The sequence below is a fragment of the Nyctibius grandis genome, chromosome 22 (assembly GCF_013368605.1).
Source record: "Nyctibius grandis isolate bNycGra1 chromosome 22, bNycGra1.pri, whole genome shotgun sequence".
NCBI lineage: Eukaryota > Metazoa > Chordata > Aves > Nyctibiiformes > Nyctibiidae > Nyctibius > Nyctibius grandis.
Window position 1 is genome coordinate 7859997 of NC_090679.1, and position 139422 is coordinate 7999418.

Below are 139422 nucleotides of genomic sequence, written 5' to 3' on the forward strand. Positions count from 1 at the left end.
GTCCTCCAGATTTGGCTGTCCGGGTCAGTCTAGCCAGGCATGGCTCTCCAGGTCCAAGTCTCTGACCACGGCTCCCCAGACCTGGCTCTCCAGTCAGAGAGCTCTCTCACAGCTCCCTGTGCTCTCCTCTGTGAGCTCTCCAGGCTCAGTTCCTTGGGCATGGCTTGCTGGACATGGATCTCCAAGCTTGGCTCCCAGGGTATGGCTCTCCAGGCTTGGCTCTCCAATCATGTCTTGCTGGAGGTGGCTCTCCAGGCTCCCAGGGTTCAATTCTCCAGGCTTGGCCCTGCAGGCTCAGCTCTTCCGGCACGGCTTGCTGTTTGTGGCTCTCCAGGCTTGGTTCTCCTGGCATGGCTTGCTGGAGGTGGCTCTCCAGGCTTGGTTCTCCTGGCATGGCTTGCTGGAGGTGGCTCTCCAGGCTTGGTTCTCCTGGCATGACTTGCTGGAGGTGGCTCTCCAGGCTTTGTCCTCCAGGCATGGCTTGCTGGAGTGTCTCTTCAGGCTTGGTGTCTCCTTGGTGGTTCCTCAGCCGGCTCCTGGGGCCGGGCTCCCTGGCCAGCCCGGTGCCAGCAGAGGGCCTCCCTTACCAAACAGAGCACCGCGCCGCCACGAAATTATAAAACACATTATCTATTTGGCAAAACTTTGTGCACCGACCAGGAAATGGGCTGGAGTCCGTTCTCCTCCAGAAGACCGGAGACAATGTGTCCCCCCTGCTCCTTTTTTTAATGCCAGCACTCGAGACGCATTAAAGCCGCGGGAGTGTTCATCATTAAAATGGCAATTGCGGAGCGAGGCAATAAATTTAACATCATAAAAGGCACGGGGAGGGTCTCGCTCATCTGTTGCTCGTCAAAGAAAAGTGTTAGTTGCTTCCGAAAAAAAAAAAAAAATTGGGAAGAAACAGGTGAGAGGGAAAGGGGTGGCAGCCCTGGGGGGGCTGCGGGGAGCCGGCGGGGGGGCGAGACGTGGCCTTTGGGGCTGCCCGTGTGGGGCTGGGGCTGCTGGAGGAGGGGGTGGTGGGGCTGGGGCGCTGCGGGGGCACTGGGGAGCGCGGCAGCGAACCCGACGGGGTCTGGGGGCGAGGGGCTGTGCTGAGACGTCTCCCCTTCTGCTGGGGGGAGGCTCCTCCGCCCCGGCCGGCAGCGACGGGGGATGTGAAACCCCAGCAACCAGCGGGAAAATCAAGCGGGGACCCCGCTCTTCCTCTGGGTGCCCCCGGCCGGTGGGAGCTGCCCTGGGCGGGGACCCCCGGCTCCAGCCTTGCCGATAGCCATCTTCCATGGCCGGGCTCCGGCAGCCGCCGTCTGCTGCCAGAATTAGCCGGCGTGTTGGAACCGTTTGCTAAATAATTCAGGAGGTTTCTTTCTTTTTTTTTTTTTTTTCCGAGAAAGCCGTTTTCTTTTCTTTTTTTTTTTCTTTTTTTTTATTTTTCCTTAAGGTCACAGTATTTTCCAAGCTGGGTTTCGAGCGAGGAGGGGGCACGGCCGCGCTCGGGCAATACCGCCATGTGTTTACAGCTCGGCTCCCGGCGTTATTTAGGGATTGTAAAACCACAGCAGCTCCCTCGCTCCCCCCTCGCTCGCCGCAGCCAATTTTTCTCCTCCATGCGGCTCTCGTTGCAGCGGCAAAGGTCAGCCCTGCTCCTCTGAACGCAGCAAACCCCCCCTCCGTTATCAGATTTAGGAATCCTGGGGGGGAGGCTGAAGTCCAAGCGCTGCTGGCAAGCAGGGTGCCGGGTGGTGGCCAGGGGGGGTCCATCAGGATGGAGGAGGCTGCTGTGGGGGGTGGAGGGGGGTGGGATGAGCCCCCAAGCCCCGGCGGTGCGGGGGGCAGCAGGGCTGGGAGGGCCGACAGCAGCGAGCGCGTGAATAATGGGGGCGAAGATAATACAGCTGATTAGAGGCGGCTCTTGGAGGAGCCGCTGAGCCGGGCTCTGTGGGGGGGGGATGCTGGGAGGATGAAAATCTCTGCCAGGGTGAAGTGAGAGTGGCTCTGGGGGGGTGTGGGGTGGATGGATGAGCCCCACGGCAGAGGGATGGGGATTGGGGCAGAGAGATGAGCCCTAGAGAAGAGGGTTGGGGGTCACAGTGATGGGATGAGCATCATGAAGAGGTTTTGGGGGTGTCACATCAATGGGAGCCCTAGAGAAGAGGGTTGGGGGTCACAGTGATGGGATGAACATCACGGGAAAGATTGGGGGGGGGGGGGTCACATCAATGGGAGCCCCACAGAAGAGGGTTGGGGGTCACGGTGATGGGATGAGCATCATGGAAGAGGTTTGGGGGGGGTATCACATTAATGGGAGCCCCACAGAAGAGGGTTGGGGGTCACGGTGATGGGATGAGCATCATGAAGAGATTTTGGGGGTGTCACATCAATGGGAGCCCTAGAGAAGAAGGTTGGGGGTCATGGTGATGGGATGAGCATCATGGAAGAGGGTTGGGGGGGGTGTCACATCAATGGGAGCCCTAGAGAAGAGGGTTGGGGGTCACGGTGATGGGATGAGCATCATGGAAGAGGGTTCGGGGGGGTGTCACATCAATGGGAGCCCTAGAGAAGAGGGTTGGGGGTCACGGTGATGGGATGAGCATCACGGGAAAGATTGGGGGGGGAGTCATATCAATGGGAGCCCCACAGAAGAGGGTTGGGGGGTCACGGTGATGGGATGAGCATCATGGAAGAGGTTTGGGGGGAGTATCACATTAATGGGAGCCCCACAGAAGAGGGTTGGGGGTCACAGTGATGGGATGAGCATCATGAAGAGATTTTGGGGGTGTCACATCAATGGGAGCCCTAGAGAAGAGGGTTGGGGGTCACAGTGATGGGATGAGCATCATGGAAGAGGGTTGGGGGGGGTGTCACATCAATGGGAGCCCTAGAGAAGAGAGTTGGGGGTCATGGTGATGGGATGAGCATCATGGGAAAGATTGGGGGGGAGTCATATCAATGGGAGCCCTAGAGAAGAAGGTTGGGGGTCACGGTGATGGGATGAGCATCATGGAAGAGGTTTGGGGGGAAGTCACCTCAATGGGAGCCCGACAGAAGAGGACTGGGGGTCACAGTGATGGGATGAGCCCCATGGCAGAGGGATGGGCTCACAGTGGGGGGATAGAGCCTATGGCAAAGGGCTGGGGACCATGGCAGGGGGCTGGGAGCGGTGGTCCCCTGGGGTGCCCTGCTCTGCCCTGCTCTGCCCTCTGCCCCCCGAGCTGGGCAGCCCAGGGGCACCTCAGCAAGGCTGGGCACGGGGCACGCTCCCCACGGGGGCACGGCCATCGATGGCGTGACCAGGGGATGGCAGAGCAGTGGCTCTGGAGTGTCCCTGGAGAGAGGGAATGAGGCAGGAGGGCGCGAGGGCAGAGCCCAGGCGTGGGGCAGGACCCCGGTATGGGGCAGGACCCCGGCGTGGGGCAGGAGGTCCCGGCAGCGCTGCGGGCAGCCGGCAGCCCCGGTGCCAGTCACTTCCCCGGAGCCCTTCCCTGCTGTCCCTGTCCCAGCCCAGGCACCGCTCACGCCTTCGAACTTCGCCAGCGGACGGGTTTTAATTAAAACCAGAAGCCGCCGCTCCGCGTCCCGGCCCTTCAGGGATGACCACTGCTCACATCCTCCGCCTTTGGTCTTCCTGGCTGCACAGCGTGACGCGGGGAGATGAAAGTCCCCCCTGCCAAAAAAATACCAGAAAAAAGGCAGTCATAAAAAATCACACCACCGAGACGTCCCCAGCAGAGGGTCCGGCTGCCCTGAGCCGTGGCCGGAGCCGAGCGGCAGCCCGGGGAGCGGGGCCGTTGCCTTCAGTCCTTCTAAAAATAACAGCTCCGAGCGTGGCGAGTGCCGGCGCCTAACTGGAACCAGCTTTCCAAACCCCCAGCTGGAAGCGGCTATTGAAGCCTCCACCAGCCTTTCTGGGAAAGAGCAATTAAAAATAGCGGAGGCCTGAAAGCGCCGTCCCTGCCGCCCGTCCTGCCCCTGCCCCAGGAGGACATGCAGAGCCGCGTTTGGAGGGCAGGTGTTTGCCCTTGGTCGGCTTGGAGAGACCAGCAGGGCCTGGAGCAACGGAGACGGGGCTGGAGGAGGATCATGGGGGGGTTCAGCCTCGCTGATGCCGGGAGAAGGCGGGCAGTGGGGCCGGAGTCCCCCGCAGGAGCCGCTGGGGCTATTCCAGCGTTTTCCCCAGCCGGTTGCCAGCACGCTTGAGCTGGAGCTGGTGTGGAGCTGGGGACACATCCAGGCTGTATCCAGAAGGACAAAGTTCAGGCTGTCCCTGTGAGGAGTTTGGATAGAGCAACATCCTCCAGCCCCACTCCAGCCGGCTGGGGTGGGAGGACAGCTCTAGGGTCAGGCGGGGGGCTCTGAGCATCCCACGGGAGCTCCAGCCCATCCACCCACGCAGGCTCCAGCCCATCCTTCAATGAGGCCAATGGCATCCTGGCCTCTCTTAGGAACAGTGTAGCCAGCCGGTCTAGGGAAGTGATCGTCCCTCTGTACTCGGCACTGGTGAGGCCGCACCTTGAATCCTGTGTCCAGTTCTGGGCCCCGCACTTCAAGAGAGATGTTGAGGTGTTGGAGTGAGTCCAGAGGAGGGCAACCAAGCTGGTGAAGGGTCTGGAGGGTCTGACCTACGAGGAGCGGCTGAGGGAGCTGGGGGTGTTTAGCCTGGAGAAGAGGAGGCTCAGAGGTGACCTTAGTGCAGTCTACAACTGCCTGAAGGGAGGTTGTAGCGCAGTGGGAGTCGGCCTCTTCTCCCGGGCAACCAGCGATAGGACAAGAGGACACAGCCTCAAGCTTTGCCAGGGGAGGTTCAGGTTGGACATTAGGAAGCATTTCTTCTCAGCAAGGGTCATTAGCCATTGGAAGGGGCTGCCCAGGGAGGTGGTGAAGTCACCATCTCTGGAGGGGTTTAAGAAAAGCCTGGACATGGCACTTAGTGCCCTGGTCTAGTTGCCATGGTGGTGTCAGGGCAATGGTTGGACTCAATGATCCCTGAGGTCTCCTCCAACCTCATTGATTCTGTGATTCTCTCCGGGGCTCAGCCCTACCACTCCTGCAGGTGCCCACGGCTGGGATGGGTGCTGGACCCCTGCCCGCACTGAGGCTGGAGATGGCCCCATGCAGGTCTAGCCAGCGGCTCCTGCCGCATGACCCGTGCTAAACCCATCACCTCTTTGGTCAATCCTCCATTGCGCCAGCGCGGAGCTAGCAAGCCCAAGCGCTGCTGCCCACCATCCCCGCTGCACCCCCAGCTCCACGCTCGCTCGCCTCCCCCCCACCAGCCTCGCAGCTCAACCCCCCCTTGGCTGGGCACCCTCCCGGGGCGCAGGGCTGCTCCGGGCACCCGTGCTGTCACGCTTTCCCCAAGCCGTGGGCCTCCTGCCAGAGGCTGCCTGCGTTTCCTTCCACCACCCCAACGAGAGCAAACGGGGCCAGGGCAGAGCCCCCGAAACGCCCCCAGCGGCGGCTCCCCCGGCACTCGTTTCCTCTCCGCTGCGTTCATCTCGTTACATCCTAATTCCCTAACGAAGGGCCATGAGAGAGGAAGTCTTGCGGAAGCCCGTCCTGGCAGCAGTCTTCCTGCTACCCACCCGCGCATCGGCTCCCACAGAACACGATTTCCTCGGGATCGGACGAGACCTAGTTCGTGTCTTCGGGCTGGCGTGAGCCCCCCAGCTCTCCTTCCCCTCCTGATCGAGCAGGACCCGCTCATTCCTCTTCCCATTTTGTGTTTACCAAGGTCGCACACAAGGATGTCCCACGCCCTCCTTTAAAATACTGGCAAAATGCTCATTTTTTTCCCCACACCATCATCACGCAGAGGATTTTGAGGTGCCTCTGAGCATCCCAAGCGCTCCCTGTGTGCCGGCAGCCGCCAGCTGAGTGGCTGCCACAGGTCCTCCTGGTGCCTGTGGGGATGGTGGTGTTTTGGCATCATCCTGGGATAGCAACTGTCCTGTCCCAGCGAGGTTTCCGAGCACAAATGTGAATATCCGCCACCACAGGTTCTCCTTAGAAATGTGCTAATGCCCCGGATCGCCTCTTCTTTCCTGCTGCTAGGGAGAAACCCTTCCCCTTTTCCTTTTCAACATGGCCCAGGGACCTCCTGCACCCGTTGGCTTCCCTCACCAACTTCCAGCTCTTGCAGACTGCTTTTCCTCCCTCATCACCTGACAACGGCCTTGAGATCCGTGAGAAATGGGGCGACAGTCCATGCGTGGAGCCATGTGAGCCCCTTGGGGCTGGGGAACAGGACCAGGGAGGGTGGAGGGTCTCCTTCTCTGGAGATATTCAAACCCCGCCTGGATGCAACCCTGTGCAACGTGCTCTAGGTGACTCTGCTTGGGCAGGGGTTGGGATGGATGATCTCCAGAGGCCCCTTCCCACCCCAATCAGTCTGGGATTCTGTGACCAGCGGAGGAACGGATGCCACCGAGGTTGTGCAGTTGGTGAGGAGCAGCTCTGCCTCCGCTTGGCGCGGTGCTCAGCCTGGCTGCCTGCTCGCCATCCCTGCCAGCTCCAACAATGGACTTGCTGCCGCTTTTGGTGATAAAATCCTGCCTCCACATACACATATGCACAATCAGGGGCTTTATGTTTTTTTTTTTTCATTTTCTTTTAGAGCCAGCCACATCCACACAGTGACACCAGAGACACCGGGCAGACAGAGCAGCACCAGCAGGTCTCCTCTGTCGCAGGACCGCGGTGCCCCGGCAGGGAAGGATGCACACATGAGTGGGAGCAATTGGGTTGCCTGTGGGTAACAAGTTTAATGGTCTAGAAACCTCCTTTGGGGACGTGGAGGAAAAAGCAAAGCCTTACACAGTGGCAAATACTGGGGTAGAGGAGGCTCAGAGGTGACCTTATTGCAGTCTACAACTACCTGAAGGGAGGTTGTAGCGCAGTGGGAGTCGGCCTCTTCTCCCGGGCAACCAGTGATAGGACAAGAGGACACAGCCTCAAGCTGTGCTAGGGGAGGTTCAGGTTGGACATCAGGAAGCATTTCTTCTCAGCAAGGGTCATTAGCCATTGGAAGGGGCTGCCCAGGGAGGTGGTGGAGTCACCATCTCTGGAGGGGTTTAAGAAAAGCCTGGACATGGCACTTAGTGCCATGGTCTAGTTGCCATGGTGGTGTCAGGGCAATGGTTGGACTCGATGATCCCAGAGGGCTCTTCCAACCTCATTGATTGACTGATTCTGTGGGTGTCTGCTGGCTGGGAGGTCACCCCGTGATGCTCCTGACTGGGGCAGCCCAGCAAAGCTCAGGAGAACATGGAGGTCTGCCCCTGCAGCCCTTCCTGAGGAAGCTTTGCTCCTGCAAAGAGCCCAGGGGAAGCCCAGGGCAGGGGGCTCAGCCGAGCAGGGGTTGCCCCAGCAGGGCTGCCCACAGCAGCGATGGTCCTGCAGGGTTCACAGGTGGTTCACTGGGAAGAGGGGCACGGGGGGCTCCACCAGGCAGATGGAGACCAGCTCTGGAGCCCGGCAGAGATCAAAAAGGGAGACGAGGCTTCTCCTGCGCTCGCTGCCTCCCCGAGCACGGCTCGGCCCCGCAGGTGAAGGCGGGGAGGCGGCAGGCAGCCGCGCAGGCTGCGCAGGCAGGAGCGCAGCAGGGGCGGTGGGAGTAGCATGGTGGGGGGCCCAGCTGGTGCGTGGGCCCACGGAGAGGCTGCACGGAGGAACGAGAAACGGGAAAACGGCTTCTCTAAATCGCTGGGCTCTGGGTGCGGTGGGGAGGCAGGAGGGGGGCGAGGCAGGGAGGGCCCAGCCCGAGGGGAGCCCCCGCCTCTGGCCCGGGAGGAGATGGGGAGCCAGTGTCCAGGCAGGGAGGGGAGCAGAGCCCTTGGGGCTGGACCCAGCTCCACCAGTGACCACAGGCATTGACAACACAGCCACTGGACTAGGAGCAGGGCTCTCCTGGTAGCCCACAAACCCCATGGAAGCTCGGTCTCTGGGAGCCGCCAACACAGACTCAGCCCCAGCACCCCCCCCCAGACTAGGGTGGGGTCCTGGGGGGTGAGGCGCAGGCAGGAGTCCTTTCTCCTGGAGCCACCATCCTGCCCTGCCCAGGGAGGTGCTGGGACCTGCCCAAGGGAACGGGCTCCCAGTCTGGCATTTTCAGACGTTCTGGGCTTGGGTCTTGAGAAGAGGACACAGCCTCTTGATGGACCTTCTGGCTCAGGGGTGGAGGGTCAGAGCTCCAGCTCTGCAGGGCTGCAGCGGGAGATCTCTTCCAGACCCTCATGTATATGCTGGGATGATACATGTATGGTCCATCCGTACATGTATGGACCATCCCTACCCCCCAGGGAGGGGGGCATGTTGCTAATCTGGATCTGTTCTTCTATACATCAGCATCTTCTATACATCCACCCATCCATCCTTCCCCTCCTGTTCAGCATCAGCACCACTCATTTCTCTGCTGAAGGTGATGGCCAATGATAGACTCCTCCATTGCTCCATGAGTGCTGGTGCCCATTCCCAAGGGGACAGGAGCTCTGGTGTGGGAGCACATCCAGCTTGCTGTTGACCACAAGAGCTCGACTCTGCCCAAGGAGCACCTCTCTGGTCACCTTGGAAGCAAAGCCCAGGGAAGTCCTGGTGCTCCTCACCATGGGATGGTGGTCAAAAGCTGGAGCTTGCCCTGCAGTGGCTGAGGGCTTCCATTTTGTGATGAGAAGACATCCAGCACTGAGAAGACATCCAGCACACTTGGGACATGGAGAGAGTCCCACTTGCTAATACCTTCATGTCTTTAGAGTTGCCAGCTCAGCTCCTTGAGCATGTCACCACATCTGCCTTGCTTCAAGCCACCTGTGTGGCTTTCTGACCATGGAGGAGCTGGTCCCCCTGGGCAGCTATCCCCAAGAGCTGCTGAAATGCCGTGAGCAGGGTCATGACACGGGCAACCACTTCTCAGGATGGCGTTTCCTGGGGACAGCAGCCAATGGAGGGTGGACTGAGACTGAACTGTGAGCTGGGCCTGACCTGAAGGGATCTTTTCAATGAGGTGCAGGGAAAGATGAGGCAGGGTGGGAGCGCCCCAACCATGGGAGACAGCGGGAGAGGGCTGGGGAAGAACGGCAAGGGAGGGGGTGGCACCCTGAGAGGAGGAGCCCGCGCTGGTGGGAGGTTGGAGGGGTGAAGGTGCCGCAAGGTGCGTTTAATTCCCTAGATGGCTTCAGGAAAGGACGCCCCAGCAGCACGGCGCGGCTTCTCCCAGCTGTGCTTGTCTGCAATACATCCATCCCCGCTTCCCCAAAATACTTGGGAGGGCTGGAGTAGGCCAACTTCACCACCCTCATCGATGCTGCAGGGAGCCTATTTTAAGCCTTGCTAACGTAGGAGGATTAAATTTGGCTGGCTGAGACACGTCCTGCTCCCAGCTGTCCCCCAGCCTCCCCTGAGGTTGGCAGCTCTGCTGCAGGCACGGCTCATGATGCAGGAGGCTGCCCTGGCCCTGCAGGGTTGGCTGCCCTGCACAAGGGGAACCCAAAACTGGGGCATCTTCTCGGCCGCAGAGGCACCCGGCTCGGATTGACGGCAACAGCTCTTCTAGGCGTTGGCGTCGACAGGTTGACCCGTGGGAACCTGGTGGGAAGCACCGTGGGATGAACCGTGGTGAAATGGGTGGGTTTGGAGTGAGCCGAGATCTCCAGCCCCACAGTCCCCTCTGCAGGGACCAGTGCCCTTACTGGGGGAGCTGAGTGATGGGAGGGGGTCCATGCATTTTCCCCCATCCCGAACAGCCCACTGGCAGGGCGAGGGCAGAGAGCCAGCCCTGGGGCTGCCCGCCGAGGACACAGGCGCCCAGGGAGCCCTACCAAGGCCAACTTGGTGATCCACCTCCACAGCCATGGGGCTCCCCGCGGGTCCCGGACCCCTCCAGACCCCCCATACGCTATACATTCCTGATCAAGCGCATGGTTTGATTAATGTATAGAGGCTTCCAGAAGAGCCTCATGGAAAATCACCTTCTACCTGCGCAGGTTTATCTGCCCAGAGCCTGCGGCGTGTGTGTTTAAGTGAGTGTCACACCCAGCCAAATGCGTCTGGAGGCTGGGCAGCCAGGGACAAACTGGGCCGGAGGAAACGAGGTGGCTCCTTTGGAAGACGAGGGGTAATAATCCCCATCACCTATTTGCGAGGCTGTCGTGAATTTTCATGAGCCACCAATTCGAGCAGGAAAACTGCTGTCTCAGCTCTAGGCGATGATAAACAACGCTCAGCATTTACATATTCAAAGCACTTTGATTAACTCGTGGGGCTTTAAGGACTTGAGTCGATTCCCACCCGACCGTAATGGCAGCTGGACCGGGTGTGAGCTGGGGGGGGCTTCACCCCACCAGGCAGAGGCAGGGAAACCCCTTGCCAAAGTCACCTCCGGCCTTAATCCCTGCCTAAGGAAGGAGAAATAAATCAGACTCGTCCCTGCCTGCAGGACAGGACGAGATCCCACGATGCGAAGCCAGCCTGGAGCGTGGACTATCATTGGTTCTGCCCAAAAAGCTGGAACCAGGTGTTAAATAGCTGTGACATTCGAACGTGGTTACTGCAGGAGTTGCCAAATAAAGGGATTTTTTTTCCTTTTTTTTTTTTTGGAAAACAAAAGAAGGAAAGATGGGCCTATGCCTTCCCTGACGCCCGTAGATACGGCGTGACCTCCTCCCCAGCCCGCCTGCTGATGCCACGGGGGCAAAAAGCGAAGGACCCCAACCCCAGCAGCACCATTTCTCATTTTATTCAACAGATTTTTTTCTTTCTTACCAAATCTTTTCACTCCCCTGATTTTAAATGCCCCCCTCCACCATCCAGCAGATGATCAGTCCCCCTCTGGGGTGCCTACTGCAAGAGGAGCCTTCAGCATTATTATTAAAATCGCTGTCAAACAAGAGCAAAATCTGGTGAAACTTTGGTCCCACCATCACCCGGTGACTTCAGATCTCAGGGGCTGCCAGCACAGGAGGGGGGGGCCATGAGGAACCACCAGCTTCTTGGGAAGCCTTCCCAAGTGCTGCGAGCTGCCCCGTCACCTCCTTCTGCCATTAATTAAATTCCATTAATTTGGAAAAATTAAATGTTTCCAAAAGCCCACTTTTGGAAAAAGTAGCTCTCTCTGCTCCAGCCTTGGGGCACAGCCACCATCCCGCACCCCTCACCCCAGGGCAGGCAGGGAGGTGGTGCCGTGATGTCCCACGCTGCTGTTTTACATCTCCACCGTGTCCCTGGCCCCAGAAATCTGGCACTGGCTGGGGATGACAAAGGGCAGGGACACAACCGTCCCTCCCGGGCGGTTGCAAGCGGTGAGCTGGGCTGAGGGTCGGATCCTGTCGCCGGGTCTGAAATGGCTCCATCAACTGGGGGAGGGAGAGACCCCAAAATGTCCCAGCTGGTGCCTTCTGCAGGAGGCAGGACCTGGGAGAGCAGGGGGACAGCCCAGGCTGGGTCTGGGGTACGGGGCTGATGGCATCCGTCTGTGTCCCGCTGGGCACTGAGGACGCGGTGACAGAGTTACCCCAGCAAAACTTGCCGATGGCTCCCAGTGGCCCGTGTGCCCCCCACCCAGCCCCCCAAGCAGGGGACCCCCCCGGGCCTGGCAGGTCACCCCTGGGTCTGGGCTCTTGGCCGGCACCCCCTGGCCTGGTCCTGGGGGCTTCCCACTGCCCCCCGTGCCCTGACTGCGGCCACTTCCACGGGGGTGACCCAGGGAGCCCCCAGCGGGGTCCGGGCTGATGCCGAGCGGGGACACCGGGGAGGGGACCGGGAGGGGACAGCGAGGGGGGACCGGGAGGGGACAGTGAGAAGGGACCAGGAGGGGGGAGTGAGGGGGGACCAGGAGGGGACACAGAGAGGGGATTGGGAGGGGACAGCGAGGGGACACCGGGAGGGGACACCGAGAGGGGATCAGGAGGGGACAGTGAGGGGGGACTGGGAGAGGACACTGAGGGGGAGAGCGGGAGGGGACACCGGGAAGGGACACCGGGGGGAGAGGGAGGGGACACGGAGGGGGGCCGGGAGGGGACACTGAGGGTACACCGGGACGGCACACCGAGAGGGGATCGGGAGGGGACACCGAGGGGGGCCGGGAGGGGACACCGAGGGGACAGGGACGCCGAGGGCACACCGAGAGGGCACACCGAGAGGGGACCGGGAGGGGACACCGGGGGGTGCCGGGTGCCGTGCCGTGCCGTGCCGCGGTGCCGCCCGCGCCGCGATCGATCCGCATCGACCGTCCCCGCCGCGCTGCTCCACTTTCCAGCCAATGTCAGGCGGCGGCGGCGGCGGCGGCCCGGGGAGCCCCGGCGGTGGCACCGCACCCCGCCCGGCGCGCCGCCCGCCCGCGCTGCCCCGAAGAGCCGGCCTGGACCGCGCCGCGGAGCCGCCGGCGGGGCCGCGCCGGGGAGGGCACGGCGAACCGCGGGGCAGCGGGCACGGCGAACGAGCGGGCACCGAACCGGGGATCCGGACCGGCCACCGGATCGGGCATCGGAACGGGTACAGAACCGGGAACAGAACCGGGCAGCAGACCAAGCACTGAAACGGGCACTGGAATGGGCACAGAACCGGGCACTGGACCGGGGATCCGGACCGGGCACCGGACCGGGCATCGGAACGGGTACAGAACCGGGAACAGAACCGGGCACCAGACCAAGCACTGAAACGGGCATTGGACTGGGCACAGAACCGGGCACCGAACCAGGAACAGAACCGGGCACTGACATGGGCACCGAAACAGGCATCAGACCAGGAACAGAACCAGGCATCGGATCAGGAACAGAACCGGGCACTGAACCGGGCACTGAACCGGGCACTGAACCGGGCACCGAACTGGGAACAGAACCGGTCACGAGACTGAGCCCTGAAATGGGCACCAGACCGGGAACAGAACGGGCACTGAACCGGGCACTGAACCAGGCACAGAACCGGGCACTGGACCGGGCACTGAAACGGGCACAGAACCAGACACCAGACTGGGAACAGAACCGGGCACCAGACCGGGAACAGAACTGGGCACCAGACTGGGCACCCGACTGTGCACTGGACCGGGCACTGCACTGAGCACTAAACAAGGCACCGAACTGGGCACTGAACAAATAAACACGCCGGGCACTGAACCGGGTACCACACCAGGCAAAGAACTGGGCACTGCTGCACCGGGCACCAAACCGGGCATCAAACCGGGCAAAGAACTGGGCACCGCAGTGGGCACTGCTGGGCCAGGCACTGAAGCAGGCACCGAACTTGGCACTGCTGAAGCAGGCACTGAACCGGGCATCAGGCCAGGCAGCATCACGCTGGGAACCAAACCAGGCACTGAACAAGGCACCACATCAGGCAGCACCCTGGCAGCACCAAACTGGGTACTGCTGCACCAGGCACCGAACCGGGCACCAAACCGGGCACAGTGCCAGGCAGCACCACCACAGCACCACACCGGGCAGTGCTGTACTGGGCACCGTGCTGGGCAGTGCCGTGCCAGGCACCACCCAGGGCACTGCCACACTGGGCACCACGCTGGACACCGTGGCACCTGGCGCTGTGCCAGGCTGCACTGCACCAGCCGTGACCACACCGGCCATCCCCACCGCACCACGCTGGGCTCTGCACTGCAGTGGGCACCGCAGTGGGCACCGCTGCACCAGGCACCGCACTGCTGCCCTACACCACCCCACCGTCCCACAGCATCACCCTACACCGCCACCCTACACCGTTACCCCCACTCCCACCCCAGTCCCACCCCAGCACCCCATCGTGCCACCCAGGGTGACACTGTGCCAGGCCCGCACCCTGCACCCCGCTGCCCTTCACTCTTGCTGCCTGTGCCAGCAGACCCCCAGAAAGGTGCACATGTGCCCCCCAGGACACCGACACTGTAGCTCTGTCCTCTTCGCACCCGTGAGGGACTGGCCTGCACCCGCCCAGCCCTGCCACCCGGACAACCTGTCCCAAGGGTGCAAGTGCCACCCACCGCCACAGTTAACTGGGTGCAGCAGCAACAGGTCCGCCATCCCCAGGCTGCCAGCCTGGGCACAGCAGTACCCCACAGCCCTTAATGCCTTTGGGATTTTGGGAAGGGACCTTGCAGAGCCAGGGGGCTTCACCCAGCGTTATCCCACAGCACAGCCAGGCCCGTGGTCCCCCCCGAGTGCCCGCGGTGCCCCCCGAGCGCCCGCCGCCGCCATGCAGCTGCAGGAGGATCGCCGGCTCGCGTTATTTCCGCGATAGCGCTGAAGTACGCCCAAACACTGCCTCCATTATCTCCTCCTCGCTCCCCGGCGCGAGCGGGAGAGCGGCCGGGGCGTGTTTTGAAACGCAGCCTCTGCGCTGGGTACACAGCCCGGCCACTGGGGCTCACCACGGAAACGCTCGCCCCGGCTTAATAGAGCAGCTTTTGATTGTGTGGGTAACGCTTTCGAAACCCGGCCGCTGCTGCCTCAACTGCTCTACAACCGGCAACACAAAGAGTTGGAAACCGAGGGTGGCCCGAGCCTGGGTTGAAATAAACTCCTACTAAAGGTTCACAGGATGTTAAACACTGCTGGTTGTTCATGCAGGTTCACAGAGTCAACCAGGTTGGAAGAGCCCTCTGGGCTCATTGAGTCCAACCATTGCCCTGACACCACCATGGCAATTAGACCAGGGCACTAAGTGCCATGTCCAGGCTTTTCTTAAACACATCCAGAGATGGGGACTCCACCACCTCCCTGGGCAGCCCCTTCCAATGGCTAATGACCCTTGCTGAGAAGAAATGCTTCCTGATGTCCAACTTGAACCTTCCCTAGCACAGCTTGAGGCTGTGTCCTCTTGTCCTATCGCTGGTTGCCTGGGAGAAGAGGCCGACTCCCACCTCACTACAACCTCCCTTCAGGTAGTTGTAGACTGCACTAAGGTCACCTCCGAGCCTCCTCTTCTCCAGGCTAAACAGGTCCCACCAGAGGAGCTACTCCTCAGCTGTATGTTACGATGAGAACATGATTACGATGATTTTGAAGTATCTAATGTCGTGGCACTGAGAACTTCAGAAGATGGTTTTAAGGAGCAGCGAGTAGGTGGAGGGACCGGGAGAGGGAGGAGTGTTGGGAGCAGCAGGAAAGGTGGGAAGCTGGGGTGCTCTCAGGATGGGCTCAGAGCCGTGGAGAGCCTGTCCCCACTGATGGACCTCAACCCTGGGCTGGCGTCACCCGTCTGCTGCTGGGATGCCCCATGCCGCTACCTGATGCCAGCAGTGCCACTGTGCTCCTGGGGCAGGCTGGAGAGGCTGGGTGCCCTGCGGGACCATGCCAGCGCCCTGGCAGCGTGCAGGGCCCCTATAGATCTTATCGGGTAAGTGCTGCGTGCAACCAGTCTGCCCAGCAAGAATGCAATGGGTGCCAACTGAAGCAGACAGCGAGGGGGGCTGGCGGGTGCCACGGGTGGGTCAGATGTGGTCCCAAAGGTGGGCACCCCCGATGTGCCATCACCGCATGTGGCTGGGGCCAGGGGAGGTGAAGCTGGGCCCTCAGGGTAGCTTGGGGAGGTGACTCAGTTTCCCCGCACTGACGCTGCCGGGGGGCCTGGCTGCCCCCGCCTGCTTGCCGGGAGGCTGGTGGCGGTGGTGGCTGCGGTGGTGGCCGTTGGGCTGGCAGGCGGGCGGTTGCAGAGGCTTCCTGTTTCTGCAGGATCCGGCTGGCATCGTGCCGCACAGCGAGGGGGGCAGAGCCTCTTCTTGCACCTGCCCAGAGCATCTGCTCGGGAGAAAATCTCCATGGCAACTCCGCGGGTTCCTCCAGCCCGGTTCCACGGGGGACAGGGGGTCTGCCGCTGGCTCCCCCCACTCAGCCACAATGTCCCCCTGGTGGGGACAAGCCACCAGTGCCCTGCGAGCTTGGCCATGGGGCAGCCCCTCGCCATCGAAGCCTGCTGGTCCTTCCCTGTGGGGGCTCCAGGTCCCAGCCCAGCAGTGATGGGAGGTGAGATCTGGGCTTCACCACACTGAGGGAGCGGTTCCCCCCTCTGTTCCCAGCTCCAGGAAGGGCAGATGGTTTCCCATCTTCGCAGACACATCCCACCAGGACACACCAAACCTCCCTGTGCCTCAGCCGAATTGAGACCTTTGCCCTTTCCAGAGATGGGGGCAATTTTGGGGAGGTGACCTGAGGTCAAACACAAACAGGGCCAGGGCTCCTGAGCCTGGAGAGAGCTGTGAGCCCAGCTACTGTGTGCAAAGTCCACGCTGCTCATTTGGGAATCCTCCCCTGGGACTCAATGGGGGTTGCTGGCAGTAATGAGGTGCCCCAGCATCTCCCCCTTGCCTCGTACAGGTGCAGGGGAAGAGGTGGGAGGTGCTCCTTGGTCCTTGGGTGTCCCTTGGGAAGCGGAGCAGTGGGAGCATCCGCAGCCAGCTCCCACGACCCCCCATGGCCTTGCCCTGCCCTTGCTGCAGGGGGTCCCCGAGGGACCGTGGGTCTGGGCTCTGTGGGCTGCGGGTGCTGGAAGGGACCATGGATGAGGTGGGAGGAGATGTTTTTCAGCCGAGGCTGGAGAGGAAAGGGAGGGAAATGAAACTGGAAGCAGCGTTCGTGAGGGCTCCAGGGCCTCTCCTCGCATCATCTGGCCCTGCTGTTTATGAGGGCACAGATGCACCAAGGGAAATACTGGATTTTGAAGGGCTGGAGTGACTCAGTGCCTTTTCTCCTCCTTCCTGGGACAGCAGAGCTCCAGGGGACACCCTCTCCATCCCTTGCCTCCTCGCTGAGCCCCTCTCCCAAACCAGGGCATTTCGGCAACCCCTCAGCTGCTGGAAACCCCCAGTCAGTGCGTTTTTAAACAGGGAAAGCAAACTGCAGTGGCAGGTAATTGAGTGAGGGAAGCCCAGCCCTCACCCTGGGTGAGGGTAGGACCGTGACACATTGCTCCACTACCATGGGCTGCCTGAAGGTTTCATTTCTGCAGCCAGGCTGCTGTCGGTCCCCATGACGAGAGGCTGCCTCTGCCCCAGGAGGTTTGCGAAGGGAGGATAAAGAGGAGAACAACTAAAGGAATGGCCTCTCTGTTTTATAAAGGTGGGAAACTGCGGCACAGGATGATTTAGGGACTCAGAGAAGCCATGTGTGACATGGGTGGCAACTGATGTAGATGGCCTGAATCCCAGGCTCTTTTCTGAATTGCTGCTGAATCTTCCCAGAGGCAAAAAATAGCGATTTGATTGTCTCTGAAGCACCCGTTGAGGATGCTGAGCCCTCAGGAAGGAGAGAGCGGTTAGAGGAAAGTCTCCCAGGGCACCAGCCTGAGGACAGGGAGCGGGTCCAGCCAGCGGTAAGCAGGGGACAGAGATGATGTCCTCCTCAGGACCATGTTGGAGATGGGTATTTGGGATCATCCGTGAACCGGAGCCAGTGTCAGCAGCCAGGTCTCTGTGGAGCATCTGCTAGGACACATGGCAGTCCCCTTCCAGGAGGTCACGTGTACCTGGAGGTCTCAGGGTGGCTTGTGTGACCTGCTAGTGCCACGTATAGATGGGGTCCTTGCTGGGACAGTCCCTGTGCCCATCCCCAGACCAGCCCAGGAGCGTGCAGTGCCCAAAGCAGCACCAAAGCACCACTCCTGGGATGAGGACCCAACTGCTCTGGGACCCGTAAATCTGACCCCATAGCCAGGGCATTGCTTGGTTTCTACCTCCAGGCAGCGTTTGTCCCTTCCTGGGGACCTTGCTGGTGGGCTCGAGCCGGTGCTGGGGACCAGGTGTCCCTTTTCCTAACTGCACGCTCCGCCCAGCTTTGCCCCGGTTCTGGCTTGTGCGGCAGGTGGTGGAAGAGTTTGGCCTTTGCTGTGGGCAGAGCGAAGTGCTTGTTGGGAACTGCCCATGTGTGAAGATAAAACGAAGGGAATGTCACGTCTGGGCGCTGCTGTCTCCAGGAGCGGCCGAGGGGGCTGGGACGGCGCCGGAGGTCAGTGCCGCTGGCGCCTGAGGAGCTGCGATGGGCCGAGCTTATGGGCTTCACCCCTCTCAGACATCGTCTGTGTGGTTCATGCAGAGCAAAAGGACCCCCAGGGGGTGTCTGAGCCCCAAACCCCACCATGGAGGGTTGTGTCCCTCCCATCCCGCTGTGCCTGGACGCCGGTGGAGGTCCCCAGCTGGCTGGTCCCCAGCTGGCTGTGGAGGGTTGTATCCTGACCAGGCGCTGGGTGGATCTGAAGACCACTCAAGTGGGTCTGAAGCGGGGAGGAAGTGCTCTTGAAACCAAGAGCATTCCTGAGCTGCCCCATGGCCGGGTGGCACTGGCGCTCGCAGGGCGGCTGGTGTCCCTGCTCCGAGCTGTGACAGTGCTCCTGGCCAGGAGGCTGGGGATGAGGAGCTCGGGCTCTTGGGACCTGGGCTGGACAAAATGTGCTCATCACCTCGATTTGGACCGGAATCTGCTATTTTAGTCGCTGTGACCTAACGCTCTGTAGGTGCCTTTGAAAACAGCCGGCAGGCGGTTGCAGGGGCTGGGTTTCAGCAGGGCTCCCGAACCTGTGCCACGATGGAGCGGCACCACGGTCCAGCCAGTTTGGTGGAGAAGTCCTGAGGAACTGGGATGGCTGAATGTGGAGTGAAGGGAAACGTTGATCCAGATGATGCCGGAGCGCTGTGCTGCTGCGCTACGTGAGAACAGGAAAGGATGGCAGAGTCCAAGGGAGCGATGGTGAAGTCGTCTGCATTAAAAATGGCACCAAAATCAGCCTTTTCCTGTGAGATAATTTGGCTGGAATGAAACGGTTTTCCCTGATGGCAGCCAGGGGTTAACGGCAGCCCCGTCTCGAGAACTGTAAAAGGTGTTTCCGAAATGTTTCCACTGCCCCGTTGTTTTTATGGCCAGGAAAGGCAGGGCAGGCCTGCCTGGGCAGGAGGGGCTGGCCGTGCAGATGGAAACCAGCTTTGGGAGAGCAAATGGGAATTTCAGGCTGGGCATCGGCAGAGTCACACGGCGGTGGGGGTGGATGCAGGAAGGGACCCCCGCATCGATGCACACCAGATGCCATGGGGGTGATGAATGGTCCTCCCTGGCTTGGGAAACAGTGTGGGACTGCTCAGGCAGTGGTATTGGAGTCAGCTCTGGCCACTCACAGAATCCCAGCCTGGCTGGGGTTGGAAGGCACCTCTGGAGATCATCCAGCCCAACCCCTGCCCAAGCAGAGTCACACAGAGCATGTTGCACAGGATCGTGTCCAGGCGGGTCTGAATATCTCCAGAGAAGGAGACTCCCCCCCTCCCTGGGCAGCCTGTGCCAGGGCTCTGGCACCCTCACAGCAAAGAAGTTTTCCCTCATTTTCAGATGGAACTTCCCGTGTCTCAGTTTGTGCCCCTTGCCCCTTGTCCTGTCACTGGGCACCACTGAGAAGAGTCTGGCCCCATCCCCTTGACACCCGCCCCTAAGGTATCTGTAAGTATTGATAAGATCCCCCCTCAGTCTGCTCTTCTCCAGCTGAACAGCCCCAGCTCCCTCAGCCTCTCCTCGCAGCAGAGATGCTCCAGCCCTCTGACCCTCTCCGTACCCTCCGCTGGACCCTCTCCAGTAGCTCCTGGTCTGTCTTGAACTGGGGGGCCCAGAACTGCACACAGTTACTCCAGGTGTGGCCTCACCAGGACAGTGCAGAGGGGGAGGAGAACCTCCCTCAACCTGCTGCCCACATTCTTCCTAATGCACCCCAGGTACCATTGGCCTTCCTGGCCCCAATGGCACATGGTTGGCTCATGGTGAACTTGTCCCCCAGAACTCCCAGGTCCTTCTCCACAGAGCTGCTCTCCAGTAGATCAGCCCCCAACCTGTACCAGTGAATGGGGTTATTCCTCCCGAGGTGCAGAACTCTACACTTGCCTTTGTTGAACTTCATGAGGTTCCTTTACTCGCTTTCAAGTAGGGTTATGGAGGGTCTGGAGAGCCTGTGGATGGGGTTGGTCTTTTGGGGATTGTGGAGTCACATTCAGCCAGCCTAATTTCCCCACCCTTGCCAGGTGTTGATGGCTGAGACCTTTGTGAGTGTCAAACAAAGGAGAGGGTGGAGAGGTACCACACCCTGCTGATGGTGGATCTCCAAGTCTAAGGGGGTAGAGACATGGAGGTTTGCAGATCTGAAGGCCACAGGAGATGCTGTGATGCTGCCCAGGTGCTCTCCTCCGTGTGCCCTGGGCTGACTTCATTGGTGTGCCCTTGGGTTGGGCTTGGACACATGCGGGAGGCAACATTTTGGGGGACACAGAGTGTGCTGGCCTTTGACGTGCTGGACACCCCAAAACTCACCCCAAAAAGCACATTGCAGAGAGCGTGGCCAGCAGGCGAGTTTTGCTCTGGCCCATGCCCAGCACCCAGGAGGTTCCCTCCTGCCTGATCCCTCCTTTCAGCCACCTCCAGCACTTGAACTTGGTCCTCCTGCCCTCCTGCACAAGCCTTATCTGCCCCCCTTCCCCGTGCCTCCAGGCCAGAGAGGTTTCCAAGTGCTTTACATAGAATCACAGACTGGTTTGGGTTGGAAGGGACCTTAAAGACCATCTAGTTCCAACGCAGGGACACCTTCCATCAGACCAGGTTGCTCAAAGCCTCCTTACACTTAAGCTCAGGCCCAGAAGTTCGTGTCCAGGCTGCGGCAAAGAAGCAGCAGCCAAGTTTGAGTTGGGCAAGAAGTAGGTTGAATTCCCTGACCTGCGCAGGACGTGAAGCGGGCAGGCGGCCGAGGAGGTGCCTCTCCGAAGCATCCCTGGATTGCAGGGGGGGCCCAGGGCAGGGTGGGGGGCGCGTGGGCTCCGGGCTCCACCACACCTGGGAAGGGGCATATCAGCATTAAGGATAAACGCAGGGAAGAGGTAACGTTTAGTGATGGGGCTTCAGCAGACGTGTGGCTCGTGGCCGGGGCCGGCTTGCAAGTGGGTATGTGGGTGGCCAGGAGGAGTAGGCGCTCGGTGGCCAGGCTCACCCGGACGAGTTGAGGAGGAGTTTTATTTTCACTCTGTGCCTTTTCTTGCTCTCAGAAGTAATGAAATGCAGGAACCAGCATTAATGCACCACTAAGACTGCGAAGTTTGTCTTCCCCCACCTACGTCTGGGCTCCCCCCGCCGCCGGCCCTTGGGGGCACAGGGGGAAGGGGGTGGCACAAGGTGGTGTTTGGGCTCATGGAGGGTCTCCCTTGCTTTGGGACCCCACGCTCACACCTGTGGCTTGGGGTGCTCCGGGAGGGCTGGGGTTCCCAGGAGGGTGCGATGGGGGGAGGCAAGCTGTGCTGTGGGTGCTCTGGCTGTGCAGGGCTGTGTCCGTCCCCAGGCCACTGAGGGTGACAGCCTGAGGAAGAGGAGGAGAAGCGCTGTCAGTGGAGGAGGCTGCAGGGGCCCTTTGTGCCTGTTCCACCTCGCGATTGAGCTGGCAGGGACCCGCTTTGCCATAAATTTGGGTGGAAGGGAGAGTTTGGCAGAGCCCTGGGCTGCAGGGGAGGATTTACGGCTGCTTTGGCTGCTCTGCTCTCCTTGCAGGGCTGGGACTCCAGCAGAAATGCCCCATGGGAGGAGGAGGAGGAGGAGGAGGCAGAGGAGGAGGAGATGGAGCAGGGAGCCCATACTGGCACCCATCCGGGGAACGGGGTCCCAGCCAGTGTCAGATCAGGGGAACATGAGGGCTGGAGGAGGCAGGATGAGGAGGGACATCCTTGGTCCACCCACAGATGGACGACCCACCCCACGGGCCTGCAGTGACCATAGGGCTGGAAGCGCCAGGGCAGGGGTGGAGGTGGGTGATGCTGCCCAGCATGGGCACAGCTAGACACCAAGTCTCCAGTAATGGGGAAGTGATGGGGGGGACACTTTGCCCACCTCCGGGAAGCCATTGAAATCTCCCAGCACCTCAGGGCACCTGGAGCACCTCATGCTCTGGAGCACCTTGGGCAAGGCCACCGGCTGCTGTGGGTCCCAGTGGCGAGGACTGTCTCCTTGAGCAGGCAACATCACGCTTCTAGGCCTATGTTTGCTGGCAAACGATGGGTTTCCACCACCAGCCTGTTGCCCCCTGCCTGGCTGGCAGCCTGGTGAGTGGTCCCAGGTGCTTCCCCCAGCTCGGACGGTGCATGTCCGTGCATCCCTCCTGGAAGACATCCAGCCCAGGAAGCATCTGGGGCTGGGTCATGAGGATGAAACTCTCTGATAGCTCCAGCTCGCTCTGGGCTATCAGAGGTGATGAGTTGTGCTGCCCCAAACTGCTGGGAAAGGACGTTTTCCCTCTTTCCACCGAGGTGTGAGTTTTCCAGGCAGCCCGAAGCAGTGCTGGAGCTTTCCCGGTGGAGCCTCGTGGCTCTTCATTCTTCCCATCTCTCCCGTCCGCTCTCTGTAACTCGAAACAAGAGTCGCTTGAGGAGGGGAGCACATCTCAAAAGTCCCTCCTCTTTCCTTTGCGGCAAGCGCAAAATAGGTATTGGCCACGTTTCCAGATGGAAACGTGAGGCCTGAGGATGGATAAAGAGTTTTCCAAGGCTTTGGAGCAAGGTGTGGACAGCGCTGAGAATAGCATCGCGAAATCTCAACTGCCAAGCCCTTAGCCTAACCAGAAGGTTATTCTTCTTCCCTTATGCTCATACATATCCATTAGGATGAGACCATATGTGTGAGATGTAGATGAATTTCTTTCCTCTTGACAAGTCCAGTTGGTCTTCCTAGGTAAGGAGATGGTGGTCTGTTCCCATCCAACTCTAGGCTGGCTCTTTGCCGCGATTTCTTGGGTTGTGTTTGCCCTGGAAGAAATGGAGCTACAAGTCGGCCTAGCTCTTCTCCACCCGCCCGGGGCTTTTGATGCCGGACATCCCTGGGGAGCTGCAGAGGTCTCCTCTGAGTGTGGGGAGTGGGTGAGGCAGAGAAGCCTTCAGCAGAGGAGAGCAGCAAGGTGGGCTGGGGCGGTGGGAAGGAGCTGCTGGCCGGTCCCCTGTAAGGACCCATGTTCCCAGCCAGGTCACAGAGGGCTTCCTGGTGAAGAGGCGGATTCTCCGACAGCAAGAGCAGCGGGTGAGTGCACCCCAACTGGTGCTGCCCAACGTGTCTCCTAGAACACCTTGATGGGAGCCTTGCACATCTCAGCTTGCCCAAGAACTTGGTGCTGCCCTTGTAGTTGAACTCTGATGTTGAAAGGGTCCCTTGAAGATGAAGTGAGGAGAGATATCTTGGAGGTTTCTTAGGTGGTTAAGGATGTGATGTGAGAGATATGCAGTCCTTGCTCAGCCCCTAAGCTTCCTTTCTGGAGGAAGAGTCATCTGGACGTAATGGGTCCTTTTGACATCTTCCAATCCATTACAGGCTGCAGATCAGTGCAGAGGTGGCATCAGCCTGGATGATGGATGGTGTTTAGGTGATCAAAGGGGGACAGCTTCCTATATCCATAGAGTCAGATCTGTCAGCTTCTTTCAATAGCATCGATCACATGTTGCCACTGATGTCTGTTACGGGCGGTAAATAGGAGCAGAGAGGAGTGCGGTGGGTTTGGGGCACTGCTCCAGCACGTAAGGGTCAGCGGGTGATTGCTCCTCAGGTCTAGGAAGGTGGAGCTGGGCAAAGGAGACCAACCCAAGTGGAGAAGGTAGCATCTGAGAGTCCTTTTGGCAAGGGTGCAAAGGGTTCCCTGTAAAATGGGGATGGTCCCCTGCTTAGGCAACCCAGAGATCACCTCCTTCTCCTGTGCCCAAGGACATTGCTAGCTTCTGGCCCATGTACACCACCGTGTCCGGAGGGATGCTGCTGCTACAGGCTCCAGGCCATTGCATCTCCATGGCCTTCAATAAGACACAAACGTGCTCAGATGAGACTCACCACCATCCTCAGGAACCCAGATCTCCGCTGCCTGCTGGGAAGGTGCATGGGCAAGCCCTGGGGTGCAGGCAGCATGGGGGTTGGTGTGCTGGGCAGAAGGTGATGTCCTGGCTACCGTACTGGTGAGGAGGAGGCCAGAACAGTCTTCAAGGTTGTTTCTCCGCGCCTCCGGACTCAAGCATGCCCTAATTAGCTCTTGCCATAAGTAACTTTTGATATTTCCCAGGGCAATCATTGAACTCGCACGTCTTTTTCTGAAATGGCAGTTGCCCTGACCCATCGATGTTTGCTCGTTTGGATGGACGGCTGCTGCAGGCAGAAGCGGTTTGGAAAGCCCTGTCCGGCCCTGCAGTCCCTGTGGCGGGGGCTTGAGAGGAGGGACCGCATCGAGCAGGTGTCAGAATCACAGAATCATTCAGGTTGGAAGAGCCCTCTGGGATCATCGAGTCCAACCATTGCCCTGACACCACCATGGCAACTAGACCAGGGCACTAAGTGCCATGTCCAGCCTTTTCTTAAACACCTCCAGAGATGGTGACTCCACCACCTCCCTGGGCAGCCCCTTCCAATGGCTAATGACCCTTGCTGAGAAGAAATGCTTCCTAATGTCCAACCTGAACCTCCCCTGGTGAAGCTTGAGGCTGTGTCCTCTTGTCCTATCGCTGGTTGCCTGGGAGAAGAGGCCGACTCCCACTTCACTACAACCTCCCTTCAGGTAGTTGTAGACTGCACTAAGGTCACCTCTGAGCCTCCTCTTCTCCAGGCTAAACACCCCCAGCTCGCTCAGCCATTCCTCATAGGTCAGACACTCCAGACCCTTCACCAGCTTGTCCTCTCATCTCAGGTTCTGGGGCTGAAGGATCCTGTCCCACCACAGGGCTGACGCTGGATTTGGGATGGATACACAGTGCTGCCCAGGAGACAAAACGTGGTAGGACGCAAGCAGAGCAGGAATAATTTCCCCCCTGAGTCTGTCTTGCTCTGCATTTCAGCTCCCACCTGAAGGTCAACCACCCTGGGCTGAGAACGGGCGTTTTCATGCCACTAGTGTCTTCCCAGACCTGGCTGCTGAGCAGCAGCTTGCGGTGAGCCAAAAATCTGCAGGCACCAGGAAAGCTCCCGTGTTAACGTGACCCAGGACCCGTGTCCGTGCCTGGAAGGGAACCGCAGCGCTTGCCTGTCCCTCTCTCGTTGGCAGGGCTTGGGCCAGGCTCCCGCAAACCCCCAGGAGCAGCAGGAGCCCCCAGGAAGGGCTGGGAGCCGCGCCGACGTGCCCCAGTGCCGCGGCTGCCCGCCCTGCCTGCGCAGGCAGATGGCTTTTGCAGGGCGCTCCGGATGTTGGAGCGAGGCTATTTTGGACCACGTGGGCGTCTGGATTCCAGGCGAATCCCCGGCGCAAAAAAAAAAAGAAAAAGAAAAAAAAAAACCCCCCCACGCCTGGCAGGGTCCCCGGAGGTGGGAACGCTGCAGCCCCAGTATCCCCGCGGGTCTCCGTGCCTGGAGCCCACCAGTCCCCAGCAGGGACCCATCGCACCCACCGTCCTGAGTGGCCGGGGCACCAGCACGGCCGTGGTGGCCCTTGGCACCACGCGAGCAGCTCCTCAGCCCCCTGAACGGGCTGATCTGGGGGGGGGTCCTGCCTTGCCCCCTCGCAGGGGGCCGCGGGCCGCTCCCCAGCCCCTGCGGCTCTCCGTGCCGGGCTCCCCCCTCGCTCCGTCGCGCCGGGGTGGGAGAGGGCAGAGGGAAAGCGGCTTCCTGCTCCTCTCCCAACCGCCGGCGCGGCGTCTGTTTGCTTTGAGGCCCGGGTCCCTCCTGCCAGGACATTCCCGGGCAGCGGCTGTTGCCGTTACAGAGGAGCCGGGGGGACAGCCCGGACCGCGGCCCCCCCCAGCTGCGAAGGCCAGCGCCGCACGCCTGCCCCCCACATCCCCCTCCCCAAGCCCCCTGCGGACCCAGGCTGGGCTCCCACGAGGAACAAGAACCATCTGGCAACGCCGTGGGGCAGCGGGGGCTCGTGTCCCCCCCCAGCCCTTTTCCAGGAAGGGGTGGCCGGTCGCTGAGCGGCTGTGGCACGTCCCCGGGAAGCGGGGCCAGCGGGAGCCGCTGCGGCCAGCGCCCGCCATGTGGGAGACAGCTGGGGTTAAAAATTAACACAGACGGAGCCTCAATTAACGGGCGGCGGGGGCTGGCGGGGGGCTACGTGCTGCTTGGGGCACCGCGGAGGCTTTGGCAGCCGGGAAGGTGGTGGGTGACTCCCGTGTCCCCCCAGCCGGGGGACGAGGGGTGCTGTGTCCCCTGGGCTCGACTGGGCGCGGGCAGAGCCCCGTGCCCGCGGTGCAGCCGGCGGCAGCCGGCCGAGCGTGCTGGTGGGTCACCCCGACCCCAGGCACGGTGACCACGCTCTCAGGGGTCAGCGCCCCAGAAACACCGGCTGCTCCACCTCTGCTTTCCAGCTCCATCAGGGCCAAGGGGAGCGAATTGGTTTCCAAAAATAATAAGGGGTTTGTGCCAGCCTGGGGCGGGGGTCTCCTGGTGCAGCATCTGGAGCATCTCGTCGGGCTTCTCAGCACTGTGTCCCCCCAGGTTCCCCCATCCTGGCTCTGCCTGGTTTCGTGGGGAAATTCATCTCAAGAGGCTTTTGATGGCTGGAGAAATCCTGCCCCCCCCCAAACCCTGGACGTCACCAAGGTCTGGGGCTCCTGGCGCAGTGTTTGGCCAGGTTTGGGTCCCCTCTGCCAGACGATGCCCCGCACTTGGCGTGGAGGAGGTGACAAGCGGGTGCCAGCTCTGTAACCCACTTGGATGGCAGCGGCCGTGCTGGGAGGGTTTGGGGGGGGGTATTTTGGAGCGTGTTTGCTCTCCGGAGGCTGTTGGGACGCGTCTCCTGCTCACGCAGCCTTGGCAGCCCTCCAGCTGCTATCCCATAGTGCCCCGCTGCCACCCGAGGGGGCCATGGACCTGCGTGACCCCCCCTCAGCGCCGCAGGGTCAGGCTGCCCAGCATCCCCCCCACACCCCGTGTCCCCCCCAAGTTATTCCCGGCCCCACGGCTATGCCTGGAGCCGGGCAGGGGTCCTGGATCCGCTCCCCGGGCTGGGAGGGGGCAGCGCAGACCCCGCCGCGGGAGCCTGGTGCCCGGCATGGCGGGGAGCGTTTTGGCACCGGTTCTGGCAGACGGAGAGCGGAGGCAGCGCTGCTGTTGGCGGGCAGGCTGCCCACCCCTTCCCCTCGCCAGCCGGCTCTGTCCCCTGCGCCTTCCACCCCGGGCCCCTGGGGCCTCCATCCCCCACCTACCTTGCCCTCTATCCTGCCCCACTTGCCTTCCATCCTTGCCCCCCTCGCCCTCCATCCCTGTGCCCTCACCCTCCATCCTCATCCCCATCATCCTCCATGCCCAGCCCCCTCACTCTCCATCCCTGTCCCTGTCATCTTCCATCCCTGTCCCCCTCATCCTCCATCCTTGCCCCCCTCACCCTCTATCCCCGTCCCCCACAGCCCCCAGCATACCACCGCAAAAGGGTCCGGTAGCAGGGTGGAGGCTCACGGGCTGTGTCCCCTTGTCCCTTTGCCATGGGGAAGTCCCAGTTTGGGGGCATGGAGGGACCCCGCCCTCCCCGGGGCTGGAGCACTGGGTGCCAGGCAGCGGGTACCAACTCAGGGATGCTGGGGAGCCTCGGGGTTTGCTGGGGAGCTCTGGGATGGAGCCCCAGCTTTGCTGTGGCCACTGTGAGCAAGGCCCTGCTTGGCTCCGTGCCTCAGTTTCCCCTCTCTCAGAGGACTTCAGCCCTCAATAAAGGTGATTTTTGTTCATGTCAGTTTTTCAGATGCGGTGAGCGGTGAAATCACGCTGCGGCCAGGAGATCCTCGGTGGGCAGCGAGCTCCAGGTGCCACTGCTGCAGGACCTGCCTTTGCACGGGGGACAGAAGCGCCCTGCACCTCACGGTGGCATCAGGGGGTGGGGGCACCCTCAGGTCCTTAAAAATAGCAAAAAAAAAAAAGGGCAAATGCAACGGCCTGGGTGAAGCTCACCCGGGTGAGAAGGTGTCGTGCACTGGGCAGCACCGTGGCAGCGGGGGTGCGGTGCCGGTGGGGTGCTGCCCCTTCTCCAGTGTCACCGGTGCCACCGGTGCCTGGCACGAGGATCTTCCACCGCCCCTTTTTAGGGGGCGAGAGGCTGAATGGTGGAGATGGGCAGGCGCTGGGAGGGCGAGCGGGGCGGCGGGGGGCCGGGGTGATGCCCCGGGAGGACGGGGCCGTGCCCCCCCATCGCTGCCGCCCCAGAGGGAGGTTTTTGGGAAGCCAGAGCACCCGTGTTTGATAATCCCACTCGCTAAATATGCGAAAGGCGCATAATTAACGAGCTGTGGATCAAACACAACCGGCGCATCCGCGCGGCTCGCCCCCCCGCTCTGCCCCATCGTATATTTTTTGTTTCCTCTCGAGGCGGGAGCGGGGTGGGAAGAGATTTCGCATTCCTGGGAGAAAAAATATATATTGACGGCAACACAAACCCAGTTTCATTTTTGTCAGGGTTTCTGCTTTCGGGAGGTTTTGGGTATTTTGTTGGCAACTGAAAAGGCTGCAGGAATTGGGGGTGGTGTTTTTTTCTTTATTTTTTGGGGCTGTTTGTCCCTGGAAAGCTGCTCTCGGCTGAGGAGTGGTGCTTTAATGGATTTTTTTAAACTTGCCATTTTTCAGTGCCCACCTCTCAAAGGGAAAAAAAAAAATCCCCCCCCACCCCGGCAGCAAAAAAATCCTGCCAAAAAGTGGAGCAGGAAACTTCTGGGCCAAGCGTGTCCCCCTGCTGTGAGGGCCAAACCTCGGGGGGGGGGATTTGTCCCCTCCCTCCAGGTGGCTTATCGGGACCATCGATTATTTGCTGTTTATTCAGGGGGATTTCAGCCCCGCTCGGCCTTGGGGAGCGGTGAGGTCCCTCCCGGTGGCGGTGGCAGGCTCAGGGCGCAGGGGCTCCGTGGTTGGGGGTCCTCATCCCTGGACCAACACGATGCTCCCCGTGGACTCAGGTGTGGCGGTGGTATGGGGGGGGTCTGCACCCCGGGGGTCCCCAGCTCTGCACTCCGGGCACCTGAGGGTGACCCTCACTTCTATGCCCCGCTGCCAGCTGCACCCCATGGAGGGAGCACAGAGGGATGGGGTACATGTGGGGGGACACCCCATGGTGGGGACAGAGGGATGGGGCACCCCACAGGAGACACAGAAGGGATGGGGTACACATGGGAGGACACCCCATGGTGGGGACAGAGGGATGGGGCACATGCTGGGGTCACTGCATGGGGTAAAGGGGCCACGTGCCAAGGTGAAGTTTCATGGGGTGGATGGGGGCTGGAGGAGCACCCTGGGGTGACACCCCACAGAGCACATGGATGGTGGGATGCAGGGTGACACCCCAGGGCTGGACAGGGGACAGACCACGTGGCAGGTGGGGTGGGAGGGGCACGAGGATGCACACGGGGATGGCACCCCTTGGGGCAGAGGGGGTGAGGGGAGGCACAGTGGGGTGACACCTCACAGGGGGGATAGGGAGGGACACTGGGGTGACACCCCATTGGGTATGGGTGTGGATTGGAGGGGCATGGTGGGGTGACACCCATAGGGGCAAGTGGGACATGGGGGTACACAGTGGGGTGACATCCATGGAGGTTGATGGGATATGGTGGGGGGCACAGCAGGCTGAAACCTGTGGGGATGGGTGGGGCACGGAGTGCAAGGGGGGGTGACAACCATGTGGGTGGATGGGACATGAGGGGGACATTGTGGTGACACCCATGGGTGCAACTGAGACATGGGGTGCACAGTGGGGTGAAACCCGTGGGGGACAGGTGGGGCATGGGGTCTACATAGGGGGTGACACTCATGGGGGCAGATGGGACACGGGGGGCACACCACAGTGGCATCCTATGGGCGTGGGTGGGATGTAGGGTGCACAGCAGGGTGACACCCTTGGGGGCAGATGGGATATGGGAGAGGGCACACCGTGGTGATGTCCTATGGGTGCTGACAGGACATGGGGAGGGGGCACACTGCGGTGACACTGGTGGGGGTGGCTAGGACCCGAGAGGGGGTGGCAAACCACAGTGTCACCCGTGGGGGGTGGACGGCCCATGGGGGGGGGGCACACCACGGTGGCATCCTACGGGTGCTGATGGGACACGGGGGGGTGGCACAGCGGGGTGACACCGGTGGGGTCGGGTGGGACCCGGAGGGTGTGTGAGCCCGGCGGCGGGGGTCGGGCGGTCCGGGGTGGGGGGGGGGTGGGGGTGTGCGCGCGCGGGGCGGCGGGGGGCGCGCGCGGCGCGGCGCGGCTCGGCTCGGCGCGGTCCGGTCCGGTCCGGGTTTTGCCGGCAGCCGCGGGCAGCGGCGGCAGCGCCGTGCAGCAGCGGGCTCGGGGCTGTGCACTCCCAGAGCGAGCGGCGATGTGGAGGTGGGTGTGCGGCGGCGGCCAGGCACCGTGCCCGCCTCGGCGCCCCTCTCCCCGGGCCCCCACACCCCTCTCCCCGGCGCCGGGCAGGTGCTGAGCACCCCCCCCCTCCGCTCTCCCCCTTTCCCTTCCCTCCTCCCCCCCCTCCCCGCAGCTCCCGGGCAGCCCCCGCTGCTCCCGGTAGCGCTGCCCGCAGCGGCGGCGGCTCCCGGACCGGACCGTCGGTAGGTGCCCGGCCCCCGGGGCCGCTCCGGAGTTGGGGTGAGGGGGGTGGTGGAGAAGGGGGAAGGAGGGGGGAAGAAGAAAAAGTTTGGCGGGGGGCGGCTGCGGCTCGCTCCGTTCCGCCCGGCGCCGTTACCGGGCTGCCCGCGGCGGCGGCGGGGCGCGGAGCTGGCCGCCTGCCCGCCGTGCCCGCGGCCGGTGCTGCCTGCGCGGCGCCGCTTCCCGGGGGGAGGGGGGGGGCTTGGGGGGGGCGGCGGGGTAACGAGCAAAGTTTGTCTCGGTGCGGTCGAACCCCCGCCGCCGCTCCCGTCGCCTTTGCCGGTACCCCGCACCCCGGCGGGGATGCGCTGGGAGCCGAGGGGGAGCGATGGGGGCGAGCCCCCCCCCTCTCACCGCCCCCCCCCTCTCCTCGCCGCCCCGGGCCGCCGCGGCATCGCCCGGTGGTTTCCCGGGTGACAATGGTGGCGGCGGGGCCGGGGGGCGGCGGGGGCGGGGGAGGCGGCGCGCCCCGGCCACCCGCGGCGGGTCTCGCGTGGGAAGGGGGGGCGGGTGGCAGCGGGGCCCCCCCCCCTCCCCCGGCTCCTGTGGCTCGCAGCGGCCCCTCCGCCGCCGGGTTCCCTGCGTTGGGGGCTCTCGCCTCCCCCGGGGGTGCCCCGGGTGGCGGGTTGGTTCCGCCACCGGTGACCGGCAGCGGGGCGACCGTGGGAGCGGCGCCGCTCGCCATCGCCCAGCCATGTGCAACAACTAACCCAACTTTATTATCCTCCCCCAACGCCTTCCCGAGTCATTCCCCCCCCTCCCCGCTTCACCCTCTCATGGGGTTCCCAACCCTCCGGCTCCCCCAGCCCCGGCGGGGTGGGCACCCAGCGCACCCCGACACCCACGGATCCACCGGGCTCCCCGCGCCCGCTGTGCGATACCCCCGCTACGCGCCCGGCGCCGCCAGCCCCAAACCATCGCGGTGGTGTTAATTGGGCCGAACCCCGGGGTTATGGCACCAAACTCCGCTGCGTCGCGGCCCCGCAGGCCCCGCGCTGTTGTTTTTTCCCCCCGCTTTTATTTTATTTTTATTATTACTATTTTTTTTCCGCTGCATCCCGCAACCGCCGCCGTCCTTCTCGCGGGCCCGTGTTTGCTTTGGGTCGGTTTATTCTTTACTGGGATGATTGATTGGGGAGAGGAGGAGAGGGAGGGGGTGGGATGGGGCTGGAGCGTGGGGGGGGGACACACAAAGCCCCACCACCCGCCCCGCTCCGCGTCCCACGCATAAACAAAGCTGCGCACACATCCTGCGATAACGGATCACATGTGTGCGCCGCGCCGTGCCCCTGACCCCGGCCGGGCAACCTTTACCCCCCGCCGCCCGCTCCCTGCGAACGGCCCTGGGAAGGAGAGGGGGGAAAAATGGGGGACACTGATGTGCTGTGAGGCTGGAGGGGATTGCAGCAGGATTTGGGGAAGGGGGGGATGCACAAGCCTGGCTACCTGGGGCGCGGGGCCGGAGCCGGCGGAAGTTTTGTTTCTCTGGAAACGGGCCCTTGCTGTGTCAGCAGCCCCTTTGTGCCGCTTTGTCCGTTCCCCCCCTCGGCCCCCTCGCCCGCAGCACCTGGGGCTGCGGAGGGATGGATCCCCCCACCCCGCTCCCTGTCCCCTCGCTGCACCCCGGGGAGCTGAGTGGCATCCCAGAGGCGTTGAGATGAGAAGGGGTCGGTTGGGAAGGTGGGAGGGGGGGCGAGGTGGTGACCCCCCCCCCAAAGGTACCGCTCAGCGGGAGCGCTCGTAGGCGTGGAAACCCCTCTCTGTCCATCGGTCTGTCCGTCTGTCCTTACAATTTCTACCCGGAAAAGCTTTGCAGACCCATCTTCGTTGGCAGCACCCCCCACACCCGGAGCTGGCGGTGCCAGCTCTCGCCTCCCCGGCGGTGCCGGCGGCTCTTGCCACCGCATCGAATTCAAATCGGTCGTGGAGTCACGTGGGCCAAGCCTCCTCGAACCCGAAAAGTGTCACCGCGCGTGGTGGCCGCGGCTGCCGGCGCATCCCCAGCGAAGGCCCGGTGAACCCCGGATGCCGGTACCGGCGTCGCCCCGACGATGCCGCCCGGTGAGCTGGCAGATGTCGTGCCCTGACCTCGGGGCTGGCGTTACGGGGGGGGGACACACGATGACGGGACGATGGGGACAGGGACGCGCTGGCGGCGTGTGACAACAAAAGCAAAGTAACAAAGGACCCGCCGGTGGCTCTCAGAAGTTCGTCACGGCCCCCCGCCGCGGCTGTCCGGCGCCAGCCGGGGATTTGGTGGCCTCGTGGGCAGCGAGGGGGGTTTGCCTGTTTGCCAGCCAGGGGGGTGCAGGCAGCGGTTTGGGGGGGTGTTTGTGCCGGGTCCCGCGTGTGTTTCCCCCCCTGCCTGGGTGGGGAGAAGGCAGGAGGCGGCCACGTCGTCCTTGACATGGATTTTGTGGCGGGGGTGCGGGCGGCTGTGCTGCCAGGCGCCTGCCTGCACCTCCTGCCCGCCGCGCGGGAGAGGGGCTCTGGGCACCGCGCCCCGCAATGCGCCCTGTCCCTCCTCCTCCTTGGCGAAGGCGGGCGGTGGGGGAGATGCTGTGAGGGCAGGGGGTGGGGGTGTTTTGGGGGAACCCCCACCCTGGGGGTCCCTCACCCATCGTCAGCCCCCCGGTGTCACCAAGGCCGTTCCAGGCTGGGCACGGGCAGGTGTCGGCGGCACAGGTGCTACTTGCCCAGGGCCTGGGGGTGCTGCAGGACTTGGGGGGTGGCATCCCCTCCCCAAAATTGTCCCCTCTGCCAGATCTCCTGCTTGAGGGGCTGGGAGGAGGGCCAGATGCTGGGCTCTTGGCCCTCGCAGTCCCCCGACACCTCCTGCCATGGCCGTTCAAGGCTCAGCCGAGGCTGGATCCGGCCCTGGCAGGTCCTGGACCCTCCACCTCCGCACCCCCCAGCAGGGACATTCCCTGTGGTGGGGGGAGCGGGTGCTGCTGTTCCCCTGCCTCTCCTCGCCCCGCCGTCGCGTTTGTTTTCCCAAAGCCCGGCCGTAGGAACAACCTCTTGATTAAGTGTATTAATAGTTAAACTTTCAGCTCATAGCTTAAACTCACCAGACCACGAAAAGCTCCCTCCTTTACTCATGCTCTGGTGCTCAACTAAAATATTGCACTCAAAAGGGTTGGTTTTGTTTTTTTCTTTTCCCCTCCTTTTCCCCTAACTCGACTTTGCCTCCTGCGAGCGTGGCGGGTCTTGCCGGGCTCCCCTTCCCCGGGAGGACCCCCAGTTGTCCCCGCTGCCCCTCGCAGCCACCTCTCTGCGAAGAGACCGTGCAGTGGGGTTGGGGGGGGCTCACCTGGCCGGGTGTTCCCACAGTGAACGGGGCTCTTGAAGCTCAGCCAAGCTGGGGAGGAGGATGGGAGCAACCACCCCTGGGAAATGGTGGCCCTCCCGCCCTGGAGGGGACATGGGGACAGGCTGTGGTGGTTGGGGATGGGATGGAGCTGCTGGTGGGAGCTGGTGTGTGGGATCAGCTGTTTTCCTGCCAGGCAGGCAATGGGGCAGGAGGAACCATGAGAGGTTCAGCCAAGTGCCAAGGTCCTGCAGCTGGGTGGGGGCAGCCCCAGTCCCAGCACAGCCTGGGGACGGGTGGGTTGGGAGCAGCTCTGCGGAGAAGGACTGGGGGTACTGGTGGGTGACAGATGGGACACGAGCGGCACTGCACGCTCACAGCCCAGAAAGCCAAGCGTCTCCTGGGCTGCATCACGGGCAGCGTGGCCAGCAGGGCGAGGAGGGGATGCTCCTCTGCTCTGCTCTGGTGACACCCCCGGGGGCACTGCGTCCGGCTCTGGGGTCCCCAGCACAGGACAGACGTGGACCTGCGAGAGCGGGGCCAGAGGAGGCCACGAAGATGCTCAGAGGGCTGGAGCACCTCTGCTCTGGAGACAGGCTGAGAGAGCTGGGGGTGATCAGCCTGGAGAGGAGAAGGCTCCGGGGAGACCACACTGTGGCCTTTCAGTGTGTAAAGGGGGCTTATAAGAGAGATGGGGACAGACTTTCCTCCAGGGCCTGTAGTGACAAGACAAGGGGCAACGGTTTTAAACTGAATGAGGGCAGGGTTAGGTTGAATGTAGGGAAGAAATATTTTCCTGTGAGGGTGGTGAGACCCTGTCCCAGGTTGCCCAGAGAAGCTGTGGCTGTCCCCTCCCTGGCAGTGTCCAAGGCCAGGTTGGATGGGGCTTGGAGCAACCTGGTCTGGTGGAAGGTGTCCCTGCCTGTGGCAGGGGGGGTGGAACTAGATGGTCTTTGGAGGTCCCTTCCAACCCAAACTCTCCTGTGCCTTGATGAAGGGGGGCAGTGGCATAGGATGGGCAGGAGGGAAGAGCAAAGGAGTGACTGGAGGAGGACCCATCTCTGGGAGGAGCCAGCCAGGAAAGCCTGGGCACAGACTGGTGGGGAGGGGGCACATGGGTTTGCTCCCCCTCAGCAGTGGCTCTGCCATGGGGAGTGGGGCAGGATCAGGCCTGCGGCAGACTTTGCCTTCACCAGTGACCTGCCCCGGTGGGGAGGTGGGCTGTGACTCCTCGTGCCTGGGAAGCTGCTGGGTGAGCATCAGGGCATGGGGGCAAGGAGCAGCCTGTGTCCCCATCCCTGCGCCATGACCCTCGGGATGCCTGCAGTTTTGGAGCCCTAGGAGAGCTCCAGGGCGAGCCAGGCAGTGTGACCCCAATGAGTGACTGAGGGTGACCTGTGGGTCCCATCGCCTTTGGGAGAGTCTAAAGGGCACATTTTACCCTGGCCAATGGCCCTTGGGTGCCTGAAGACCAGGGTCGAAGGAAGCTTTTGGGTCCGTCAGCATCTCAGCGCTGATGGTGTGAACGTCCCATGGAGCAGGTCCCCACCCTGCTCAATGTTCTCTCCTTTCGGGGCACTGCAGGGCTGGGGGTGTGCATCGGTAACGTCTTTGGCGTGGTTTCAGCCTGGCTTTCAAGCAGGTGGAGGGCATTGATGGTCTGAGATGACAGCCCTCGCCGCACATGGGTGGCAGCCTGTTATTATGTGAATAAAAGGATTTTTAAGGTCACGAGGTTTTCAAGAGGCTGCCTTGGTGTCTCTCATTTCCACCCATCCGTCGTTACGGCTTGGAAAAGGGACTTGAATAATGGCTCTGCTGTGTCCACCTTGTGATGGCTTGGCTCCCATGCCGTGGTTTTCCCTTGGGATTTGTGGATCCAGCTCTGTGTCCTTGTACGTGAGCAGTGTCACTCGTACCAAAGCATCTTCCATCACCTGAACTTGGACATCCTTTGTGCTGGGAGGATGAGGACCCATCACCTCCATAGAGTGATGCCCATGGTGTGGTGGCCCAGGTGTGGGAAGGTACGTGTTGGCCTCGACCCTGGAACTGGTGGCCAAGAAAGAACGTCCTTCTCTGACTTTCCAAGTGGGATGTGCTTTTCCATCTCTGCTCTCCTGGCTCAGAGAGGTGGGAGCTGGAAAAGGACTTAGGTCGCTGGCTCTGCCCCATGTCAGCGCTGCGATAGACTTCCTCAGTGGGGACATGATGTGGGTGATGGATGGGACCCGGGCCATGGTGTGAGATGTAGCCTGTCATTTCTGTGTTGCTTCTGAGATGGGCTTCATCCTGCGGGTCTGATTGTCACCTTTGTGGCACCGGACAGTGGGTGGTGGCAGGGCTGGGGAAAGGTGCTGTCCTGGCCACGCGGGCTGCAAGGTGCTGCTGGGTGACTCCAGTGGATTCTGGGTGACTGCTGCCACCCATGAGACCGCAATGACCCTGGTATATGTTTGCTCAGCACTTATTGGGCTTCCTGGGGTTGTCTCAGGCTTGAGTGAGGGTTGGGTTTGTGCTCTGGTATGATGAGATGGAGCCTGGTCACCTCTGGTGTCCTCTGGTGCTGCTGTCTCTGGTCATCTCTCGGTTTGCTGGTGGTTGCCTGCTGTTGGAAGGCAGCCCTGGTCTCACCCGCGGCTGTGGCTTGGTGGGTGTTTCATTCTGGGCTTTGCAAACCCGCCTTCAGTTCATGCCTCTGCTCCAGCCCTTCAAAGGGATATCTGGGCCATATCCATCTCCCTCGGTCTTCCTCATGAGAGTCTTCGTCTGTGCCCAAAGGAGTGACACAGCCCCATCTGCTTAGACCCCAGGTGGTCTCTTGGTGTCCCCAAGGGTCCCGGGGTCATCAGTTCTCAATTATTTTTGCTAGGACTCACCCATGTGGCTTTGGTGCCTCTTTCTCTCCCTCAGAGATGAGCTGAGAAAAGCTGTTTGGGGTCCAGGTCCGAGTCCCAGGACTCTCTTGAACATCCCAAAGGCGGAGGGGTTCTCATTGAACATCCCAACCCTGAAGGGTCCCAGGTGTTTGCAGATCCAGGTGCTCTCAGCTCTGCTGCCTCTGTGCCCCAAGGGCTCTTCCCCGCTGTGCCCGCTTGCTGCTGGAGCGTGGCCGGGGAGGACCATTCGTCCCTAAGGAGCGTTGATGTCTTGGGGATGGCTTGAAACCCTTTGACGCTGGTGCAGACTGATGGAGGGAGGTCTATACCCATGGGAGGTGCAGACCAGTGCTCTGCCCTCTGCTTTGCAGGAGCCTGTCTTTGGGTTTGGGACCAGGGCAAGGGAGGGCAAACAAACTATGCCTGCAGATGTTGCTTGGAGGCTGTGTGGGGTCTTTCATTGACTCCTAGAATGGTTTGGGTTGGAAGGGACCGTCAAAGATCATCTAGTCCAATTGCCCCTCAGAAGATCTAGGGACTTCTTTCACAAGACCAGGTTGCTCCAAGCCCCATCCAACCTGAATTTGAACACTGCCAGTGATGGGGGCATCCACAACTTCTCTGGGCAACCTGTTCCAGGGTCTCACCACCCTCACTGTAAAACATTTCTTCCTGATGTCCAGCCTAACTCTGCCCTCTTTCAGTTTGAAACCGTTACCCCTTGTCCTGTCACTGCAGCCCTTGGTAGGAAGTCTTCCTCTGTCTTTCCTATAAGGCCCCTTTATATGTTGCAAGATCCTTCAGCAGGTCCAGGTCTGGGCCACGGGGAGGTGAGGGGTGGGAGTGGCTGGTGGCCCGGACGTGGCAGCAGGCTTGTAGACAGCCAGCATGGCCAAGCCCGGTGCTGCATGTGCCGGGCCGGGTTGTTCTCCCCCACCTTCCCACCTGCGCCCGTGCTGGGATCACCACGGGGGTCCCGGGCACCCCTCGCTGCCCCGCGGCCGCTCTCCGTCCCTGCACCCAGGGCCTTTTCCCCCCCGTGGGAGCGAGCGGCCGGGGCTGGCTGGCTCCGGGAGCGCTCCCCTTGCCCTCTGCTTTACCTTCTGCATCTCGCTAATCTGATGGCCGGAGGTATGCGAAGCATTTCAAATATGGCCTCGTTAGCTGGCTCCGGACAGAGCAGCGAGAGGCGTTTCTTCACACTCCCATTCCAGCCGGCTGCTGCCCTTCCCTCCTCCCACGGGCATCCCGCTGCCGTTGCCCCACGCCGGCTGGGCCCGTCCTGCCCGGCGGCATGGCTGTGTCCCTTTGCGGGTCAGCTCTTGGCCGCACTGGTGGCCGTGGGCGGGCGTCGGGTCCCGTGGCGATCTGAGAGCGTCACCGGGCGCGTGGGCGAGGGGCGAGCGCGTGCCGATGCCGGGGTGCGGGGCGTCTCCTCTGCCCACGGCCTTGGCGGGTGCCCCAGCCTCCCCCAGCCCCCCCAGCCTGCTGGAAAGACCTGGAGGGGCAGCCCAGGGCACGGGTGACGGGTGGCCTCGTGGGAGGGGTCCCAGGGAGTCCCCTGGGAGCAGGGGGCTCTGAAAGGCGCCAGGGTGGGGGATGTGGGATGGTGGGTGCTGGCCCCGGTGGGAAGTGGACCTGGGGAGGGGTCCGGTGTGGCTCTCGGCACAGGGGAGGGGGGACCCTGGGGTCCCCAGGGGATGGGTGCTCCCCAAGGAGACTGCAGCCCTGGCCAGCTCTCCGGGGTGGTCCTTGTGCTGTAGCACCCACACCAGGGTGCTGTGCCCCCACCCAGCCCTCCCTGGGAGGGCGAGCGGAGCATCCTGTCCATCTGTCCATCCCCATCCGTCTGTCCATCCCTGTCTGGCTGTCCTTCCCCATCCCCTCCATGCCCTGGCCCCACGCTGATGGTGCTGCCGTGCTTCCTCCTGGCCAGGGTCACCTGCCCGCAGTGCCAGCGCTGCCGGGGACCCTCCGCTTGTGATGTCCCCAGCATCCCCTGCCTTGCCGTGGCGGCAGCGGGAGCCCAGCACCGTCTCCCCGCTCCACCGAAGGAGCTATTTAAAGCTGGGGCGGGGGGAGAGAAATAACCGTAGAAGATGAAGATGATGAGGGTGGCTCCGGCTGCCCTTGGGGACAGCTGGCAGCCCTGGGGAGGGGATGCCGTGGCCCGGCACGGCCCGGCACGGCCCCGGCGGCGCTGGGAGCTGGACGCCAGGCGTTTGCGCTTTAATGCATCAGGACAGCTTGCAAATTCCAGGCTGGCGCGGCGAGGTGCCGGCCGCGGCCGAGCGTGCGCCGTGTCGATGCCGAGGGGGCCGCGCTGCCATCGCCGGTTAGCTGGCGGGGCGCGGGGGCCCGCGGGGACCGGGGCAGGGCTGCGGGCACCCCCTGGCTTCCGCAGTGCTGGTGGGGGACTCTGGGCAGCCCCCCGGGGCAGCCCTGGGGTGCCGAGGTTGGCCTGGGAAGGGCAGATCTGTAAGGACCCTTGTGCCCCCCATCTGCAGGGACCCCTGTCCCACCGTTCTGCAGGGACCTCTGTGTCACCGTCTTCAAGGGCCCCGTCCCCTCCTTCTGCCGGGAGCCCTGTCCCCCTTGTCCCCCCCTCATCTGCAAAGGCCCTGTCCCACTTCTACAGAGCCCCCTGCTCCCTCATCTGTAGGGACCCCTGTCCCCTTGGTCTGTAGAGACCCCTGTCCCCCCATCTACAGGGGCCCTGTCCCCCCAGCTTCAGAACCCCATGCTCCCCGCTGTGTTCAGGCATCCCTGTCCCCCACTTCTGCAGAGAACCCTGTCCCCCTGTCTTCAGAGCCCTGTGTCCCCACGATTCACAGGGACCCCTGTCCCCCCATCTCCAGCTCCCCTGTCCCCACATCTGCAGCTCCCTCTGTCCCTGCTCTCTGCGGAGCCTCCCATATGCAAAGCCCTCTGCTCCCCCCGCCCTGCTTCTGCAGAGCCTTGTGTCGCCCCCGTCTTACAGGGATCCCCGTCCCCCCCATCCACAGGAACCATTGTCCCCCTCCATCTGCAGACCCTCCTGTCTGTGGAGCCCCGGGATGATTCCCACGCATGCCCCCAGGACCTGGAGGCCGTTCAAGAGCAGTCTGAGGGGGCGACCCGCCATCTCTACACATGGGGAAACTGAGGCAGGGAACAGCAGCCTCCCATCTCCCCATCGTCACAGTCGGGTTCCTTAAATATAAAAAAAAAGCCTTTAAAAACACATATCAGTCACCTTGCTGGGAGAGACTGGAGTCCCCTTGAGGGCCAAACCCACGACGCCCAGGGGCCCTGGCACACGGTGCTGGGTGCTGGGTGCTCCCAGCCCTGCTCCGGCTGGGAGCAGCGTCTCGGGCGGGTGGAAGATGGACCTTTTTTTTTTCCTTTGCGAAGGCGTTGGGGGATTAGTGAGAGGATTAGTAAATATGACCCCAGGTAAAGATTAAGACCCAAAAAGAAAAAAAAAAAGGAAAAAAGGTGTTTTTTTTTTTCTCGCCATGCTGATGCACCGTGAAGATTAAAATGGGATGAATTCACGCCGTGGCCGGCAGTTTGTTTAGGGTGGGGGGTGACAGGGCGGTGATGGGGGCTGTGTCTGTGGGTCTGGAGATGCCAGAGCCAGCGGGGAGCAGGTCCCCGGGGTCCCCAGCCTGCCTGTGGCTGGTGCTGGCTGCAGGCAGAACTGGCAATGGGTGATGGGGATGGTTTTTTTGGGGGGGGGGAACATCTGGGGAAACCACAGCCAGCCTGATCCTGGAAATAAGTGGCGCTGGGCTGTGGGGTGGTGGCTTTAGCAGCATGTCCCAAAGGCTGATAGCCTGGCAGATAAGGCTGGGAAACACCCCAGCAGCAGGGAAGGCAGCGGGGAATAGGTCCCCCCTGCCCACAGCTCTCTCCATCAGCTACTGGACGTGGTCTTGTCCCGTCTGAGCATCCTGGGCTGCATCCCGCAGAGCGGGGCTGCCCCCGAGGGTTGGCTGGGGACCTGCTGCCAGATATTATGACCTGGTGCTGTGTCCTATAAGAAGGACACGGAGCTGTTGGAGCGAGTCCAGAGGAGGCCACAGAGATGCTCAGAAGGCTGGAGCCCCTCTGCTATGGAGACAGGCTGAGAGAGCTGGGGCTGTTCAGCCTGGAGAAGAGAAGGCTCCAGGGAGACCTTCTAGCACCTTCCAGTACCTGAAGGGGCTACAGGAAAGCTGGAGAGGGACTTTTTACGAGGGCATGGAGTGATGGGATGAGGGGGAACGGTTTTAAACTGAAAGAGGGGAGATTGAGATGAGATATTGGGAAGAAATTCTTTGCTGTGAGGGTGGTGAGACCCTGGCCCAGGTTGCCCAGAGAAGCTGTGGCTGCCCCCTCCCTGGCAGTGTTCAAGGCCAGGTTGGATGGGGCTTGGAGCAACCTGGTCTGGTGGAAGGTGTCCCTGCCTGTGGCAGGGGGGCTGGGACTAGATGACCTTTAAGGTCCCTTCCAACCCAAACCAGTCTGTGATTCTGTGATTCAGGCGATAAAGCTCCTGCCCTTTGGCCGGGCCCCTCTGTAGGTGGCTCTGGGGCTGTGGGGTCGGGAGGGCTCCCAGCAGAGCCCCGGCAATCTTGGCTTCCCCTGGGAAGCACTGGGAAGGCGGCGCAAGGGGGTCTTCTCCACGACATGGAGGGTCCCCACTGCACTGGGGACATGTCCCCTCCCACAGCTGAGAGAGGCGGCTGGGAGGGGACCGACTTCCCTGCCGTGGTGCTCCCGTGGTCCTTTGGTGATGGAGGGGGGAGATGCTGAGACTCGGGCAAAGGAAACTGGGGAGACTCGAATTGAGGAGACCCCCCCCAAGGCTGTCCTGCCTTTCTGAAGGACCACAAGACCAGTATGAGTACTGGGAGGAAACTGGAGTGGCCAAGGACAGGCAACAGTGACCCCAGCGCAGCCATGTCCCCATCCCTTCTCCTCCCTGTCTGCCCAGGGCAGGGGTAGCCCTGGGGGATTCCTCTCCTGGGAGCCCCAACCTCTCCTCTGGGTCCGTGGGTGCTCCAGGGGGTGAAGTGGAGCCAGCCCTGCTCTGAGCACCTCCCGGCGGGGTTGACCCCTCCGTTGGGACTGAGCCTTTTTGGGGGGCTGAGCACCGGCTTGGGGGTCAAACACTGTTTTGGGGGGGCTGAGCACCAGCTTGGGGGTCAACCATCATTTTATGGGGCTAAGGACCAGCTGGGGCGGGTTGAACACCATTTTGGGAGGCTGAACATTGGCTTGGGGGGTCAAGCACTGGTTTGGGGTGTTGAGCACTGGGTCGGGAGGGTGAGCACTGTTTCGATGGGCTGAGCACTGACTTGAGGGTCAAGCATCATTCTAGAGGGCTGAGCACTGGGATGGGGGGTCAAGCACTGTTTTTGGGGGGCTGAGCACCAGTTTGGGGTCTGAATGCTGGCTTGGGGGTCAAGCACCATTTCGGGGGGCTGAGCACAAGCTCAAGGGTCAAGTGCTGGTTCAGGGGGCTGAGCATCTGCTCGGGGGTTCAGCGCTGGCGTGGTGGGGCTGAGCACTGGCTTGGGGGTTGAGCAATGGTTCAGGGGGGCTGAACGCTGGTTCTGGGGTCGAGTCCCAGTTTGAGGGGCTGAGCAACGTCTCAGGGGTCAAGCGCTGGCTTGGGGGGGCTGAGCACTGGCCCCGCAGCTGGGTGTGTGGGTGCTGCACTGGGGTGATGTTGTCAGCTCGGGCGTTTCACAGCCTGTGGGGCTGGGTCCATGGGGCAAAGACCAACAGGCAGCTGGGGGCCAGATTCTGCCTGAGAGTGCTGGGCCGGGGGGGGCGTCCTGCTGAGGCTGAGCTCCTGCCCCGCAGCCCGTGCTGTGATGCTGGGGGCTGGCGGTGCCGGGGGGTTTGTTCCTGCTTCCTCTTCGCTCCCTGTCCCTCTCTGTGTGCTCTCGGGGTGGGGAGCAGCACAGAAAACCGATTCAGGGTCCCTTGGCTGGCACTAAGTGCTGGCGCAGCCCAGCCCTTCCCTGCCTCAGTTTCCCTCCAACATCAAAGGTCTTCCAGAAGTTTCCCCCCTGCCTCCTGCCCGCGGAGGTTTGGTTGCCAGCTCCTCTCCCACCGGGCTGCCATGGGGCATCCCAGCCCAGCCAGGCAGCGCAGGCAGGGATGGGGAGACACGCCTCATCCCCACACCCCACGGCAGGTTGGCTGGTACCCTGGGTGATGATACCAAGAGCATCCCTCTGGGTGTTCCCCTAGGAGCTCGGGTACTGGCAAGCCCTCGCCTGGCCAACTCCATGCTGGAGCCCGAGCCTCTGGTGATCCCAGAGGCCATCACCAGCCAGGAACTGAGTCCACCAGGACCTTCTCCTGGAGCAGAGGTGGCCCACGAGCTGGTACCAGCCATCCTTCTCCTCCTTGGCAATGCCCCCTCTCCTCCCAAAGGGTGGGGGACAGATCCAGACCAGGAGGAGAATGCCTGCAGCTCCGTGCCCAGTGTCTCCATCACCAGCACTCCCCGCCGTGGGGCTGGGCTCTCTCTGCGTCCTGCAGTGGGGATCATGTAAGTGCTGTGTCCCCGTGGGCTCTCTGGGACGTGGTGGCACTGGGAGCCGGGTGGGTGTCATGATGGTAGAGGTCCCCTCTTAGGAGAGGGAGCAGTGACACTGCTGGGGACACCAGTCTTGCTGAGTCCCATCCTGGAGGACAAAATCCTGCTCTTCCCCACCCCTGGTTGGCTTTGCCCTGGGGTGCTGCTGCTGGCTGCGTCCCCAAAAGCTCTCATGGGAGGTGACTATGGGGCAAGGGGCCAGGGATCTCCCTGCGCCCATCCCAGCCTCGCCCAGGGACCCCATCCTGGAGCTGGAGTCAGTGCCCCGGAGCGGAGAGCAGCTCCTGGGTCCCTCAGGAGTGGGTGCACCCCACCTGGCCCCGCTGCCCCTGAGCACACGGCATCATTTATTTATCGGGTGGAAATAAAAGCAATCAAGGAGAAACTTGGAAGTACGGGGTTGGAGAAGGGCCCAGGGCTGCCCACGGAGCTTGAAGGCGTGGGTGGGTGCGGGGGGAGCAGAGGCTGTCGCTTTTTTGCTGGATGCAGCAAAACCTTTTTCCTCCCCATCCCCCGCCGTGCACAGTCGTACTGGGGTGGCCATGCGATGGGGAGTAGCACGAAAAACTGAATCTGAGACCTTTAACATGGACACATCCTAGTCCTTCCCTGCCTCAGTTTCCCTCCAGCAGTGGAGATCTTCCAGGAATCTCCCCGCTGCCTCCTGCCCGCGGGGGTTCGGTATCCCTGAGGCATCCCTGCCCAGGCAGGCAGGGCCGTAGGGATGGGGAGGAGCGCGGTGACCCACAGCAGGGCAGCTGGTACCCTGGGCGGTGCCGGGATGCTGAGGGCATCCCTCTGAGTGTTCCCCTGGGAGCTTGGGGGGGCTCCAAGTGTGTGGGGGGCTGGGTGCTCCAAAAGACACAAGCCCCCTGTGCCCTCTGGGCTGAGACCGCCTCAAACTCATCACACGGGTGAAAACAGCTGCGGGGTGAGGAGGATGCTTGGCCACATCCCTGCCCAGCTCTCCTTCAGCCGCATCCTGGCTACGGGGGTTGCCTTGCTCTAGAGGGACCCTCTGGCAGCGGCCACCGGCCAGCCTTTGTGCCGGGGGGGCTGCGACGGGTGGGAAATCACGTGGCTCCGGGACCTGGAGCTTTACGGGAAGCGAGGGTCGAGGCGAGGGGCGGGGGTACCCGCGCTGGGCAGCTCCCATCCCGCCTGGGGGGGCAGCTTGGCCGGCTTTAAGCTCAGGATCGGGCCCCCAACCCAGCTGCCCCGCGGCGGCTTCCCGGCAGGCTCGGGGCAAGGGGGGACGCTGAGCCGCCATCGCTCCCCGGAGCAGATGGTCCCTCGGCCCCTTCCGCATCGATTCCCCGGGCTGGCCGTTTAACGATTGCTCTCCGGGGTTAATTAAACTCGCCTCGCTGAGGGCTGCTGTGCGGCAGGGCCCTACCTGCCTGCAGCCCTGGGGGACCCCCCTAGAAAAGAGGAGGGGGGACACGAGCCTGTGACTAGAGCTGAGCTTTGCTTCCAAGCCAAACCTCGCCATTAATACCTGTCCCCGAGGGGTGCAGTGACGCTGGGAGGGTGGCCGGGGGTGGCTGCTCCTCTCTCTAGGGCATCCAGAGCAAGGTCAGCGCGGCCGGACCCCGCTCCCTGGGCAGGCTGGGGGGCTGGAGGAGGGGCTGGCTGGCGTCCTCCCCCCCAACACTGTTTTTTCGGAAGCGATCCCCACTGCCTTGCTCCCATAGAGTCTGGACTGTCACCACCGCGTCTGTTTGCGATGATTTTGGAGAAGGACATGGGGTATTTGGTGCCCGTGGAGCAGCGGGGTTTGCGGAGCGGGTTGCCAGCCCCACGACTGTCGGGAGCTGCTGCGTCGTACGGATCTAACGGTGCCCTTCCAGCGGGCGCTGGCGGTCGGAACTGCCATCTTCTGCCTCATTGTCACCCTCGGCGAGGTTACGCGTCGTCGTTTGCTGACTCACAGCCTCCTGCTCTAATTACTCGGCTCGACTCGCTCCCGGCACATCGCTCCCCACGGCCGGGCTGCGCTGCGTGCCGGGGGTGGGGGGGCTGGTGCCGGGGCACCCCGTGCAAACCCCCTGCCTGCACCCACCGCTGCTCCGAAGCTCTGAGCACAGCCAAAAGCTGCTCTCATGGTCGCCTGCTCTGGCATCCCACCGCTCGCACCCCCCAGGGTGGTTTTGGGGTGCAGCTTTGGGGCTGGTGGGTGCTGGCAGGGTGAGCACATGGCGGTGCCTGACCCATCACTCAGGTTGGACATTAGGAAGCATTTCTTCTCAGCAAGGGTCATTAGCCATTGGAAGGGGCTGCCCAGGGAGGTGGTGGAGTCACCATCTCTGGAGGGGTTTAAGAAAAGCCTGGACATGGCACTTAGTGCCCTGGTCTAGTTGCCATGGTGGTGTCAGGGCAATGGTTGGACTTGATGATCCCAGAGGGCTCTTCCAACCTGATTGATTCTGTGATCCTGTGATCATCCAGACGTGATGCCCGGGGGCTTCAGGGCTGGCTGCATCACCCAGCACCCCCCCGGGCATCGCCCCGCCGAGGGATGCTCTCTGCGAGCCCCCCCCGGGTGCGCGGGAGCCCGGCCTCCCCCCTCGGCGGCAGTGCCGGCTGGGACGAGCCGCGCACTAAACCCGTTAGCTGAGCCCCTTTGATCCCCGCCTGATATGATCAGCCGGCCCGTAAGCTCTCTGCCGGGCCCAGCGTGATTTCCAGCGTCGCAGCGATCCCAACAGACGCCGCAATTACCGCCGGGGTCGGGCTGGTCCTGCTCCTCCGCGCTGCCTCGGGCTCCCGCCTGCCCAGGAACAAAGCTGCAAAGGAAAGCGCTGTCTCTGCCCTTAATTATTATCATTATTATTATTATTATTATTTTTTAAATATCTCCCCATCCTGGGCTTGCCAGCACGGTGTCATGCCGGTGGGAAGACCCTGCTCTCTGCTCCAGCATCTCGCTTCTTGGAGGCTGACCCCTTCCAAGGAGAGGGGACCCCAACCCACCATCCCAGCCAGGCAAATGGGTGCAGGGGCTCAAGCCGACTTTAATTAATTTATTTTTTTTTAATCTCCTCATGCGTTCAGGCGGTAATATTGGGGTGGAAGCAAAGTCCCTGGCAAATCCATCTTGGTAACGGAGGTGAAACCAAGCCGGGTAATCCGGTGGTAAGGACAGCGCTCGCCCTGGAAGAGGAGAGATTTTTTTTATTTATATATCAAGGGAAAAAAAAGCCATATATGTGTTTGCACAGGCTTCTGTCTGTCACAGACTGGTACAACCACGCATCTTATCTCATAAAGCCATATTTTGGCCCTTTTTTTCCCCCCCAAGAAAGTGAATTTTAAGCACCGGGAGACAGTGATGGTTTCTTTGGAGCTGTTACGATCTGCCATGTACAATAAATCCGTCTTAGTTTGTGGATTATTGGCCCAATAGACCGTAACAGCTCTGTCAGCCCCTCCTGGCGTGCTGTGTCCGGCGAGCTCAGCCCTCGGTGGGTTTTGCCTTTATTTCTTTTATTTTTTAGCAGAAATTTCCTCAGGATTTTTCCATGCCGTGTGCGTGTACGGCAGCTGATACGGAAATCACAGGAGCTCAGTTGCGTGATCAGGTTTTTAGGGTTTTTTTGTCTTTTTTTTTTAATATATTTCCCCTCTGAAAACACCCAAAGGCACAAACCTACACGCTGGAGTCCAAGCCCCCCAAATATATTGAAGCTGTTGCTCCTGGAGCGTGGCAGGCTGGTGAGGGGCTGGTGAGGGGCTGCCTTGGCTAGTTGGGGATGGGGTTTTGCTGCTTTCCAGCAGGATTTTCCCCGGATGGCCCCGCTCCTGCCAGCTCTCGTTCCTGGTCTCCCTGTGCTTGATCCAAGCCTGGAAAAACAGGGTTTCTCGGGGATGGGGTGGGATGGTGTGCTGGCCCCTCCATCCTCACTGGGCAGGGTGCAGGGTGGCACACCCCCAGCCTGGGTTTGAGGAGGGTCTGAGCCCCCTGGAGAGGGGGGGATCCTGTAGCTGGTCCTGCCCTGATCCTGCCCTGATCCTGCCCCGGTGCCAGGCACCTCCTGGTCCTGCTGCGTGTGCTCAGCGTGGCCCTGGGTAGTGCAGTGGGGTGAGGTATGGGGTGAGATGCAGGTATGGGGCATAGGTGTGGGGGGCAGGTGCGGGGTGCCAGTGTGGGGTCCAGGTGTGGGGCACAGGCATGGGGTGCTGGTGCAGGTACAGGCATGGGGGTGTGGGTGCCGGCGCAGGCAGGAGCGGGCGTGCTGGCCTGCCCTCTGCCACCAGCTTGCCTGTGCCCCACTCTTTACCTGGGACATTCCTTTCTTCCACTGTACCTGCCATCTCTGCTCTCCTCTGGGGATGCCAGGGGGGCATGGGGTGGGGGGACGTTAGAGCTGCTGTAGGGACGGGGCAGCTGTGGGGGGACATACATCCGCCTTTGTCCTCGAGACTGAGCAGGGGACGCCTGCCTGGAGGAGGGCACGTGGGATTTGGGACGGGGCTGAGCGCTCGGTGCCGTCAGCGATGGCCCGTCCGGAACGGGGCTGGCGGGTGGCCCCTGCCGTGCCAGGGACGGCCGGTGTCGGCGGTGCCACGGGGGGCTGCGGCCGGCGGTGCCTTTAAGTCCCCCCAGCCCCTGCGCTGGGGGAGCCGCTCTGGTCCCGGCAGCTCCGTAAGCCCATTAAGAGCTCAGGGAGCCTTACGCCTCGGGGGTCTGCAGGAGGGACTTGCACTAGTTCAGCTTAAACCCCTTGAGCTGAAGCGGGGCCGCCCGCTGCGGGGACATGAGGACATCCATGGCCGTCCTCCGGTGATGCCCGTCCCCAATCCCCCGCGGGTGCGAGGGACGGTGAGGGCTGCAGCCCTGGGAGCGCGCTGGTGTGAGGTGTTGGCTTTGATGCAGTGTTGAAATGCACTGTCAGGGTAACAAAGTCCCCTTTCTCTGCAGAATCCTTAAAGGAGGACCTTCCCCCTCCAGATGCTGTGGTTGTGTAGGAGGAAGGTGCAGGGAGGGCACGTGGGTCCGTCCGGGGTGCACAGGGATGCGTAAGCCATGCTGGTCAAGGAGAACCTGGTCAGGAATTGCTGGGGAATGTTTTCTGCCCATAACCTGGACGTGCCATGTGTCAGATGTGTCAAAAACTACCAAAAGAGGAAAAAAAAAACCCCAGGATGGGTCTTTGTGAAGGCCTTGGGATGGAAATGCGCCTTGCTCCGCTTTGTGAGCACAGCGTTCCCCACACCCTGCCCTCAGTCACGCCTTGGGTTTGCTGACCACCCGCCAGAAGACCAAGGAAGGCTTCGTGGACAGTCCCTAAAATACCTCCAGCTCATCCTAGCTGTGGGGACGGGTTTCTTCCTGCCCGATCCACCACCTGCATGTCCAAGTCCCCCCACGCTCCTGCTCTCTGGAGGATGGAGGCTGCTGGGGCTCCCTGCCCAGCTTGCCCCCCCCAGCCCCTGCTCATCCCCCAGCCTTGGGTGGGCTCATCTGCCATGGAGCATGTCACCGAGGGTGTCGTGGTTTAACGCCAGCTGGCAGCTAAGACCCACCCAGCCGCTTGCTTACTCCACCCCGGTGGGATGGGGGAGAGAATCGGAAGGGTAAAAGTGAGAAAACTCGTGGGTTGGGATAAAGGCAGTTTAATAGGTAAAGTCACGTGCACAAGCAAAGCGAAACAAGGAATTCATTCACCACTTCCCATGGGCAGGCAGGTGGTCAGCTGTCCCCAGGACAGCAGGGCTCCATCATGTGTAATGGTGACTTGGGAAGACAAACACCATCACTCCAAACGTCCCCCCTTCCTTCTTCTTCCCCCAGCTTTATATGCTGAGCATGATGTCATATGGTGTGGGATATCCCTTGGGTCAGCTGGGGTCAGCTGTCCCATCTGTGTCCCCTCCCAATTCCTTGTGCCTCCTCGCTGGTGGGGTGGTGTGAGGAGCAGAAAAGGCCTTGACGCTGTGTGAGCACTGCTCAGCAGTAGTGAAAACATCCCTGTGTTATCAACACTGTTTCCAGCACAAATCCAAAATACAGCCCTGTACTAGCTACTACAAAGACAATTAACTCGATCCCAGCCACCACCAGCACAGAGGGCAAGGTGCAGGACTCCCTGGCATGGCGGTGCCAGCGTAGGGAGGAGGAGGAGATGGAGCAGGCTGGAGAAATAGGCAGATGGAGGAGGATGTCCATTGTGGAAGCTGAGAGCAGGCAGTGGGGATGTCAACTCTTTGGGTTGATGCCCCGTGATTTGGAGGCCCCGTTTTTCCCATCTCAGGGGCTTGCCAGCGCTGTGGCAGGAGGACCTGTCCGGAGATGGGGATGTGCGTGTTGCGTTTCAGGAGGGCATGGGATCAAACCCTTCCACACAGGTGAAGGAAGATGGTTCTCTTGCAGGGGGGTCACCAATGGAGCAGGCAGGTCCCTAGGAGGAGGCTGGGGGCTCTGAACCCACCTGGGCTGGCTGGAGAACGGGTGGACCACCACGTGGCAGGCACCAACTGTGACAACCACATCCAGCTTGTTCCTTGCCATTTCAGCTTGCCACCTTGTTCCTCAGCTTTTGGGGAAGTGAGGAAAGGCAGAAGCATTGATGAGGGTGTTTAGCCTGGAGCAAAGGAGGCTGAGGGGAGACGTTATCACTCTTTACAACTACCTGAAAGGAGGGTGTAGTGAGGTGGGTGTTGGTCTCTTCTCCCAGGTAACAAGCGATAGGATGAGAGGAAATGGCCTCAAGTTGCACCAGGGGAGGTTTAGATTGGTATTAGGAAAAATTTCTGCACTGAAAGTGTTGTGAAACATTGGAACAGGCTGCCCAGGGCTGTGGTTGAGTCACTGTCCCTGGAGGGATTTAAAAGCCATGTAGTTGTGGTGCTGAGGGACATGGATTAGTGGTGGCCTTGGCAGTCCTAGGTTAATGGTTGGACACAATGGTCTTAATGGTCTTTTCCAACCAGAACGATTCAATGATTCTATGATTCTATCTAACTCTAGGTTTAGTTGTAGACTCTCAGAGCTTGGGGCCAAGAAGGGCCAGTGAGCCAGAAGGATGCTTACACCCTGTAATCCAGACCCCTCAAAGCACATCTTCAGTGTGATAAGCTCACCACATCAAGCCCTTTCCAGCTCCTACCATGTGGCGTTTCCTTCATGCTCAAGACTTGGTCTTGCAGCTCTTCGCTGTCTTCTTCTGTGTTGTGACATCTTGTAGATGGGTTTTTCCATGGCCGCTCTCCTTGAGATCACACATAGAGTGAACCCCTTTGTTTCTTACTGTGTGTCCTGCAGCTCTTTTATCTGAGGGTCCCCCCGTCCTGACTCTTGTCGTGGCTGGTGGTGGTGGTGGCCCCTTCCTCTTTCCCAGGGCCCCAGCTCTGCTTTCCCACTGTCTTGTGGCTGGTTCTTTGAGATCTGCCAGCTTCACCCATCTCACTTGTGCTTTTTTGGTAAGGCATGGTGCTGGTAGTTAAATTACCGTAGAATCAGAGAATGGTTTGAGTTGGAAGAGACCTTCAAAGATCATCCGGTCCAACCCCCTGCCATGGGGGGCATGGCCCCATCCAACCTGGCCTTGAGCACTTCCAGGGCTGGGGCTTCCACAGCTTCTTGGGGCAACTTGTTCCAGTGTCTCACCACCCTCATTGTAAAACATTTCTTCCTGATGTCCAACCTAACCCTGCCCTCTTTCAGTTCAAAACCGTTGCCCCCTGTCCTGTCACTGCAGGCCTTGGTGAAAAGTCTCTCTCCCTCTTTCTTATATGCCCCCTTCATATACGGAAAGGCCACAATAAGGTCCTGTGGCTGTGTGAGAGACACCCGGTGAAAATCGAAGTGTTCTGTAGCAGTCCAAATGCTTTCTGCAGCCAAACTGGTATCCAGTCAAAGACAGAAGCTGGGCCTTGTTGATACAACCCCTCCCCGCTGTGCCACCGCATCCCTGAGGCAGGACTTCTTGTCCCAACAGTTTTCTGGGAACTGTTTTCCTTATGACTCTTCTCATCAGGTTGCCCAGGACTCCTGTTCTTCCATCCTCTTCTGGCATGCTACAGGGAAGACACCCTTCCTCTTGAGCTGATTCTTGAAGAAGCAGCAAGAACCAAGAGAGCTGTTAGACATCTCCTCCGAAGGAGAACTTGGCTTGGGTAGGTGCATCGCTTGTGCTCCTTTGGCCTCAGGCACATTTGCCCATCTGAGAGCATGGTGTGTGTTTGGTGCAGGTCTCCTTCCCAGCCATGGTCCTGGTTGAAGGTAGAACTTCTAGCTTACAACGTCACAGTTGGTTGCCATCAAAGCTGGTGTCACAGCACCTCACCACGGCACCCAGGCTGGGGCACTGCTGGGGTGCCCCAGCGCCAGGGCTCACTGATCCCCAGGACGTGGTGCAAGCCCTCCCTGCGGCTCCGCTCTGCTGGAGGATGAGGAGCTGGTTGCTCCCTGTGCTCCAGCAGATACGAAAGGGAGGAGCATCATCTCCTTCCTCTTTATCCTGGGGTGCTCCAGCTTGCCCGTTGCGTTGGGCACTGCACCAACATGGTTTCCTTGACTGCCCTCGCCCTTGAGCATGCGGATGGCTTGGGAGATCTGGGTCCAATGCTATGACTACCTGTCACGGAGAAGCCAAAGTGGAGAAGGGCAGTGAGGGTTGCAGGAGACCTGAGGACTGGTAAAACCAGTGTCTGAGGTGTTCCCCAGGGTGAACCAAAATGATGGAGCACCTGCAGAGCATCACGGGTCCTGGAGGTGTTGGCAGCCAGTGTCCTTGTCCTCTGGTACCCGCTGGCCTTGTGGCAGCAGCCTTCCCTCCACCCAGCTCTCCAGCACTGTCCTCTTGCTCGGCATCTTCCAGCCCAGCAGGTCACACTCAGCTTGCCTGTGCTGCCTTGGGTTGTCCTGGGCTCTCCAGTTCCATCCCCACCGCCTCTGGCAGGATCCCACTGGGTGCTGGGCTCACCCATGACCTCCCGATCGGGGACGTGCCGGGGTGCACAGCAGCGAGCTGGGGCGAGCGCTTGTGTCCGAGCTGGAGCGCGCCGGGGCTCGCTCTGTGTTAGTCTGGATTTAAAAGGGAAAGAAAGCGATTGCTCTTTCCCAGTTGCTGCGTTTCCTGAGAGCAGCCTAGTCCTGGCTTATCTTCAGACAGCCTCAGGGGTATTCCCTCGGAGTTTGGGAGTTTAATCAGGCATTGCTGGGGCATGTGAACTCCGCGCCGCGCCGCCGTTCCCAGGGAGGGGAGCGCCTCGCGCAGATATTTGGGTTGGCGTGCCTGGGCTGGGGGCTGGGCTGGCTGGGAACGCGCCGCTCCTTCTCCCGGGGATGCCACTGGGAATGGTCAGGGGGTGACAACCAGGGGTGGCTTTCGGACAGGACGCTGGCAGCGGCCGGGGCAGGGGGGCTTCCCGAGGGCACCCCCCGCAGCGGGGCTGGCTGTGGTTGGATGCCCTCGTCCCCTCCAGCCCTGCCTCTGCCACCTGCCTCCTTTTTTCCCCAACCCCTGGGTTTTCCTTGTGGCATCCCAGGTGGGGTCTACTGGTCCTCACCCACCATCCTGCCCCAGCACTGTCCTTCCAGCCCCTCCGGCCCTGACCCGACACCGCTGCTCCTTTTATTTCGAGTGGTTTTGAATTCGACAGAGAATCAGGACCCGGGTGGAAATGCCTGATGCCGGGCTCTGCTTCGCCAGTGAAATCGAGGGCTTTTGTTGCTGGCTTTTTAGCAGGCAGCATTTCTTTTTTTGGGGGCTGGATATATTCCTGGCAAGTAAAATGACGGATGCTCTGTTTCGTTTCCAGTGGCAGCGTTTCAGATTCCTTGCTCCAGGGCAGGAGCCGAGCGCACTCCCGATTCCGGAGAAGCTCTGGTACCTTGGCAGCTTAAAGGCCACAGGGTTTTGCTTGAATGACAAGCGGCGCCGAGTGCGGGCAAAGCTCAGGAGAGGCCGTTGTGTGCGCCGTGCCCTCCATCTCTTGCCGGAGTGAGGCAGCTTTTTATTGTCTTCGCGCTTCGCAGGCAGACGGGGCGGCAGTGGGGAGGCGACGTGCAGGAGGATGGAATCATAGAACAGAGTCACAGACTGGTTTGGGTTGGGAGGGACCTTAAAGACCATCTAGTCCCAACTCTCCTGCCACGGGCAGGGACACCTTCCACCAGACCAGGTTGCTCCAAGCCCCATCCAACCTGGCCTTGAACACTGCCAGGGAGGGGGCAGCCACAGCTTCTCTGGGCAACCTGGGCCAGGGTCTCACCACCCTCACCAGAGTGTCGAGCCCTGCCTTCCTGCGAGCGGGGTTGCTCCCCGAGTCGCTGATGGGTAGATGGGGAGAAGGGCAGAGTCTTGGGGCACGGTGGTGCGTCTTCTCCCAGGGAGCTGTTGGGTGCCTCTCACCCCGGCTCTGCCCATGCCTCCTGTGGTACCCGGCTCGGAGGGACGGGCGGGGATCGGCCAACCCAAGCCCTCAGGGAGGATGGGACCTGCTGGCGGGGCTTGTCTGCTGCCTGGGATGCCGCAGTGCTGGGGATGGGGGTCTACAGCCCGCGGGGGTGGGTAAGGGCAGGTTGGACACCTGCATTCCTGAGGCTCCCCAGCCTTTTTTGGCCCGCCTGGATGGACCCGAGACATGTGAGGGTCTGCAGGCGGGGCTCGGGGCGGTGCGGGCAGCGGGCAGGGTTTGCCTGGCCCTGCCCGAACTCCCCCGCGCTTTCTTTTGCTGATGGAGATGACCCCAACTGCTGGGCAGCAAGGCCTGCTCCCCAAAAACCTCTCAAGACTCTCTACTGGGCTTACTGGGAGCAATTCCCCCAGGCACCGGGCAGGCTGTGATGCCCGGGCCGGCCAGCCCCATCGCTGCAGCGAGTTTTGGCTGTGCTCAGCAAGGCTGTGGGGCTGGGAGGTGACTGATGTGGACTTCCCGAGGGCTTCAGGGTGCCCCCATAGCGGAGCTGGTCTTCTTCCCCCCACCAAGCCCTAGCCAGGCAGCCTTCCTCCCCTTTCTCTTCTTCCTCCCATTTCCCTCCTGCCGGCGAGGCCAAGCAAAACGTGGTGCTGACCAAAAATAACAACCGCCGGCAGATCCAGACAATGGATAAACCCCCGGCGAGGGCGCGGGCGACCCGAATCCTCCCAGAGGAAGACGGGATTATTCGCCGTCCTCTCAGACATCTGTCAATAGCTGCCGTTTGCGGACCCCGGCGGCTTTCTGACCCGGCAGAAAAAGCGACTCCTCCGAAGCGGGTGCCCTCGGGAACGGGGGCTCGGGGGGTATCGCACGCCTTAATCGCACGGGTGCAGAAGCAGCGGGGACCCAGCCCTCCCGAGTGTTTCTGGTGTGAGCAGTGGAGATGCCTCTCAGAGGTTGTAGCGCAGTGGGAGTCGGCCCTTCTCCCCGGGCAACCAGCGATAGGACAAGAGGACACAGCCTCAAGCTTGGCCAGGGGAGGTTCAGGTTGGACATTAGGAAGCATTTCTTCTCAGCAAGGGTCATTAGCCATTGGAAGGGGCTGCCCAGGGAGGTGGTGGAGTCACCATCCCTGGAGGGGTTTAAGAAAAGACTGGACATGGCACTTAGTGCCCTGGTCTAGTTGCCATGGTGGTGTCAGGGCAATGGTTGGACTCGATGATCCCAGAGGGCTCTTCCAACCTCATTGATTCTGGGATTCTATGCCAATGTCTTCTTCAGCCCGCAGAGTGGTGGCCGGCCGGGCTGGGTGCCCACTGCACCCTTCGTTGCACAGCTCCGGCCTTGCTTCCCTGCGCTCGCTTGGTCTGTGGGGCGCAGGCACCTAGGTATTAGCCTTGCCCTGCCACCTTTGAGGTGGGGGTCTCATCACAAAGGACCACGAGATCCCCTCTGCCCATGAGTGACCAAACTCACATGCACTGAGCTGGCCCCAGCACTCTTGAGAGCACCCTCCCTCTGCTGGCACGCTTCTTGCTCACCAGTGGTGATGGTGACACAGGTGCTGGCACAGGTGCACCAGCCCTTCCCACCGCCAGCTCTCCTGGGGTCTGAAGCAACTGCTTGGTTTGTGCTCCGACACCATGGAGCTGCCTGGTGGGATGTGGAGGGATGAGGTTTTGAGAGAGCTGGGAGCACAAGGGGACCTCTCCAGGCTGGGGCTGCTCTTGGGGGTGGCACTGGTGGGTTTGGGCACCATTGGAGGTAGCACTTGGAGGTGGCGTTGGTGGATTTGGGCACCATTGGAGGTGGCACTCATGGACTTGGAGCTCTTCACCATCAAATGTTCCTGTGTAGCTGTGCCTACAACTTTTTTTCTTATTTTTAATTAACAACTTGCAGCTCTGCGCCTGCTGATGAGTCTCTCCGTGACCTGGTTATCGGTTAGACCCCAAGTAATTGATGCTGTAATCGCCCCATCTGTTAACGGGAGCAATTCACACGTCTTAGCTTGGCCTTGGGGAGGCTGCGTGCGGGTCTCCCTGGGGTGAAGCCTTGCCTGGGCCCCCTGCAGCCCTTTGTGGTGCCTGTTGTGGGGATGCCCGTTGATGCTGGCATCTGCTGCTGGGCATTGCCTGCCCCCTGTCCACCTGGCCTCAATGCCCTTGGGTCATTCAACCTGGTCTCTTGAACATGGCAGCCCTGAAATCACCTTGGGGACCTCCCTGGGTTGGGGGGGGACACTGAGGAGTAGCTGACCCAAAGAGCTGGGGTCCCTCCAGGAGGGTCTGGGGGGCTTTGGAGAGGGCAGAGGGTGTTCTGCTGGGCTGGGAGCGATACCTCGTCTCCAGCGTTAGGCAGGGCGATGCCAAGGCGGGGGGAGTGGGCGAGCGGCAGAGAGCCGTGCCACGGCGCGTGAATGTCAGCTGCTGCTTGGCTGCGGGCTGGGCTCGTGCGAGCGCAGATCTGTTCAATCCCATTTGGAGGGGGGGGAGAAGCGGGCGGGGGGGCCCTTCCCGAGGCTCAATCTGGTAGGTTTTAGTTACAGTCGTTTTAGGATTTGGGCAGCGAATTGGCGCAGCTTTGGCACAGGGGGAGGATGGATGAGTGCCGGGGAGGTGAGGCTGCCAAGCCTCCCTCGTCCCCCCTCCCGAATCGGGGAAGGGGGGATCGCGCAGGTGGGCGCAGCCCCCCCGGGGCCGTCACCCGGCTCTCTGGGCAGCAGCTGGGCGAGCGGAGGAGGGGAGGAGGCGCCTGGCGTTGGCCGCAGGGCACCCGCAGCCCTTGCAGTGCTCGGGTGGACGCTTCAAATCGCGTTATCTCCATAACCGCCCGGCTCTGGCCGCGCCGAGTGGCAGCGGAGATAAGTGGATTTCCAGGGAGCGCCTGGTCGTCTGACATTTAAGACTCCTTAATCCGTAACCACCACCCCGCGGGGGCAGGACGCAGCCACGTTTCCCAGCCGGGCGGTGCGGGGTGGCCCTGGGCGCAGGTCGGTCCCCGTGGTGGTGGCTGGTGAGTTTCAAGGATGTGTGGAGGCAGTGGTGTCCCTGGGGACATCCTTGTCCTCTCCACAGTGGTCACTTCCTTGGAAGACCAGGGCACGTTGGTGATAGGCTCTGCCTTGCTTGGGTGCGTTTGCCCAAGTTGGGTGTCCCAGCACGGTGCTCCGGTGTGTGCCCACAGCAGCCATGGGGTTACGTGGGGAAACCCACCACCAACGGGGAAAAAAACACGTGTTTGCTGGAGCACTGGCGCGGGGAGCTCACGTGGGGAGGTGGCATCTCCTCCCGCCTGCTCAGCTGGGCATCTGTGGCACCGCGCCGTCCCCGGAGGAGATGCCTGGCAGGGCACGTCCCTGGCCCTCGCTGGCCAGGCTGTGTGTACGTCCAGAGCTGCTCTTGGGAGGCCCCACCAGAGCAGAGTGGCTGCCTGCAAGGAGGAGACGGGTGAAAGCCACTCTGTGCGCCATGATGATTCGCCATCTGCTGCCAGGGCTGACTCCAGATGCTGGATTTAATCTTCCATAGCCTTTTTAATTCAGGAGTTGGCTTCTTAACGGCCCTCAGTGCCACCTCAGCAGCAGAGATGAGCAGAGCGGTTGCCACAACTGGCCCTTCAAAGGATGTTCTGGAGCACAGGAGATGAACTGTCTCCATGTGGGTTGCCCATCTGGCGACTCGTCATACCTCTGGCTCGTTAACCTGCGAACGCCCAGGGTGAGGCTTAGCATTTACGACACTGCCCAAACCTCCCCCAGGCCTGGGTGTCCTCTCTTGATGTCTGGAGAAAATGTAGTGGGTGATGGTAACTTCCATGGCACATCCAGGAGTTGATCTTCTGGCTGGACCAGTTTTTGGGAGGATGAACACAAAGAGCAGAGCTTGGGGGCTGGTGGGGTGACAGAGGTGATGGCTTGCCTCAGGGTGCCTGCGCCCTGGTTATCAGGCACCATGTTTTCCCTGAATGGGTGTCCTGCAGGGACATTCAGCCTTGGGAGATCGCAGCTTGATTTCACTCTTGCTTCACCTTGTTTCCCCACGTGGCTTTGGCAGAAGCAGCAGCCCAGAGGTGACGGTGCCATGGGTCTCTGCCAGCAGTCCCTGTGGCTGGCTCTCGCCTGGCTGAGTCCTCAGCATCTCAAGACTTGAGCTTCCTTGTGTGGTCAGAGAGGTCCAGTAGCCCTTTGGTCTGGCTTGTGCTGCCTGACTTCTGGTTGATGAGGCTGTGATGAGCCATCACCGCTGGCTTTCAGTTGACCTGTGTCACCCAGTGGAGGGAGCAGCAGGTTTAACTGTGCTGTGGAAATTGAGTACCTGGGAGCTGAGTTGGGTGTTGTGGTGCTGGGATTGAAGCTGCTTTGAACCTTGTTCTGGTGGTGCTTGTTCTCCTGAGCCTTTGCCCTGGGTTGCAGCTGGACCCTCTGACCCATGATGGTGCTATGGGGCAGCGGTCCTGTTCTGCCTGCTGGCTTTTCTCATCCCAAGGTGTGTTTCAGACATGACGATGCCTCAAAAGTGTCTTGGGACTCCCCATGCATCGCTCCCACCACCCTGGCCATCCTGAGGTCCTGTCCATGGCTGTTGGCCAGGGTGGTCGAGGAGCATGGGGCCCACCTCTGGCCCCTCTCTGGATCTGCGTGTGGTACCTCTAGCTGGGAAGGTACCTCCAGCTGCAGCCTCCCTCGACCTACACCCTTCCTGGGAAGCCTTGGAGAGGGGCAGGTGCTGGTGGTGAGTGCCCTCCTTAGGTCTGCCTGTGGCGCGGCTCAGTCCGTCCATCCCTCACCAGGGCTTTGCTGGCGAGGTGGGGGCCTCCCTGGGCGGGTGGGGGAGGAAGCAGGGACAAAAACCCAGCAGAGGGGACAATTACCGCCTTTCTCGAGGCTGAAAAGATGCCGGGGTCCCTTCCGTCCTTGTCCTCCGTCTGCTGCGGGCAGACAAAGCCGCCGCCCGCGGTGCCCACCCAGCGCCCAGGGATTAGAAAAAAGCCGAACTTTTGATTTTCTCCCTTTGTCTGCGGAGCCCGGGAGCAGCTCGGCTTCGGCTGTGCTGCTTTCTTCTCCCTTTACGGCCGCGGCTGTGCACGGCTGACCGGCCGGCGGCTTTTCCGGGGGAGGGAGGTTGATTTATTTAAAATTAAAGGCAAGCAGAAGTTCTTTCTCGAAGGCGAGACTTTCTGCGCTGGCAGGAGCTGGTGGCTTTCCAGCGACGCGGTGGAATATGTCACCTCTTTTACGGGAAGCGAAGCTCCTCTCCTGCTCCCCTCTGACAGTAAATGGTGCCCGCGGCCAGGGACACTCGTGTCCACCAGCCGTGGTTCCTCCGGGTGCTGGACCACCAGAGATCCTTTTGCAACCTTTATTTTATTTGCAGGGGGTTGTCAGGACTGTTGCAGGTGCCCTGTGTGCCAGGAGCCCCAGGGCAGGGCGAGGGGGGGACGTGGGCTGGTGCTGGGCTGAGGTCCCTTCCCCCCCCGGACCATGGCAGAGCGCTGCTGCCGCGCCCCAGCCGAGCATCCTGGTATGCCGGGGGGCAGGTTTTAGGGGTGACCCATGGAAATGGGTGTTGGTGGGAGCGGTGAGGGTGAAGCGAGTGACACCCAAGTGATAGACTCGCCTGTGTGCTGTAGCTCACTGGTCACTTGAGGTGGGCTCACCCTGTACCTGGCAGGGGGGTTGCAGGGGCAGGAGCGGGGTCCTGCAAAGGGCTGGGAACCCCCTGGGTGTGGGTTGGGGCCTCCCGACCTTGGTGGTGTCCCCTTGAACCCTGGCGTCCCTCCAAGGCCGCTAAGCTGCCCGGTGCAAAGACCCGGGTGAGGGAGCCCATCACGTGCCCCTTAATGCCGCAGCTGGGACTAAGCACCTTCTGACAGGGACCCAGATGACGCTGCCCAGCGCCTTCCCCAGGGGATGGGGGCCGGAAAAGGGGCAGAAACGGGATGGGGGGAACCCTCGCGGTCTTTACTTGGGTCAATCATAAAGAAGGGATTAAGATCATTAATTCCTCCCCCCGCTGCAATTAGCAACCCGGCCGGGCAGAGGCTGGCGAGGAGCAGCTGAGGTGTCTGCGGCGCTGGGTGGTCCCGCAGTGTCGGGGTGGGGGGGGACCCCTTTGTGCAAATTAGCCAGGCACCCCGCAGCAAGCAGGTCCTGGGGTGCCTGGAGGGGAGACGGCATGGGGACAGCCCTGTGCCACCCACCATGGCCGCGGTGCCCCGTGCCTGCCGCCGTGGGGGAGTGTGGCCTCGGGGGGCTGGAGGGCAGCACCGGGCGGTTGCAGATGGTGGGAGCTGGTGGAGGCAGGGCGGCGACCGGGACAATGGTGGGATTGTGCGGTGACACCGCTCGGCACGGCTCGGCACCGCCAGGGCTGAGAGGGGACACAGCGGTGCGCCCCTTGTCCCCGTGGGTGATGGGGGAGCTGCATCGGGTGGCCCGGGCAGGCCTGGTCCTGCAGTGCCACCCACTGCAGCAGTGGGTGCTCGGGGGGTGGCCGTGCTCCAGGCTCTGCAGCCGTCAGCAGTTGGAGGAGGCTGCGACTGAGGGGGCTCGGAGCTGCTGGCCCCCAGTATACTCGGCAGGGTGGGACCAGCGGGCAGCCGCCTGCTAGGAGCCAGCTGGGGAGGGCTGGCCAGTATGGAGGGAGGTGTGAACGATGGGGATGGCAACCACGGCGTGCCTCCAGCTGGTGCCCTCCCCGCTTCGGCACCCAGACCCCACCGTCCTGAGCCGTGGGGCTGGGGGGGACCCCTCGGTGTGGCGGCGAGCCCCACGCGGGCACCACTTGGGCTCTTGGCCACGCTCCCGGTCGTGGCTGGAGACCCCCGGTTAACGGTTACACTGGCACGGGGCGAGCGGGCAGGCTGGTAGATCCGGGGCTGATCCGTCCCGGCGCTGGGCTCCCTGAGCGGGGCGGAAGAGGTGCAGGGCTGCAGGAAAGGCAGCCACGGGCGGGCGCGAGATAACGCCGCCGGGCAGCTTTATCTCACATCCTCCTCTCCAGTGCTTTTCCTGCCGCGCTCCCTGCTCCGGCCTCAGCGCCCGTTGCTGTCGGTGTTAAGGTGTGACCCGTCCTGACGCCTCCAGGGACGTGTCCCCCACCTCCCCGGCAGCCGGGACGGGAGCCCCACGCCAGCGGCTCGCCCACCCTCCCAGCACCCATTCGGGGTGCGCCCCAGCACCCCCCTGCCCTGTGCTCGGGGCAGGGCGGCCCGTCCTGCCGCCGCAGCCCTCCCTCCCTGCGCGGCCTGGCGAGCTCCAGGCTGGAACCCGAGCCCTGCATCGATCCGCGCTGCGTCTTAAATCCCGCAGCAGCTGAAGCAAGCGGTTTTTAGCGTGAGGGCGGGGGGGGTTCTCCGCAGGCGAGCGGGCTCTGGCACCGGGGGCAGACGGGCTGTCTTCCCGTGCCAGTGGCTGGCATGGGGACCTTGCCCCTGTCAGCATTTTAACGGCGATGCCCGGGGCTCGGCTGCCGAGCCGCATCCGTGGGGAAGGTTCCTGGGCTGTAGTGGGCTGGCTGGGGTTGCATGGTGGCTTGGCTGTGATGAAGGGGACACCAAGGGTGACAGATGAGCAGGAGCAAGGTGCAGGGGGTGCAGGGATGCCCCTCGCTCTGCAGCATCACCCCTGGGCAGGAGCGAGGGTCCGGGCACGGTTTTCCACACGTGGCCACATCCCTGCCCAGACTCCGGATAGGAGAGTGCCAGGATGGAGGGATGGAGGGATGGGGTAGGCGAGGGGCCTCCTCCTGGCGCTGCCCTCCCCCAGCTGCTGCGGGGTGGGGACATGGGTTCCTGCTCCGCTAAGCCCTGCAGCTTTTCTCCTCTAAAGCCTGATTACTCCGGCGGTGCCTGTGCGTGCGTGCGTGCGTGCTCGGGAGGGGAGGAGGAGGAGGAATTTCACAACAACAAGTGTTTGCAGCCACGCTGGGCCCAGCTGCCCCAGAGCCACCCCAGGGACGGCGGCATCCCCCCCGGTCCGGGGAATGGCACCAAGGAGGGGGCTCTCACCATTGCCACCGAGCCCCTGCCTTCGCTGGAGGTGGGCGTGCAGGCAGGGCACGCTGGGGCATGGCAGGAGGCCAGCACTGGGGCTTGGAGGTGGATGCTGTGGCTCCCTATGGGGTTTGAAGGTGGATGCTGTGACTCCTCATGGGGCTTCAAAGTGGATGCTGCAGCTCCCTATGGGGTTTGGAGGTGGACACCATGGCTGCCCATGGGGGTTGGAGGTGGACGCTGCAGGGGCTCGGAGGTGGCTGCTGCAGCTCCCCATGGGACGTGGAGGTCATCACTGCAGCTCTTGGTGGGGTTTGGAGGTGGACACTGTGGCTCCCTGTGGGGTTTGGAGGTGGACGCTTCAGCTCCCCATGTGGCTTCCTTCCCCTGCCCAGCGCAGGCATGCAGTGCTGGCCCCAGGGACAAGGGTCCAGGAGGAGGAGGAGGGTGAGGGGTGCAGCCGAGCCTGAGCTCGGTGAGCAGCATCATCTGGGGGGCTGTGGGAGCCGGGGCACAGCCCTGCAACCTGCTGCCTCCGTGGCACCCGAGTGACCGCGGGGTGGGGACCGGGCGCCCCTCGCACGAGCTCTGGCTGCCAGCGCAGGGGCATCCTGCGGGTGTCCCGTGGTCCCATCCAGCGTGGGGGCCGTGGAGTGGAGCAGATGAGCCCCGTGACTTCCCTGGGGCTGCAGTCCCTGGGGGAGGAGAGCTGGGCACAGGGAGCCTTTAAGCATGGGAGAACCGTCGCTACCAGGCCAGGACTTCCCCTGTGAGCCCCCATCCCCGTCTGGATGGCGACCCTTTGAAAGAGCAGCGGAACGGATCTCCACCGAGGTCCGTTCCCTGGAGTTCCTTTGTTCGTGGCTCTGAGACTTTCATGGCAGGGGGAGGAAGAGCCGCTTTGAAAAGCCCGTTGGCTCTCGCCAGCGCTAACTCTCTTTTCTTTTCTCCTTCCAGAGCCGCGTGCTGTGTCCCAGAGCCGCAGAGCATGTCTTTGCACTGAGATCGGACTGAGGTCCTCTGCAGCCGGCGCGGGAGGAGACGCCCCGTTGATGAGCGTTCCCGTCTGAGCGTTCCCCGGTGGCTGGCGGGGCTGGTGCTACCAGAAAGGGCTTTGGGGGTCTTTCGCTTTGGCGTTGGGGGTGGGTTTTTTGGGGGCTTTTTGGTTTTTTTTTTTTTTTTTTTTTACTTTTGGGCTTGGTTTTGTTGCCGTGCTCCGGGCACCATGTCCAATTCGGGCTCCCATCAAGACACTGGGAACAAGCCAGAGACGGAAAAAAATAACCAAGATGACTCTCAACCCCCTGTCAACTCCGAGAGGAGGAACAAAAGTGGAATAATAAGTGAACCTTTGAACAAAAGTCTTAAGAAGTCCCGTCCACTCTCCCACTATTCCACCTTTGGTAGCAGCAGCTCGGTAAGCGAACATTCCGAGAAGGGCAACCCCTTAGCTAATGGCAACGAAGCGACTGTGGATAAAAGTCATTCTACCTCAAAGCACAAAAGCATCTCTAGTATGCTGAGCAAATTAGACCGGGTGTCGGAGCTCTCCGCGGAAGGACAGACCGCCCTACAACAGTTTGCTCAGTCGACAGAAATGCTCAAGCGAGTGGTCCAGGAGCATCTTCCTCTAGCGAGCGACCACGGGACTGGTATCTCCGACATGGAGGCGGTCTCAGCTGCAGAGACAATGAACGGCCCCTCTGATTTTCCTTACCTGGGGGCTTTTCCCATCAACCCAGGCCTTTTCATTATGACCCCTGCCGGCGTGTTTCTGGCAGAGAGCGCGCTCCATATGGCTGGCTTGGCAGAGTACCCCATGCAGAATGAGTTGGCATCTGCCATCAATTCGGGGAAAAAGAAACGGAAAAGATGCGGCATGTGCCCGCCCTGCCGAAGACGGATAAACTGCGAGCAGTGCAGCAGTTGTAGGAATCGCAAAACTGGCCACCAGATTTGCAAATTCCGAAAATGTGAAGAACTCAAAAAGAAGCCTTCTGCAGCACTGGAGGTAACCGGCCCCTCTCAGGCACCCTAACCCCTCCTCGGGCTGCGCTCCTGGGGTCGGACCTTGCCCTAGATAATAAAACACCTGGTACTTCTTACTTTTTTATTTTCCCCTTTTCCATTAACAGTTCTCACCATGGGGTGTGTGCTTTGCCCAGTGGCCCCCAGTTCCCCTCCTCCCTTACATCCTGGGGTTGGCTGGTTTGGGGAGGAGGGCTGGGATCTCTCCCTGGGGTCCCTGGGTTTCGCTCTCCGTGGGCAGCAGCAGGTCTGTGCTGGCGTTTCAGTGCCAACATCCCTTGTCTGGGGCAGGCTGCAGCTCCCTGAGCCAGCGATGGGGTCAGAGGATGGGGAGGCAGGAGGTGGCTTTTTGGGGCAGAGCCTGGGGGCAATCGGTGCTGGTGAAACCCGTGGCCGTGGTACAGCCGGAGCCCAGCCCCTCAGCTCGCTCTGAGCAGGAACACGGCGGGCCCGGGGTTCGGGTGGTAAATAGCTGCAGCCTGCGCTGGGCAGCATCTCCTGTGCTGTGACCGAGCTGGGTCTCCCTGGGCCAGGATCCATCTGGGCCTGTCAGGATGAGTCCGTCAGGCACCAGCCGGATTTCCCAGTGGCAGATGAGCTGCTCCTGCACCCAGCCGAGCCGGCAGCACCCCGCTCCTGCCACGCCTGCTGAGCGTGGGGACACCCGGATCCCCCCCAGCGCAAGGCTTTGGGGTGGTACTCGGGCTGTCACAGCCCACCACAGTCCACCCATGGGTGTTGCCCTTGGCCTCGGAGGAGAGCTGCTGCTTGGGGTGCCACCTTGCCAAATCCGCCGGGGAGGTGCGGTATTCGCGTGGGGAGCGTGGGAAAGGTCCGGTGACTCGAGTCGTTGCGTGGGTCTGAGATGCAGCCAGGGCCGTGGGCAGGTGCTGGTGGCATGGGTGAGGGCTGGTGTCGGTGGGATGCCATGCAGGGGTGGCACGTGGGCACGCCGCTCTGGCAGAGCCTGCCTCTTGCTGCACACCCGTGGGTGCTCTGGTCCAAGACCCGTCTGCTGGGTGCCCCACGTGTTGTGCTTAAGCCAGGTTTGATATTGCCGGGAGCTGATCCCACTGGCAGCTGTGCCAGTGTGGTTCTTCCTGCCGGTGAGGGCATCCCCACAGCCAGCAAAGGCTAAAAAGGCATCTGGACATCGTCTGGATTGCGCATGCTGGCACGAGGGCATTGCCCATCCTCTGGTTGTCCCAAAGACACAACCCACCGTTTCCTTAGCCACGTTCTACGTTTTTCAATTAGCATCAGCTCTGAATGAATAGTGAAGGGGGGAAAAAAAATCTATTTGGGCGGTGGGGATGCGGCGAGGGGGACTGTGTCTTTCAAAAACCGCTGTATTGCTAAATTATATTCTTGTTCTAATTTGCTGAGTCAGTGATCTGGAAAAAGGGAGAAAGGGAAAAAAAAAAAGTTCATCTCCTCCAAAGAATCCTAAAGCGGGTCAATAGACTCGGAGCTCGCAGCAGCTGGAGGAGTTGCTCCCTTCTCCCGGCACTGCACCGCGTCCGGCGATGATAAATAGCACTGGGAGCCCATGAAACGGTCACCCCCTTGATGGGTTTCCCCATCCTGCGGCTGGCTGAGAAATTGGAGCCACTGAAATAGGGCTCTTCATGTGACAGATTGGGCCCCACCAAAGATGGATCCCCATCCCTCCTAGGCTGAAAAGAGATGTAATGCTGGTGGGGATGGATGCCTGGGCAGATGTGGGTCGCTCCGGGGCATCACCATCCCCTTTTCAGAGCAGATCCTCCCCTCTCTCAGGATATAGACTTGTGTCGTGTGTTGACCTTGGTAGGGTTGAACAAGATTGTGGCCGTATGTGACTGGGACAGGGATGGTGGGACCCCAAATGATGTCCCAAGGTCACCTGGGTCAATGACTGGGTTGTTAAACCTCGCCCTACGTCAACCAGCCTTGGTAATGCATTGTGTTGGGCCAACCCTAGGGCAACCACCAGCATCTCCCTTGTGGTGGAGACCCGTCTGGATGGCACCCCACCGCTGGTCCTGGTGGGTTGCCATCACACCATAGTGCTTGATACCAGGACAGGAGGGGCCATTCAGTGGCCCTTTATATGGGGCTGAAAAATTCACAGAGCTTTGTGAAGCATCGTCCCCCCTCTACAGGGAGCTGTGCCATTGACTGGGAGAAGAGCAGCGGCAGCCCGGTGCATCCAGAGGAGCGTCCTTGGGGAGTCTGGACAGGGCCCACAGCTACCATTAAGTGTTGATCTAAAATCAAGCAGTAAAAAAAAAAATAGAATTAAACTTTTATGGCGGCGTAAAAAAATGGGCTAAATCCCTCTGCCGCCATTAAGCTTTATCTGCACATCTACAGAGCCCGAATAACCAGTTGCTGCTGGTGACCTGGTGTGGTGGTGGCTGGCTGAGGCTCTAAGAGTGGAGACATAGGTTGGATGCTTGGAGCAGTCAGCGGCACGTCTGCACTGACCAGGCTCTACCGGGCTCTGCCAGCCCCAGCAACCCTGGGTAATGCCGTGGGGGATAGTGCCCAGCCCTAGACAGGTCACTCTGGGCTGGTCTCCAGAGCTGTAGGTCACACGAAGGCCATGAATAGTCGAGATTTGCCTCAACAGAGCTGTCCTCCATCTGGAGAAGCCTTGGTGAAGTGCCTTGATGTCCCAGCTAGCGCTGGTGAGAGGGTCACTGCCACCCTCACGAGTGTCACGGAGAGAGACTTTTCACCAAGGCCTGTCAGGATGAGGGGCAACAGTTTCAAAGTGAATGAGGGCAGGGTTAGGTTGGACATAAGGACGAAATGTTTTATGATGAGGGTGGTGAGACCCTGGCCCAGGTTGCCCAGAGAAGCTGTGGCTGCCCCCTCCCTGGCAGTGTTCAAGTCAGGTTGGATGGGGCTTTGAGGAACCTAGTCTAGTGAAAGATGTCCCTGCGCACGGCAGGGGGGTTGGACTGGATGGTCTGTGAAGGTCCCTTCCAACCAAAACGATTCTGTGATTCTATGGTCGTGGGGACGAGGGGGGATCTATCCTGGGCATCCACATTAGAGCTGGTTGTCCATCTTCCTTTAATAAAGAAGGGGCAGAGGTGTTTAAAGTGACCTGTGTCAGACATCTCCTTCCAGACCCATTGGGACCCCCCTTTCCCCTCGTTCCTCTCTCCTGGGATGATGTATCTGAGTAGGTGGCCCTTGCTGGCGAGTCCGCCACACTCTGCCCCACCAGTTCTGCATCCAGTGCCTTGGGCAGGATCCAGCATGGGTGGTGTGCTGTACCACAGCCCCGTGCGTCACTGGCCAGAGGTGCTTGTGTCTCCCCCAGATGCCTGATTACATATTGCAGAGACCTTTGGGGAGGTGGTGATGCCTGCAGCTCTCTGCTCATTGACTGCCCCAGCTCAGTTTGCCCCAAGGACCAGACACAGGCCAGGAGCAGGAGAAGGTGCAATCTGTCAGCAGCCTGTCTGGGCACCACCATCTCTTGCCCATTCTCACCCTTCCCCCCCCCCACCTTGTCCAAGCCCCATGTTTGGGTCATGGTGCCTGTGGAATTGAGCACGTTGGGGTCCCTCCCTCAGGGGTGGTGGAAGACAATGCCCTGATTATTCATTGAGGCTTGGTGGGTGTCTTGATCCAAGAGAAGGACTCGATGAGAGTCGGCTGGCTCCTGTGTGGGGTTAGGGACCTGAATGTGGCATGGTTTTGACTCTTGGGACAACTCATGAGGTATCCTAGCCCTGCGCACAGGCTTAATGCCAGGAGCTGGTGCTGAGGCTGACTGTCTCCCCCACTGCCCCACAGCAGCCTGTGGCTTGTTTCTTGTTGGTGTCCCTTGCTTGTTTGGAGATGCAGGAACTGAAGGGTTGTCTGAGGCACATCCTCTTGGTGATTGTGTGGCCCTGTCTGCTGGCTAGCATGGCTTGGCCTTGCTTGGGGGCTGTTGGCATTGAGAGATGTTGTGGTCCTTGCATACTCCATCCATGGTCTCATGAACATTGCAGTGGCTTCCCACCCCATCCAGCTGGGAGACATGACAGGTTCTCCTTCCAGAGGACCACAGAGCCGCTGGGGCCATTGCCCCACACCGCCTTTCCTGGAGGTGGCTTCAAAGAGGTCTTGTCCGTTGTTGGGCCCGTTGTTGTGTGTGGGATTGAGCCTGGTGGGACTCATCCTTCTTCCCCTGTGAGATGCCGAGAGGTCCCCAGTGGTGCCTGGGGACAAGGTTGTTCATCGTGGCCGGGCGGCAGCAGGGTGATGTCCCCTGTGTCCCAAGCAGCTCCTGGGTCTGGTGGCCCTAAGCCTGGCCACCTCACTCCCTGCCTCAGTTTCCCCCCAAGGCCCTGTTGGCTGGGCTCCTGCATGCCGGGTGCCCGCCCGCCATGGCAGGGGAGGTGGGGGCTGGCGGCGAGGGGGCCACGCCGGCTCACCGCGGCCCGGCCATTGTGCTCGCTATCGGCCGGAGGGGAAGTCGGGGGCCGCGCCATTGTGGCGGCCGCAGCGTGGGGACGCGGGAACAATGGCTGAGCTGCTGCGCCGGGTGCCCTGCTGGGGAGGGGGGGCCGGCGGCGGGGGACCCTCGTCTCCCTCCAGCTGGTTTGGAATGATGGAAACCTTGGGAAGCGGCTCCGCGCCCAGGGGATGCTGAGTCCTGGTGACCGGGATGGGGACGGGGACGGGGGCGTGGGTGCACAACCCTGGTGCCGCGCGGCTGTGCCGGACCCGACCTAACGCCTTGTCCCTTCTTCTCCTGTCCCCCCTCCCTGTCTCTCTTCCTTTCCAGAAGGTGATGCTTCCTACAGGAGCCGCGTTCAGATGGTTCCAGTAGGAACGGGGATCCCAAAGCTCTGTCATCCAAGTGCAATGTCACTGCTTGCTTGTGTTGTCTCAGGCAAGGGATTTTTGGCTGAAATGAATGGATGCACCTGTGTCTCTTTAGAACCAAAAATATTTTCTCGCAAATCTCATTCCTGTTTTTATAATTTTTTTTTTTTTTTTGCGTTCGTTTTAACATCTTCGAGTCCTAGTCAGACATTTAACTGCTTTTCAAATAAAAATAATTAAAAGAGAAAAAAAAACAAACAACGGATCTGTAAAGTACCAAGACTTAATAGACAGAGTATGGACAATCAGTTTCTTTCTGTGTTTTGGTGTTGATGTTGTTTATGTGTGAAAGATGCAGTACTTGTGTAGGGAATGTAAATTTACAGTAACCTTTTAAAATCTAGTTACTAATAAGCACTACTGTAATTTAGCACAGTTGTTTAATTGCACCCTCATTTATACTTTTTATTTGATTCTTTCCCATCATACAATAGAGTGGATAGTTTCTAGAATGCCTCAACTTCATGTTTATAAATGAGAATATGTTTAAAGCGATGTAGTATCCCCTTTTCCTAAGCCATTCACCTGATGTAAGTTTAACCCGCAAGAGGTTCGGTATAAAAGGTGGAAGAAAACAATTGCTACACAACTGGTGGTCTGTGAAAAAAGGAAAAAAAAGAATAAAAAAAGGAAAAAAAAGAAAAAAGTCATTGTTAGTTTATTAATATAGAACAAGAAACACTGCGTACAGAAAAAAACCCTCCTAATTGCAACGGTTTACTCCTAGAAGTAATTTTTGTAAACTTACTGAACTTAAAAATCAAAATAAAAATCCTATTGCAGGACCTGTGCTGAAGCAGTTACGAAAAGTGACATTTCTCTTCTGTTCGAATCCCCGTCTCTCCAGCTCTCTCCATCATTAAATTGAAATGCTGTTTGTAATGTTTTAGCGATCCAGGCTGTTTTTGTGAATAAAATGAATGCATGTTTTGTGTCCTGATTTACAGCTCTGTTATTTCTCTCCCGCCCCCCTTTCCAGCCGTCCAGGGCCCCCCAGTGCCGATGGCAGCCGGTGCCCCCCACCCATGTGCCCCGTCCCCGCCACTGCTGCTGGCTGCAGGGGAGACCTTGCTGGTGACGATGCCGGATGGTGCGATGAGCCGAGCTGGAGTCGCCCTGGCTGCTAAATCACACAGAATCCCAGAATCAATGAGGTTGGAAGAGCCCTCTGGGACCATCGAGTCCAACCGTTGCCCTGACACCACCATGGCTACTAGACCAGGGCACTAAGTGCCATCTCCAGGCTTTTCTTAAACACCTCCAGAGATGGTGACTCCACCACCTCCCTGGGCAGCCCCTTCCAATGGCTAATGGCCCTTGCTGAGAAGAAATGCTTCCTAATGTCCAACCTGACCCTCCCCTGGCGAAGCTTGAGGCTGTGTCCTCTTGTCCTATGGCTAGTTGCCTGGGAGAAGAGGCCGACTCCCACTGCGCTACAACCTCCCTTCAGGTAGTTGTAGACTGCACTAAGGTCACCTCTGAGCCTCCTCTTCTCCAGGCTAAACACCCCCAGCTCCCTCAGCTGTTCCTCGTAGCTCAGACCCTCCAGACCCTTCACCACCTTGGTCGCCCTCCTCTGGACTTGCTCCAACACCTCAACATCTTTCTTGAAGTGCGGGGCCCAGAACTGGACACAGGATTCAAGGTGTGGCCTCACCAGTGCCAAGTACAGAGGGTTATCTCTATAAATCTGCGCGGTTAATCCTGGCAGTGGCTGGGCTAAACCAGCACTGGCTCCTCCCAGGGGTATTGCCCAGCTTGACCTGCCTGGGGTGTTACTGGGTAGCACAATGTCGTGTTTTGGTAAAACACCACCACTAACGTGCCACAGACAACTGCGGTGGGGCTTGTTTTGTGGGGACAAGTCCCAGACGAGCTCCCAAAGGTGAGTGAGCTCAGGAGGCTGCACATCTGGTGGAGGGTTTTCCAGGCTGGCCTGTGCACTGGGGCAGCGGGAGCCGGCTGGGATGGATGGGACACTGGGTGGGCTCGGCTGTGGACAAGCCGGCGGGGTGGCTGCCGGCACTTGGGATGCGTGCTTGGCATCACAGGTGGGCTGCATGCCCCCTTCCAGCGCCCGGGAGGGTCTCCTGGCCGCACGGGCAGCGTCATCCCAGCCTGGGGGAAGAGGCAGAGCCGCCTGGACCCGGCAGTGCCGGCTCTACCTTGCCGGAAGGAGGTAGGCAGAGCCTTTGTCCCTGGCTACAGCCAGCGTTTGGGCCAGCATCTGTTGGCCAGATGTGCGTCCGGAGGTGGAGGGGGGTGACGGTGGTGCGTGGGCTCCATCCCTGCTGGGCAGCGCCCTGCCAGGACCGAGCAGAAAGTCCTTGGGGGAAACTGCCCCAAATGGCCTCTCCAGCAGCCTTCCACCCCAGCAGCTCCCGAGGGGGTTTGGAGCCCGGCCCCGGGCACCGGGATCACACCAGTGGCTGAGCCCGGGGGTGCCTGCGGGGACAAGTGGAGCTCACGGTGACGGCAATGGAGCCGGGCCAGCGTGGCGAGGGACGAAGCTCAAGGCCCGTGGGGACAGACAGACCCCGCTTGCGCCCGGTGCGTGGCATGCCCAGCTCGTGCACCGACCGGGCTGGCACTGGCAGGGGGCTGCGGGGAGCTGGTTCCCAGTTCGTGCTGCAGCCGAAATCACTTAGCAGGAATGTGGCGGGGGGGTGTTATGGGAAAAAGGGGTCTGGCTGGCTTTTTACGACTGTGGCTAACGGCTGGGGCTGTGTGAACGCACAGTCCTGGCACCTGGGGGGAACCAGACCCTACCCCACGCTGGGAGAGCGTCCCGGGGAGTGGCACGCAGAGCTCCGACCCCCTGGGGGGGCTGCATGGGGGGGTGCTGCTTCATCCCACCAGCAGCTGGGGCTGCTGGGGCTGCCCCACAGGGCTGTTACCCCCTGTCTGGGCACATCACCCACCACAGGGCTGTGCTTGGTGCTGTGCGTGCAGCACGAGGGGCTGCCGTTGGCACAGACTGGTGCTTGGGGAAGTGCCGCCAGGGCAGCTGCAGGCACAGCAAACCCCCCTGTGCCACGCTGCTTATCTGCTGCCTGCTCCCCCCATGGACAGCAGTGTCCCCAACTCTGCTTTTCCCCCCCAGGAAGCCACAAGGCACAGGGCATGTGTCCCCCATCACCCCCATGGGCATCACACTGGCATGGCGCATCGTGGCAGCCCAAATGCTCCAAGGAGCTCCAGTGCTGTTGGAGCGAGTCCAGAGGAGGCCACAGAGATGCTCAGAGGGCTGGAGCCCCTCTACTCTGGAGACAGGCTGAGAGAGCTGGGGCTGTTCAGCCTGGAGAAGAGAAGGCTCCAGGGAGACCTTCTAGCACCTTCCAGTACCTGAAGGGGCTACAGGAAAGCGGGAGAGGGGCTTTTGACAAGGGCGTGGAGTGACAGGACAAGGGGGAATGGTTTTAAACTGAAAGAGGGGAGATTTAGATTAGATATCAGGGAGAAATTCTTTGCTGTGAGGGTGGTGAGACCCTGGCCCAGGCTGCCCAGAGAAGCTGTGGCTGCCCCTTCCCTGGCAGTGTTCAAGGCCAGGTTGGATGGGGCTTGGAGCAACCTGGTCTGGTGGAAGGTGTCCCTGCCCTGCGGGGGACGTGAGTGCTGGCAGGGACAGTGGGCACTGGCAGGGGAGAGGAGCAATAGCAGGGCACATGGTGCTTGCAAGGAGGATGTGGGCATCAGCAGGGCGTGAGAAGATCAGGGGCTTCCCCACGAAGGATGAGGGAAAATGGGTTTGGGAGAAAGGAAGGAGCCAGAGAGAGGGTGGGATTCAAACCGTGCTTGTGAGTAGGATGGGATGGTGGGGTGGTGGGACATGGGATGCTGGGGCTGTGGAGTGGCCCCTCCACCCCACCTCTAGCTCACCCCCATGCTGGGCTGAATCCATGCCTTCTGGGTGTGCGTGCAGGTGGATGGCCCTGTGCTAACCAACGAGCCTTGCCTAACGAGCTCCTGCCTGGGTAGGCAGGACCTCAGACATCCCCTGAGGGTGAAGCCCATCCTCTTCACCACACTTGGCCGCAGTGCCATGGTCAGGCACAGCCCCTATGCCTGGCTGTCCCTGCTGCCTGCCCAGCTGCTGGTGGGGAAGTGGAACCCAGGGCTGCTGTCCCCAGCGCGGCCACCGGCAGTTGGGTGGCACAGGGAGCATGGGATGGTGACAACGAGCTCAGCATGGCACTGAGGGAGAACCTTGGGTGCTACCACAAGGTCTGGTCTGGGGTTGCTCTTAATTAACATCCTCATTAAACAGTTAGCAGAAGGGCAAGGAAACCTGCCGCTGCCCCCTCGGCCTCGGTGGCTCCACGTGGGAAGACACCAGTAAGTGATGTCAGAAGAGGCCAGGCGCCGGTGTGGGTCTGGTGCAGATCATGTCTTGAGAGGATCATGTCCACAGCCCCGAGTCAGGGGTGAGCTGCAGCAGAGCTGGCAGCAGGAGTGACAACCTCTGTGCTGGTGCCAGAGACATGTCCCGTCCTGCCACAGGGTCACCCCAGCACCTTAGGGGGTGTCACCCATCCCTCTCCGCAGCGGGACTCACCGCTTCCCCTGTGTTGGGTTGCAGCCTGGCGCGGTGGGCTGGCGGCCGCCTCGTCCCGCCGTCCCTCCGGGCTGCAATTAGCAGCCTGACCCCGGGCTGACCCGCCCCCCCCGGCGCGAGGATGGGGCAGGATGCAGGAAACGCCGAACAAAATGTGGTTCAGCTGAGCCGGATGGCGAGCTCACCGCGAACGCCGCCGGCCAGGCATGACCTCCCGGCCTGCTCCCACCACCGGGGCTGGCCATGCTCCCCGCCGGGGCTCAGAGCTGCGCGGAGGGGGCTGGTGGGACAACGAGGGGCCGGGGTCTTGGCAAGGGGGGCTGCGAGATCCTTGGTGGTGGGACGGGAATGGCCATGAGCATCGAGTCCTGGGAGCTGCTGGTGACCCAGTGGTTCGCCCCGAGGGCAGAGGGTTGGGGTGGTGGGATCAGCTCAGGCTTGCTTGGTAGGGTCTCCTCACAGCCTGGGGGGCTGTGGGGCCAAGGCAGGGTCCAGCCAGCTCCCACGCCAGACATAGAGATGTCTAGCACCTCCTGCAAGACTGGGCCATCTGTGGATGCTCCCCAGCGTGTCCTTGAATACTGTGTCCAGTTCTGGGCCCCGCACTTCAAGAAAGATGTTGAGGTGAGTCCAGAGGAGGGCGACCAAGCTGGTGAAGGGTCTGGAGGGTCTGACCTATGAGGAACGGCTGAGGGAGCTAGGGGTGTTTAGCCTGGAGAAGAGGAGGCTCAGAGGTGACCTTAGTGCAGTCTACAACTACCTGAAGGGAGGTTGTAGCGCAGTGGGAGTCGGCCTCTTCTCCCAGGCAACCAGTGATAGGACAAGAGGACACAACCTCAAGCTTCGCCAGGGGAGGTTCAGGTTGGACATTAGGAAGCATTTCTTCTCAGCAAGGGTCATTAGCCATTGGAAGGGGCTGCCCAGGGAGGTGGTGGAGTCACCATCTCTGGAGGGGTTTAAGAAAAGCCTGGAGATGGCACTTAGTGCCCTGGTCTAGTTGCCATGGTGGTGTCAGGGCAATGGTTGGACTCGATGATCCCAGAGGGCTCTTCCAACCTGATTGATTCTGTGATTCTGTGATTCTGTGATTCTGTGTCCTGGCGCTGAGCTGACACCAGCTTGGGTGGGAGTTTTGGCAGCCCCACCGCAGCTGGACAAGACTGACGCAGGTCTGCCAGGGGTCACTGTCCCTCCCCAGGCATGGGCAGCCGTGGGGGATGCTCACTGCCACAGGGCTAGCTTTGCTCGGGCTCCTGATCATCTTCAAGGCTGGAGCCTGGGGCTGCTGGGCCAGCTTTCTTGGGAGCATTAATCTAAATAAATCTTCCCCAGTTCAGCTCCCCACAGCTGGCCAGGTGACCCTCCCCGTGTCACAGAGCTCCTGTGAGCTTTCTGGCCTGATTTTCAGCCCTGGCTGAACTTCTTCTGAATACTTGTGCATTTTTGAAACTCAGGCTAATGATCCCTTGCCTCTTTGTAGCTTGTCCACTGGGAATGAGCACCAGAAACTTCCCGTGCCAAGGTATGGGACAGAGGGGCAGGAGGCTCCCACCAGGACTCTGGGATGCTGTGCTCATCGCTGTCTCTGTACCAGAGCAAGCCTGAAAAGGGCTTTCTCATGGAAGAGGAACCGTGGGAAATCCTCTATCACCCAAGGGCTTGACATCCACACCACTTCACCTCTGGGACTTCCAGACTTCCTGACCTACCACCACACGCTGAGATCTCCCTATGGCTGAGCCAAAGCAGGAGGAAGTTTACCTGGCAGCATCCTTGGAAAGTATCCTGTAGATGGGAGCTGACACCCATTCCTGCATCCCACCAGCTCACCCTGGGAAGAGCTGGGTCCCCAGCAAGGCAAAGCTGTGGCTCCAGCTGGCCAAGTGCCCTGGCTGGCCGCCCTGCTGCGGCTCTGTGGGAGGCTGGGGACTTTGCTGCAGGCATCACTGGGTGGTTTCTGTAGCTGGGGCTGCACAGAAACTGCCTGAGGTCCTCCTGCCCTGGGGACCTGTGAGCCACTGGACCTGGCACCCTGCCTGCAGCTCAGCAGTGCTGCCTCTGTGCTGGAAATTTTCTTGGTCTGGGGTCACAGCTCCCACCCTTGCGCTCCATAGAGTGACTGAGTGCTTGGGATGTGCTGGTTTTGCCTCCATGAAGGAGGACATCTCTTGCATCCCCAGCTCCTTCAGCCCAGCAGAACACCCCCAACCTCCAGCACCCCATGGCTGTGGGCAACAAGGACCATCTAGCCTGGTTGAGCAGTCGTGTCCCTCCTTTTAATCAAGAACAATGCTCTGCTCTTCCAGCCAGCATCTGCTGGCTGCAAAGCCCACGCCAAGCCACAGCGGCTCCCGCTTAATCGGGGACTCGCTGCTGTGCCAAGGCTGGTTTCAGCACTGCGTCAAGATGTTTTAAGGCCAGAGCAGTCAGGATTTGTGAGAAATAGGTCGGGCTGTGACAGCAGAAGGAGGCTACTCAGTGCAAGACGTCGTGTTATTGGGCAGGGGAGGGAGCGGCTGGCATGGCGTTAGCCTTCAGCCTTTGGGTGATGATGGGTGAGTGACAGCAGCTGAGCAGGGGCTTAGCAACGGCGACAGGTACCAGTCCAGGCAGGTTTGCAGCCTGGAACTTGCCTCTCCCTTGGCCAGATATTGGCGCCAACAGCCCTGATGAAGCATCAGTCTGAGGTGTTATGTCTCCCCCCACCAAAACGCTGCAAGTGGATGTAGTGCTTGTGAAGCCGTCCAGCTGGTACCATGGGTAGCGGGAAGACGAGACCAGGCTGCCCTTGTCCCCCAACTAGTCCTGCAGCCTCCCTTTGTACCTTTGATCCAGGGATGGAGGATGAGATGCCCATGGGGCAGGAAGGGTGCCCTGCCCTCTCCTGCCTTGCCTTTGGGACACTTGGGCTGGCTTCTCCTGCAGCTGGTCTTGTCTGGACGCCATGTCCCAAGTCTTTGAGACCCTTTGGTTGGTTACTCCTTCAGCTGACTTGGCTGGACACTGTGCTCCAAGCCTGTCCCATCACACAGCCCCTTCTCCCTGAGCTGAAGCAAGCCTGGCGTTGGCCTCCTGGGGCTGGAGGAGCTACTGGCCTGTGTCTCATGGGCAAATCCATGAGCCAACAAGTGCATAATACAGGTTATACCAAACCCAAGAAGGATACAAGAACAAGGCAAGCACGGATGAGACATCCCAAATTATTCAGTCCCTTTTCCTCGATGTGTCAACTGGTGCCACCTGCTTTCTGACCTTGTCCATTCTCTTCCTCCTGGTGGAAGAGGAATTGTGCCCAGGGTGTTTGACAAGGCCACCTTCTGCCATGAGGGTTCCCCATGGACAGGAACAAGACAGTGGGACAATCTCCCCCTCTCTTACCTGCGCGTACCATAACACGGCATCATTTTGCCCTGGCAGAGCCCTGGGTGACCCTGGGTTTCTTCATCTCCTCATCTGCCCTCGTCATTGTGGGGGGACCATCTTGTCCTGCGGGACATGGGTGCGGGCAGGTGGCCAATGCCAGTGCCCTCTTGTCTTCTGCCCACGCGGGCTCGGACTGTATCAGTGCAAGTCAGCCAAGCCCACCTCCAGGAGCTGAGGATTGGGGCCTCGCTGAGTACATCCCGCTTGACCTTTACAGTCATTAATTTCTGCATTTTATCTCACTTGCTGGCCCTGTTCTTTCTAAAGCTCCATCTGTTGTGGGTAACGATACCTCCAGCAGTGGCACGGCTGTGAGCCTCCCCACCTCCGGCAGGTTTAGTTTTCCAGCTTCGGGAGCAGACCAGCTGGGAGTTGGGAGCCCACGAAGGACTCGCAGGTCCTGCACCTCTCTCCTGCAGAGCTGGATCATGCTGGACCCCGGCAGCGAGCAGGAGCGCTCGGCACAGCTCAGCACCTCTCAGCTGTACCTGGCCACCTTCCGGATGCTCTTGCTCAGGCGGTGGTGGCATCACCGCCACCGACATCCTTCCACCTACTGTCGTGGACCTGGTGACCTGGGCACCAGCCTGGTGGGAGATACTCTTCTGGCGGCAAGGCCAGTAATGCCGGAGGCTTTGCTCCAGGTTTTTCCCGGTGCTTTTAACCTGGAGCAGATGGGGTGAAACCAGCCTGGGGCAGAGCCCTCCGTGTGCTCCCTGCTTCCTGCAGCGAGGCATGGGGTGCAGGCGCTGGGCTTGCCCCGAGCCCCAGCTCCTGCCTGCGCTGCCTGGCCCCGAGGGCTCCCACCGGCAGCGCGGTTCACTGCCTTGCCGTGAGTCCTGACATTTCTCCACCGAGACAGCGGCAGGGGGAGGTTTAAATTGGCTTTGCTGCAAGTACGTGCGTGTGTAATGGGGGCTCCCTGCCCCCCCAGCTCTGGTACACGAAGCGCCTGAGCTGACTGGTGACCCCTGATGTCTCCCTTGGACCCTGGTCTGGCCGTGGTCCCTTGCAGAAGAAGCAGGAGCATGGCAGGGGGTGCTGAGCCACAGGGCAGCTGAGGAGGCATTGCTGCCCCTGGGGGCTTGGGGAAGGGGCCAGGGCAGGGCAAGACATGAGGGGATGGGGGAGTGCACAGGGAAGGGGAAAACACTTGATCTTCAGGCAGAGATGAAAGAAAAAAGGGCAGGAGAAGAGGCAGGACCTGGGGGTGAAGAAGGGTTGTGGCAGGGATGGGAGTCCTCCGAGAAAACCCAGTCTGCTGGGTGCAGGGCACGGCGGAGGTCTCAGTGCCCCCACGTCCTACCCGGTCCCGTCATGAGATGGGTCATTAGGGAGCCAGGACACCACAATTAAACCCCAGCCTGCAAGATGGGCAGCGAGACCGAGCTGGGCCCTCCAGGGTGAGTGACGCAGTGTCTGCCCAGGGCTGAGGGATGCCTGTGGGCATCTCAGCTGACGGGCGCTGACCTGCTCGCACCCTGGGGAGGGTCTGCAACCTGACCCAACTCTCCAGCGCAGCGCACAGCTGCCCACTCCATCCTCCCACCTCCATTTTCTTACGTCTCCAGACAAAGTGACCGTTTATCCGCTTGGATTTCAAGCTGTGTGCACAGCCCCGCGCTCACCCCTTCGGCTGGACACGGGAGGAAGAGGAATGCAACCAGGCAGGTTTGTGCAAACACAGGCGTTGCGTGGTCCCCCTCGGTCTTTAGTCTGGTAAGCAAAATCAGCATCTAATCCAGATCAAACAGGACTTTAGCTCCTGTCAAAGGACTGATCCCCTATTCTGCCCAGGCTGTGGTATTTAAAGGGACATGGCCAGGTTAAGTACAGCTGGAAACAAAGGGTTTGGGAACGTAATCATAATAAAAATAACAACAAGAGCTGGGAAGGATTAGCGGGAAGAGAGACTGTAATGAAATATAACTGCCAAAGAAAACTGTGGTTAATGGAGACATCTCCCTGGAGCATTTGAAACCCCAGGTAGTGGAGGAGGAAAGAGATAAGTGAAACCACTCAGAGACCAGCAGCAAAACAGACCAGGTTGTTCCTGGATCAGGGCAAGATCTCCTCCCCTCTCCTCTCCTCTCCTCTCCTCTCCTCTCCTCTCCTCTCCTCTCCTCTCCTCTCCTCTCCTCTCCTCTCCTCTCCTCTCCTCTCCTCTCCTCTCCTCTCCTCTCCTCTCTCCTCTCCTCTCCTCTCCTCTCCTCTCCTCTCCCAGAACAGACCCACGAAGGAGCTGGATGCCACTCATAATTTGTTTATTTGATTTCCAGACTGTGATGGGAGCAGCTCCCAGGCTGCTCTGGGTGCCAGGGCATGTCCCCCAGGAACGCCAGGATACCCCCGTGGGCTGGCACAGCCCTGCCGTGCTGCAGCCCCCAGACAGGATTTAGCCACCCGACTTCTCCTGACCTTAATAACTGGCGCTGACTTAACTGGGAGTCTGGTGGCTAAACCCTGCGTGAGTCTGGAAGTGTAGGAGTCAGTGTCACAAGTAATTTATTCCACGCATCTCTCAGCCTCCAAAACTTGGGGAAACCAGTTCTTAGCAGAGATCCCAGTGCTGCCACAGCCCTGGTTGAGCAGATCTACAGTAGTTGCTCTTTGTACCCAGTTTCCTCCTTTCCCCCCCTTTCCCTCACAGCTGCTGGCTTGACCAGGCTGGAGAGAAAGCCCTGCTCGGTCCCCTCTCCCAGCCCAGGACAGGCACCCATCTAGACACAGGCAAAGCCCCCACTGCCAACATCACCTCAGAGCATCCTCCAGCCATGGGCAAGTCCCAGGCCAGCCACCTCCAAAGAGGGGAAAGATGCCCAAAAACCACGACTGGAATAGGTGCAGCCCCTGCAAGCCAGGTCTGGCTCACACGTGGGTGTTACACATGGATGCTGCATCCTGGGGACCTCGATCCTGCTCTGTGGATGCGATGGGCCCGATGCAGCTCTTCTGCCTCATCCCAAATCTCTGCTTCTCGTGTGCTGAGGTTGGGAGACCAGAGGAAACTCTTCAGCCGGGCTCTGTGGTGCCTGGGCTGTGTAAGTACAGGGTGGTAATGCCCATGCAAAAGCAGCCAAGGGTGAGAAGGTCAAGGCGGTCCCCCTCCACTGCCTGTGGCTTGTGGCAGCCTTTCCTGAGCCTTTCCTGGGGCTTCTGGAGCCAAACTGCTGGAGGCAGGTGGGGACCCCCTGGACAGAGCCCCCTGGGGCAGGGGTGCCCAGCCCCAGCTCCCCTATGCCTCCTGGCTGGGGCAGCAGCCAGCGCCTGGGGGTGCAGCCCCCCGTCCTCGGAGCTGATGGATTTCTCACATCCGTATCCCTGGCTCCACTCTCCGTGGCTGTTACGCCCTGTGCCTCTCACTACGGGTGCGAGACCAAACCAAACCCAACGGCCGGGACTGCTCCCAAGCATGACCATGCTGAGGCTACTCCCTCTCCATCAGCATCTGCTCGGATGGACCCTGCAAGCCACCTCTGCTGTGCCACGGGGATGCTGAGGGCTGCTGCGGGAGCGTGGGTGCAGGCAGGTAAGAGTGCTCTGTGGGCAGGGGAGCAGGGTGCAGGCAGCGACTGGCAGCAGCTTGCCCACGGGCTGGTGGTGGAGGGCTGGGGCAGGAGGGAGGGTTTGGCAGCTGGGGCTGGCCCTTGTCCCTGCTGCCTGCAGCGCAGGACAGACCTTTGCGGCTGGAGAGTTCAAGCTGGGTTACAGCCGCTGCCGCAGTCTGAACATCATATTCATATTCCAGGCGCATTTTTTTGTCATCTTTCCCCTCTTTGGAGGTGGCAGAGCTCCAGGAGGGGAGGGTACAGAGGGAAACGGACCTAACTTGCCGCCTCGCTGCTGCGCCGGCTGTCTCGGAGGAGTTTGCCACTTGTCCTGAGTCGCGTCTGAGCCGCGCAGAGCTGAGCTGACACCCAGCACAACCTGGGCTTTGTGTTTGCTGCCTGGGAGCCTTTTATTTCCTCCCACTGAAGAGGAATAAGGTCACAGCCTGTCCTGCCTTGGCTAGGCAAGTGCTGCTGGCCCAGGCAGGGGTGGACATGCCTTTGCTGCCCAGCACAAGACGGTTGAGAGCCCAGCAGAAGCTGCAGGGAGCCGGAGACCTGCCCTGAGGCTTGCCCTCTGCAGCCCTCCTGAAGGGCAGCCGCAGGGCTGGCATGCTGCCCGGCAGAGCCTGCAAGCCCTGCCTGTGCCCGGGCACTCCCGGGCAGGTGCCGGCCCAAGGCACACGGGCCAATTTGAGAATAGAGCTCAGAAAATGCTGTGGCTGTCTCGCCCGTGGCAAACGTGGCTGTGCCAGGACACAAGCACTCGAGGTTGTCACTCTTATCCTGTTCCTCCTCCAGACTCCTGCTGATTTGTTTAGTCCTGGTGAGCCATTGCCTGCCTTCACTGGGTAGCCCCTGCCTCCTTCTCCACTTGCCCGTTGAGCTCTGCTGGGAAATGAAATGCTTCTGATGGCAGAAGGTTCTGGAGGAAGCTGTCCTCTCTGCAGCGTCGATGTACGAAGGGCCATCATCACGTCCATTTGCCTCTGGGAGGCAGCCAGGAGGGTGGACCAGCACAGGTGTTTCAGTGGTAGGTGGTAGGTGTGAATCTAAGCACCTGATGAGTTGGCGCCAGACTTTGAACTGTCCTGCATGTACAGTTTTCCAAGCGGGCACAGGGAGATTAGAGCAAAGGTGGCAAGAAAGAAAAGACACAAACATCCCAGTTCCATCATAGAATCATAGAATGGTTTGGGCTGGAAGGGACCTTAAAGACCATCCAGTTCCAACGCCCCCGCCATGGGCAGGGACACCTTCCACTAGACCAGGTTGCTCCAAGCCCCATCCAACCTGGCCTTAAACACTTCCAGAGAGGGTACACTGCCATCTTGCAAAGTCCTTGAGACATGCATCACCAGGGCTGGGAGCATCTCGTACCTACTCGTCCTGCCTGCTTGCCTTCCCCGGGCATCGGCTGCTGGGCACGGTGATGCTCAGACCTTCGGCAGTCCCAGCAAGCTGGCCCCTCAGCTGCCCTCTGCTCCCCGTAGCCTGCTCCGCTGGAGAAGCCCAGTTTTCTAGAGGCTGAGCATATTCTCTGGCATTTACAGCCTGCAAACTAATCTGCAAACAACTGTTTCCAGAGGCTGATAATTCACTCAAATGTGTATGCAGCTTCTCGGGAAATGGAGGAGCCCCCTCTAGGCCCAGCACAGTCACCTCATTCCCAATTTCAGGCGAGGCAGTGGGAAAGCTTTGTGGTCCTGCTTGGTGGGCAAACTGTGTTCTCAGAAATGACCATGGAGTTTTTTCTTAAATTTTGGCCAGAAAAATGTAGTTTAACTCAGCCACAAAGCATGGAAAATTTCAAGCAGGCAGCTGATGTGTGGCAAAAAGTACACTTGGGCTGTGAGAATGAGTGGGGTTGTGTTATTTTGGCTGTTAAATCAAAAACCCAGGGGAAAGAAATCACTTTGGGTCAACCCAAAATGGACCGTTCTAGATATTCTTTTTGAAACAAAAAAGTGTTGCTTGGACAGGAGCAGACTCTTGGTTTTATCCGCTACTGACATTAACTACATTTCTAGATGAATTACAAGTGAAAAGTTGCAAAGTTCCTCCAAAACCGCAAAAGTCGAAAAGAAACACTCCTTATTCCAAGATAACAGATGCTCCTTGTCCTTTCCAATGGAACCCAAATTCACAAGTAATTATGATCTGTCTGAAACTAGAGATTTAGGTGGGTAAACTCCTAGTGTGAACAATTCCAGCCTGGCTGCCTGAGTCAGGAAGCTGGGGACGGATCCGTGACAGGATTTGCTCTTCCTACATCATCACCCAGAGGATGCAGAGTGCTGAGCAACCTTTATTTTGTGTGCTGCTACCACCCTGCGGGGCTACGCTTGGTGGGACGGCTGTTGGGGGCTCGACTTGCTTGTGTTGGGTGGTTCAGCCTGCCGGCTTTGCCTGCGGCTCCAGTTCTGGAGCTGAGAAGTAGAGGCAGGGTCAGTTATCGACCTGCAGCACTGGCTGTGACACTGGCTGAGGGGAGCAAGGGTGTAGGACCCTCACTGGGAACGTGTTAGGGTGTGCAGTTCATGATACGCCTTCTTGTTCCACCTGGAACGTGTGTTTCCATCATGGCCCAGGTGCCAGCAGAGCCACCCCACGCCTTTGCATGACCTGTTCTCTTGCTCCCTGCTGAGGCAGCCTACGAGCAGGCAGGACCCTGAGCAGGTCACCAGCCTCAGGGGGCCGTGTCCTTCTGCAATAGGCTTTTCAGCCTAATTTCTGTGCCCGTTTAGCAGGGTGTGGTTCTGAGCTCCCTAGGGGGTCTCACCCAGGCAGGGTGAGGCTCATCAGGGAGAAGATCCTGCCCTCCCTCTCCCCATCCTCCAGGCTCAGTTTTGCAGGCTGCAGGACAGCTCCCCCTCCCCGAGGTGGGGTTTGGCCAGGGAGACCCATTAGTCCTCGTGGATGGCTCCTCTCACCCTTCCTGAGGCAGACCCAGAGCACCAGAGCTGCTCAGGGTGTCACAGAATCACAGAATCAATCAGGTTGGAAGAGCCCTCTGGGATCATCGAGTCCAACCATTGTCCTGACACCACCCTGTCAACTAGACCATGGCACTAAGTGCCATGTCCAGTCTTTTCTTAAACCCCTCCAGAGATGGTGACTCCACTCCCTCCCTGGGCAGCCCCTTCCAATGTCTAATGACCCTTGCTGAGAAGAAATGCTTCCTAATGGAAGCTGGTGAAGGGTCTGGAGGGTCTGACCTACGAGGAACGGCTGAGGGAGCTGGGGTTGTTTAGCCTGGAGAAGAGGAGGCTCAGAGGTGACCTTAGTGCAGTCTACAACTACCTGAAGGGAGGTTGTAGTGCAGTGGGAGTCGGCCTCTTCTCCCAGGCAACCAGTGATAGGACAAGAGGACACAGCCTCAAGCTTCGCCAGGGGAGGTTCAGGTTGGACATTAGGAAGAATTTATTTTCAGAAAGGGTTATTGGACATTGGAAGGGGCTGCCCAGGGAGGTGGTGGAGCCACCATCTCTGGAGGGGTTTAAGAAAAGCCTGGACATGGCACTTAGTGCCATGGTCTAGTTGCCATGGTGGTGTCAGGGCAATGGTTGGACTCGATGATCCCAGAGGTCTCTTCCAACCTCATTGATTCTGTGATTCTGTAATGTCCAACCTGACCCTCCCCCTGGCCAAGCTTGAGGCTGTGTCCTCTTGTCCTAGCGCTAGTTGCCCGGGAGAAGAGGCCGACTCCCACTGCGCTACAACCTCCCTTCAGGTAGTTGCAGACTGCAATAAGGTCACCTCTGAGCCTCCTCTTCTCCAGGGTAAACACCCCCAGCTCCCTCAGCCGTTCCTCGTAGGTCAGACCCTCCAGACCCTTCACCAGCTTGCTCACCCTCCTCTGGACTCGCTCCAACCCCTCAACATCTTCCTTGAAGTGCAGGGCCCAGAACTGGACACAGGATTCAAGTGTCCTTCAGGTTGGGACAATCTCTTGTCCCATTCCCTGCCTCTTGCAGCTGCCCTGCTTTGTGCTCGGCTTCCTCGCACCGATTATGCAAGTGGCTTTGGAAGCGAGACAAAATTACAGCGGGAAGAAATCCTCGTATGGCTCTGGTGGGAAAAGATATTATCCTGCGTTGCTAGTCAGAGCGGCCGTCGGCAGGTAGGGCCCGGAGGAGAGCTGCGTTGCAGGATGATCGCTGATAAGATGCCGGGTCCTGCTCCGATGGCCTCGGGAGAGGGAAGCGCTGCGCCGTGAAGCTATGGAAACGGCCAGGCTGGGCGCGGAGCTGTAATTGGGCCACTCGCATCACCACCGCCGCGCAGGCAGGTGTGTGTGTGCACGCCGGGAGGAGCGGGGCTGCGGGAACGGCCGTGCACAAGTTGCTCCGTTGGACGCAGCGGCTCCGCCGGCAGCTGTCCCTGGCCGTGCCCCGCTCCCCGTCCCCCCGCTCTGCCTTTGAGTCACCTCGGCAGCATGACGGCTGCATCCGCCCTGCGCGAAGGTCACGCTTAAAAGCATTGGACATGGCTGGGTGCGGAGGTGGGAGGGAGAGGCGCTGCGGAAGGCGCATCGTGCTGGAAGGAGTTGCGGCCAGGGTGAACCTCCCCGACGTGCCCTTCGAGGAAGGGGGCTCCAACAGCCTTTCATTATTTGCCAAGAAACGTAAGCCCAGAGGTCCGTGAAATTGTCAGGATGTGTGAAATCAGGCACCGCCGGGCAGCTCTCCCGCACGGCCGTTTTAAATATTTAACACGCTGATTATACAACATTTGTATCGAAACGCTGGTGAGGACCCAGATCTGGGGCTTGGGGTTGCGGGGGGTGGTTTGGGATTTGGCTGCCCTGCCCTGGGCTCCTGGCAGGTGCCACGGTGCCGGTGGGAGGGGGGGCAGCGGGGAGGCAGCGCGGGAGGCACTCAGGCAGCGAGTCGCTCCTGCTCAGGAGCCTCCGAGTGACAAACGCGCTCAGGAGCAGGAATTCATTCCTGTAAATATGTTTGCATTATTTATTTTAAGCATTTTTATAAATCATAATAGGAGAGACATCTGCTGTTAAAACTGCAAACTGCATTCATGCCTGGGGCCAGGCGGGAAGAGGCTTTTCCCCGGGAAAGCTTGGCAAACTTTGGGGAGCACCGCAGGTTTGGGGGGAAACATGGGGGTAAACACACAGGGCGCATTTTCCTGGTATGAATTAAACACCCGGCCTGCCCGCTTCTTCCTGGGGTCTTTATTTAAACGCCTACAGTCCTCCCCGCCTCCTCCAGCCCTCTCGCTTTTGACACCTCTTTATATGAAGCTTTATCATGAGGATGGCATCTTGCTCTCGCTCTCCTGACAGCCAAAGAAGCCGGGACGAAAACACCCCGCTCCTCTGCTGCGATACGCCAGCGCACGTGGGTATCGGTGGGTCTCATTTCCCTCAAGTGCGGCAGGGGGATCTGGAGGGGGGACCAGCACCTCTCTGCAGGCAGGGCTCTCAGTTGGTGGCACAGCACAAAAAAACCCTCTACCCGAGCCCGGTGGCATGTGCATGTCCCATGAGCCAAGAGCTTCTGGAGACGGTGGTGGCTCGTTCTGGGCGAGGGGAGGAAGCTCTGGGTGACTCTGACTCACCACTTCGCAAGATTAATTGCCGGGCGTTGCAGGAGGTTTATCACTGCCACCCGCAGCTCGCCGCATCTCACCCCTCGCCGCGGCTGCCGGCTCGCTCTGCCTGCCACTGCGCTGCCTGGGGAACCGGGGTGACGAGGAGCCCGCCGGCACCCTTCTACACCCAGTGCATGTCGGGTGCTGCAGTGGAGCCGGCGTCTCGCTGCGAGGGGGAGGCAATGGTGAATTATCTCCCCTCTGCACACCGCGGAGGCAGCCCCATCCATCAGCTCGGGCACCCCGGGGTGTGGGGGGAGCCCAGATCTGTTTCTTGGATGGGTCACGTTATCCTCTGCCTCAGTTCCCTATCCCCTCAAGGCAAGCGCTGAGTTGGGCTCTCACTGCTACGCTTGGCTCCTTTTTTTGAGCCATGCAGCGAGGCCCACCATGGGAAGCGGGTCTCAAATCCACTCTCCAGGGATCATCCAGATGTCCTCTCCATCCAGATGTCCTCTCCATCCTGACGTCTTCAGCCATCTGGTCCCCCAGCACTGACAAGCTCAGCAACTGTGACGAACAAAATCTTTTGCATAATCAATAATTAACATCTGGGGTTTCCAAGCAGCTAATTTATATCTTGGTGAATTGTGAAAAAAATATTTAGTATAAATGTAGGTGTTTTCAAGCCAGGTGAGCAGAGGTTCACGTTCAACCCAGCCTCTTCTCTCAGCCTGCGTCCTTTCTAACCATGCCTAGAGACCTTCTTGCTCCAGGTGATGCTATTCATTGCCAGGGAGTGGACAATATTGATCATAAATATTTGCCTAATGAGATCATATCTGCTTTCCAGCATATGCAATGAGTGACCTCAAAAGGCCTGGTGTCCTTTGGGTGGGCTTGCAGTGAGCTTAATCGTCAAGCTGAGTCTTGCAGCTCTGGAGGTGAGCCGCACTGGGCTTGTGTGGTGGGGTCAGGTCAGCCCCAGCGACGCTGTCCTGGGTCAGAATGGGAATACTGGAGGCAGTGAACAGATCTTCACTGGGACACATCAGAGCATCCACTCTTACTGCTCCCACCCAAAAGCTGGGAAATGCAGCACATAAACCGATCAGGCTCCAGGTTTAGGCAAAGATCTGAGAGGATTTCTCTGGGTCACTGGTTTCAGATTCAGCAAATCTCACAGGCTTCGTCCAGTGAAACATCCCATCCCCAATAAACTTGTACTTGGGAAACCTCCACCAGGTTAACTACAAGCTTCAGCAGCAGCTGAGCTTGGGTACACCAGCCCTGGGATAAGGCTTTGATCCAGTTTCACATAACTGGGGGGTTACAAGGTCCCTGAAGTGCCTGTTTCTCCCTGTGACTTTCGGGGAGCCTATGTGGCTCTCCCCTGCTGTAGACCTGTGAGGTCTGGTAGACAAATCCCATGTCAGATATGCAGCCATGGCTCCCTGCTGGCAAACAGGGATGGGGCATTTTAGGTCTCTGATCAGGTCTCCGACAAACGTGTATCTGCTCTGCCTCCATGTTGGGTGTTGCTCACTCTCAGGCTTGCTTCAGTCCATTTATGTGCTAGCAGGCTATGAATTTGTTCTCCCCAGCACTGGCTCCTCAGCTCATCCCAGAATAGCCAAGTCACTGACTCGTGGCTCATTTTGAACGATTGCCAAGCAGCTGCAGCTGTCCTTGACTTTATCTCCGCTCCAGTGTGGCTTTGCCCAGCTCCACAAGTTCACACTAGGAGACTCCACTCCCCCTTCCCAGAATAGAAGACATCCAGGCCCAGCGTCAGCAAGTTTAGCAGCTGTGGGAAGTGTTATCCTTTGAGCAATCAGTAATTAGTCAGATTGAAAGGCCAGAGTCCTTGTGGCTAATGAGTAGCTCGGGATGAGACCTACGATCTTCTGACCCTCTTCAAGTCTTGCTGGTGACTTCCAAAGACTTCCTGGCTTGCTCTCACCTTTGTGCTAGCTCACAAATGGCCCTCTGTCATGGAAGCTGGTCCTCTCCAGCAGATCCAAAGCTCATGGTCAGCTCTTGCCCAGTCAGCTCTGGTTATCTCCTGTTCCTCCTCACACTGCCTGTTCTCCACAGCGCTCTCAACCACCTGTTTCATCACACCTTCTATGTCCCTGCTCACTTATAGTCTCCTACCTACCTCACCTTAGCTGTCATGTCTAGTACTGCTATTACTGTGAACCAGGGTTGGCCTTGGTCAATGCTTGTTGAGAGACATCGTAGGGGACTGTTGTAGGCAGAGGGACTGATGGTTGATGGTGGTGATGCATGGATCTTCTGATCCATGTAACTAACTCCTGGTGTCTCCAACCCCTCTTAATCCTGTCTTCAACCTGGAAAAAAATACAGCTCACGTTCTGAAGAGGCTTAACTATGTGAGGACTGACTTTTGGCTTTGGCTTGTGCTGAGGAACTGTGAAATCAGAGCACGGGGCAGATAACTCAGCCAGGGGAAGAGGTGGATCGGGTAGCACTTGTATTTCAGTGCAGATGCTTAGTGCGTTCAGCCACTGGTTCCTGCAGGAGCAGCATGGAAAATCAAGGCATGGTGGAATTAAGGGATTTACCTGAGACCTATCAAGCCTCCTTGTCCATTGTTTTAACTACTAAATATCTCTGCTTCCCTACAGAAAGTTGAGCTCTTACAGAAAGGGGCTTTTTTTCCTTCAGAGGTGTTCCAGGCTAGGAGTATTCATAGCCCTGTGTTATCACGCGTCGGCAGAGGGATGGGAACATCTTGGACTGAGATAATTCAGTTGATTTATTGTTACCAATTCTTAGAGCAGTCCAGAGTATGACGGGATGTGATCTGCTCATCTGCCTTCATGTTTAGTGGGATTGGGGTGACGAGGGTCACAAGAGCTCAGGGCAGCTGGGGAGGACTGTTGCCTCCTCTCAGCTAGAAAGGATGGCGAGAACAACAGCAGTGGTAAAAGATTAACCCTTGAGAAGGGAAGGACTCAGGGGGACCTAACAGCAGCCTTCCAGTACCTATGAGGAGGTTATCGAGAAGACTGAGCCAGACTCTTCAGAGCAGTGTATGGTGAAAGGAGAGACAGTGGGTATAAGCTGAATTAAGAGAAGTTCAGACTGGTGATGAAGTCACGCTTTTTTCTCCATGAAGGCAGTCAAGCATCAGCAGGTTGCCCAGAGAAGCTGTGCAATCTCCATCCTCCGAGGTTTTCAAGCCCCCCCTGGACAATGTGATCTTACAGCTGACCTTGCTTTGAGCAGAAGGTTAGATTAGAGACCTCCTGAGGTCCCTTCCAACCTGAAGTATTCTGCTACACTATGATGAGGTCAACATGGTTGAGCTCGTAGGAAGGGCAACACTCCAGGACTGCTCCACCTCCTCACATGATTAACTCCAACAAGCAGTTATTCAAGTTCCTGAAGCAGGTGTCTGAGCCATGGCTAAGACCATGGATCACCACGCACTGGCTTCCTCTCTTGTGCTTTTTGGAGTTGCTTTTTTGTCTAGATCACTTCACCGAGCATGGCCATATGAAGCAGCTGGTGTGATCACAGTCACAGTAAACACACAGCAGCATGAAGAGGAGGTCAGGTAGAGGGTAGACTTGACCAACGGCTGCTGCAGAAGCTGGCGCACCAGGACACTCTGGCCTGAAGAGCAATGGGTCATACAATGGTTGTGTGTTACTTTGGGATTCCTTGCTGGTGCTGGGTCACTGAAGTCTGGTCTAGGGTAGCAAGGGTTAAACTATGTCACAGTGCTTACAGATAAAGCAGTGTCTGGAGGGAGAGTGCTCATAACTCCTCTGGAAAAGAAGAGATTCATAGGGTCTCTTCTATCTTCCCACAAATGTCCAAGAGCGGTCCTCTTCTGAGCTAGGACATTAGATTTGATAGAGCCCATACCCCATCCACGGTATCTCCTGGGCACGTGTCCCATCCCAGGATCTTCCCAGGTATCAAAATGAAGCAGAAGGAGACTCACAAGGTTTGGCAGCCGACCTGGCTGTGCCCGAGCCAAACGGACTCAGTGGGATGCAGAGAGATGCAATCATGCCATCCCCTGCTGTGCAGCAGGCCAGGCCCCCAGGGGAAGGGAGGGAAGTCGAAGGGGTTGAGTCAGTGCCTCTGAGCTCACACTCGTGAAAAACCTGCAGACCACACTGGTTGGAAAGGCGAGGGATGCGACGTGCAATATAGCGGCAGTTTCTCCTGTTTGCTGTGACCTCTTTGTGAGGCAGCTTTTGGCGCTGAGGTTTACACCCTCTCCGGATCTGCTGGCTACGTCAAAACCAAACTGGCTCTACAAAAATTCCCCAGCTCCACATGCACTTCACTGCTGAAGAGACAGAGAGGTCTAAAGTCCCAGTGTACTGGTCACTTGCAGCGCAGATACCTGTCAGCAAGGCAAACCTCACCTTGGGGATGCTCAGGATTGCTCCAGCTCACACAGCCCCCTCCTCCCAGCTCAGCTCCCCATCGGGACGTGCGCTGCTTTGGCTGGGGAATGCTAGTTCTTCAGGAACTCGACGTCCAGAAAAACCTGCAGTCACGCAACTATATATAGCCCGAGAGAGGCCGTGAATATGGTGACGCAGTCTGGAAGTGGTTCCTGGCTGTTCTCCAGCAACTGGGAGCAAGGCGCGTGGCTTTTGCTTTTTAGGGGCAGTAGTGTGCAGGGGAGGTGGGGTCCAGGGGATTGACAGTATGATGGGCTCAGAGGGGACTTCATCCTCACGTGGCTCTGAGTGCAGGCTGGCGGGGTGAGCCAGCAGATGTGATGCCACTTGTGGTGTTTGGGGCTTCGAAGGGGTTTCAGTGGTGTAGCAACCTGGTCCAGCACTATACTCAGTTGAAGTTTCCTGGTAGATGGGACTTAGAGAAGTCCTGATATGGAGACTTGTAACATTTCATACTGTGTGGCTGGGGACCCCCTTTAGCCCTGAAACTAGGGTGAATGATCTCAGTGATAGGACACCTGGGAGGGTCACAGAAATGGCTCTGATCTCACCCCCTTGTTTCCTCTGGCCTGAGGACTGTAGGGTCACCTGGGCTCATCAGAAGGGATGCAGAAGACATCATCACCAGTCATGGCTCCAGCAGGGCCAAACTAGCAGGACCAAAGCACAGCAATGAGCCAGCTAGCCCCAGCTCCCCCTGTCCCCCATCCCACACATTGCTCTGAGAGTATCTAACAAAGTGGTGGACACCTCAGTCTGGACACCACGCCAAGCAGGTGTCTCTTTCTTGCATAGGGAGGCAAAACCAGCTGTGACCGGGGCGTGGGATGGAGTCAGTGGGGACTGATGCCTCGCTGGGTGCCACACTCATGCTGAAACATGGGGGTGTTCAGGCTCAGCCACCTCCATTTTGCTGAAGAGCTGGCAGCTTCTGGGAGCATCCCTGGGCAGGAGCCATGGCACTGTATGCTCTTCCCCAGGACATGATGCACCCATGGCGATAACGGCTGCCCAAAGAGGCGATGAGGTGCAGGAAGGGACATCTCCAATCTAGCCCCCAAAGTGGCCCTCGCTATTTCCCTACTCTGGGGACTGCACCCCATGCTGGAGAGGATCTCTGTGCCAGGAGCTCCAGCATCACCCTCCTTTCTCGCCTCACCAGCCACCACTGCCACGAGTCCTCTCTGTCCCCAGAGTCCAGGGAGCACCCAGAGATGAGTATGGCATACAGGGGGATGGAGAGCTCTGCTGACCTATGAGGGCTGCAGGGCTTTGGCCAGGACATGCTTCGGCCCTGCTCACAACCCAGAGCCACGCTTGGTGCCTGGCTGCCGAGTGGGAACATCTGGGGCCCTTTCCAGTCCAAATTGTAGGTTGTCTTGGCAGGATTTGTGGATGCCTCCTCCCTAGAAGTGTTCAAGGCCAGGTTCAAGGGGGCTTTGAGCAACCCAGTCTAGTGGAAGGTGTCCCTGCCTGTGGCAGGGGGGTTGGAACTGGATGGGCTTTAAGGTCCCTTCCAACCCAAACCATTCTGTGATTTGATGATTTGGCTTGCCAAATCTCTGTCTGCTCCTTAAAGCCTTTTGGGATGTATCTGGGGGTGTTCACCCCCTGTATCAGCCCCAGTGGCTCACTCTGGTCAGGCCCAAAGGGGGAAATCTGGCCTTGAGCCCTGCTGTAACCCATCAGCACAGAGGAGCTCCTGCAGAGCGCCAGCTCGTTGTGCCTGCCTGTGCCAAGGGAATGGCAGGAGATGGTCAGGGCAGCGTCCCATCTCCAGGGTGTGCTGGGAGCTGCAGCCTGCACCCCACCACGTCTGGATGTGCAGCCCTTGTCTGCAGGTCACTTTTCATGAGACAGATCCCCTTTGCCACGTCAACAAGTTGATTGTTAATACTGGAACCTACTGATGGGAATCAGAATCAGCTTCTGGTCTGCTCCACTATTGCTCTGCATGATTCTTATGCCCAAAGATCCTGAAAAAGGCTGGGGAGGGCAGCAGTAAACCTGGCACACTGTCCTGGGTGGTTCATCATGTGAACAGCCCTGGCAGACAAAGAGCGCCCTGGAAAGCAAGGCACGGGGCTGGGTTTAATGCACCTCGTAGTGCCTGCCACATCCTGTTCGCTGACTGCAGGAGCAGTTCCTGGTCCTCCTTGGTGATGTTTGTGTGTGTATGGTCAACATTATGGGAAAAAGCGTGGGAGAGGTGGGTGACTAGCACCTGGCTAGAGAAACAGGACTGTGCACCCTGTCCTGCACCCTGTCCCCATGCGTCCTCCCCTCTCTGCTCCAGCAGTGGTAACTCTGGGCTCAGGCTTACCTCTTCCCTACCCATAATGAGATGCAGAGCAGTCTCCTGTACATCGAAATATTAATCCGTAGGTTTTTACAGCGCTGAAGGAGCAGAGAGTGCCACAGCGTGAGCGCTCGGAAGCAGACGGAGCTGCTGCATGGAAATCTATGCCCAAAAGCTCCATATCGTACAGTACAGCATATGTCTAGAGACAGGCCAACAAATTTAGACCTGAAAATGTGTATAATTGCCAGGCAGGACTTTGAGGCTGGAAGAGCTTCAAAGAAAACAGAACTCGTATGCCTTGACAGCAGTGTGGCGGCACTCTGGGCATTAAGTTTAGTGGGACAACCCCTACCTTTGCATGTCACTTAGCCCTAGCTGTGCCTGAAGGTCAAATCTGGCTCACTCAAGAGCCTGCTTCAGCTGAGAAACTTGCACCACTGAAGTATTTGTTGGTTTGGCTCAAAAATAGAGCTTGTTGGGTTTAGCACTATACACAATATTTCCATATAGCTCTTTTTCTCTCTTCCTACTAGCTCTGCAGCTTAGTTTTTGCAGTGCATTGCCTAGAAACTGCCCTGCAAAAGCGGAAAACGCTGTCACTGGCAGAGGATCTTACTTTGGTCAATGACACGTGGCTGAAAGCAGCATGCAGGTCTGGTCGTGGTGACTGGTTCCCCTGGAGAGCCAGCCTCTCTGCCTCTCCTGGGCCCCAGCAAGGCTCCTCAGGCAGCAATGCCACTGTCCTCTGCTTCAACACACCTTTGTCCCTGTGGTGTCACACAGAATCACAGAATGAATCAGGTTGGAAGAGACCTCTGGGATCATCGAGTCCAACCATTGCCCTGACACCACCATGTCAACTAGACCAGGGCACTAAGTGCCACGTCCAGTCTTTTCTTAAACCCCTCCAGAGATGGTGACTCCACCACCTCCCTGGGCAGCCCCTTCCAATGGCTAATGACCCTTAAAAAATTGACAAGGTGTCAACCACCTCGAGGGCAACCAAGCCTGCAGGAGAGGCAGGATGTCTGCAGGCAGGTCCCCAGCAGTGCTGGTTGCAGGGTGGCCTCAGAAGTGACCTACCCCGGGGGATATCTGGCTGTGTGCTGTCCCTCCCGGTAACGCAGGTGCTGTCAGAGGACTCCTGCCAGCTCCTGGGGTTGCACCACTAGCAGAGCAATGCCTGGGCATGCCCCAGGTCTGGGAGCCACGTGAGTCTGCGGGGAAGTTGGTCTTGTCAGCCCTTGCAGCGGGAGAGGGGAACCTCATCCCAGCTTCCCTCCGCACCTTCCATCACCTTTGCTCTGGGGGATCTCCTCCCGCGTCCTCTGCACGCCCTAAGCCCTCCCTGGCAGGATCACCAGCTGCATCCCTGAAGCCCATCCCTGCAGCGTCACCTCCTCAGTCTTCTGGCCCTCACTGCCAGCGCAGTCATGAGCATTTGGGTTCTCCCTAGCCTTTATTTTCTTTCAGAAGCCAGGTGAAACCCAGTAGTTTTTAGGATCTGTGTTGGCAGAGAAGAGTGAGCAGATGGTGCCCTAAAATCCCCGCGCCCCGAAGAGCGAGCTAGCGATCATTTTTGAAGCTCTCGAGATATTTTTTTTTTCCAGATCCTGCTGAGTTTGGCAAGGACTATAATTGCAGCTTGGACTGGCTGGAGAGGGCAATACCCGGATGGGCTCCCTGCCTTTCAGGCTGTAATTGGGCCCTGGCGATACAAAGCACAAAGCTCTTTCCTTTCCTTCCTGTTTGCTGTGCTCCCTCTGTGAAACCTTCCCCTGCCTGTGCTGTGCATGCTGGAAAATATGTAAATACCAGGGCACAGGAGAATTACTCCCTCATGCCTGCGCCACGTCTGAAATACCCATTAAAAATATATGTTCCAAAAAGAGCACCTCTGCACCGAGGCACGAGCTCTCCTGGCAGTGGGGGGCTGTTTGAAGGGGGAAAGAGGGAGAGGATCAAAGGGTTTCGCCGCACGCGTCGCTGGGAGAAGGGACGACGCGGCCATCCCAGCTAAATCAGCAGCAGGAACGGGGGGTTTTGGAGGCTACACAAAATCAATAGGACTGTGTGGAAACGCCTGCCACTCACGCAGGAGATTGTAATTTGGCAGCGGGGCGTGCAGCGCTGCGCAGTGGCTCGGCCGGCCCTGCCGAGCCCGGGGAGGGATGCAGCCCCCGGGGCTGCACCGAGCCAGGGAAGGGGGATGAGAGGACAGAGCAAGTGGGGGAAAGGGGCTGCCGGGGCACGGGCTCGTGCGGCAATAAGCAGATCTCCCCCAGCTGGCTCTGTCAGCCCAGCACTGGTGGGATGGGGCGCTGGTGGCATCACCTCCTGCCCCCCGTCCATGGGATCCCGTCCCAGCTTGGGATACGGTGTGGCAGGTTGGTGGGGAGAGCGGGGAGCCCAGTGCTGCACGCATCCTCCTGGTCCCTTCGGTTCCTGGGGAGCTGATTACGCATAAATTTCCCCTCCAGCTTGGCCGGGGACACTAAATTGTCCCAAAGACCCCAAGTGATCATAGAATCATAGAATTGTTAAGGTTGGAAAAGACCTAAAAGATCATCAAGTCCAACCATCAACCCAATGCCACCATGCCCGCTAAACCATGTCCTGGGGTGCCACATCTAGACATTTTTTGAACACCTCCAGGGATGGTGACTCCACCACTGCCCTGGGCAGCCTGTTCCAATGCCTAATGACTCTTTCAGTGAAGAAATTCTTCCTAAGATCCAGCCTGATATAGGAACACAAGCTGGGTTTTGTGGGAAACCTGACAGGGGGCTTGGAGGGTCGGGGAGATGAGGGTTGGTGATGCCGCCAGACCTGGTCTCCTCCATAAACACCCTTGGGAATGCACCTGGGGCTGGAGGAGCCACCAGGCAGTGACTTTGCTCTCCAGGCTGGGCACTGGGATCTCTCGCAGCTTCAGCTGGTGAGAAAGGGCAGCCCGCAGAGAGGTTTTCTTCTTCTTCAAAGGAATTCAGTGTTTGGCTGGAGCTTTCAAAGGAGATTTAAAAAGAGAAGATAAAAAAGAAAGTTAAAAGCTGCCCAGTGAGGGGTGGAAAAGGGAACATGGGGAGAGACCAAGGGCAGAGCCGGCAGCAAAGCAATGTCAGGACACCGACCAGCACCGGCGAGCGGTGGGGAGAAGATGAGGAGAGCCTTCATCACATGGCTCTCTGGCCAGGGCATCTCTTCCCATCCTCCAGCATCTGTGTCTGTCGTGGCTGTCTGCAGGCTGGGTCTCTGCATGTCCTGAGGCCTGGAGAGCCCCAACCCAGTGAGAAGAGTGGGGCTGGAGGCCAGCTGCAGTGGGCAACCATGATGGAAAACAGGGAGCCGTGCCTGGGGGAGTGGGACCAGCAGCGTGGGAAGGGTGGGATGCAGTGGGGACGCAGAGCGAGACACCGGGAGGGAAAATGTTAATCAACCGCAGTGCCTCCCTGAAAGGAGCCAAATGTAAATGAGATAATTAAGCTATTATTTAAAGCCTGGAGACGGTGGGGACAGGCCTGGGGTGGCCGGACTGCATTTTAATCAGCTGCCTGGCTGGGGCTGGTGAGCCCGTGCTTGTGTCTCTGACTCCACTGCCGGGCTCCCTGGGCACCGTGCAGCCCCTCTGCGAGCCGTGGGGCCACGGCCAGGCCGTGCCCCTCTGCCCAGCCGCTGCCAGCCTGCTTCCCCAGGCCAGGGGGTGAAGGGTCCAGTGCAGGTGTACCTACACCTGCGTTACCACCTTTCTGTGGAATTTTGGTTAGGCTGCAGGAGCCCCTCTGGTGCCTCAGTTTCCCTGCTCTCGCTAAACACAGGTTGAGCTTGGCAGCTATGCTGGAAGTGCTTTATAGCTCGGAAACCATTCAGGCAATGAAGGAAAGCAAATCCCGTGTGATTTACACAGCCGATCCCACAGCGATGAGGAGGGGGTGCAGAGTCTGGAGTCACACGTGGTGCAGGGGTTGCAATGCCTCGGTCCGAACTGGCCATCCAATGATGTGAAGCAGGGAATAGGGGAGGTAAAACGGGTGGCTCTTGGTGGTTTATTTTCCACAGGAAGCGATTTGCATTTCTTTATTTTCTGCCTGGTATTTAGGATGCTAAAATCTAGTAATGGGAATAAGCAGTAGTGGTGAGGATAAATCCACACAAGGGAAAGTAGAACGTAAATGCTCCAGCAATGTTGGCTGGACTGACCTCCAAAGGCAGTGACCAGGCTTTGGGAGTCTTTTTTTACCTTCTCACGTGGAGTTACAAGGTGGCCAGAAGAAATCTAAGTAATTGCCCCGTGGCTCAGTTTCCCCACTTCTGGAAGCAGCGTTGAGCTTTGGAGAAGATCTCAGCACTGTTCCAAGGTCACTCGTGAACTGCGGTGAGGCAGCGAATGTGGCAGGACAGGATTTCCTTCCTGCATTTCTTTGTTTTGGTCAGGAATGGAAAAGAAAACCATGTCCAAAGCCATCTATGACAAGGGGCGAGAACTCGTTTCGTTCCCTGTCGTTAGGACCATCCTTCCCTGTGGTGGAAGATCCAGTTCCTGGAAGCAGAGACCTCTGAACAACAGGGAGAAAATGGATGGTTGTTCGCTGTCTCTTCTCATATACCAACTGGGATCTAGGTGAAATGAAGTTAGTAGGGGGCAGGTTCAAAGGAAACCCAAGGAGATGTTTGTTGTGTGGAGCATCCTTAAGGGCAGCTCCTCGCTGCAGGGGGAGCGGGTGCTCCCACTTCGCATGGGAGGTGTGAGAGTTGGAAGACAGAAGGAAAAAGCCCATGGAGAGCTCTTCAGCGGAAAGGAAGCACCTCTCTAGCTCAGAGAACACCGCTCCACAAATGTCTGGAGATCAGGAGAGCAAGGAAGCATTACACATCCCAGCCACGTTTGTAACCTCTTTCCCAGGCACCTGGCATTGGCCCTGCTGGAAACGGGGGACCGGGTTAGAGGAACATCTACTGTGTGCCTATAATACAGCCCTTATCTTTCAAGAGGCTTTCTTACTGTATGGTTAAAGAGTAAATTAAAAGCCTGATCCAGCGTGGCTTTCAAGTGCCTTACTCTTATTTCGGTACCTAATTCCTGCAATTTCCATTCCTTTGCAGAGCTGGGCCCTTAAACCCTGAAGACACTTCAGAAGATGTTATCCAGCATCCCCTCTTAGCAAAAGATTACCCCAGCGCCCTCCCACTGCCAGTCCATGGGCCCCCGAGCACCCAGCCAGTGACAGCGGCGGACCCCTGGCCATGCACGGACTGGTCCTGCGCCGTGTCCCTTCCGAGGGGCTGCCAGTGCCGGCGGGGTGGCTGCGGAGGTGGCTGGCATTTCCAAAGCACGCTGCCGGGGAGCACCATGCTGACCCACCCGAGCGTGAATCCAGCCTCCCCCTGCTTTATTTGCCCAAAGCAGCAGTTTGTTTTCCTTCTCTCCACCCAACCAGCCAGGCTGCAGCTGCCTCCCCTCTCCCAGGCCTGGGGAGGGACTTCAGGTGCGATCGAGCTATAAATAATTGGCACCAACAACACTGCAGTTGTGCCGCATTTTTGTTTATACGCTTAGAGTGTGCACGGGCAAGTGTTGCCTTTACACTTTTCAGATTAGGGAATAGGTTTGCATCATTGTCCTCTCTCCTTTTTTCCCCCTCAGCTCGCAGGGCAAGGCGGGTGCCATCACTCATACTGGTGAGGTCCTTTTGGGTACGGTCACGGACTGTATCCAGGGCTCAGATCTCAGTGGCCTGGGGGCAAGATCACACAGGTTGAGCTTGGCAGCTATGCTGGAAGCGCTTTATAGCTCGGAAACCATTCAGGGAATGAAGAAAGCAAATCCCGTGTGATTTACACAGCCGATCCCACAGCGATGAGGAGGGGGTGCAGAGTCTGGAGTCACACATGGTGCAGGGGTTGCAATGCCTCAGTCCGAACTGGCCATCCGATGACGTGAAGCACGGAATACGGGAGGTAAAACAGGTGGCTCTTGGTGGTTTATTTCCCACAGGAAACAATTTACATGTCTTTTTTTTTTCTGTCTGATATTCACAGGCAAGACAAAATTAGCCAAACAACCTTTCTCTGAGCTCTGAGATTTGCTGCCGTGTGACTCAGTTTCCCTAACTGTCATCTAGGGGTAACAACTCTTTCTTCCCAGACAACAGTGTGGGAAGGTTTGTGCACCTCTTCCTTGAGGCAAAGCTCTGTCCAGAGCATCCAGATGGGAAGAAACTCTGCACCTGCCTGTCTTTAATCCCCATTCCGGGACTGAGTGTTTTCCAAACTGCTGGTGGGCATGTTATAGGACTGTACAGCTGCATGTGCTGGAGACAAGAGGAGATGCTGACTGGGCAGTTGCTGTGGAGAGCACAAACACAGCCTGGTGCCTTCATCCCCTGGGGCCAGCAAGGGCCCAAGCAGTGGACCCCAGAGTACAATCCATTTTGTGCTGAAGGCGATGCTGCAAGAGCTCAGAGGAAGCCTTGCAGTGCCTTGGTCTCTCTGCCTGTGAAGGAGCCATCCAGGGTGGGCAACCTTTGTTTGTAGAGGTCTACTTGAATATATCTTGAGGTGGCAGAGGTGACTCCTAGCCTTGTTGTGTCTGTATTGAGCAGAGGAGGGAGGTCACCTGTCCTGAAGCTTGACACCGTCCTGAAGACCTTTTTCACACCATCTCCTCTGGGGTGGAAGTGTGGCTGTGAGGTGGCCAGGGCTGGGGCAGGGCTGTGAACCACGCTGAGCAGGACCTGGTCACATTGCAAGGCTGGACCTGTGCCTGGAGGGCGAAAGCTTGGTGGCACAGCCTGCAGCATTGGCACAGCTTAGAAGGCTTCCCACAATGCTACTGGCACAAGTGGTCCCCGGCCTGCTGATACTGGGTGGTGGGCTGGGGGGTGGCAGGGGGTTTACAATCTGCATGGTGATTCTAGGCAAATCCATCTCAGGATCAGATGAAACTTAAAAAATAAAAAAACGACTCAGTGCCCCAAGCACGTGCAAAGTTGTTTTCTCAAGGGTTTATCCGAACGCCGAAGTTCCCATTCTCCCAGCAGGAAGAGGAGAGAAAAAAAATCCAGGCACAAAAGCCTTAGGAGCAGGCGCTGGCTGGCGAGGGTGGGAAGGGGGCCAGGGCTGGGCGCTGTGCGGTGGCAGTAATTTTCCACACGCGATGGATTAGGTGAGGCTCTCGGTCAGGAGTGAATTCTTTTTTTTTTTTCCCCTTCTTCCCCACCTCCAGAGACTGGTGTTGGATGGGAGCCCGGGAGAGGCAAGATAAAGGTCTTCTCTATCAGACAGCTGTTGAAAGATCTCAAATAAAGAGGCAGGCATCTCTCAGGAACTGTTAGAGGCAGCAAATGTGAAGGGTAAACTGCAGGACAGGTACTGTTTGTCACCTTGAGAGGCCTTTGAAGATACGTCTTCTCCTGGCTGGGCATCTCGTCTGACCTCCGTCTGCCTGGGGCTCTCTGGGGCTCGGCGAGGTAGGATGGGCAAGATGTGCCTGCCCAAAGCACGGCAGCTGCCTGGCCAGCCAGAGGTGGGGGAGCACCGTTTTGCATCTGTCAGGAGGCAGGGATGGAGTAACCATCCACTGGGATGGGGTAACCTCAGATCCTCCCTCCATCCCTCCTGCAGTCCCCTGGGGTGGGGTGTGCAGCCAGCTGAGCTGAGCTCATCGCCCGGGCACACTCGCATCCAGCTCTGACCCTGTCCTTGCCATCCCCCATGTCTCCCCAAGCCATTCCTGCCCCTCCTGCCACGTATCAGCCCCCGAAGCCCCAGGAGGACGTGGGTCGGGCGCGGGGCACGCACCGCGGGCCTGGCCATCGCGTTGTTGCCATGCTGCGGTGTGTCACAAATCTAATCAGATCTCACGCTCCAGGGAGCAATTCGCTTCCCCATGGGAAAGCGTGAGATGCTTGTGCTGGGCCTCACACGTGGCTCCCCGCCTGCGGTGCAGTGCCCAGCGGGGCATGGAGGGCAGGCCAGCGGGGCCGGCAGGGATTGCTGGGGCTGCTGGGCAAGCCTGCTGTGCTGGGCTCTGCCTCAAGACAGGAGGTGATGACTGGGCCACCCCAGTGTGGCCACAGGGAGCTGGCCCCCAGGAGGACTTCTTGTCCCCTCCATGCCATCCATCCAGTCACTGATCCATCCTCTCCTGCCCATCCCATCCCATCCCATCCCATCCCATCCCATCCCATCCCATCCCATCCCATCCCATCCCCTGTTTTATCCTGTCTCATCCCATTGCATCCCATCCCCCCTGTTTTTTCCCTTCCCATGCCATGCCATGCCATCCCATCCCCTGTTTTATCCCATCCCATTCTATCCCGTTTTATCCTGTCTCATCCCATCGCATCCCATCCCCTCTCTTTTATCCCATCCCATGCCATGCCATGCCATGCCATGCCATGCCATGCCATGCCATCCCATGCCATGCCATGCCATGCCATCCCATCCCATCCCATCCCATCCCATCCCATCCCATGCCATCCCATGTCATCCCATCCCATGCCATCCCATCCCTTCTGTTTTATTCTGTCCCATCCCATCCCCTCTGTTTTACCCTGTCTCATCCTGTCCTGTCCCACCAGTTCTCTCCTATGCCATCCCATTCCATCATCTCTGTCTGTCTCATCCCTGTCCTGTCCTGTCCCATACTATCCTCTCTCCAGCAATAGCTGTGTCACTGTGTCTCCCAGTGACCAATTTTGTGCAAGCCTCTGGTCCCGACCAGTCCCCCATGGCCACCTGTTTCTCTTCCATGCCAGCCCTGTTCCTGCTGGGTGCACATCCCATGGTGCCAGCCATGCCACAGGCAGGAGGTGGGGCAGTGAAGAAGAGCCAGGACACTCTCCCTTGGCTGTCACAGCACACACCTGCTTTCACGCAGGGACCAGAGGCTGCCAGGAGGACAGGCAGCAACGAGCTCAGGGCAAGCTGCTCCCAGGGCATCCCTCTGGTGTGAATTTTCCCTCAAAGACCCTTTTTCTACAGCTTTTTCCGATGCAGCTTCCTCCTCGGGCAATTTTGCACGTAGCCAGCACTGAGTCACGGACAAAGGTCAAGCAGGGGCTGATTTACTCCAAATTAAGTGGCTAGGGTCTGATTCTGTGGCATGCAGAAAGAACTGGTTAGAGTGGGGTCCCAGCCCTGGGGAAGGCAGGGACCAGGCTTTCACCAGGTGTCGGGGTACGACTGCCTTTGTGATTTTTGCCTTGACTGAGGGAAATGATATAGACCTGCCCTTGACTCAGCCATTTTATAGCATCTCTCAAGCTCAGTGAAGCTGGCGCTAAACCTCAGTCGCTTTGATCATGACAAATAGGAGCTGGGAAGCCAAATTCAGTGCAAAGTCACCGGCTGCTTGTGAATCTGCTGCTTTTTCAGGTCTTAGTTGTCTAATTGGTGCGTGGCTGGTGACTCTGCCACCCACACTGCTGGGGCTGGCTGGCATGGGGCCGTCCGAGGTCCTGCTCTGTGAAACCGGAGGAGCCTTGGGATGCTCGTGGGACCAGTCCTGCCCACATCCGCTCTCATCTCTGCGGGAGGAGCTGGCCTGGGAGATGCTGAGGGATGGTGTTTTGGACCTCAGCTGCATTGGCGTCTTTGATGGCAGAGCTTGTGCTTTGGACCCATCAATTGTGTCTTCCTGGGCAGGATGATAGCCTGGGGTGGGCAGCTCAGGGGTCACAGCGTTGCTGTCCTGGTTTGCTGGTTGGGGGTGAATGCCCAAGTCTCTGTGAGGACACTGGTGGCCCAGGTCACCCAGATTCTGGCCTCCTCAGTTATCCCTGCTTCTCCAGAAGCTCAGCCAGCTTTGTGGCAGGGTGCAAGGCAGAGGACACGGTGTAAGGCTGCAAGCCCCACTGAGGAACGGCCCAGGTATGTGTATTTCAGCCCCTGGGCAGAAGGAGCGGTTCCCAAGTGGATGGACCTCTCCAGGCACCAGTGTGAGGTCTGTGGGTCTCCTGGAGAGGCAGAGAAGCTGTGACACCTGACTTGGGGGTTGCTTGCAGCACTGGGACCCACTGTGCGCTCCCTGTCCCCACTGTGCCGGCACTGCTGCATCCCCAAATGGGTGCCCTCAGGGGGACAGCGGGTCCCCTGAGCCCGCGCTGGGCTGCGGCGTGGGGCGTGCATCCATCCCTGAGTGCGCAGGGGGACGGGGGTGTCGTGAGCAGGCGGTGGGATGCGGGGGGGGAAGGCAGCCATCCGCTCCCCGCTCCCACTGTGCCTCGCTCTACTTGCTGCGATCCCCAAGCTCCCTTCCCTTCCCCTCCACTGCCTTTTATGCAGCTCGCCCAAGGCTCCAGGGCCTGGGGATCTTTCCAGGCTTCCCCAGCTGGGGTTTGGCAGCTCTAATTTTAGGCACTTCTCAGTTTTGCTTTCTCGCTGCTCGGTTGAGGAAAAGCGCTTGTGCAGGGAGGCGAGCCTGGCCCTTCCCCACCGCTGCTGGCTTTCTCTTTGTCTCTCTCCCCTGCACGCTCCCGCCTAGTGCCTGCTGCACCGAGACGCCGGTGGACATTAATAAGCCCCTTTTGAAAGCCAGTGCTCTTGCAGGGGTGCAGTGTGGGGATGCGTGTTAAGCCAACCCCCCCGTCCCCAGACCTTCTGCTGCCCCACGGTGATGCTCACCAGGCCATGGCGTGACACCCCACACAACCCCCCCAAATAAAGCTCGGAAGGGCTCAGGTCCAGGCTGAGAGCCTGCAGGCTCAGAGGAAAGCCCAGCCAAGGACATCAGACCGGCCATGTTTTAACCACAGTGACCCAACGCCTTTCAGTCCAGCTGAGTCTCTGGGAAGAAGCTGGGGAACACATTGCTGCAGGAAACCCAAAAGCTAAACGTGGATCAAAAAAGTGACCAGATCAATCCATGTGCAGAAAACCCAGCAAGAGCTAATTCAGCTCTTAGGTCCTCCCCTCCACCCTGTTAGAGATGCTGCAAGATGCCACCCTGGACCTGGTCAGCCTTGGGGCTGGGTCAGTACAGCTGGTGAATTTTAATTCAAAAGTCTAAGCTCGGGACAGCCCTGGATGAGTGACAGGATATTTTGCCCAAAGTCCTTGCTATGCAATTTGGACACAAAAGTGGAGTGTAACAGCATCCCCCTCCCCACACCCTCAAGGTAAGTGTCTTCTGGGGAAGAGAAGGAGACTTTTTTTCCCCAAGGAAGAAAATAATCAGGTGAGGAGGACAGAGGAGGTGGTGGCAGCTGGGAGAGCAGGCTGTGCTAGCTGGGCTGGATCCTGCCCGCAGGGCACTTCTGAGAGGCAAGTCGGGTTTTGTCTGGGGTATCCGACCGGGCTTTCATCTTCCAGCAGGGAACGGCTGGGGCTGGAGCTGTCTAACTGGATCGCGAGCTGCCTGCTCCTGAAAGGGCTCTGCATCCCATTATCCATAAACCTGTTCATGGCACACAGCTAATTCAGGCAATTTGCGACACGTTTATGCTGTCGATATAATAACCATCGCGTCGGCCTTAGCCAGGCTGGAGCACCGTGTCACGAACAGCAATCTGCAAATCAGGCTCTTAATGCGGGCCCTGCTGTCCCTGCAGCCGGGGTGCATTGCCGTGCCGTGTCGTGCCCCGGTGGAGGGCAATGCCCGTGGGGACTCCGGGATGCGCCCTCCCTGCTTTGGGAGCCTCTCTGCTGCCCGCAGGGATGTGGGCTGGCAGGGTCCCCAAGGAAGCGCTGCCCTGCAGGTGATAGGAAGCTTAACTGCTCCCTCCACACTGGCACCCCTCTTGTCGCAGGTTTGCAGGACCCAAATCCAGCGTTATCGCGGGCCGCAGCGCCAGAGAGGGGCCCAGCTGGCTCCCCTCGCCCTCTCCGCTCCCCATCGCTCACGCGGAGCGGTGGGTGGACGCGGCTCTGGCTCTGCTTCACTGCCAGATTATTTCTGGGCATCGCCACAGACGGACGCCGCAGGGAGCGCGCAGGCTGCGGAGCCGGGCCGTGCTGGGAGCCGTGCTGGGGGGGCACGGCGGTGCCGGCAGCTGGGGGCCGGGAGCCCTCCCGCTGTGCTGGCCTTGCCTGCCTGCCTGCCTTCCCTGCAGCCTCTCCCCATGGCTGCCCGTGGCGTGGGTCGGCTGCCCGCTGACACCGCAGCCATCCTCCCCCTCTTCCCCGCCGGCTGCGGTGCGTCATCCGGCTCTCGGCTAATTCGGGGGCACCAGTTTTGCGCCTGCGATGGATCACGCCATGTGCCGCGCCAGGGCCCCCGCGCTGCTGGCCCACATGCCCCCCTCCTGCCTGGACCGCTTCCCCCTGCCTCCCGTAACCAAGGAGAGAAATTAGCAGCGGTGGTTTCTGACGCAGGGCTCGCACCGCTAATCACCCAGCGCCGGGAGCTGCTCCGGGCCCCCCCCCCGGTCTCCGCTGCAGCAGCCGCCCTGACCCCGTGCGCAGGGAGGGTCGGGGACCGGGGCTGATTTGGGTCTGAGCACGGCTGTCACGCTCCCTCTCAGACACGGTGCAGCTGCCACTCGCCAGGCGCCACGGGGGCTTGCTGCAGGGTGGCCACGTTCACCCGGGGTGAAGCTGCTCTGGAGACACCCCCACGCAAGTGGGCTCCTCGGGGTGACGGCTGCGAAGCATGGCAAGGGGATTTGGCCCACGGAGAGGGGGATGAAGGGCCGTGCCAGCTCCAGGGTCCCCTCTCTGGGTCCTGCCTGCTCCAGGGTCCCCTCTCTGGGTCCTGCCTGCTCCAGGGTCCCCTCTTTGGGTCATGCCTGCTCCAGGGTCCCCTCTCTGGGTCCTGCCTGCTCCAGGGTCCCCTCTCTGGGTCCTACCTGCTCCAGGGTCCCCTCTTTGGGTCATGCCTGCTCCAGGGTCCCCTCTCTGGGTCCTGCCTGCTCCAGAGTCCCCTCTCTGGGTCCCGCACAGGGGCTGGGGAGCATCTGCAGAGATGAACCACGTGCCCGGCAGGATGCAGAGGGATCACTGTGCTCAGCTGAGCTGCACGCACAGGGGGCACGAGGTGGGCGCCCACCAAGGGCTGCCTCCGTGGCATATTTGTGGGATGCCCAGGACGGGGTCAGGTGCCCTTTTGAGAAGATGCCTGTGTGGGAGTTTGCCTCGGGGAGAGCTGTTCAAGCGGAGATTTTCCTCCTCGCAGCCCCCATGCTCTGCACTCCCAACATGACTCGCGAGCTGTCAGTGCTGGCAGAGCCATCGCAAGGGCAGTGGCGGTGGGAGCATCCTCCCCAGGTGCCCGTGGGTGCAGCCGGCCAGCAGCCAGGCTGCGTGTCCCTGGGCTTTGCATGCAAGGCTGTGCCAAGCGCTGGAGCTCACGCACACACACAGCGTGCTGCGTTTGAATCCCACCAGGTCGCCTTGAAGCTGGGGCTGGTTTTCATAAACCTTCTCAGCCTCAGCAGGATCTGGTGTCGTCCTGCATGGATGGACACAGGAAAGCCAGCTCACACGGATGGGTGTGCTTCGTAGGGTTACCTATCCCCATCCTCACCTTCAGGTGTGGGCAGGATCGCAGGGGAGAGAAGAGGAGGAGGTGGCTTGGAGACATTCATATCCCAGGTGGGACCTTGAGAAACATCCCTAAAGTGCATGCAGTCCCTGAGGACTGACATGGGAGGATGCACAGTCCCCTGCTCCAACACGAGAGGGATGCAGCACGTTCTCCGCTGCGTAAAATGGAGCAGGATGCGGAGGGAAGGATGGCTTTGAACAGTCAATTTCCATCGCTGAAAGCTGACAAGTTTAAAACAGCTAATGTGCCCCGCAAGATGAGGCCTTCAGAGATTTACAGCTCTCCTCGGCTGACTGCTCCCATACGGTGTGCATGTCAGCCAGGGAGCCTTTTAAAGAACCAAGATAAAGCTGCAGTGAGGCCGCATTGCCCACCAAATGGATGACAGAGAGAGAAGAAAGGAAGGAGAGAGGTTGCTGTGTGTGTTTTTTCCCCTTCAGACAGGCTGCTGAGCTCATGTCCCTTCCTGCAGCCACCACCACGGAGTTACTCCAGGTCAAGGTCGAAGCAGCCCTCCTGGAGCAAAGCTTTCCTACGCTGCCTCAGGAGAAGGTTTGCGAAATGCTGCAGGAGCTGTCAGGTGCCTGCTGGGGTGGGTGTCAGTGGGATCTGGGGGTGGCACCAGCTGGCACGGTTCATGGTATGGGGCATGACAGCCCCACGGGTCGAGGAAGCCCTGGGGATGGGCAACAACTAGCCTGAGCCCTCCACTGCAGGCTGGCGCTGGAGTGGGTGAGATGATGGGGAGCAGGCTCCTGGGTGGCATGAAATGAGAGCATCGGGTCTCAGCAGGATCCCAGCCGGGGTCAGCATCACCCAGAGGGCTCACACAAAGTTTAGCAGCTGCTGCTAAGGTCCTCAGTGCTGCTGCCTACCTGCTTTCTGTGCCATGCCAAGGCCAGGCTGGGGTGTCACGGGTGTTCCGCAAGGCAGCTGGATTCTTGATTGAATCTCTCTGTTCCTCCAAGTTCTCTGCTGCAGCCAGGACTGTCACGCGCTTGAGCAGACCTGTGACCAGTACCGAGCTTTGTGGCGTGCATTGGGGTGTCAGCTGGCCGGGACTGTGGCTGGGGGACCTTGGGCACATGGGGTGTCATGGGACCTGCCTGCCAGCCCCAGCATACTTGTGGTGTCTGCAGCGTGGGAGCCGTGTCTGCCATCACCCTCCGCTCCTGCTCTGCCTGGTGGAGACATCATCAGTGGATGTCCGAAGGCAATTCACCTTCCCCGAGGTCACCAGAAGAAGTAGGCTGAATGCACCATGTCCTGAGAGCACCTCTGCCTCCCCGCCAGAGCTAAGGCACTGGCTGGGATGGAGGTGTTAGCAGAGTATGGCAATGGTCCCTGTTTCCAGGACCGTGCAGGCTGCTGGCCTGGGACACCCACGTCTGCTGGACTAACAGTGCTCACATCGCTCCCTCTCCTCTCCCCAGCCTGGCTCAATCTCTCCTGCGTAGAGCAAAGCTGCAGCCACGTCATCGAACTGCTACTGCATCTGAGGAAGATAAAGCTAGCAACAGACAGGGCCAGGGATCCTCACTCCTAGGCAGGCCACTAAACCCGGAGCAAACTGTCCAGGGAGAACTTTTGTGCCTCCACTTGTCACTCCGTCAGCCAGAAGGTTAGTCCCGCTGTGCTCCACTGTAGAAGCACCCAGGGGTGAGCTGCCCCAGAAGATGGGGCCCTGGCAGGTTTGCCCTTGCATGGTGGCCACAAAGAGCTGAGGTCCCTGCAGATGCCCCTTGGCCATGGGTACCCAGGAGAGCCACTGGGGCTGGAGGTGGAATCCTTCTCAGAGCCTAGGGATAATTTTTCTGTATTCCAAACCCCTCAAAATCAGCTTGCTTTCCTGCCTTGGTTGGAGTGTGGACAAAGGTCCAGTGTAACCTGACCCTGTGGGGGGCTGGAGAAAGCTCTCCAGGCTGCTTTTGGGCTCAGCGGCAGCAGCAGGGGCTGCCAGCCACCACACTTGGGCTCCGGAGTGGCAGAGCTGCCCTGGCTCCTCTGGGGTGGGAGAAGCCAGCCAGGCTGGGGGAAGCACCGCTCTGTGATGCCCCTCAGCCACCTTGTCCCACCAAGGAGAAACAGGACAGGATAGAGGAGCCACGTGGGGGATGCTCAGCAATGGTGTGTCTGGAGATGCTCTCCATCGTTTCTGCCTGTCCTGCCACCTTGCTCTGCCACCCCAGAGGCCAGGAGACCCCAGCTCCTCTGTCCAGCCTGGCTTGGGAGGGACTTTCTGTCCCAGCAGCTAACTGGTGCTGTTCCTGACAGCAAGGCTGGGATGTCAGGGCTGGTGGCAGCATCCTGCACCCTCAGTGCCATGGTGCCACCTGGCCTGGCCCCCATGGCCCAGGAGCTGGAGAAGCAGCCTGCACCCCGGCACCGGTGTGTGGCACGTGCCCTGGCACCGGTGCGTGGCACATCCCCGGCTCCCACGGTTCCTGGTGCAGAGGAGCGGGATGGGGTGAACAGAGCAGGAGAGGGCAGAGCTGCTCCCCTCCATCACAGCACTGACTGTGACAGTGGGTGCACGGGGCTCTGACCCAGCCCTGACACTGGGGAGGGGGACACATCATCACTGTCCTGAGACAGCTGTTTGAGCATGTCTCCTCTGAACCCCCTGCCCTCCTGGGAGCAAAGAGCCCCTTGCCCACTCGGGAGAGACCAGCTCTCTGGTCCTCGCTGGTTCCTGCACTGGGTGTTGGCAGCAGCCTCCACGCAGTGCTGGGGATGGGGCTGCCTGGGCTGCGCAGCGCCAGGGACCATCCTGGCACAGGGGCTTGGAGCACACATCTCATCCCCTGGCTGGACCAGGGAGAGGTCGCATGGCTTCATCCACGGCGCTCCCAGAGGTTCACAGTGGTACCCGTCCTAGCCACAAGATGCCCAGACATGGATGGGCTTTGGGGGCGGTGGGGGAGCAGCATCCCCTTATCTCTTTTCTCTTTGTGCAAACACAGGAGCCCTCTCGGAGCCGCCGTGCGATGCCGCCAGCCGGAAAGCCGCAAAGGCGGGGAGGTTGCCCAGCTTCTGTCTCCTTCCCAGCAGGTGTGGCTGGCCCTGCCAGGCAGATGGCTCAGCGCCTGGCAGAGACGAGCGCCGGCGCCAGGAGCAGCTGGCTCCATCCGTACCCGGGCCAAGAGCAGAGATGCTGAGCAGCGTGGGGAGCTCACGGCAGGTGAGTGAACCCGTGGCCTCCCCTGCCAGGCTCAGGTGCTGAGCACCTCTGGGCTCTCGCACGCATGGGGGGTGTGCTGCCAGCTCCTGCTCTTGCCTCTGGGGACCCCGCAGCAGGGCCTCCGGGAGGGTGTTGGCAGGGACCAGCGGTGCCCCGGAGGAGACAGGCATCTCCTGGGGACAGCCCCAAAGCCCAGCTCTGATGCAGGAACCTCCAGGGAACATTTTCTTCAGCGAGACCTGGATGCTGGTCATGCAGAGGGGCCTCTCCCTGCACCCTGGAGCAGCTGGGGCACAGGCATGAAGAATCACAGGGTGGACTCTGCTCTGAGCCATCATCTCCCATCCCAGGTTTGCTCTGTGCTGCCTGGCCTAACGAACTGCTGGGCAATCAACAGACCAATTGGAAGCCCTGTCAGGGCCAGGCCAGGCACTACCTTGTTATTTCTAACCAGCGAAATGGGGCACACAGACCTTTTTCATCCACTGACCGTCACTCTGTGCTGTTGTGCAGCTCCTAGTGCAGCAGGGCAGGGCTCAACCCACCCTCAAATATCGGGATGGAGACAAGAAGATGGGGAACATCACCCTGGGCTGCGGGGAGGGGAAGGCTGTTACTCTAATGGGGAAGGGGAGCAGCAGATGTTTGTTTTTTTTCCCATGCAAAGCTTGTAGTGATGACAGCAATGGGAGGTCTGCAAAAGCTCCTGTGCTGTGGTGGCCTGCCATGTTCACAAGAGGTGAGTGCAGCAGCCTCACGCTGCACAAGGCAGTCTCATTGTCTCTGAAGTTATTGATACATCTATTTGCCTGGCTCTGAGTGGAGGCAGAGAGTGAACAGCACCAGGATTGACAGCCTGGGAGCTTAGTGCAACCGCCTCTTGGGTCTGACATCAAGGGCTAGGAGAAGCTGTTCCTGGGGACCTGGCTTCCCAAGGGGCAGAGGAGAGATGGAGGGGGTTTGGTCCATGGGAGCAAAGTCTCTGGGCTGCTCTGACGCTCAGGCTCCTCCATCCTCATCTTGCAGCCGGTGCTGGAAGTGGAAGTTTTGAAGTCATACATGGAGCTGTTTGCTTGGTATTTCCTGCCCCCAAGAACAGGAAGCAGCGGTGAAGCCCAGGAGGGAGCTGCTCTTGGGAGATTTCCAGCCTGACACATTTTGATCCCTGCCTACAGGAAAGGGGGAAAGATCCGTGCCCTTTCCCTCGTCCCCACACCCAGTGTTGGGAGCTAATGGGTCAGATTCAGGCTGACTTGGGCCTGGGGAGGTGGATTGCACAGAAACGTGGCAGTCTGAATGGTCTTCCATTTCACTCTCCCTTGTACCACTCTGACCAGGACGTTATTTTCTCAGGCTCAAGGACAACCATGGAGATGCTGGCTCACAAGCTGCAGCGTGAGAAATGGCTGCTGGTGATGGATGCATGTCCACCTAGGCTGTCCTAGGGATGTCCTGCTCTCCAGGTACTGTCTTCTCGGCCCCATTAGCTGCAGGTCCAGTCCTGCCCCCTAAAAACCCTACCCTGCCAGGCCTGGATCAGCATCTTACCACGGCCCCCAGAGATCCCTCCTGCTTTCCAGGTCTGGGTCCGTGCTGGGAACCACCATCCCTATATACAAGGCTCCTTCAGCCCACCGGGGCTTGGATGCAAAACCCGTCCTTGTCCCGTGTCCTGGTGCACATCGAGATCTCCTCAGTGCCACCTGGACCACCAAGGTCCCTGCCCAGGACTCTGTCACCCTCCCTAGTGCTGATGGTTATGATGGGACAAGGCCAGGGGAAGGGAAGGCTGGGCTCATGCCTGGTGCCAGGCAAAGGCTCTGTCATGGCAGGAGTTACTCCCCATCAGAACTGCCAGCGTCTGTTACTGGCAGACCATGGCAGCAGTCTCCGAGGAATGTGAACAACACATTATTAACAATCTTTTAAAAAGCTGCCAGCGTGTCCTGGATCCCTGTTTATTTCTGCATACGGCCTGTCCACCGTTGAATGCAGCAGTCATAGGAGATGTCATCTCAGCTTAACGTGGTCTATTACTTACCCCAAACTCCTGCAGTAGGTGATTCCTCCTCTGGGCAAGGACAAAGTTCCACAGAAATAGGGGGTTTATTCTCCTTTTGAATCATCTCTGCTTTTGTTTTCCTTTTCCTGAGGACTATGTTTGTGCAGAGTGGATGTTGGATCAAGGGTGTCCAAGCTGGAACACGGTGGTCTCTGGATCTGCTCCCAGATCACTATGTGCATGGATGCTGGGGCTCCTTCTGTGGCTATGCCCTGAGCACACCCTGTGATGGAGAAATACGGGGATGCGTTGGCTGGAGATGACATGGCTGTGAAGTGGGGATGTGCCCAGGGAGAGGTGCCATGTCAGGGCTAGGGTGGCCGGCAGAGAGGGGGCAGGTGAAGCTGCCATCCACGGCTTTGTACCAGGTCCACTCTGGTGACTGCAGCCCATCTGCAGGGGCACTCTGGACACTGGCCTGAAGGATGGCGAGCTGACCCTGCAAAAAGCAGTTATTCCATTTTATGGTCACAGAGGCACCCAGACCAAGCGCTCAGGGCCTCCTGGCCTTTTTCACCAGCAATGTCAACACCAGCCATGGGACAAAGCAGCACGGAGCCACCCACCCTGCTAGCCTTAGCAAGAGCAGGTTGCGGGGGGCATGCTTTGGCCAAAGCTTCCCTGACTGGCTCCTGTGGGGACTTGATCTGTTTTGAAGGTGCTGGAGTCCCCCACCCCAGAGGTGCTCAGGTTCCACTGAGCAGGCAGTGGACCGGACACAACAAGGTTGTCTCTTTGGGGAGACATGAGTCAGCTGCTCTTTGGGGCCATTCAGCTGCCTGGTGCTGTACCTTGTCTGGGCACAGCCAGCCAGGTAACCTGTGACAGACTGGGGCTGGGATGTCCGGGAAGCCAGCACCTGGAACACCTCTTTGGAGGATGGCTGCTTGGATTTTCACAGGACCCTGGGAGATCTTGAATCCTTCCACTTCTACTGCTCACGTGGGCTCTCTGCCCGTGAATTTTCCTGCTCCCCTGGCATCGCTGCAGCAGCCCATGGCGCAACCAGCTGAGAACAGCACACCATCCAGCTCGGGGTCCACCTGGAAGAACATGTTCCAGGTGAAGGGAAGACCAACACCAAAAGCAAAAAAGAGTCACTGCTGTCATTGCTGGTGCAGGCAGCATTTGTACCGTGCCCGGCACAACACCCAGGCACAGTGACAATGGAGACTGCAGCACACGACAACACTGATCAAACCATGGGAGGGGGGTTCATGACTGAACCTGATTTTCTTTGGAAGTGGCAGGTCTGGGTCTGGATTCTGAGCACCTGCAAAGGACAGGACCTCGGTCCATGGAAGCAGTGGCAGGCGCTGGGGTCACCCTGGGCTGCGTGCATGCAGAGGGTTTGCTGCAGGGCAGTGCCATCCCCTCCAGCAGTGAGCAGGGGGTGAGGACCCGCTGGGACGAGCAGCCAGAACCTCTCCGTCCATGCGCACTTTTCCATAAGCAGTCGCCTGGGCAACTGTGAGCGCGGAGCCAGACAAGCCATCAGGATGAGGAGCCATTGTGCTCCTTCAGGGAATGATTCCCAGCCCTTTCCCCCAGTCAGGGGGCTCCGTAGGTCACCCCTATCTTGCCAGCCCAGAGATGGGTAGCAAATGGCCCTGCCTGGGGCTCCCTGGCAGCCTGGGGTGGGTTATCTCAAATCGCTGCTTCCCCCACAGCGAGGTGGGATGATGGGGGAGGGAGACCACACGCCCCCCGCGAGGAAAAGCTGCCAAATGCATATGGATTGAGACCGAAGGGGGTGGCCCAAACAGCACCAAGCACAGGGATGACCCAGCTTCCCAAACCCTTACACTTCACCCTATGCAGAGGGAGGGAGAGGTTTCCCTCCACGTTATGGCTTGCAGCAAACGTGCACAAACAGCAAACTTGCAGCAAACAGCAAACGCGTGTGCATGGCTGGAGCAAGTGCTGAGGGAAGGGGCTCCCCACCTCGCTGCACTTCTGCCTCTCCGCAGCCAGCCCGAGGCTGTTTTGCTGTCGTTGCTGCCTGCTTGGCACCTGCTTGCCCTGGGCCAGCCTGCTGCTTTGCTAATGAGCTGCAACATCTCGCTCAGGGTCCTGCTTACCCTCCGAGTGCGGGGACTCTCCAGGCTCATGTGCTTAGCTCAGCCCCACGGTTTAAATCCCTGCCAAGAGAAATGGAAGAATCTGGTGCAGCCAGGCCTGGAAAAAACAGCAGGGACAGTCTCCGATTAACCCTTCCCTCGCCTGCCTGCGCTGCTCCCCTCTCCTGCCTTCCCACGCGCAGGCAACCAGCTGGCTTCACACCCCTCCTTCCCACACCCCGTTTCATGCGCGTTTCTCTACCTCTGGGGAAAAAGCAGCTTTTCTCGTGAGATTGCCCAGAATACCCGAGGACCAAGTATTCCCACGGCACTTGAATGCATGCCCCCTTTGATTGCAGGAGGGCAAAGGGCAGAGATCTGGGAAAAGAAAGGAAAATAATTAAAAAAAAAAAAAAAGAGAAGACACAGAGAGGGAGGAAAAAAATAAAGCAATTCAGGCAGGAGCTTCCCTCAACCTCTGTAAAATACAGTTCACGTTTCCTGTGAGCCTGGGGCGCAGATCACATTCGACGTGAGGTGCTTTACCCATCCCCGGTGTAAATTCTGGAGCCTCGCATTTGCATGGCGTGATGGGAAAAAGCTTAAGAGGGGCCCGGGGAGCTGCAGAGGAGGCGGCTGTGCTATCTGGCTACCGCAGGGGCTGTCGATGCGCAGACATTTCCAAGGCTATTTGTGAAGGTGAAATGGTCTGTAAAGATTCCAGGACACCATGTGGCAGGACGGTTAGCAGGGCTTCTCCTTCGGTGTTTGCACAGAGCTGCCGGGCTGGAGAGAGGCTGTGTGCGCAGAATGCCTCGCGGTGATTAGAGCATCTGCAAATTTCAGCTTAATACGTGGCATAATGAGACACGGAATATTATTAGCCTGCAGCCATCCCCCCGCCCCAGCGGCGATCTCTGCAGCTTGAGCTGGTTTCACCTTCTCCGTGCTGTGCTGCAAGAGCCCCGGTGAGAGATGCGAGCCCTGGTGAGAGATGCTCGCCCCGCTAGCAGGGCAGGCAGCCTGCAGGCAGCTCTGTGGCCGCACAGGACTGAGCTCCCACAGCAGGCAGAGTAGCTTTGCACTTTGGCTTAAATGAAATAAGGTTTTGTCGTCCTACCCGCTGCTTGTGCACACCAGCCCCTACCCTGCTGGCCTTTCCTGAGGCGCCCCGAGCCACAGCCAGCCACGTGGACTGCTCATGGAGAATAACTTCCAGCTTCCCATCCCAAAACTGTATCGCCTGTGGCTTGCCTCCCCAGGTCATGAAGACTGATCCTGTGTGTGCTGCCTACCAGGGCAGGAGGTGCCGGGAGGGCTCAGGCAGCGCAGAGGCTGCACAAGGAGTTGTGGTGGCGCTGGGAACCGAGAGCATGGCTTTGTTTTGCAGAGAGTAACACAAGCGTGGGGTGGCTTTTTGTGAAGCAGAGTGTGTCGGGATGCTGTACCCACCGGCAGTGTCCAGCCATGTGTGCACAGAGCCACACCAGCTCCAAGCTCCCCTCTCCTGCAGTCTCTGCTCCTCCTTCCCACCACCCAGCAGGATCCTGCAGCCCCAACCCATGCAGGTCCTGCTGCACTGCTTATCACAGACTCACAGAATCCCAGACTGCCTGGGGTTGGAAGGAGCCTCTGGAGATCATCCAGTCCAACCCCCTGTCAAAGCAGGGTCACACAGAGCATGTTGCACAGGGTTGCGTCCAGGTGGGTTTGAATATCTGCAGAGAAGGAGACTCCCCCCCTCCCTGGGCAGCCTGTGCCAGGGCTTTGCCACCCTCACAGCAAAGATTTTCCTCGTATTCAGATGGAACTTCCCGTGTTTCAGTTTGTGCCCGTTGCCCCTTGTCCTGTCACTGGGCACCACTGAGAAGAGTCTGGTCCCATCCCCTTGACACCCACCCCTAAGGTATCTGTGAGCATTGACAAGTTCCCCCCTCAGTCTGCTCTTCTCCAGCTGAACAGCCCCAGCTCCCTCAGCCTCTCCTTGTAGCAGAGATGCTCCAGCCCTCTGACCATCTCCGTACCCCTCCGCTGGACTCTCTCCAGGTATAAAGGTACACTTGGGGGGGTGTGTGTGTGTAAATGTGTGTACGTATGTGTGAATGTGTGTAAGTGTGAGGGACAAAGGCTGTGTGTAAGGTATATGCAGATATGCGTGCGCCCTGGGATATACACTGTGTGTGTATGTGTGTGCACAGTCCGTGTGCAGGGACAGCTCGTGTGTGCATATATGTGCAGGTTACAGGCAGGTACCTGAGCATACACAGGGAAGGGGTGTGTGGGGGGTGTGTGGGTGCGAGGTGTGTGCTCAGGCTGCCTTAGCACATGCAAGCAGACACCTCGACACAGGCTCCACGGAGCTGCTGGCACAGATTCGAGGGGTATGAGCGAGGCATGGTGCGGGCTGGGGGTCATGGTCCCCGGAGCCGGCTGCGGGCCAGTCTCTCGCCCAGGTGCAGGCGGGCGAGCAGCTTCCCCCGCGCAGCCTCTCTTCCACCTTGTGCTGACCCATGAGTTTGCGTGACCTTGTCTCTGCCGCCGAGCGGAACCTTCCCTTGTTTTGCCTGGGGTATTTTTCAGCGAGATCAGCTCCCCTGCCTGGTTTGAAGCTGGCATTTGCTGCCGAAGGTATGACAGTGACATCTGCAGCCAGGGGCACCCCCCCCAGAGATGCTTGGAGCTGCCTGGATCACCGTCCCTCACCCTCCCCATTTACCGTGCTATTGATGTATTTTACAAAAGCAAAAGCAAAGTCTGGAGAAGGTATCACCAAAGCAAAAGCTGTTATGAATGCTGTTAAACTAACACTAACTGCCGCTGCTGTTAATCTGTACCAAGGTCAAATTCACAAATGGGCAGCTTAGTTTCAGTTCCAGCCTGAAATTAGATCATCAATTAGTTAAATCATCACTTTGATACAGAAAGAGAACCGGAGTAGACCCAGCCCTCGTAAATCCTGCAGAAGGGTCTGAGAAGGTGGCTCTGCGTTTTACTGGGAAGAATTTGACCAAAGCAATTCAGATCTGTAGCATGGAGACAGCTACATGTTTTAACAGTGAAAACAACTTATCACCCACTGCCCAAGCCGTAACCTCCAAGCTGATTTGGATGCTGCCATCTCGGATGTATTCTGCTGTCTCCAGCAGATGTTACAGCACGGTGTTAACCTCTACTTCAACAAGCCAAGGTTTGAGGCTTCCCATATACCAGAACTGACTGATGACTATTTCAAGTTTCTCAGGACTTTGAAACCCAAAACCCACTTTAATTTTATGAGTGATTTTATGGGACAATCTTTAGGACTGTGAAAGCTGGAAACTTTTCCTTCAGGTACCTTGACCTTATGGCTGCTCATCCAAGCAGGAGCCCAGCTACACTTTCATCTGATCACCCTTGAATTCAGAGCTATAAAACGGATGGGATTTCTCCTAGCTAATAAAAATAGGAAAAAAAGGGAGAAGCAAAGCTAAAGATAAAGGTGTCATGAGACCTCCCCTCCCGCAGCCTTTGGAATGTCACGGAGTGGGGGCTGGCGTCTGAATCAGCAACCAGATGGTGAAGTCCTTCAGGCTCGGTGCTGCTCACTGCTGGCCGCCCGCTGGGACCGGGAGGGTGGCTGGACCTGGGACCCGGCTGCTCGCTGAGGTCCAGGGCCACTGGCCTCAGACAGCCTGCCTGGTCCCCTCAACATGGGATGGGATGCAGAGCTTGCAGGATGGGTGCCACAGGGCTCCTGGGTCAAAGGGGCAGCTTGGGGTCTCGATGACTGTGAGCTATGTGTGGGCTAAAGAAAGACCTGGGTCATGGCACGAGTAGCTCCTGAACTCCCAAGCTCCAGCTCTGCTGGGGTTGCCGGGGCTCCCTCCCATGCAGTTAAGCGTGTGTGAACATGTGCATGGGCAAGTGCTTCTCCATGTGCCTATGTGGAGAGGACGCTGAATTAGGAGAAAGTGCAGATATGCCACAAATAGAAGTAAGGCAGATCTTGGCTACAGCCACAAGGGAGGATTAATCTGTTCTCCATCTTACTAGACCCAGTGTCCACACGTTAATGTCATTAAATTCAGTGCCAGGAGCAGGGGATGCAGGGCAGCATTACCTGTGCCCCTCTGGCAGGCATCAGGACGTGGCACAGACACCTCTTGGGTCTCACTTTCTCCCCAATGATCAGACCCAGCTTTGTTTCACCAGCCCCAGCGTCTACAAGTGAGCACACCCCTATCTCTCAGCCTTGCATCCCTAAGGATGTCTCAATCTTTGCTCATCCTTTTCAGCCAACTCTGGCATTACATCTACTGACAACTAACATCTACTGACAACTTTGCCTCCACCTGCTCGAGAAGGAACCTAAAACCACAAACGCTTCCTTCCCCCCAAACCTCCTCTCCATGGAGGGGCCCAGTAACGTCTCCGACAACAAACAGCAACGTGTCATTTGTTTTTATTACTCCAGGAGGGCAAGCTGCTGTGCGTGACCAAGGAAACCAAGAGCTGGCTGCCCTTGTGAACTTGCTGAGTGCCTGATGGAGAACGGGAGGAGAAGAGAGCTGGGGGAGTAGGAAAAACATTACTTCTCTCCTGCTTATTGGCTGAGGCAAGATTGATTGACTGTACTTGCGATAGCATAGCATGCATCAAGGTAGGCACAAAATTGTGGTTAGCACTAGAAAATCACTGGTCGTGCGGATGAACTTAATGTGAGAAAAGACATATGGGGTGGATGCAGACTTTGCCTTGAGCTGGGGAGCGGCATGGCTCCCTGGGGTAGGGAGGGCAGAGGAGATGAGTCCGACACCGAGCACAGAGGCGTGTGATGGCACTGGATGATCACTTGATAGAGCAGGGCTGGACTCATCCTGTCTACCTTTTGATGTCCCCAGTGTTTACAGCCACTGCTAGAGAGAAAAGGACACTTCTAGGATGTACTTCATCTCAAATCAGCCATGAGGTGTGCCCAGAGGTTTGCTTAGCAGGTGGTGGCTTCCCTGCTTGCCAGCTGAAGCCCTGCCCAGCAGATGAGATGCTCCCGGGGTGCTCTCCTTCTGGCAAAGGGCAGGCTTAAGAAAGGACTTGAAGAACAGGGGAGTGGCTGGGGAGTGCGTTAGTGATGGCAATGGGAAATGAGAAAACACCACAGTACTGGCTTGAAGCCTAAGCAAGTGGCTGGGGGTGGCCGTCATCGTACGGTGCCATGCACACGCCAGCTGGAGGGATGGCAGAGGAAGAATCAAGGTAAAGGCTTGTGAAGAGAAGAACAGTTGGGGGTGTTTTATCAGGACAGGGTTTTTGGTGACATAAAGTCAGTTTGATAGGAACAGTTTAGTTTTGTGTGATGGTAATAGCTCCAGTCTATTTCCCACTGACAGATACTCAAATCAGAATCATTTCCATAAAGGACATGGAAATTATTTTTTGGACAATTTTTGGTTTAGAGAGCCTCAAAAATCTGCCTCGCAATTCACCTAGTTTTGATGCTCTCAACCTTCAGTTTTCAAAACAGAGCGGAAAAAGATCCAGTTCTGGGGAGAACATTGATAAAGCAGCATTTCCCTGCTGCTGGCCTCCACTGTTTGGATTTCTCCACGTTGAGACTGAGTCCCCAGCAAGCCAGTGGCAGAGGAGGAGGCTGAGATGTTAAGGAGGCCAAGGGCATCTGGGTGGTCGGAGGCTGGTCTGGGAGGGCCAGGGACCTGCGCCGAGCAGCTGGTCCCTTCGCCAGCCTGCACGTTGCTGGCCCCGCAGCTTCCTCTGGCAACGCCTTGCGCAGGCTATTTTTATGCTGTGTGAAAAAGTGTGTCTTTCTGCAAGCGGAGGGAAGGCGGCGTGGAGAGGGAAAGTGAATTAGTGAAGGTCACCGGCATAATGTCGCTCTGCGTGCTGCTGGGGAAGAGCGTGAAGAGCTGAAGGGGATGGCGTGGGGGTCTGGGCGGCAGGCTTGTTTGGGGTGGAAAATGGTGGTGGAGCAGCTCCGTGCTCCACCTCTGCCTTCCCGGGGAACATCCATCCACCGTGGCCCTGCCAGCACGGGGGAGCGAGCTGGCAGCGCGCACCTCCTCCTGCACAGCTCGCTCGCTGCTGCCGCTGGCTGTTGGGAGAGCATCAGCCGCTATATGGACTGTAACTGGGTTTTTACATACAGCATAAAAAGTAACGATCAGTCTCTCCTGCTAAGTCACACGCAGTCAAGTCGTAATATGGAGTCGCTCCTGTCCGCAGTGGCAAAGGGTTCGTACCCGTGAGAGCCCAAATAACTCCTGAAGGCGAGAAACAGCCTTTTTCTCCCCACTGAAATCAATGAGGGGAGCAGTGCCCAGCACCACACTCCCAGGATCCGGCCAAAAACCACAGCCATTTCTGTGGCATCCCTTTCCCCACACTGTCCCCTCTTCCTTTAAAGCAAGGGCTTTCCTGAGAACAACGGGGAAAGGTAAACGCAGAAGATGCCCTGCCTGCACTGCTTGCAAACGGGAATTTGGGATCTGGACCACGCTTGGGCTTTCCTCACCTGAGCGAGCTGAGTGAAAAGTTGGCTGGGGTGCTCCTCCCCTTTGTGCGGGGTTTAGGAACCAGGGACACGAGCCCGGGGAAGGGGAAGAGCATCCCACTGCCATGCCGTGAGCAGCTCCCTCCCGCAGCGCGTCGCCGGCAGGGTACCACGGGGAGCCCGCGCGCTCTCGGCAGCCTCCTGCTCCCGCGGGACGCTGCAGGCAGAGTTCCCATCACTTTTCCCTTCTCGGAGCAGATTTACGAGCCTCCCAAAAGCTCTCCCGCAGCCCTCCAGGAAGGCTGGGGCTGGGGGCTGGCAGGGGGGGCTATTTGCGGGGAATTGTGAATCTACTTTCTTACACGGCTGCGTACCACTGTGCAACGGTAATCCCCTGAGCAGGGTGAAACGGAGGCCTAGCTACCATGACCTCCTCTGTAGGTTTCCATGGATACCATGTACTATAAATAAAAAAAGGAATTTCAAACCAGTTTTCAATCCTGCTTAGTGGGAATAGGAAACCTCTTTTGAATTTAGTTTCCTATCTCACCTTACAGGGGTTATTTTGCAGCCTGTTTGAAACAAATAATTACCCCTTCAGCCAGGAAATTACCACCAATCATACCTATTTACTTCCAAACACTCGGCTAATTAGCACATTGGGGAGAGCTGCCTATTCGCACGCTGGAGATGGGAGGCTTAGCGTCTTTATTTTGGTGGTGCTGGGAGAAAGGCCGTGGGGCCAAGGGTCAGCGAGGGGCGTCAGAGCCCTCCGAAAAAAAAATAATAAAGCAAGAAGGAGAGCTGTAAAACTCAGAAACGCCGAGCTGCCGTGTGAATTAGCGTGCGAGAAGCCCCGGCAAAAAAGGGAATATTACATCTGCATCCTTTTGCAATGAATCAGAGTCATGCTGCAGATTTTGTCTGGCATACTGGGTCTCTGGAGGATAGAAAATAATTTGGTCGCAGCAGTGGGAGGTGTGTGTGCGTGGAGAAGGGAGTTGCTTTCCAACAGCCTGCTGTGGTGAGAACATGCCTGACACTTCATTCCTTTCCAGTTAATGCAGCGAGGCCGGGAGGAAACTTAACCCTCTAATTGCTAAAGTGTACCAGGGACCTGGGAAAGTCCTTGGAAACCAAATCGGGCTCCCGAGCTGGTCTCGTCTCGCCCCGGCACCGGCGCTGCTGGCAGACAGCTGAGGGGATTTGCCCAAAAGGCTGGAGGTGGGGGCAGGGGAAATGCTAATTTGAAACAGGCGCCGGCGAGCAGGGCAGGAGGACAGAGAGGTTGTGTTTTTCAGACCTCTGGGCTGGCAATGGGCCTGCAAAGTCCAGTCCGTCACAATGCTGGGTCTGAGCCAGCTGGACACGCGGTGGCTTTCGGAGGGGTCTCACGCTCTGGTGTTCCCAAACGGCTCTGCAGCCCGAGCTCAGCGCTGTCAGTCCGTGCTCCTGGATCACCGTCACTGAAAATCCCCAGTGCTTTCTGTCACTACACCAGTGCTATGTCCCCCCACCTTCCTGAACGGCTGCTGCTGCCGTGGCCACACAGCACAGTCCCCATGGCTTGGGCCTCGAAGGGGTGACCCGCACCTTCTGCCAGACAAGGAAGGGTAGATCATAGAATGATAGAATGGTTTGGGTTGGAAGGGACCTTAAAGGTCAACCAGTTCCAACCCCCCTGCCACGGGCAGGGACACCTTCCACCAGACCAGGTTGCTCCAAGCCCCATCCAACCTGGCCTTGAGCACTGCCAGGGAGGGGGCAACCACAGCTTCTCTGGGCAACCTGGGCCAGAGTCTCACCACCCTCACAGCAAAGAATTTCTTCCTAATATCTAATCTCAATCTCCCCTCTTTCAGTTTAAAACTGTTATCCTTCACCCTATCACTCCACGCCCTTGTCAAAAGCCCCTCTTCTGCTTTCCTGTAGCCCCTTCAGGTACTGGAGGGTGCTAGAAGGTCTCCCTGGAGCCTTCTCTTCTCCAGGCTGAACAGCCCCAACTCTCTCAGCCTGTCTCCATAGCAGAGGGGCTCCGGCCCTCTGAGCATCTTCGTGGCCTCCTCTGGACTCGCTCCAACAGCTCCGTGTCCTTCTTATGTTGGAGGCCCCAGATCTGGACGCAGCACTGCAGGTGGGGTCTTATGAGAGTGGAGTAGAGGGGCAGAATCAGTTGAAGGATGTGTGAGCTGGGGAGGAGGAGGAAGAGGAGGAGGAGGAGGTAGCTCTCTCAGTAGCAGGGATGCACAAGGCACCCGGGGCTCAGCCAGAGCCTCGTGCACAACACGGACAAGCTCTGCTCAAAGCTAGTCCATAATGTTTAATAGCACAAGATGATCATGGGCGTCTGACTCGGAGCCTGTTCGCTGCTGCCCTCCTAAAGCTCCTTATTAGCATTTCCAGGACGTTGATGTTGTGCTCGGATATACGGGAAGGCACTCACTAGTTACAGAGCAGCAATATATCAACGTTAGAGAAGGGCCCATTTAAGCTTAATATCAGAGGCTGGGTTTATCTGGAGTCGGGTTCCCATTGAAATTCAACAGGAGTTGGATTCTGCTCCCAGGGCTTCTTTGAAAGTCCCAGACTTAATTAGTATTTATCTTAATTAGGGGGACGTTACCTGCTCTGGGAACCTCATGCTATCTGCTGTATTCATCCCCACAGCACCCTGGGAAAGGGCCCCCAGCCCTTTTTGCAGCAGGGGACCGAGGCACATGCTGGCTTGCGCTGCCAGCCTGCAGCTCGGCAGGGAGCAGAAAGGGGGGCTGAACGGGCCACGGCATTGTCCCCCTCCCTGGGTCCTGTCCCCTGTGGAGGCAGGGCAGACAATGCAGGAGACGGTGCGGATGTCGCTTGACCGGGTGCGGCAGGATGATGCTAAGCCCCCCCCTCGCCGCCTGCCTGGGCCCGTGGGGGGTTTTAGGGGGGACCTGGGTGGACACAGGGGCAGCTCAGCCCCGGTTGCGCTCCAGAGCACCGCTGCTTGTTCACCATCTTCAGGCCAGGCCACACATCGCAGGGTGGAGGATGGGAGGGTGAGGAAAGAGAAGAAAATCAGCACTCTTTTCTTTTTTTTAAAAAAAACAAAGTTACCGGCTTGGGAAGAGCTTAGAAACCCGATCTGGTCCAAGCCATAAACAGCCGAAAAGGACAAGCCACAGGGCTCCCTCAGCGAGGAGGATCTCACCCACACCCTCCTGCAGAGGCAGGGAGAGGCAGACGAGTCCAAACAGCTCCTCGGTCCCCTCCACACGGGCTCCCCAAGGGCAGACAATCCTGAATCTGAGACCTCATTGCGTGCCCTCAGCCCCCGCCGCTCTGCAGCACCGGGAGGGATGGGGTTGCCCCCCGTGTGGTGTGGAGGGATGGGGTTGGGGTTCCCAGCCAGGCTGGCAGCTTGCAGGGAAGGGGGTTGTAAGGAGAACAAGCCAGCTGTCCCCAGGCAGAGCAATCAGAATGCTGTGACCTCCCCCACGGTGCCCCCGTGGGTGGGATGCGGGGCTGGCGGTGGCAGTGCGGTGAGTACCTCCAGGAACGGGGCAGGGGATGCTCTGGGGACATGGATGCGGCACGACTCAGGGACGAGGGCAGGGGGTGCTGACATGAGGAATGAGAGGACTAACATCTCCTTCCCCCTCCTCCCCCAGGGAAACCCACCTCCGGGGAGAGCTGTGAGTCCGGGCAGGCTGTGCTGACAGATATCTCCAGCGGGTCAGCCTTGCCTGCAGGGCAGTGGGCCAAGAGTTTTGCGAGGGAGATGGTGAAAGGCAGCAGGTGCTGGAGCACGCTCAAGGCTGGCCCTCGAAGGGTGCTGGGGACGGCACAGGCAGTGCTGGTACTGGTGTCCAGACAGAGGCAGGAGAAGAGGGACTCTGGGCGGGCGGGAAGGGCAGGGATGGGATGAGCCATCTCCAAACATCCCCCACCAGTGGGAAGAGGAGTGAGGAGCAGGGACAAGGAGCTGGGAGCCAGTCTGCCAAGAGCAGAGACCAGGGGATGCTGGGGGCCATCTGCTGCCAGGTGATGGGAACCAGCCAGGTGGGTCAGCCACAAGTGACCTTAGGGACATTTTTGGTGGCCTCACAGGCAACCCTATCCATGGCACAGGGAGATATCTATGAGCTGGACCTTACTGCCGTGATGCTGAGCACCTCAAGGAGCCCTGCCAGTGCTGGCAGGGGGCTCACTGCCTCCCTGTCCTGCTGGGCAGCCAGACCCTGCCCCAGGGTAGCAAGACCCGGCTGTTGCCCACCAGCAACGACGAGGGCTGGGTCCAAGGCGTACAGGGCAATGGCTTGCCCAGGAGGTCCTGAGTGAATCCTGAACACCCTCCTGACCTCTCGCTGGGACACTGCCTGGGAGCGGGCTGAGAGCCTTCATCACTCAGGGATGGTTTTCCAGATTTGCTTGTAGACTGTAGGCCCAGAGCTTGAGAAAGGGGTGAGATGGAAAGTGGTTTTGAAGGGAACGAATGTGGCTTTGTCAGGAAGAGAAAGGAGTAATTAGTCACTGGGGATGAATAGTCCCAAAATGCAAAATATTGAAGAAATTGGTTCATGAAGACATTCTAGTGGTCTAGTGGAAAGATGTTCCAGACCATGGCAGGGGGGTTGGAACTAGATGATCTTTAAGGTCCCTTCCAACCCAAACCATTCTATGATTCTATGATTCTATGGAACGCTCCTACCTCCCCTCTCCCCTCTGATTGTTCACTAGTGTTGGGAGAAGAAAAGCAAAAGTTTCGTAAGAGAAGGGATACTCCCAGAAACCAGCGGTTCGTGTTGAACGGCCTGATGAAAATTCCTGGAAATGTTAACATAGCAGAGCTGCAATTAGGAGCTGTATCCTCACAAATAGCACCAAAAGCTGTGAGAAAAGCATTCCTTCCAGGTCCTGGTGACACAGGAATAAAATAGGTGGCACTGAATTTAATGCTACTGTTAAATAAAATTTTTATTCAGCCAAGAAAAACGTGGCAGTTAGATAGAAAGACGGACGACTCCATCGTTTCATTCTGCTTCATGCAAAGCCACCATTAACTTGCTAGATGTTTTATGGAAGTCTTGCCGATCTCAGCCTGTAGACTTCGAGATCGTAGATGAAGTGCTAATGTAAAGTTGCTTGAGCTTATGGAAGATTTTGAAGGCCTGGTTTCCATGTGTTGAGACTGGCACCATATCAGAGGAACAGCTGAGTATATGGAGCAGGGAAGCAACATGTAAGTTATCCAGCGAGGAGAGAATCTGCCTGGGGCTGCAGTCCTGGGTGCTGTAAGGCGGAGGGGAGGCAGCGGTCCTTCCCCACCGCGCAGGCAGGCTGGTGCCTTGCTTCACAAGCACAATGCACGAGATCATGTTGCTTTATTGTCCTGGGCTGTTTTGCCTGGTTTATTCCCAGGCTGTGGCACATCCTTTGCTATGGACCAGGCAGGCGATGCAGAGCTGGGGCTGAGCGGAGGCCAGGGTGGGATGGAGGAATGTGGGGCTTCCCTTCCCTGTGGGACAGCGTGTCAGCTGCTATCTCAAGCATCAGGCCTCAGAAATGCTTCTGAGGCCACAGGGTGAGGACAGGATATTTAGAAAATCTAATTTTAGCTTGGCAAGGCACTTCCACTCTGAAGGAGGTCAGCAACTAGGAAGGAGAAGCTGCTTCAGCTGCTCTGAAGTGCTGCCCGAAGGAGGTGACTGCCCTGCTTGGAGGGAAAAAGACCGACCTGATGCCATTCAGCCAGCACCTGGGAACCCCTCAGGGACAGCGCTAAAGGGAAGACCATTTCCTCACCGATTTCCAAGCTGCTCTGACAAAGGTCCCAGAGGCAGCAGAGATGATACCCAGGTCCACAGCAAGGTCCTGCCCCACCACCAGAGATTTCATTCACCCACGTAGAGCAGAGATAATTGTCCTCCAGCTACCTGACCGCACTGCTTCTTGCCAACGGTGTATTGCAATGGAGAACCACTGCCTGCCCCGCTGCAGGAGGCACGAAAGTAGAAACAGCCAAGGCAGAGCCCAAAACAGCTGGACGGAGCTTGGTGTGGTGTCTGGAAGAGTCGGAATAATCCAGCCTTACCTCACCTGTGGTCCTGGCTCACCAGGATAGGCAAGGAGCTTGCCATCTCTGGCGCCATATCTGAAGTACTGGTGGCTGGAGGGTGCCTGGGAAGGGAGGATGAATCAGCAGGCAGGTGGAAAAGCTTTTGTGACAACCAGCTTTGACTTCTTGCAAACAACACAAGCCCCACCTGAACTGGTCTTCCTGAGAGCTGTCATGCTGCTGTGCGGCATTCTGGCACCATGACCAGCACGACGCTGCTGCTGGGGACAAGCTGGTGCCTTTGTCTTCCCTGGTTCAGTGAACAAGCCGACGCTTTAGGTACACCCACCAGCATCCTTCCTTCTGGAGCAGATCACCCCTGGTCACAAAGCCAGGCTGCTCCTTCCCAAAAGCAGTTTGTGGAATAAATTCTTACACTGTCCTAATGTAATTGGGCTAAATGATCTGCCACGCTAATCCTAGCTCTTCGGAGAGGCTCTTGGGGTGGGTCTTTTGCTGTCCTTAGTAAGGGGCCACCAGGATGTAAGTAACGGGATTCCCTGGGAATAATCCTCCTACATGAAACTCAGTGGCATCTGGGGAAAGTCTAATATGCACCAAGATGATGCACATGAGAGAGCAGTCTGGAGCAAGACCATGTCCTGTTAATTTGCTCAAAACTTGTGAGGACCAGGCTCAGTGGTCCTGAGTCAGGTCAGGCTGAGCAGAGCGAGACGTGCTGTGGACCTTGCTTAGGCAGCTGAGCTCAGCTCCATATGGAGGCAGCTCAGGGCCCATGTTGCAAATGAGATGATGCCATACAAAATAGGCAGATCTGTGTGAGTTGGAGGGGAATAAGCAGGACAGCAAGGAGTTAGAGATGGGCATAGTGAGATGTGAGCACAAGATAGCGGTGCCTGTGAAAGGGGAAGCAGAGCCATCCTGAGCCTCTGCCAAGATACTCTGTATGCTGAGGGCTTCTGAATTGGCTGTAACCTCCCAGGAATTGGGTTATTTTGTGACAACTGAATGAAGACCTCTGCTCAAGCCCAGCAGTGACCAAAAAAGTGAATAAAACCGAGAGGCTTCATGGAGGAGACTGTAGAGAAGGATGTAAGGAGTTTCACAAAGACATTAGGTGGGTGGTGTCACAATGACCTCGCATTGAGCACTGTGGGCAGGTCTGCGCATCCCACCTTGCAAATGGCAGTCACAGGCAAGAATCTGGAGGAGAGATGGAGGAAAAATAGCTCCAAGACTGACAAACTCTGGGGCTTTTATATGCACAAGCTTGGGCCCATTTGGCTTGCAAAGCTCTGGGACTCCTAACTCCTACTGATTGCTTCTTGGCTGACTGGAGCCAAAGGCTTGCTCCATGTTTGGTGAAGTCAAACTCTCATCTGGCCTTTTTCTGTCCAAATACTCTGACCCGCAGGGACATGGGCTGGCTAAAACCTGACAAGGGATGCTCTGAAGTAGAAAATCCCTGTCTAGATCAGACCAGCAAGGTGTTTCCAGCTCCATGCTGTGGGTCAGCATTGTGCTATCTATACTTCCTTAAGGCACTAGTTAACAAGCCACTGCTAAATAGTGGTAATCTTCCTGCTGCTAGCCTGGGTCTGAGTGAGGTTTGCTACAACAGGATAATGTCCCTAGCTAGAGTGTCTGTTTGGAGCCCACGCAATGGCTCAACTAAATACACGTGAGACTTGAGGGGTCTTGGCAAAAGAGCAACCTAAATCAAATTAGGAAGACAAGGGGATGTTCCCATAGGCCACTGCCTTGGACTAAGCCCACAGGACTTGAAACAATGCGGTTTCTTTTGCCACAGAACAGTAGAAATAAGTAATCCAGATTAGTTGTGAAGTGCCTCCAGGAGGCAGGATTAGTAAAAGGAAGAGTCTGCAATACTCAGCTGGCAGTATCTCACCAGGAAAAAAGTATAGCCATAACGGTGCCTTTGCAAGTTCCTGTCCCATCTCAGAGAGTAAATAACAGGAATGATTATGAGAAACTCTCCAAAGGCCACAGAAGAAATGTTTATATGCACAGGAGATGTATATGAGTCCACTGCATCACTTTGCCTTTTGCTCCAAACAACATGATCAAAGTAGCGAGCTTACTGATTTTGCTGGGGTTTTGGTGTAAACCATTTGCTGGGCAAGTTGATGTTTTAATTCACACAGACAACATGAGCAATAATATTGTATTTCATATATCAGGATTGTTTTCCCTTTAGAGAACTGGTCAGAAAAGGAAATTTCTGTTTGAAGAAATTTAACTTCCCAGTTATCTGGGTCCTACATCTGTCAGAGATTTTGATGAACTTTCAGAAAGCATCATCTCTCCCCTGTCCTTCATGGGAGCAGATCAGTTCTGGGTACCTGTTTTGACTCTGGTACCTGTTTTGACTCTGTTCTTGTTCTTGGTCCCCTTCCCTGCATGGGCTTCTTCCTCATCTGCTTATCTGGCGAGCTCATCGAGGCTGGGTGATGCTAGACCAATAGAATATGAATGTGTACAGCACTTAGCCCCTCATCTCAGGGTGAACATAGCATCCTAATGTGGATAACGAACATCCCTGACACAGGGAGCAGAAGAGCTACATTATTTTCTCAGAAAACATAAAGCTCTGGGACATTGATCTGCTTGTACTGAGATCATTGTTGCTTTTGAAGCAGTTCTACTGGAGGCAATGTTTGTGCCTCCAGGGCCTCCAAAAACTAAAGGAGGCAGCAAAAAATCAATGGGGGTTTGGTGGAGGAGGTTTCCTAGCTGTCTTTCACAGTGCCAGGTGGCTCTTGGCTGTTGATATGCATGTTTGAGGTTCAGCATAACCTGGTGAGGTGCGTGGATGCGGTGCTTCCACCTCCGTGGAAAGTGGTGCTGCCACCCCTGTGAGAAACACCATCTGTGATACGGGGCTGAGCTGGGGGTAATAGAGGAGCAAAGACATGAGGGTCAGTTTTCCTCTGCAGGAAGGAGATGAAGATGAGAGTCTGACTCTTGATTCATTTAGGCTGAATAATCAAAAGGAGGGGGTGTCCCTGTGGGTCAGCAGTGTTTTGATGGGAGCTGAGCATGCATTGGGGAAACTGCTCTCCTGAGCACAGAGCAGGTGGGAGAACCTCAAAATGAGGTGTCTGTTTTTGGAGATGCAGGTGTTTGAGCCACTCACGTACCCAGTGCTGCACAGAGATCACAGCTCTGTCCTACTGTCCCTCCCTATTGGCATTAACTGGTCAGGGCTTGCAAAGCGCTAGACTAGCCCTGCCCCGAGGGACGAGCTGCTGCGCGATCCTGATCCTCTCTGATGTGAGCTTGTCCCTTCCCTCCAGGCACAGGGGAGTGTTGAAGCCCTGAGAGCCTGATGAAGAACCAGAGCCTGGTTGAGTCTGTGCGAACCTGCTCTGTGTCCTTCCCAGCCAGTGCGGTTTGGTCTGGGGAGCTCACCCCACCCGTCATCTCTGCCTGGCATGAAGGGAGTTTGTTTCTGCTTTAGCTCATTGCAGTATCTCCTGCTGGCAGACTTTCCAATTAGGTAGCCAAGTGGGAGTCAGGAGAGACCCCAGGGTGGATTTCACACTCACTCTTTATTTATATGTAAACCTGGATGCAGGGCTGAGCTGCCGAGCGACTGAGAGAAGCAGTACCGAGGGAGGGGGAGGCCAGCCCGGAGAACAGAGGTCTTTGCATCTCTAATTCGAAGTGTGTGTGTGGGACAGGGCTGAGAGAAAGGCTGGCTTGTCTCTCCCACCTGCTTCAGCTGCAGGGAGGGTGCCTGGCTCATGTGCTCTTCCCGGTCCCCGCTTGTGCCTCCCAGAATGGCACCTGAGCATCTCTAAACACTGGGGAAGGTGAGTTTTCTCCCGGTGACACAGATGAGCATCCCCGTGTGCCCCAGTGTCCACCTGGACCGCACACAACGTGGAGGTGTGTGGCCTGGCTGAGGTGGGACACAGGGTCTGGCCCCACACTCTCCCACTCCTGCCCCTCGGCTGGCATCCCCGTTCCTGCTGGTGTGCCAGAGCCCAGCGCCGAGTCTTTCTGCTGTACCCCACCACTGATGGTGCTCCTGGCCCTACAGAGGGGTCAACTGGAGGAAGCCCAGCGACGGAAACGTGGGCAGAGGAAGGTGTCACAGCTGGAGGGTGCACGGACCACAGCCACGTGACAGGGAGTGGCGGATCTCCCAGGCAGGGCTGTGACACCGTCCCTCCTGGCCTTCCTCCCTCCTCTGCTCTCTTCCGTTTCCATCGGGTGGGGCCTTTTCAAACTGCCAAAACCAACTGGCCTTCCTCTCTTTTTTAAAAAAATATTTAACAAAGGCAAACAGATTTAAAGTTAAAACCTGGAGGGGGCCATTCGTCCATGGACAAAAAGGAGCAAAGCGTTGCCCCTGTGGGCAGCCAGTGTGCGAGCATACGTCGCTGAGGGGACCAAGTCCCCCAGGAAAGGCAGCTTCGCTTTGAGCAGTTCTGGTCACCAGGGCCTGTTTGCCAGGCTAGAACAAGGGCTGTTTTCCAGGTTCTTTTGCCTTGCTTTACGGCACGATTATGGCTGCACAAACAGTTCCACTGGCTCAGCTGCTCCCCTGCCTCCCTCCTCTCCCTCCCTTTGTTTGTGAAACGTGACTTCTCTTCAGCTAGTTTCGTGCAGCCGTCTGGGCCAGATGACAACCCAGGTGATGCTCACAGTCGCTGTTCAAGTTGCAGCATCGGTGAGTCGGTCGCTGTAATGACCAGACGGTTTTTGGTCAGCTGGGTGGGCAAGCTTAGCAAAGCACCTCTCGGATGGCAACAAGGAGGTGTAGGTTCAGTCCCTGGTTTTCAACCACTTGTTTTGTGTCGGGGGAGTGTTTGATACCTGACTGTGCTGTGCCTCATTAGAATAGGGGTAACAGGATTTCTTAGCTAGGCAGGTGTGCCGGAAAGATAAATTCGGCAACACGTGGAGGGTATCGCAAGACTACAGCTTTACTCGGGAGACTCTGCAGGGTACAGCGTTTCTCACCATACAACTGAACTGCAGCTACCTATCATGAACAGTCAGAGCATAAAGAGACACCTGAGGGGCAGCTGGGAGATCCAGAAAAAAGATGAGCAGCACAGGGAGTGCTCACTCTCTCTCCCAGTTGAGAAGCAGGGGCATGAAGCAAAGTCAGTAAGTCAAAGCAGATGGAAAGAAGCAATTTTTCATGCAATGTCTTGAGGTGCTGTGGAACTCCTTGAGAAAGGACGTCGTAGCACTAATGTCGACACAAGATCATGGAAGAGAAACCCACTGAAAAGAGCACACTCTGCAGACTATGTCTGGCTCAGGAAAACCAGCTAGGGGCTGGGCAAGTGCTGGGGGAAGTACTAGGTGTTTATCTTCTTCTTATATCCTTTCCTAGGTATCAATTGCTGTTGGAGACAGGACCTAGGCAAGATGGGCTTTTGGGCTGGCAGTACCACCATTCTCATGCAAGACAAAAACCTTCTGGCAGATTTCAGACCATGAGGCTTGAGCAGACCCTGCTGAGCCTGAGAAGGTGCAACACAAAATAGGAAGAAGTAGAAGCCTGTGTGTCACCATCAACCTGGGTCCCGTAGGGTGACACCTGCTCCAGGAAGGACTGTTAGTGTTCACTGCATAGGCAGGTCTGGAAGGCAAAGTGTCCAGGTGCTTGTCATGCTTTCACCTAGGTCTCTGCCTTCATTTGTGATAGTGCAGGTCAACAGAATGTGAAGATCAAGGAAGGCCCAGGAACAAGCTACTCACATGGGTTCCTGCCATGTTCAGGTGAGTGAGGTAGCTTTGGGTGTGGACAACACTTCAACGGAATGTTACCTGGAGTTGTAGGATGAGATAAATACAGCTTCATGCTCAGTATGGGATGCACGCACATTTGGGTGCAGATCTGTCCCTTAAATCCCTGTCTGTATGTAAAATGGCCTCAAAGGAGTGAGCATCTGTGAGCCTCTTGATGACTCTCAGAGCCAAATAAATATCCCAGGGAGGCAGCAGACATCCAGCAACCCAGCTGAGTCGGAGAGCACCTTTGGACCTGAATGGAGACCTTCCCATCTCCTGCAGCTTGAAGTGGCCCCCAGCTGAGCCACTCTGTCCCCTCTGGAGCACCAGGAGAGTCAGCAGGCAGCCCCTTCGCACATGGCCGCTGTATTATTTAAGGACCCCGAAGCAATTAGCAAGGCACTGGAGAGCAGCCAGCATGGACTGCAGGTGTTAGTGCCTCTCCAGGGCACAGACACCGAAACAGCTGGTCTCCACCTTCCTGGTTTCCATCTCTCAAGGGCAGTCCCAAAAATAGGCTGCTGCAATCACCTTGGCCAGAGACCCCGCTGACACAAATCACCCTGGCAGAACAGCGGCAGGAAGAAAACATTGTGTTTTGCACAGAGATGAGCACAGAGACGACAGAAGGGTGATGATCAAGACAACTTGCCTCTCTGCAAACCCAATCCATCTGAAGGCGGTAGACCCGGACCAGCAGGATCACGAGTGCATCACAGGTGCACTCATCCAGCTTCTAACCCCACCAGTTTGCCTTCTTCCTTTGTTGTAAGACCAACTGTTTCCCCACCACTCCTGCCCCTAATGAATCCTGTTTTGCTGCCCCTGTCTCACCACCTACCAAACCTGTTTTGCCATATAGCCCCTGGCAGAAGTACCTAACTGCCAGCAGCAGGTGCTGAATGCTGCTTTACCGCTGTAATTAGTAGGTTAAGCTCCTCTCCTCGTCTCTCTGATCTCTGTTTTCATTACTCTCTGCTGCTCATGGGAAATCTGATAGGCAGTATCTAGGGTCTCATGTCAGCAACAGTGGTTGCCAGGCTGAGCACCTTAGCAACAGGGCAACGACGGGGTGGGAATACTGTAGGCAGAGGTATATGAGACACCTCTGGGTGGGCACCTCACTGAAAGGGCGCCTTGGTTCTAGCTGCTGCAGGAGTTTCTAGGAGCCTTAATGACTTTGTGGAAGAAAGGGAAGGGTGTTTGGGATGCCCTTGCAGGACTCTGGCTCTATGTGTGGTAGGCAGTTCCCAAAGACCAGACTAGTGAGGCTGGCTCAGGTGAATCTGCCTCCTCCACAGCCACTAAAACTGTCCCACAAGACTGCATCACTGTTTTTCTGCAGCAGGCACAGCCTGACTCATCTTTGGGAGGCATCCTCCAAAATGTCACTGAGAACAAACCTGCTTGGTTTATGTCACTACCTGCTGGGGACTCAGCAGAGGGAGGAGGAAGACAGGCTGTGGGGCACTCTTCCAGGCTAGCTCTCTTCCCCACTGCTCTCCTAGGGTGTCCCTAAATGCCTTCAGGAAGCTGGTTGCTTTCCTGGAGTTGCCACAGCACATCCACATGCCTTCCTGCTTCCCTGTGCATGCCCAAAGCCTCTCCCGTGTCTTGAAGGGGTATTCTTTAGCTCTGACCAAAAATGGATTGAACTTACCATGCCTGGGGATCTGATGGGGATGGAGGACACCCTTCTTGGTGCTTCAGGTGGGGTATTTTGAAGCTGAGGACCTTCACTCAAACACCGAGGCAGGAGATAAGACATATAGTAGAAAAATGCTTTGTCCTCACAAAAGCTCAAAACAGTCCCTGTTCACACAGGACATGGGCAGGTCCCCAGAGACCCTTTGGGTCTGGGACTTGGTGCTCTTTAGCACCCCAGAAGCATCAAGATCTCTGTCAGAGAGGGGTACTCAGAAAGCAGGCAGCCAGCTGAGGCTGCCCGAGTTGGATGCTGAGAAAGGCAGGCAATGTCAAAGCACCCTTTTGAGCCGAGCAGACTGTGTCCACATGCAGACAGTGTTTGGCTCCGGTGATCAAGGACCTCTGTCCAGGCTGGCCTTCAGACAAGGAGTGAAGGGTGGCAGCCAGGAGATGTCATCTCTTCCCATCTTCCCTTAGAGACACCTCCATCAGGACACCCTTTCTCTGGTCCATTGGCACGTCTCTGGTGCCCGCTGTACTCAGTAAATGCCTTCAAAACTCAGGGTGCATCCATAGGGCAAAAGCTTTGGATTTTGTCCCAAAACAGGTCAGAGAAGGCTTTTTCACAGGTAGAGTCTGTGGTAAATGCCATGAGAGTTCAGTTCCTGTCTGAATACCGCAGCAGAGAGGCACCCCCCAACACTTCTGAGGACCAAGAATGTATCTGGAGGGTATCTGGCTGTCTAGAGCCATGTATTTGGCAGAGACATGCTGTACACACTGTGCTTCCCAGTGATGATGAGTCTAAGGGGTCACTGGACAGAACAGCTTGGGGTTGGAGGCAGTGGCAATGACCCAAGAGAGAGCCTCGCTCCCTCTCTGAGAAAAGTGAAAGAGAGACAGGCTGGGTCCAGACGAGCATGGGGAGGATGTTACAGGAGCACTGGGTGTGAATCCCCAAGCAGGAGTACCCGGACACCCAGCAGCACCCTGGAGGAACTGATGGCCCCATCCAGTGGTCCACACCCTGGCATGCAATGTTGGCTACTGGGTAGACAGAGCCATTTTGTGGAGAGAGCCCTGCCTTCCTCAGCCTCCCCTTGAGACATCACTTCTACCCCCAAGCCAGACTCCCTCAACACAAAGAAATTGTCCCCCCAGCCCAGTTCACTCACATGGGGATGACCATGAACACACATGTGACACAGGAAGAGCCCATGGGAAGGCTGGCCAGGGCATGGTATTCTGGAGAGCAGGCAGGGCACGGCTGGAGAGTTGGGTGAGCTGCTCCAAACTCTTCCCAATAGCAGAGACCTGAGCTGTGCTTAGAGCCCAGGCTGGAAGCAGGACAGCCCTGCCTGAGCCAGCACACAGGCTCATGGGGCAGGTCCCAGGCTGGGCTGGAGAGCAGTGAGTGGAAAGGTAGGCGCAGGGTGGGTGTTCGGCACATGCTGATAAGAGCATCTTCCCGCGTGGCTGTGCTTTGCCATGTCTCAGTGTAGACTCTGCTGTCACCCACCGGGCACTTCCAGGGAGCAAAGTTCCTCAGATCCCCAGCCTAAGGGATGCTGCACACATCAGCCTGGCTGTAGACAGGCCAAGACCAGGGAGGCAGTCCCTATGTGCCTGGGTCTTTACAGCAACCCAGAAACAGTGTCTTGTGTGCGATGATCCCCCACAAGCACTTAGCCCTCCTCTGCTGAGATTCACTGGGCGGGGGGGGACGGGGACCAGGAGGAGGAATTTGCTGGGTGTGAGGAAGTGACTTGAGCTGCGGCACAAAAACTCTCTGGGTGGGTGTCACGAGCACGCGCTGGGGAGTATCCCGTGGGCCTGAGCTCAGAGCTACATATGCTGCTCCTCTGCCAGCACCAAACATGGCACCTGGCATCTGCTCATCTCAGACCCCATTGGTACATAGAGGCGGTAGGTGGAAAGTCCAAGCCCGCAGCACAACCCATAAAGGTCATGTTTTATTCTGGCTGATCTCCTTCGCTTGCCTCATCTCCTGGAGGAAAATGAAGTGATAAACAGCCAGCAGCACAGTTTTGTTAAAAACAAATCAGGGCAAACAAACAGGGGATAATTCTCTCTCCGGCTGGTGCAGGGAATTCTGCTGAGCCGAGCGTGATGCTCTGGGCACAGCCATCTCCCCAAGACCCCAAGTCCTGCACGGCCAGCGGCCAGCTGCTTGCTGGGACAGGGCGGCTGGGGTCAGGGTCTTGCTTCATGGCTGGTGTCCTGGGGAACCTAAATGTTTTTTTCTCCTTGTGCAGGATTCATACTCCTGCATTTTCCAGACTCCCAGTGAGGGGTGTGTGCTCCCAGGCTCTGCTGAGCCTGACTATGATCTGTGCCCACAGCAAGGGGCTCTCACAAGATGAGGAAAGTTCACGGACGCAAAGAGTGAATCGGGGGCAACCACCTTGTCTGTCCGAGCCCTTGCACAGAGCAGAGCAGGCAAGGAAGCGGAGGAAGGAAGCCTGGCCGAAGCAGGGATTGCTGCAGCATACCTGGGCTTTGGAGAAAAGGAAAGCAGGGAGAGCACAGAGAGGGCTCCTGGGAGGTGAGGACATGCAGAGCGATCACACACAACATGTGACACTGCGCAAAGAGGAGGGGAAGGGACAGTGCTGGGCCAGGAGGTGGCAGAGGGGTCTGGGAGCCAGTTCTTATTGTTTTAATTCTTACCTTCCTCCCCCGAGTGCCAGGATCTCCGAGTCTTTTACAGGGCTTTACCATCCCAGAACCTGGCAAACTAAGGCCTGAGAAGTTAAGCAAGGCCACCAGAGAAGATGAGAAGGGATTGTGTTTCTCTTTTTTTCCCCTGAAACAAAGCAGAGCTGTCAGTTGACACTTCCCGCGCTGCCCAAGCTCCGGAGGGTGGCTGGGGCTGCTTCCAGCAGACAAGAAACATCACGGAAGAGACAAGAGACGTGGGCCGAGGTGTGGGATTCCTGCAGCGCAGGGTCCGGTGCAAAGCGGTGCCTGGAGTCGGTGTCCTCCCACCAGAGCAAAGAAAGGCAGTTCTGCCTCCCGCAAGCCCCGGACCGGGAAGCTGCGAGCCCTGGCAGCCTGGAGGCATCCTGGGAACTTGGGTTTTGAGGCTGTCTGCTAGGCAAAGGGTTAGGAAATTGGGCAGGCTGCCACCAAAAGTCTGCCCGGCTTTTGGCAAAAGTCTGCCCCAAATGATACAGCTCTATGAAACATTTCAGCTTTGACAAATGTGTGGGATTTTGTGTTGTGTTTGGTTTTTTTAATGAAAAAAACAACTTGGTTGCATTGAAAACTTGCCCGACTGGTCTGAGGATGGTTCAGCCAGCCCATAGGAGAGCTGGGGCAGCAGGCCCATCTCCTTGTACACAGGCTGCCTATTGTTCTCTGCACCGAGCAGGAGGATGGCTTGCATTAAACCAGAGGTCTGGACGGGACCGCCTGGGTCATCGAGGCTGGACCCCCACCCGCATGGGCAGACTCTGACTCCGTGTCTGCTTCAGATGGGTCTGGGCAGCATCTGTGCCTTCAGCGTGCAGGGTGGCTTCCCAAGCCCTGGGACAGACTGAGACAGGCAGGAAAAGGCTAAAGCCGCCTGCACGACCCAGCCCAGCCATCGGCTGGCATGCAGCACCGGCAGGATTTTGTTATCCCATACCTATCCTTTCCACCTTCTTTTCTCCAGCTCAGCACTGGGGTCTGGCCCTGAGGTCCAACACCAAGGGACGCTTGAACCCTGTTTGCTGGAGACTGCATATGGTTTTTAGCAGCTCCAGGCACCAAACCGAGCATGGCAGGCAAGGGGTGAGGGTGGCTGGCAAGTTGGCAATGTCTTGGTAGAAATCCCATTGCTGAGCACTGTACCCAGCCTCACAGCCACCACCGCTGTCACCTTGGCTGCACCACGCTCCTCCAGCCCCTCCGCTGTCCTCTGCTGCTTCTCATCTGCTTGTTATTCATGGCAGGGGGCAAGAAGCTTCCCACCCCCCCGCCCCCCATTCAACGTGCGGACGATCACCATAGCCCCAGAAGGTTGAATTTAATGCTGGGGGGATTTGCAAGTCAAGAATTCCTGTGCCCACACAATGTGCAGCTGGGCTTTGAAAAGGCGTCGGGATTAAAATGCAACCGCAAACTTGACAAACCGTCGCAAGGGCCGGGCAGACAATGGGCTGCGGCTCCCTGTTATCATTCAAGGCGTGTGAAGGACCGGCGGCCTGCTCGGCGGGTTACAAGTCATGCGCTGGAGATGCTGCTGGCCCGGACACCAGCGGGGGGGGGCTCCTTTGTGCTGCTCTCGCAGAGGGGAGCAACCCGAAAGCCAGACGGAACGGAGACACATCTCCACTCGCAGCCGGGGGGTGAGGACGGTGGGATGTCAGGGACCCGCTGCCACCGTGGGCAGGCTCTGAGCTCCTGCCTGCTGGGGATTTGTCCACCCTGGGGGGTCTCCAGATTCACCCGTCTTTGCTGGATGAAAATTAAGGAGCTTTTCTTTGATTCTGCCCTGAAACTGCAGCTTGGTTTATGCAGGAGTGATAAAGCAAGGGGCACATGGAAGTTGGGGGGATTCTGGGCAAACAGGGATGCCAGGACGGGGCAGAGGGTTTCGGATGATGACGGATTAGATACAGGTCAACCGTGTAATAGTAAGGGACAATGCCACCTGGGGCTGCAATAATTAACACTCTGGAGATAAAGCCAGCAAAACAACTGGCTGGATCTCCCCATGGGCAGCAGCTAGACACCTTCCTCAAGCCCCCCGAGCCAACAGCCTGCTGATCTTGGGGCACACTGCTTGGGGCACAGCTCCGCCATGGCCCTGGGGGGATGCAGGGCAAGCGAAGGTCTGGTAAAAAAAAGACAGGTCTGGCCAGAGCGGTGGGAAGGAAGGAGCCACCAAAGAGGTGATGTGACAAGCATCTAGGTCCTTGTGTGGCTGTCAAGGCTGGGATCAATTATTTTAATGAGCCCATGGACAAAGGTCAGGGAGGAATGTGACTCAGTCGGTGTAACGTTAGTCAGGTCTCCGTGCTGGGTGCGGTGGAGCACGACCAGGCAAGCCGTGGCGTTCCTCCAGAGACAGCAGCCGTCCAAACCTCCCTGGTCTGGAGGACATGGGACTGAGTTGCCATGTGTACAGCACTGTGGTGTAAAATGGGATTGAGTGATCGGCCCCTTCCCAGCTGCCTTCCCACCATCTTCCTTGATGCACTTTCTGCGCAGGAGCCTGCACCGGTTTCTCTCTCAGCCCATGGTCACTTGGGAGCATCAGAGGCTGAGATTAGCAGCAAGAAGGGCTCTCCTCTCTCCTGGGGGCCAAGACGGGTATGGGGGGAACCGTTCCTCCTCTCAGCAGATACGAGGACCAGTGAGCCAACTCCAGCCCCGGAGATGGGGCTGTGCATGCAGCTACACCGACCTCCCGGCACCAAGGAGAAGGACTGTCCACGTGGTGGGCCAGGTCTAGAGGGACCAAAAAAGCCCTGCTCACGGCACCATTTCTTTTTTGTTAGGCTGTGCAGGAGGGTTTGAGGTTTTTTTTTTTTCCTTTACACAAAAAAGCTTGTTCCTTCACTCAAAAAGGGGCCTTTCAAAAACGATGCAAAACTGACACTGTTGGAACTTCAGGGAGTTTGTTGGGAAGCAAGAAGCTGTAAAAATATTATTGAATGAAGGATTGACATTTTTCCTATACTGAAGGGGAGTTTTGTAGCCATTTTGATGCTAGTTTAGATAGATGTGCTGAAGAGCAGAACACCTCTGGTTTTAGAGCTAATACAGCTCCTTCAGAGAGACACAGGGAGAGTGAGGGTTTTACCTGAATTTGCCCAAATCTTACACAGTGCCAGAACATGAAGTTTAGCAAACTGGCCTTGACCTGACAGAGAATCAGAGCTGTGGCACGAGATCTGTCTTAGCACAGCTCTCTTTGTCACACAGGCTGATCTATCTAACTGTCAGCCCTTGAAAAAAAACAAGGCAAAAAAAGCTCATAAGCAAATTCTTCTTGTACTGCTCCCTGGGCCAGCACCATTGGCTTTCCCCAGGAGATGACTCTGCACCCAGGTCTGACTGCAATTAGAAAAATTACATTGATGACCAAACACCCTTGCTACCTGCAATGGTTCCCTGCAAAGGCTTTCTTGCTGAGTTCGCAATCTCGTCTCTGTCCCACGGAGGGACGGGCTGTGGGCGCTGGTGTCTGCTGGTGATGGCCGCAGCAGAGCCAGGGTCAGTCCAGCATCACAGGCAGAGGCTGCCAGAGGCTGCTGAAGGTAGAGGGTCTTCCTCAAAGACAACTTGAGGAAATAATGCTGGGATG

General features: G+C 58.5%; 1 protein-coding gene and 1 long non-coding RNA gene across 4 annotated transcripts; one reads left to right on the plus strand and one right to left on the minus strand.

The window, feature by feature from the left end:
- Positions 1–10707: 10707 nt before the first annotated feature.
- On the minus strand, positions 10708–12294 carry LOC137672855 (uncharacterized). The gene is made up of 2 exons (XR_011049662.1): positions 12126–12294; positions 10708–11345 (listed from the first exon to the last, which is right to left on the minus strand). It is a non-coding gene; the product is annotated as an uncharacterized lncRNA (long non-coding RNA).
- A 17896-nt stretch (positions 12295–30190) lies between these two features.
- Positions 30191–69437, plus strand: CXXC5 (CXXC finger protein 5). 3 transcript variants are annotated; one of them, XR_011049655.1, is made up of 3 exons: positions 30191–30225; positions 62573–63710; positions 68418–69437. XR_011049655.1 is itself a non-coding variant. In XM_068417252.1 (3 exons), exons 2-3 carry the CDS (start codon positions 62841–62843, stop codon positions 68460–68462), a joined length of 831 nt encoding a protein of 276 aa, XP_068273353.1. In that variant the 5' UTR covers positions 30191–30225; positions 62573–62840; the 3' UTR covers positions 68463–69437. The 3 variants fall into 3 exon arrangements, 2 of the variants coding, with proteins under 2 accessions (XP_068273353.1, XP_068273354.1); XM_068417252.1 differs by having other exon boundaries at positions 62573–63626; XM_068417253.1 differs by lacking the exon at positions 30191–30225 and adding an exon at positions 51350–51370 and having other exon boundaries at positions 62573–63626.
- The last annotated feature ends 69985 nt before the right edge of the window (positions 69438–139422 follow it).

Coding starts and splice junctions, on each gene's coding strand:
- CXXC5 (XM_068417252.1), top strand. CDS start 62,841: ATGTCCAATTCGGGCTCCCATCAAGACACTGGGAACAAGCCAGAGACG. Junction 63,627..68,417: donor AGCCTTCTGCAGCACTGGAG/GTAACCGGCCCC, acceptor CTTCCTTTCCAG/AAGGTGATGCTTCCTACAGG.